Source organism: Salarias fasciatus, chromosome 9, assembly GCF_902148845.1.
Source record: "Salarias fasciatus chromosome 9, fSalaFa1.1, whole genome shotgun sequence".
Classification (NCBI taxonomy): Eukaryota; Metazoa; Chordata; class Actinopteri; order Blenniiformes; family Blenniidae; genus Salarias; species Salarias fasciatus.
In genome coordinates, this window is record NC_043753.1 from 9629371 (window position 1) to 9773549 (window position 144179).

At 43.6% G+C, this 144179-nt stretch overlaps 1 protein-coding gene across 1 annotated transcript; it reads right to left on the minus strand.

Annotated features, from left to right (window-relative positions):
- Positions 1-1422: 1422 nt before the first annotated feature.
- On the minus strand, positions 1423-107801 carry drosha (drosha ribonuclease III). The gene is made up of 32 exons (XM_030099589.1): positions 107657-107801; positions 105767-106613; positions 105625-105693; positions 103733-104000; positions 101765-101906; positions 99246-99406; positions 96925-97005; positions 95712-95798; positions 95541-95627; positions 93647-93718; positions 93284-93365; positions 92622-92696; positions 90739-90908; positions 88524-88648; positions 83918-84017; positions 80071-80178; positions 75614-75721; positions 66352-66490; positions 65955-66015; positions 65581-65640; positions 60731-60830; positions 57354-57456; positions 47859-47929; positions 37804-37848; positions 33241-33398; positions 25277-25382; positions 23676-23817; positions 18698-18780; positions 16972-17075; positions 13145-13237; positions 10892-10938; positions 1423-2512 (listed from the first exon to the last, which is right to left on the minus strand). The coding sequence occupies exons 2-32, from the start codon at positions 106609-106611 to the stop codon at positions 2382-2384; spliced, it is 4023 nt and encodes a 1340-aa protein (XP_029955449.1). The 5' UTR covers positions 106612-106613; positions 107657-107801; the 3' UTR covers positions 1423-2381.
- Between the last annotated feature and the right edge of the window lie 36378 nt (positions 107802-144179).

Genomic DNA, 144179 nt, shown 5'->3' on the forward strand with positions numbered 1-144179 from the left:
TTTCACTTTATTCATGAGATAAGGCTATAGTAAGACCATCGGCGGATCAAAAATGAAAAAAAAATTTCAGAATTTTCACTTTGTTAAAGAGGTAAGACTATAGTCAGACCATCAGTGGATAAAAAATGAAAAAAAATTTTTTTTTCTTTCATAATTCTCACTTCATTAAGGAGGTAATGCTATAGTAAGACCATCGGTGGATAAAAAATGAAAAAAAAAATGTAAAAAAAAATTTTCTCATAATTTTCACTGTATTAAGGAGGTAAGACCATTGGAGAGTGAAAAATTAAAAAAAAAAAAAAATATCTATATCTATATATATATATATATATATATATATATATATATATATATATATATATATATATATATTAATAATTTTCACTTTATTGAGGAGGTAAGGCTATAGTAAGACCATCAGTGAGTGAAAAATGAAAAAAAAAAATTTTTTCATAATTTTCAATTTATTGAGGATTTAAGCCTACAGTGAGACCACCGATGAGTGAAAAATGAAAAAAAAAAAATGTTTTTGATAATTTTCACTTTATTCAGTAAGACCATCGGTGAGTAAAAAACGAAAACTTTTTTTGATAATTTTGAAAAATGAAAAAAAAAAAAGAGATAATTTTCACTTTATTTGGGATCTAATATTATATTAAGACCATCGGTGAGTTAAAAATGAAATTTTTTTTTGGGATAATTTTCACTTTATTCAGGAGGTAAGGCTATAGTAACAGCATCGGTGGATGAAAAATGAAAAAAAAAATTTTTTTCATAGTTTTGACTTTATTCATGAGATAAGGCTATAGTAACACCATCGGTGGATCAAAAATGAAAAAAAAATTCAGAATTTTCACTTTGCTAAAGAGGTAAGGCTATAGTAAGACCATCGGTGGATAAAAAATGAAAAAAATATTTCTTTTTTTCATAATTTTCACTTCATTGAGGAGGTAATGCTATAGTAAGATCATTGGGTGGTAAAAATGAAAAAAAAAATTTTTTTTTCATAATTTTCAATTTATTGAGGATTTAAGCCTACAGTGAGACCACCGATGAGTGAAAAATGAAAAAAAAAATGTTTTTGATAATTTTCACTTTATTCAGTTAGACCATCGGTGAGTGAAAAATGAAAACTTGATAATTTTGAAAAATGAAAAAGAAAAGAGATAATTTTCACTTTATTTGGGATCTAAGATTATATTAAGACCATCGGTGAGTTAAAAATGAAAAACATTTTTTTTTTGATCATTTTCACTTTATTCAGGTGGTAAGACCATCGGTGGATGAAAAACGAAAAAAATATATTTTTCATAGTTTCGACTTTATTCATGAGATAAGGCTATTGTAAGACCACCAGTGAGTGAAAAATGAAATTTTTTTTTTTGGATAATTTTCACCTTATTCAGGATGTAACAACATAGTAAGACCATCGGTTGGGAAAAATGAAAAAAAAAATTCAGAATTTTTGATAATACCACTTTATTAAGAAGGTAAGACAATAGTAAAACCATCGGTGAGGAAAAATGAAAAAACTTTTTTTGATGATTTTCACTTTATTCAGGAGGCAAGACCATCTGTGTGTTAAAAATGAAAAAAAAATTCAATTAATGTTCACTGTATTAATGAGGTAAGGCTATGGTAAGGCCATCGTTGAGTGGAAAAAAAAAGGTGGACAACTCATGGACAAGTTGCACACAAAAAATGAAACATGAATTTTTCTGCTTTATTTTGGGTGTGTTGGTGATGCTTTCAGGTCATGCTGTGGTTCTATACATAAAAGTGAGTGAACAAATTATTTTCATTTTTTTATTCGTCAACAAACGCATATCTGACAGCATGGATCCGGCTGTGATGGATCGTGACTGAATTGGGATCTGTTGGCGATAAGTTCCATTTTCACTAAAAAACATCATTTTAAAAAGATAGTTATAGTGAAACGTTTGAGTTAACAGTCAGATCTGCCTTCTAATCTCCTGAAAAGTTCATGCTGGCTCCTCAGTGATCACTTCCTGTAGCTGTGTGAAAACAAACTAATGGAAACAGTTTGGTTTGCTTGTTGTCGGTTACTTTACATGAATCCAAACTGTAACCTTGGACAGATGTAACTGGAATTGGTTAATGACATGTAAAATTTTCACCTTCTTCAGAAATCTTGTGAGAAAGGCTAATTCCACCCTCAAATGAGGGGAGTTCAGGAATCAAATCTACCTTCCAATCTCCTGAAAAAGTTCACTGATCACTTCCTGTCTGGACAGCTGCCATCATCTGCAGACGAGGCTCCTTGAACGAGGACCCCTCGGCCCTGATTGAGCCCCCCTGCCGTCCAACAACGAGGGGGGGGGAAAGAAAAAAAAAAAAAAAGAAGAGAAGGGAGGGCGCTGTCACTTCCTGCAGTCGTCCGACTCGTCGGTCTCCTTCTCCTGCCGCTCCCGCTCTCGTCTCATCTCCTTCAGCTCCTGCCTGTATTTCCGCTCGATGAAGCGCTTCTGATGAGCCATCTGTGGGAAGTTATCTGGTAAAGGGGGGGGGGGGGGGGGGGGGGGGGGGGGGGGGGGGGGGGGGGTAGAGCAGGAGAGGCAGAGCAGAAGGGGGGGGTGGGGGACGACGACAGGGGAGTCGACCAAGGAGAACAGATAAAGAGAGAGACACAGAGTCAGGGGTGTGAAGAGACAAGGTCAGTTTCCAACCGGGCGAGGACGGACGGCAATTTAGGGCTCCGATTGCAGCGACTGGAGCAAAATGTCATGCTGTCACTTTGGCGAAATGAGCGAAAAAAAAAAAAAAATGTTGCAGGCGGCGGCGCCGGCACTGCGATTAAATTGCCCCGGTGTTGTTATTTCATTAATAATGATGAAGTAACAAGAAATTAGACAGGCCTTGTTTGGTTTCAGCACAATGGCGATGAGATCTGATAACATAATTACAAGTGAACATTTCTAAATGAGATCTGCAATAAGATGGCGGAGTGTGACGGCGGGGAGGAAAACAAGCTTGTGGGATTTTCATGCAAAAAAAAAAAAAAAAATTAAGGTTTTTCTGTAGATTTTAAAAACCCTCTCAGATAAAACTGCTCATTTCCCGACTGCTGCTACCTGGCACCCGATCAGCAAAATTGCAGAAGAAAAAAAAAAAAAAAAACCCAAAACAGAAACTTGAATGCAGCTTTGGCTCCGGCAGCCATTAGTTTCTAAAGAGAAGTTCTGAAGCAGCCTCCATTCGAGTTTTGCTGCTCGCTGCCAACTTGGCTGCGGCCACTTCCAAATCTGATGTCGGAAAACTGGTGGGGAGTCTGGGTAGAGAGCGCTGCGAGGCCTGAGAGGAGTGGGAGAGAACCTGCTAGGGCTCGCGTCCATCGGGGGGGAAAAAGAAAACTCTAGAAAGTCTCCAACATCATGCCGATCCAGCCTTTTTCATACATGCCTTGGCCCAGAGACACGTGGACAGAGGGAAAAGGGGATCGAACCGGCCATGACGGACCGAGCTCCATCATAACCGGATGTTGGCGGTTAAATCGGACCTGATCCACAAACTTCATTTAAATTGGGTATTCCTAAACGGGAATATTTATCCAACAACTCAATGAAGAGACAGAAAAATCACATTTGGACAACTGGAAAAAAGCTTCTTCTTAAAGAAAATGACAAATGAGAAAGAAAGAAAAAAAAAAAACTTCATTAATCCAAATTGCTGCTGATTAAATGGTGTTAATCAGTTGATTAAATTACAACGTAGGCTGCTCGCAACAATTACTTTCAATTTCAAGATGTTTTTTCCTTTTTTAATTCCGTCTTATATGTTAATCATTTATTCCGTGTGGAATCAAAACAGCAGCGTGGAAAAATGCCAAACGCAATCAAGTCCAAGGACACATCAGCGTCCTCTCATTAAACTTATGAGGCCAAATCTTTTTTATCTATTAATTCCCTAAAACGTGGCTCCGAATTTAATCCAGTTGTAGAAATCATCCAATGTTGGTGTTTTTTTTTTTTTGTTTTTTTTTTTTTTAACTGTATTTTTGGCAGCCAGAGGCTCCGCTGGTGATCCTGATATTTATAAGCTCAGGTAATTTTCCATTAAGTGTTTACATGGCTGTGTCTGCCCGGAGCGCTCTTCAATTTAAAGCGGCACGCATGGCGGCTGCCCAGTGGCTTGTGTCTCCTCGCTGAGACGCACATTTGACTGTGCAGTTTTTCCACTCGCTGACCGTGACCATGCAAACTCAGACAAATTAGACTTTCGATACCTTTTTTTCTCCCCCCTCCTCCTCCTTCCTACACACACGGCTGTTAAAGGCACAGTGAAGAGAGAACCGACATGAACCGATAAACAGGGATGGTTTTCTGTAAATAATTCAGAAATATGCACATTGGGCCAAAAATATGCTCAAGTTTTGTGATTTAGATAAAAAAAAAACAAAAAAACATTTTTTTTGAGATTTAAAGAAATAATTTGAACAAATAAGAGCCATTTTCAAGATTTTCTAATAAAAACAGCTACATTAGCATCGTCCATGAGCTGTCCCTCTCGTTCTTCTTCATTCATGTCAACACTTTGTTCCTGAGCCATAAACTGTTTGTCCAGAATGAAAGCAAACATTCTGAAACAACAGCAAAGCTCCGCCGCCCCTTTCCGCGCCTCACACCGCGGTTTTCACTCCGTGGCCAAAACAACAGAAAAACGTGACACAGTCTAAATACTGGATCACCGGCAGATAACGGACCTTATCCTCCGATAAGCGGGGAAATTTAATTAGAACTATTGTCCGGGCCGTGCGGACTCCCGGCTGATAAGGAGGCACCTCGGGGTTCGAGCCGGCTCTGTGGATGCCGTGTCCGCCGTGTCCGTGGTTAGAAATGCACGCCGCGGGAGCGGAGGCAGGAAAACACGCTTCTCACATGTTGGAGCGACACACTATCTGCATGGATTGGGTTCCACCTCCTCTGGGCCGCTGGTGAGAAGTTATTTAGCAAATCACTTAGAAGCACATCAGTGGAGATGTTGGTTTTAGAGAAAGTTTCAGGACAAAAATCTGATCAGAGATATTTTCAGGTTTCCTGCTGGGAGGACATGGATATTCATATAAAGCAGTTGGATTGCTCTCGACTCGGGAGAACATGGACTGGGAGCCGCAGCGTTTTCACCATCGACATGGAGATGGAGCCCGAGCATTTCCAAAAAGTTGTCTGGTCCCAGTGTGAGTTTAGAGCTAAAACCAAACTAACCACTGGCTCCAGACTCGCAAAGGATGATTAGAAGGTGCCAGATTGGAACCAACTAAACAGCACCGTGTTCTTCCTGGTAGAAAAAGACACACGAAACTTGAAGAAGCAGTGTAAACTCGGCCTTTGAGTTTGACGATTTAAGACAGGAAGACGTCGGCCACGTAGGGACTTTGGCCTGAGACTTCAGATGGTTCCATATTCTGAGTCCTTTGTTAGGTTTTAGATCAATGCCATACTTAGAAACAAATGAACTTGATTGAAGTTTCTAAAATCTAATTCCCAAAAGAATCAAAAACAAAGATCAAACTCAATGTGTCTGGATAAAGCTTTTTGTTTTTATACTGTTTATGAAGCCTGGTTTGAAGATCAACCTATTTCTCTTTCTGATTGTCAAGAAAATAGGCCATGAGAGGCTAAAGGGCCACGTAGCGCTTCAGTTCTTGTAATCAAAATTCAAGGAGCTCCTATGTTAAATGAAACGCTGCTAAAAAAAAAAAAAAAAAAAAAAACCCTGGAATTTACATGTGGTGTGTGTGAGACTGGTGAATGGAGAAAGGATAATGTATTCTTCCTCTCGCAACTCTCTAATTTGTCATTATGGCAACAGAGAGGGAAAGTGCACGATAACGGCAATATCCCATTAAAAAAGGAGAAGGATCAAATGAGCGAGAAAAAAAAAATAAAAAAGGAAACACACACACACACACACACACACACACGGACACACACGGAACACACACAGTGTGTTTCAATATGCTTTCGGTGAGTAAGCAACACTTGGAGGGCCTCGGAGAGAAAACTACATATTGCAGTTAAAATATGGAAATCACCGGCATTTTCCCCTCCGAGATGACTTGAGAATAACCCACTTGAGAGGAGGGAGGGAGGCAGAAGAGAAAAGAAGGGAAAAAAAAATAAAAAAATAAAGCATCGGCCATTTACATTGTTTAACATGCAGCACAAGAGCAATCGAGGAAGAATGGGGCTGCTGGAGAACACACGGGGCTTTTCATTTTCGGTTCCTGTTGTCGGGCATCACAAAGGTGTTTTGAGAATCCTCGGCCGTTAGGCGTTCGGCTGAAAAGCACCTCTGAGAGGCGGCGCCCTTTCGCATTCTGATTAGCTTTGGTGGAGGTGTTAACTGAACCGAGATCGGCAGGGTTTCGACTGTTTATCCACAACGCCGCAACTCCGCTCAAGGACAATGCTGGAGGTCCTGATGCTGCGCAGGTTAGTGAAGGTAAACCGGTTAGTGGGAGGAAGATGCTCTACAATCTGGATTTTAGCAGTTACATCAACGAGTTTCAGGAAAATCACAACTTTACTTGCTAACTTGTTATTGGAAACCCTGTCTTTTCGCCCAGGAAACCGAGCTGTGAGACGACTTCAGAGCGGGCGGCGGCGGCCGAGTCCATCGGCTGTAGCTCTGGAACGCCGCATCAGTCAACAGGCCTGTACAGCGGTACTGATGTGGGGATTTCCTCGCCGTGCCAAAGGGCAAACAAAAGACTCCAGCCAGTGAATAAAGATCCTGCATACTGTACTCTGCTTTGCCTCCATCCATCCAATGCTTTTATCCAGAGATTACGGGGGGTTTAGGGAGAGCGGAGGAAAAAAAAAATGTAGTTTCCTTCCAGCGACGAGCCAGATCCCTCCCTCTTTCAACAGATATTGCATTGTTTGAGGAACGCCGCTGTGAGGAGGCTGGAAATGTTGAAGGAAGAGAGAGAAGGGGGGAGTCTTAGAGAGATTGGAGACTTTAAACAGACGGCGCCATATCTGTGAGGATGAATGATAAATGCTTAAGCCGTTTCCATGTATATTTGATGTCGCCTTGGAGTGCACGGCGCCCCCGGGGCCGGCGAAAGCGCACGCTCCTGCTCCCGCCGTCGACTCCTTCCAGGTCGGCCTACCTGGCTGCTCTCAGCTCGATTTGTTTGCGCTCGTGTTTCTGCCGGCCGGGGCCTTGTTTAACATTTAATCTTGCCTTGACAGACACAGGCAGGAGACTGTCAGAGCGCCGGCCATCAAATAATGAAATGTGAATCAGCCGAGCCACCAGCGGATCGGCTTCAGACACGCACGCCAAATACTGGGAGGGTGTTGGTTGTGCCGGTGCCGGTGGAGGAGGGGGGGGGGGGCACCCGGTCGCTTTAATGAGCTCTGAGCTGTCTGACTGAACACGGCCGTGTCTCTCACCTCTCCGACTCTGTCAGCCAGGAAAAGCTCTGCCGCAGAAACAAAAAGTTCAATCCGGCTCAAAGTGCTGCTGATACTGGAGGAGGCTTTAAATAAAACATGGAAATGAATCCCGGCACGTTGCGCCGAGATGTTTTCGATCCGCCGGCAAAACAAGGCAGGGCTGTTGTACAAGTGGAGGGACGGTGTAAAGCTGGAGCCGCACCGAGGGCCAATAAGACAATCAATGATGAATTACATGACACCGGGGCTAATGTCCTTGATTAGTCTTGCTATGCGAACAAATGAAGCGAGGCCCTTGACAATCACACGCCAGACATTGTGGCTCCGGCAGGAGTTGATGCGTCAGCCGCTCCTGCAAGTCTCATTATATGAAGCTCATGGTCAGGAGGAGCGCGCCTTCATCAAAGGCGTGTTCCAACCCCGCTGACTGACCTTGCATATTTATCTCCGCGAGAGGAGGCTTCCACCACCAAAGAGAACGCAAACTTTAGTTGGGTTCCCCCCCCCCCCCCCCCCCCCCCCCCCCCCCCTTTACCACAAAGCATTACGTTTAAGCTCCAAACGGTGAATTATGAATAATAAAAAAAGATCAGCCGACGGTGTTTCATTAAAAGTGTGACCTCTAAATAATGAGCCCCATCTGTAAAAGCCGGGACGGGGTCGGGTCAGCCCGCAAAGTGCCGGTGGAGGTTGTTCAGACATGTGCAGCCACATTAGGGATGCAAATAAAGAGGGATTTTCATTATTCATTAGTCTTTTTGATCAAATTATTAAAGGCTTGGTTGTGATTATGGAACATAAAAGTACTGATTCAATAAGGGCTTTGTGGTTTTTTTTTTTCTTCGTTAACATTAGCAGCGGTTCTTTTTCACTTCTGCAGACAGTCTGACTTCTTCAAGCAGATTTATTTAGAGATCACTCGAAACAGACACACGTGTCTGCACCATAGTTTGGAATGATTTTTGCACTTCATATTCAGTTCTCTTCATCATTTTACATTTATTTTGATTTAAATTTGGACCCTACAATTAAACTGTGGCGGTACTAAATTAGAGCTACAGTACAGTATTTGGCATGTCTATGGTAAAAAGCTGGAACATTCCCGCTTCCAAGTTACTCGTCAAAGCACCACAAAGCATTGACCATAATACTAGCATGTTTACGGAGCTGGGAAAAAATCAGCCACCAGTTGGAAAAGAGCTCAGTCTCTTTCTTGGAAACGTTTCCTTTCATGTTGACAAGTCTCGCAGATAAATAACAAGCATTGTGGTCAACACTGTTGACTGACGATGCATTAAAGTTTTCTAAAGCTTCGCTCTTTCGTTGCGCTCGTCTCAGCAACACGTACTTCACACATAGAGAAGATGGAACATTCCCACTTCTCATTATTCCCAGATGCACCATTAAGCTCCACGTGTGTAACAGTACTGCTGCATGTCGATGCTCCAGACTGCACGGGTTTTATTACAGACATGTAACAGTAGAGAAGATGAACAGATGGAGAGAAAAAAACTGAATAAATTGTTAAAATCCTGTATTTAACCTTACTGCAGCAAGGAAACAGTCCTAACTTCAACAATAATTCAGTCATTCCAAAATTAGTGCATTGTGAAGATGGAAACACCAAATATACAAGTTGGGAAAATTTAATTTCCCCGTTGAAAGCGTCTGATTTCCCAATGAGCTTGAATTAAAAAAAATAAATAAATAAAAAAATCCTTTCTATACACGTTGCTTCCACGCATATGGAAATATGACTATTTTTAGTAACCAGCAAGCCGTGCTGTGCTGAAGGAGTCATTTAGCTGTGATGAGGCTCATTAAGAAACACTATTTCACATGTTTGTGCTCAGAGGTCTTTGAGTGACGCTACATTAGTTTCTTGAAGTCACTTGAAATTTTCCACATCGCCACCTGGGAATTCCCACTTTGACAGCCACGAGATGTATTTTTCTCCATTTCCAACTTCCCGCAATAAAGTCTTGTTAAACTCCTGAGTGATTATCAACCTTAAGGTTTTTCTGTTTCCCAATCACAAGTCGTCTCGTTGCGCTTCCCCCCCTTTTCCACGAGGAAGTTCCCGCTCCAACGGCGTTCAGACGTACATTCCTGCACTTTGAAGTTTTTCCCCCCACACAGAAGTCGCCCCTGAACGCACCGTCTGAACTCTCCATGCACCCTCACTTGTGTTAATCCAGGCTTTAAACTGCGGCTTGTATCCATCAGATAAACAGGCCTTTTCTTTGCAGCCCGGTCGGCTCCTCGCGGCGGAACCGCTGCTCGGGAGCGTCGGGTGAGACTAAAGAGTACATCAAGCTGACGGGCGACTTGTAAATTGGCGGGCTTAAATGAAGTGACAACACAAAGTCAAACAAAGCCCTCGAACTGGAAGCGTTTCGCTCCGGAGGACGGCAGACTTGAAGGGACGGTTTTAAATTAACTGACCTTTTTAAAAGGCATTGCTAATCTAGTCACATGAAACAGCAATTTATGAGGGGGGAAATGTTCATTTACCAGCAATGAGCATCTATCAATCATGGTGACAGAGGTGTACACTGGGGAGAGGAAATGGGAGGAATTAAGGGAGGGAGGAAGACACGGGAGAGAGAGTGTGTGCACTGAACTACGCCCTCGATAAGAGGAGGAGGAGGAAGGAAGGGACGGGAGTGAAGAGCGGCTTTGAATAATGGCACCCCGACACTGATGTTTCCCAAAAAAAAAAAAAAAAAAAAAAAAAAAGCAGAAAGTGGCTGAGTGCACAAACAGTATCAATCACAAGTGGCTGGAGGACTCATTTACGAGATGAAATGAAATCAAAGTTCAACCTTCCTGCCCTCCGCGAGTCCTACAGTCCTCGTCCGGCAAAAAGCCGTCTGCGTTCACCTCCGGCTAATTACTTGAGTAAAGAAGAAATTGTACATTTGATTAATGTGTCAGGCGAACGGATAGCACGAGAATCCGGGAAAAAAAACTCCTTCACACTCTTGGTGTAATGGTTGGTTATTATGCAGCCACATACATATGCATGGAGCGTGAGGCGACCGGGAGATGATGGAAATGGCTGGTGGACGCCTTTCTGAGAGCCCTGTAATTGTATTTTTACTTGGCGGGGTATTAGACACCGTAAATGGCGGAAAAACAAAAAAAAAAACAAACAAAAAACAAAAAGGACTACCGCCATTTATTTTCCTTAAGTGGCGGTTGATGAACAGAGAGTGACAAGATGGAAAAACAGCTGAGGAGCGAGTCGGGGACGAGTCGTGCGACGCTCCCTCTCCGGATGTGAAGAGGGAGACGGAGCGAGCGAGAACTTCCCGGTGCTCGGCTCGTTCTTCCCGACCCTTCGCCTCCACCGTGGTCGCAGTTCCCCGCCACACTGTACGGCCGGAGCCAACGTTCAGCACTGAGGCGAGGAGCTGAAACGTGGGGAGGATTAATACATTAATAATAATAAAAAAAAAACTCACATTTTTCCAATGCATCCATCGCAGCTCCCATTTCCGCCTGCTGGATGCTAGATTAGAGAGACAGAGAAAGAGAGAGAAAAGGTCTTTAGCATATTCAAAATGTCGCTTTTTGAGATTCTGTCAAAAAAAAAAGAAGCAGCGAACACGGAGAGGATTATGAAAAGTGCTTTATATTTGTTTTGAAAGAGGCTCTCTTTCTCAGAACAATCGCAGGTGACGCAGTGCATTTCCAAAAGGTAAGCCTATTGACGGCTGGGCGCTGGGCAATGTTTACGACTGTGATTCGTGTGTGTGTGTCTGTGTGTGTGTGTGTGTGTGTGTGTGGAGGTGGCTGAAAGCTTAAGTCATGTAAATACAAAAAACAGTAAGCTGTCAAAGATCTCATGGAGGGACAAACTTATCGCCAGCTTAGAGCATGAGAAGCGCTTTCAAGAGTGTGTGTGTGTGTGTGTGTGTGTGTGTGTGTGTGTGTGTGTGTGTGTGTGTGTGTGTAGGGGGGGGGGGTTCTACATGTGAGGACGGGGTTGGGGGGGGGGTGTAGATGGCGGGAGATGTTTGATGGATTTAGGTTTCATTTCTGGCGGGCTCAGCTGCGGCTTTATCGACAACCGCTCCGACCCTGGATACAGGATCTCTATTTTAACTTGCACGTCCACGGACACACACACACACACGCACGCGCTTACGTATCACGTGACCGTGAACAAGTTTCATAAAAAATTCCTGAATTTATGGATTTTAGTTTTGTGCATTTGTCTGCTAACAATTACACCCTACCACTTCTTTTTCTTTTTTCATATACAGTGACAGGAAATTTATTTTTATATTGCGGAATATTATATTTGGTATTTTGCTTAATTTGAGCCCATAAACCTGAAGAGTAGTGGTTTTCATTCCTCATTTTCTTCTAATCTCATTGAGTTCATCAGTCAGATTTAGTTCAGACTGCTTTATAAAGTTTTATAAAGCTCTTAAAAGAGCAAAAGCCACCAGGAGTGTTTCCAACACACATCTAATAATGCACTTACCTGATTTATACAAATATTCCGTCTTTTTATGACTGTCTCGTCCAGATTCACAAAGTTCTCATTAAGAGAAGATTTCTCAAGGTTTTTCGAATGTCTTGCTGAAAAACATCATCAAGATTGTCTTTTTCTCCCTTTTATCAGAGAAGATAATGGCTGCACTAAAAGAGGACATGGAGATCTGGTGAGACGGAGGCAGATGATCTGATGGGAGCAGCCATAAGGCGAAGACATTAAGTTTTAGCGCGAATTGGGCTTAAATGCATTGTGCTAAATAGTAAACGTTCACACCAGGTTTCCTGTGGAGCTTCCAGTTAAGCACAATCAATAGGATTGGTTTCTTCTTCTTTTGTTTTTTTTTTTAAATTTAGTTCTCTTCCTATTCATGCTAATAAACATTTGTGATATGTTGCTTTCAATGACTACCGTATTTTCCAGACTAAAAAAAAAAAAAAAAAAAGAATTATGATGAAAATGAATAATGCCAGCTAGCTGACCAGCTACTGGTCTATTTATTAAGCAGGACAGATCGACATCAGCAGACTAACAGCTTATTATAAATGACAGCAGTGTTGTAAATGCTACTGCTGTCAGAGAAGACGGCGGTCGTCATCAAAACTTTGCTAAGCTTTGTCTGAAATGAAAAAGCTAAAAATGTATTTTCAGTCAAAGGTGAATGTGTAAACAGGGTCTTGAAAGATGATTATTCTTTTTAAATTTCCATTTTTGTACTTTTGGACTCCAGCTGTTCATTTAGTTTCATCACACAACTCTTGAGAAACAATCATGATTCGGCAATCATGTTATTTTGAATTTTTCGTACACGGAAACATTCAAAACAGTTCAGTCAATCCCCATCTTTAATAAAAACCCCCTGCTTCTAAACGTCACGGCTCGCCGTGGAGGTGAGGAATGAATCATGCCCATTCGGCGCTGACTGTCGGGTTCCAACACAGCCGGTCACAGATGCTGCGTCGCCTCGTCGCTCGCTCTTCTTCAACACACTGTGATATTTCCATAACGCAATTTACGTCAAATCAATAATGAATCGATTCATTTTCATTCTGCATAATGTCTCTCCCGATAGAATAGGCCAACAAGAGCTTAATTGCTATAATAAACACCATCAATAAAGCGCAGCCATTATTCTCGAGCCCATTAGCGGTGCACTGAGAAGGAGAGCGCCTTGTCTTGTTGTGTCTTGTTATATTGCGCTTGTCTTACTCACCTTGGGCCTTTGCCACAGCCGATTCGCTCCCCTTTGAAATACACGGCCACGGTGTAGGTGCGGGCGTGCGAGGGCCCGACTGTCTGCAGGGTCCTGCGAATTCAAGAGGAGGAGAGTTGAGGAATAATCGCAACGCCCGAGAGAAAAGCAGCAAGGACGCCGAGGGACGTTGTCCTTCAGAGAAATGAACAAAAAAAAAAAAAAAAGGAGGTAAAGAAACAAGCTTTCAACTGGGGGTAAAAAAAAAAAAAAAACATAATTCATCTTGAGAGAAGGGGTTGAGAAGGGGAAGAACGGGGCTTTGATTCACTGGCGGCGCTTTGAGAGTGTTGCAGAAGCTATCTGAGGGACTTATAAACAACTTTTAAAGCCTCCCCAAAACTCCCCACGCTCATCTTCACACACCCAGATCTGTGCCTGCTGAAATAAATAAAAAAAAGAAACCTCATCCAAAAAGACTGACAATAGTCTTTGAGCTCGTCCCCTTTTTTGTGCTGAGGCGGGTAAACAGTGAGAAAGCTAAAGAGGGAACAAGAAGTCTGACAAGAGAGTATCACTCAACTCATTTACAGATGTTCCTCATTTATAAGGAGGAGAAAGACAAACGCACGTTCACACACAAGCTGTCAACTTTGTTATATTTCTGCAGGGACACATGTACAAGACAGTTGTTTGAAATGTTAACATTAGCATAAACATCCCCAACCCAAGCTGTGAGTCACCTAAATTATTCACGCACAATTTACTTATTTCAGGAGAGCCGATCCATTTTTAATGCAATGTGGTCACTTATGACACTTTATCAATAATTCAGCCCCTCCTCCCTCCTGCACCCCTGGTTTTTTTTTTTTTTTCCTCACTTACAAACGAGGCAAGCGTGAGCAAACAAGACTTGTCGCGCCACGTTGTTTTTTTTAGCCAAATCTCCACAGGAAGGAAAAGAGCCGTGTCACTCGGAATTACGGCGGCGCTAAAATAACACGGTGAGCGAAAAATGGAGGAGCAAGGAACGCTGGGAAGTCGTCTGCTTCCGGGGTTTTGCCACTGGAGGAAGAATGTAAACGCACCGCAGGGCAGTGGTTTCTAAGTATATATGACAATGGCATTGAGATTCACCAAAAATGGCATTTTTGGGAAAAAGGTTTCCAGAGAGAAAAGTTTTCTAAATGTACTTAACTTTTCCCAAAACGTTATTTTTTTCTAGAAAATCGTCAATAACGATAAAGGTCCAAACTGTTTGTACTGTTTTATCTTTTGGGTTGAACTGTGCATCTTCAACAAAGAAATGAAATATTTACTACACCATCATCTGCGTAAGTGGAGACTCAAATCAGTCTAAAATTAGAGCAGCATAACCAAGAAACTGGTCAGAAGTGACCTAAATTATACACTTTTCAAATAATAAGACTCGATGTTTGATCGTTGCTGTGTTCCAGTCTCTTTATAGCTTTAGAGCTGCATAAACTGCATCTGAATGGAACTGCAGCTGAAAGATTCAGACCTTTACAGATACAGGTCACTCGAGTGTCTTTCTAGGTAAGGCTGCTGCTGCCGCTGCTGCTGCTTCAAATGGACAAAAACTGCAAAACTGAAACTATGTGCTGGTTCCACAAGAGAGGAGTCCGATAGCTGAGAGCTCTACTGTTGGAAACTCAACCAAGTAAAGCAAAAAGCAGTGATTAATAGTGACTAATTGTGGTTTCACAGGTTTTTGTGACTACTTTGCTGTTAAAATCTGTTGGACTCCTGTATTAATTGGCAAATAGACCCTAAAATGCTGGATTCTGTTGAAGCTCCAGCCTCGCCTGATCCTAAAAGCTGCTATGAATGGTGCCTAATTCTGACCTGACTGTTGACGCACTCGGAAAGTACTGGAGTTGAGCTGATATTGGTACAGACTGTAAAACGCAGAATTTTATTCCGCTGTTGGAGCTCTGGGTAAGAGGAAGGTTGCGTACTCGCTCCGTCTCATGCTAAAAGCAGCTACTTACTGACTCCGGGTCGGTCTCGGCACATCGTGAGAGCGTGTCTGCTCCCCGGTGTGCGCTGTTCAGACCAGATGTACAGTAAAGTGATGGTGCCGGGGCTGCGGTGTGGATCTATCATCAGCCAGACGTATTCACCAGGGAAGCTTTAGCAAAGAGGAGGAGGAGAGGAGGAGAAGGGGGCGCTCGGTACATTAACTCCTTTTCCTTGGCCTGGTTTTTGTGTCCTCTCGCACTCTCCTCTCACCCTGCCCTCCACACTTGTAAACAAATTCGGAGAGGGGCCCCCAAAGACAAGCCGGGCACATTTACCGCCGACGGGAACGCAATGAAACTTGCATGATTCTGGCTTATCGACCGACAGCGAGGTCAGGTCATCACTTGAGGAGGTTAAAGAAGTGCCCGAACTCGCCGGCCGCTGCCGTCGATGTATCGAACAGGAGCACGAAATCAAATATAGGCAGACGGGGATTACACCGCAGGGCGTGGCGGAGACCGCCGGGATCCGAGCCTGTTGGAATTCAGCTCGTCTGGGACCTCCATTTGGTTTCTCCTTCACGTCCAGATCTGTGTTGATATTGCGGCTTCAGAGCCGAGCTCTTTCAAAAAAAACAAAAAAACAAAAAAAACCGCATCCTTGGGGAGACGGAGTAACAAACAGACGGGAGCCGCGAGGACATTCAAATAAACACTAGTGAGGAAAGAAAAGGGGGACGAGGGAGCCGATTAAATGCTTGACCTGCGGAGTTCATCGAGCACAGCTTGGACCCTGAGTTGACCCCACGCGCTTGTTTTTCCTTTTTCCTGAGAGAAAACACTATTTGTCAGTTTCCTGTGCGACTAACAAGCGGCTCATGAGAGGGTCCCATCAAATGACAGTTGCTCCTTCACTTTTTTCCTCAGAGCCCTCAGCGGGCATGTTTATCGATCAGCACAAAAAGAGGCCTTAACACAATCACTCCCAACGTTCACGTTGGCCTTGGTGGTGAAATGAGCAGCTTTTCCTTCAATGCTGTTTGTGTCATTTTTTTCCTTTTTTTTTTTTTTTTTTAATTTTTCAATCTTGAATGAAAACTGGGGACAAACAAATGACAGTTTGCAGAGGATATTCACACATTTCTTTAGCAGAATCAGGTGGGATGGTGGTGAAGTGGTGAGCGCCATCTTCAAGTCCTGGTTTGAATTAGGATTTTCTCTCCGATGTAACTTTCTTCCACAATCTGGTGACGTTTCTGTTTGGTTATTTAGGACCTTGAATAGAGGAATATGTAATGTTTTTACTCTGGCAATATTGTGCAGGGCACAATACTTACTGTGGCACCATTGTGCAGGGCATAGAGGAGAGGCGGTCCCAGTCTTTATGTATGTGTTCATATTTTGCTTTTATAGTCGTAGCCATGCCAGAACCATGAGTGGTTCGTACTGTTGTTCCCAGCTCAACTTCCGGATTTTAATCCACAAAATCTATCTCTCTTTCACAACTGGAGCCTCTAAACTGGCTGTAAGTGTATTAGAAGATGACTTCAAATGTCGGCCATGTTAGTCTCCAATCCAAGATGTTTCCAGTCTCTAATTCAACTCAGATTATAGCATTAAAATACATACAAGGCTAAAAAATAGAAATATTTGGTCGTGTGCGTTAGTTTATCACTTCTGGCAGTCGCACAAGTATAAAAGTCCTTTTGCGTAAGAGTGGATGTTAGCTTGTGGAGCCATTCATCATTTACTTTCGTCATACTTCATCCAGTAAAACATTTAGTCAGCGAGACCTGAGTGAGAAAAGTGACTTTTCAGCAGTCGAAGTGATTTTACTTGCGATGGCCGTGTTCTTTGGGGTCTTACTTGTACAGCGGGATGTCGGGCTCCTTGCCCTCTGTCCTCAGGGTCAAACAGCACTGCTGCAGCTGAGACTTGGGGTCGTTCCAGTCCTGGTTCAGAATGAACTCCTACAACACACACAAGAATAAAAACCCAACAGTGGGCGCGTGCAATCAAAATCCTTCCAACTTCTTTCAAAGAGTCAGGAAGAGGAAATAAAATAAAGGAGGAAGGGGGGAAAAAAAGAGAGAGCGCGAGCGAGCGAGCGAGCCGCAGTTTCAGCCTCTCTTCTATGGTCGCTCATGCTTTTATTTCATTCCTGCCATCTCCAATGCTTTTTACCTCTCGCTTTTGGACTCACTTATTTGCTGCCGCTCTCTGACTGGTTCTCCATCTGTGTCTTCGCGGTGAGTACAAATCACAGGCTACTTAAGACAAAAGCCAATCCCCGGCCAGAAATAAAGAGCGCCTGGGAGTCTCCCAGGTGTGCAGCCCTGATACATTTCTCTTATCCATGGGGGACTTCTAAAAGCCCTTCCATTAACAGGGAAGCAGCCTTGTCATAAAAAGGCAGACTTTGAATCCAGAACTGTCTGCTCCTATTAATTTTCTACAAAGAGTGCTTCTGCCTGTGTTGCTGGCGCTACCCTCGCTCCATCTCGTTCCACTCGCCATCTCTCCACTGTTCCCGCTTCCGAGCTTCACTTCCTCTTTTCCCACTTTTCCCCCGTCTCTGGGGGGGGGGAGGCGTTGCATGCGCGCATTCTTTAGGCGACAGAAATTTGGCTGTTTTTGAAAAAGAGCGCAGCATATAGCCCACCTGTAGTTGGAGCCAGGCAAAAACCTGTATCTGAATCATCTCACGGTGGAGTGAGGTGGGGCTGGGGGTGGAGGAGGGGGAGAAACGAAGGCGCCGACATAAGGGAAGAAGCGTTTACGTCCCTGGCTTTTCGCTTCTCTATTTCCATCCAAATTGGATGAAGCGGCGCAGTGTGCGACGCCGTGGTTCCTCCAGAAGGCTATGCAAGGAGACGTGCTGGCTGTTTCACAACTTTTTCTCTTGGAAGTGGAAATGAGGTGCTCTCTCTTGCAGCGACCATGACGCAAAGCCCGGCTCCGGAGGAGCCGGGGATTTTCCCTGGAGAGGCGCACCAAGACAGCAATTAGCATGGCATATCAGACCACTGCAGCAGCTTCACAAGGAGAGGTCCGCGCTGCGCTGCGCTGCTACACCGGCCCGTGGATGTGTGTGCACTGGTAGGAATGAGAGTGCATTTGATTTTTTTTTTTTTTTTTTCAACTACAGAAGCTGTATTAATGGGAAAATAGCAGCCTTGGGGCTCTCCTGTCTAAATTTGGGCTGTGTTACTTGAGGCTTAAACATCCTCTCCGGCTCGCACGTGTCCGGCGGAGTTCTGAGTGAGGCCCACTCGACCCGCCCGCTCCAGAAGTGGATGCCATCAACAGTCCAAGCACTTCTGCGATCGATTGGAAAGCACTGACGACTAACATTAACAACCCGATACGCGCGATTCCCATTAAAGACGACTAAAATAGCAGCCCGAGCCGCCATTGTGAGAGGCATTCAAGAGCGAAGTACCACTTCACGCCTTGCATCGATGCCGGCGCCATTAGGGCCCCGGCTATTAGCTCCCCCTCCCCGGCTCTGTTCCCGCTCTCTTTTAGGTCCCCGACTCGGCAGCCCATTGATCAGGTGCGAGCCGGTGAATGGCTATCAATATGGGCTCACCTTCAGCCGAGGGAAGAAGCACACGTTCATGAAGGTGTGCACGTACTCCAGGTCTTTATCAATGTAGAGAGCGGCGATGAAGGCTGCAAAAAGACAGAGAAAAGAAGCACTTGAGCGAGAAGTAAAGAGGCGGCTGGTTTACGGTGCGGCGGTAGAGGAGGGGGACGGCTTCGGATCATGATCCGCTCTCAGCTCGACTCACAGCTGTTCTTACTACGCACCACGGACGTCCTGGGAAAGACTCGGTCGGCTTCAGGGAGGAAAAACTCATTTGGAAGGAAGAGTATATTTTCGTAGTTAAAACTTTTTTTGTGTCTCTGGAGCAAGTACATTTTTCAATTAAAGTTTTAAAGGCAAAGTTTTGTACGTAGTTTTTAAAATGATCCTGACAACACTTATCACTGATTTACTGAACATGCGATTCAAGAGCAGACACATGTAACTCATGTGTATCTTATTTTGAAGGCATGTGCTTCAAAAAAAAGTGAGAGAAAATGACAGAATTGTCCCAACTGCTCCGATTCTCCTCGGTGCCTCACATATGAAAGACGAACAGGAGTCCGGGGGGGATGATGGAGCTCAGCTGCGGGGGCCCCGATGTTAATGTAAACAATTGGAAAAAGATGGTCGCGTGGTCGCCTGCCTTCCTCCATCACACAGGAAATTGGTGTACAGAGGGCCAGGCAGAGTTCACACAAACATCTATGTCATATATAAGATAAAAGTGGATGTCAAGCTGAACTGACGGTAGAACTGAACCGAGAACGAAAACGTGAGTGTCATCTCCATCTTTGTTTTTTTTTTCTCTCTCCCCGTTTTCCATTAGCCGCCGCCACATTCGCTCATCTGTGTGACTAAGACAGAGGGACACGGGGAGGAAATAATAGGTAATATTTCAGCGGGGCCAGCGGGGGCCCCGCTGTAGCTGCGGGGCACGACCGCTCATATACAGAAGCGCTGCACTCATTTCCAGCGTCCTTTTCCTGTGTCATCAACTCTGCTCCGGCCTAAACTTTGAGTCGTCATTTGAAAGGCAAATGATATGAAGCTCTGCTGCTTTGTGATTCACGCATTAAGACCCATCTCTGAATGCTGACCTCAAAAACATTAGTGCGCTTTTTTTTTTTTTGCTCAGGATTATTTCTTTGTTTTTTTTCCCCCCACTTATGCTACAAATGTTTCTGGGGTTTCTTCCTGCAGCGAGCCTCCTCTAAAGCACACGAGCTCCGATGCAATAACACTCATTAGCTGCACTTCGCCTTTTAATATTACAGGCACACGCCGTAACCTCTCTGATATTGACTTTAAAGTGTGGTTGTAAAATTAGAGCAGTGACATTTTGAATAAAGGAACCTGTGTCACCTTGAGCCTGGCAGGTACAGTATATATTTAATTTGTGTGAGTTTCATACAGTTTTAGTTCAGTTTTAGTTTAAAATGAAGGAAAAAAACTTGAAAAATTGAAAAATTTAGTGTTAATTGTCTTCAACCATCATTTCAAAGTATTTTGTTGACAACACGAAAACGAAAACTATATTTGAGGGAGCCGTGTGAGAGTTATCAAGTATTACAACTTTTGTAGGTGGCAGTAGTGAGTTCCTCAACGTTTCAGTGTTTTGTTGCTTCATCTCTGAATTTGTCTTTTCGACCAAAATCTGTTGCTTCTTCTGCTTGGTACAAAGATTAACAAAGCGTCCCACAGGTGGCACCACAAGGTATTACAAGACTGTCCAGGCCGGCAAGGCGCTAACTTTATATCATTCTGATAGGTTGATTTCACAGAAATATTTTTTTTTTCTTTAAAATTTAATTCCATTTTGACTGTAAAAATGCAATACTGCTGCATAAATTCTCACTTTGTATTTTTGTTTTAAGCTTTCTAAACATAATTTCAAAACTTTTTGATGTATTACGCCTCAATTTTGACCTTTTAGATTATGTTAAATATGACAAATTTTGACTAATTTCAAGGCAAAAAGTAATAGAAATAACTAAAAAGATGTCAGAAAGTTTGACACCTTTAGAATTTGCGACTTTTAGGATTAATGGCGTAAAATATCTGACAGTTTCAGGATTTTTCCATTGGGTTGGCAAGATATTGACATTTTCCTAAAACTGTATGTTGAAAAATAAATATAGTTTACATATATATAGCTTTTCATGTTAAAATACTAGTTTTAAGAATTGCTGTGTTTCCCCATTTCTTGTTGGTTTCAAAAAGTAATATTTTCATTGACTCTGAACACCCATAATGCAATTTTGTTCCTCTTCCATTTCACTTCACAACGCTCTCGAATGAACAGGCTTCGAGGAATACTGAATTCTGACTCTAAAACTGAGCTCTCCTAATATTAACTCAGCCATGTGGTATACAGCTCGGGTGGATAAAGTTTACAAGCTGATGGCTTTATAACATGAAAAAACCCAGTCTGAATTTAAAGAAGCTGCAGCTCGGTCTTGCAAGTTTTGAAGGAATAAGTTTTGTACATGAGAAAAGAAAAAAACTAATTGGTTTAAACGACTAATATGTCTGGAGCCGACTAGCCAGCAGGCACAAGTTTAATCATTTAATCGACTCATTACAGAACGTTTCTGTCTTTGTGCGTTTCCCATTAAATACTACAGGTTAGCGAACTGAGTTTGTTACATTTGAGAGTCTGAGCTTCCGCTTTGGGTTTAAGTGTTTGTGGCAGACAGACCGCCACCGTCTTAAAGTCAGACAGGAACGCTGAATTATTCACGACATTGAGAGCTAATTTCTTTTTATACTTGCGGATTTATTTAATCATTCAAATTTAAGTGCTAAGAGTCTAATGACCAAATTTTCTGTAATTTAATTAATGCGGAACGCAGATTTATTAGAGCTTTATTGCGGCTTAAATGCTACGCGACTCTAAAAATACATGAAATAAATGAGTACTTCTTTTTTGTACCTTGAGGATAGCGATGGTGGGATCGGGGCTGTTACGGCGGCGTGCGCCGAGATTGACATTTTACAGCTGAAATATAAATCTGTCAGTGTTGAGAAATACTGCACACAATGCAGACACAATTTATGAATGGACCTGAATGTACTACAACTATTTTCTGCTGTAATTACTCGCTCCGTGGCGGCGTGTTTTTTGCACCGAGCGAACGCTCTCTCGTATTTTTAGCGGCGCTGACCGGCTGTCAAAGAAGAGAAAAAAACCCTTTTCGAATCGATTCCAAGTCATGTTACGTGTGGTTTCTGACAGGAATGAAGTCGGTAGAAATCAGTCTGCTGGATTTTCGCTTTTTTTTTTTTTTTTTTCTCCCCCCCCACATGTCAGGAGGAGCGGGCCCGACAGGACCCACCGGCAAAGAGGTAAGTACCACGAGATGATCCCTGACAGGCGTCTCACCCACGGGTGCTGCCGAGGGTATCTGACAGAGCGCGGAGAGAAGCCGAGGCACTAAAACCTGCCTCGGTGTGATGATAGCGCAGATGTTTACACCTCAAATCGCTGGTAAAACTTCGGTCCTCGGCGCCGCCGCCGCCGCCGCAGCCCCCACACGGTTCACAGTTTGAAGTCAAATGTGACTAAATTACCGGGAACAGGTGGTCCGACGCTATTCCTGATTTTATTGTTTCGAGCGAGCTAATCATCATGAGCAAACAAAGCGCTCAGGGTGTAAACAGAGGTGAGATCGGTGCTAATCTACCGGGGAGTCGGCTATATATAAAGACGGATGACGAGTGGGGGCGGGCGGGTGGTCCCGCACCGCATTACCCTGCCATTGTAATCAACACGGACGCACAGCCAGAACATTATGACCGCCCGCAGAGCGTCGAGTAGATTCTGGTTTTGCTGCAAAAACAAGAGGTGACTCCGGGCCCGGAGCTTTCTGTGAGGGGTTTGCATGTTCTCCCTGAGCCTGTGTGCTTTGAAATAATAATAATAATAATACTCTGGCTTTGCAGGAAGAAAAAGCTGCTCTGATTCCAGTGTCAGGCCTTCCTGTAGGAGACCTGTATGTTTGAGTACTTCAGCTTCTTCCAACGTTGCAAAGATATGTGCTGAATCAATCCAGCCTCTCTACTCAGTATATAGATAGACTCAAGACCACATTTTCAAGGTTTTGGTCTTGAGTTAGGTGGCTTGACACCACTATACAGTAGATATAGAAGAAGGACAGATGAACTAACGTCCATCTTGATGATTCTTTTGGGAGAAACTGTGAAAAAAGGTTAAATGTCAAATTTTTGAATGACCCTAACTGTTTATTATCGTTTTGTTTTGGGGGAAAAAAAAGCATTAAAAAATTCTCAAATCTGAGCACAACTCTTCAAAGCAGACTCAGAGTTTAAACCTGACCAGGACTCTTTAAAACTTCACAAAGATCAAAGATCTTTCAGAGAAACTTTGCTTCAATTCAAGTCTTATTTAGACTTTAAGATAGGATAAAGACGCTTTGCTGGTTTGAAATCATGTTCAGAATTGAAGTTAATCCAATTTGTTTGATGTTAGAAATAATTCCCTTTTCAAATGACTCACAACCCTCATGAAAAAAAACTTTAAACTTCAAGGAGACGACCAGCGATGGACAGAACTTCAAGCTGGGGATACTGATGCTTTCATTCATTTGTTTGATTTGTACTTGTTGGAAGACAATAAAACAAGTCTTCATTGTGGTGAAGAGAGTGAAAACTTGCCTTTTGTTAAAGTCTAAACTGAAGAACTGGGTGATATAAACGACACTCAAACTTTCTCTACTTGACTGTAACTCCTTGAAATACCCTTGGAATTTTACAGGGCATTTTAAAACAGAACTGGGTTCTTTATAAAAGAAGACAAATGATTTTACACGAGAAGCAGCCTCTTCGGCAAGACTGAACTCAACAAATCAACTTTCTTTGCGCCACCTGACCTCTTTAGAACAACCTCCGACTCTTCAGAGTCCAGAAATCTTCTGAAACGGCCGTACAAAGACGTAAGGATAGAAAGGTGTGACCGTACACTCCAGCAGGTCGGCCAGAGTCTTGGTCCTCAGCGCGACCGGCCGCTTGGTCTTGTCGTTGGTGATGGCGAAGTCCTGCATGCCCAGCTCCTCCGCCACCTTGGCCTGCGTGCGGTTGTTCACCAGCGAACTGCGCAGAAGCTGTGAACGGAGAGAGACGGAGCAAGGTCTGAGTGTTTCCAGCGGTTTGGTTAGTAAAAGCTGGTAACCTGCTCAACCGACCAACTAAATCAGACTCAAGGTGCGAATAAGCCATCGCATAAACCCTCGACAAGGACGCAGAGTTACACGGGAGTTGGGGGGGGGGGGGGGGGGGGGGGGGGGGGGGGGGGGGGGGGGGGGGGTGACGGGACGGCTGTTGGAATAATTCATCAAGGACAGAAATGTTTCAGGGAGATTGCGCGTTGCGTCTGTTAAATATTACATTGTGAATTGGAGCCGAGCGGATGACAACATGTTAGACCGGTTTGAAGTACATTTAAGTCTCTAAAAGGAAAAACACAAACACGTTAAATTTAGCTACGAGAGAGAGAGGGGAGGGAAAGGAAAAAAAAGAGAGCAAATGGAATGAAAAATGACGGTGTGGATGTGTCTTGCTGTGATATGCCCTCCTTTAACAGTCGTACTACACATGCAATCACAATTGGAGCTGCACAAACGCACACACTAGTTGAATAGGCACTTTTTTCTGTTTTTTCCTCATATGGCTACCAACCCCTCCCCACCGTAGATTTGAAATCCATTTCAGATGTGCCCCCATCTCGACTCCTGGGCATTGCTGGGAGCTTTCACAGTCTCCCATCGAAAAAAGAAAATTAAATAAATAAAAGTTGACTGGAAGCTTTTAAACAACTGACGTCACGGCTCGGCATCTCACTCCAAATATCCATAAATAAATGTCTAACTGCAGAGGTTCTTATTCAGCTTCAGACCGGTTCAATCCCTCCAGCCTGGAGCAGTCAAGTCTTCTGAGGAGAAGTGCTGACGCCCGGGATGAAAAGAGCCGAGTCGTAATGCCGTTTGACGCTGTCAGAAAATGGACTTTCAAAGTGCGATCATTTGCTTTGTACCTGCGTTACAAGCCATGCAAGTTCTCTCTCTCACACACACACACACACACACACACACGCACGCACACACACTTCATTTTCTAGACACCTGACAGCTTGTGCTGCTGCAGAAAAAAAAAAAAAAGAAGAAGACGAAGAAGAAGAAAAAGCGCAGACAAGGATGTGTTATTGAAAACCACTGAACAATTTTGTCTCATGACAATACTCATCAGGAGGAGTACAGTAAACATACAGACGGCGGGCGAGGCGAGGCGAGGTGAGGGGAGGGAGAGGTGAAAACCTGGCTGGCTCTGCCAGATTCACACACTGATGCGAAAGAAAAAAGAAAAAGATAAACAAAACAAACAAACAAAAAAAAAACCCTCACCCTGACACAGCTGTAAGTTCTCTTCAGGTGAAGAAAAGAACGAAGGCGGACGGTGGAGCGGAAATCGCAGGCGCGGCCTCGGCGCAGGTGCCAGAACGAGACGCCCGTGGGTGGAAAACAAGCTCGCCGGCGATGCCGTGTGATTGGCGTCGGTTGCTCTTACCGTGAGGTGTCCTTCGTGGTGGTCAGGGAAGTGGATGAAGAGATACTCGGTGGCTACGAGCTGCATGATGGAGTCTCCCAGGAACTCCATTCTCTGGTTGTGGCCTCTGGATAAGGAGCGGAGAGAGAGGGAAACACACAAGGTTACAAAAGGACGTAAAACTGAACGATGGATAGCTGTCGGCCAATTCTGCAGCGCAAGAAATGCTAGAAATGAGAAACTAAATGGAAAAAGAAAAAAAAAAAATAGGGGCCGGGTGCACAAGATTGTTCTTTATGTTTTTCTTTCAGTAGTTTCAGACCGGAGGAGAAGCTGTGGTGGTAGAGTGGTCCTCTCGAAGGTTGCAGGTTCAAATCCGCCTCCTTTGCTGTGTGAGTGTGTGTGTGTGTGTGTGTGTGTGTGTGTGTGTGTGTGTGTGTGTGTGTGTGTGTGTGTGTGAATTTGAGCAATGTAACGCACTGCTTAAGTAGTAGAAAAGCAGGAAGTAAAAATCCATTTACTGGTTTCATGCCTGAATTTGCCGTTATTTTTAAGCTGGATTGAAACATTAGAAACAAAATCTCAGAATTAATCATTGTTTTGTTGGACAAATGCTGATGCATCGTTCACTCATTTTGAATTGAAATGTCAGATAATATGATGTGATTAATGAACGAAATAATACTATTGCCTACAGCAGTTCTTCATCAGGGTCGTTTTGTCTACATTGGCTCTTGAGATTTGAGGTTTGTTTTTTTTTAAAGGTTTCAAAACTGCTTTTGGACCGATTCAGGATGGTTCTCGGCTTTTCATTTCGGTTTTAGATTTTTAACTTCAAGCTCATCAACTGAATTCCTCACCTCTTCCAGTTTATTCCATAAAAGGGCATCGCCAATCCCTGAATATCAATTCTACATTAAAGATGTCTTAGCACTTTTTAGAAAGTGCAGAATCCCTGGAAGGCCCAACGGTGGGGGGGGCGTGAAATAACCAGATAATGAGTCAGCTCCTCATTTTTAGACCTCCGGGTCTTAAAATGAAGGATCTGCAGGGATCTTGAAGGATACGGGGGAAAGGAAATGGAGGAGTAACGCGACATAGAAGAGCAGGGAGAAATGGGATGATGAAGAAGAAGAAGAAGAAAAAAAAAACTTGGAATAGAGGAGGTTTCAAGCGAGGTCACTCGTGTTACACATCAGAGAGAGCATGAAAAGCATCATGCTCTCTCCGCTAATCTGCCAAGCTTTTAGTCTCCTCCGACAGGAACGGCGGAGTCGGCTGATGTACATTTCTCACGTGGCCTCTGGGAGCAGCTGCGCTGACAGGCTGTGTGACAACCCGCAGGCTGCCTGGAGTAGCAGTCCTTAGGAAGGAAACGCTGGGCTTTGATTGCTATTCAAATGTTAAAATAGAAAGAAAACATGCTTAAAAAAGGCTTGAGCACACCTCGAGGAGAAGCTGTCAAAATCTGTGCACACAAGTTTATCTTTTGACTCTCTAACAATTCCTGGAAAAAAAAAAAAAAAAGAAAAGAAAAGAAAAAGAGAAGGTAATGACAGCATTGTGGCACTGTAAATCAGCTTCCTGCTGCCTTTCTCCCCATCAGAGGCAGCGAGCATAATGTAACTCCCACTCAGCGCGAGACGGGGCTGAAGCAGGAGGAAGAGGAGGAGGGGGGGGTAACGCAACGGCTGCCGCTGCTGTAATGGTCATTAATTAAACAGAATTATAGATTAGGATTGCAGATGTGGGCTGGTGCTGTGCCAGGCGGGGGGGGGGGGGGGGGGGGGGGGGGGGGGGGGGGGGGGGGGGAGGGGGACGAACGTGGAGGCAGGGGGAGTCGACGAACGCCAGCGTCATGAAAGCGGAGCTGTACGCCGAGCCCGCATCCATCCATCCAGATAGCTACGAGCTCCTGGCAGGAGGGGAAGGCTGAAGATGAGAGGCACGCAGAGGTGGGAGACGAGGAGGAGGCGGACATCAAAGCCAGAGAAAGGTCAAAGTTTATTGTCCGATTTTTTTTGGGTGGGGGGGGGAACGCTCTGCCTTTCATGAGCGGCGGTGCATCCATGAGCCAAGCAGCAGTTGGAGCGCGCTCAACCCACAATTATTCACATTGTTGACTCATCTCTTAATTATTACATCTTCTTTTTTTTTTTTTTCTCCTGCATAATTGTTTAGGATGTAAAATATTTAAAAGAATCCAGCAGAATTATCAGTTGGTTTGTCCTCCTGTCCAAAATACCCCAAATATTCATTATTAATCAGGACGTAAAAGCAAGAAAATCAGCAGATTCTCACATCTGAAAGGACCATTTGCCACGAATAAGGTTTTGATTTAACAAAAACTCCCAGACTCAACTGATTATCCCTTTTGATAGCACTTAGTTTGGTATTTCAACACTAATTTAACTCCACTTGCTTTCCTCCCTAATCACTTCTTTCAGCCGTGTTGCTGCCGACTAACATCACCACTTCAACGAGCGCCGCTGCACCGACCAGCGAGACGAACTCCACTTCAGCGCATGTCCACGTCCAGGAAATGTGGAGCCTGGACTGAGCTGCGCGACTTCAGGTAAACATGACATGAGATAATGTTGCTGAGTAATACAACTGGGATATGGGAATTGGAAAATAGAAGTTTGGTGAACGGTTACTGTAAGCTACTGGTACATTTATCTTTTCATTTCCAGATGTAACTGCACCGTGAGAAATCATCGTCCAGCTGCTGCTGTTCCAGAACCGTCTGTGAATTTATTTCTCAGAGAAATGTTTCTGTTGTGTAATAAATATATTATGATTTGAACTTTAAATTCTTCCATATTCCAGTAGCAATGGAGGTTTCTTTTTGGCACTTTAGCTGAATTCTGTATGGTGTGAAATGATCCTAGATACATAGAGTACATTTCTCTCAAAGCTAATTTACACCATGTACGACTGTGTGGTGTTTTCTGAGTGTGTGTGTGTGTGTGTGTGTGTGTGTTGTGAGCATCCGTAGTTCTCACCGCTCATTCTTTTAATCACCGTCCTCTCCAATTCAAATGCATTGTTAGAAACGTGAAATGCGAGAGTTTCGAGCAGGATAAACAGGATTAAGCGCTCAACAGTCATTAATTACAAAAAAACTTAACATTTTTAAGCAAAACTAGACACATGTAAGTGAATTGTTTTCAGATTATGCATTAATGCTGTGATACACTGGTAGATATAGATAAATGAACAGAAAAAAACATTCAGAAAGGGGAAAAAGACTTTAAATGACGTACGTTAATTCAGAAGAAGAGTCTGGAGAGTAAGAAGTTGGAAAAGCTATTTGTTTGATTGTGCAGAGTCTGAAGAGAACTGAAGGGACACTTCATCCGATGCACTTTATTATGAAAAATAATCAGAGTGTTTTAATGAAAAGCTTCTGGCACAGCCTATAAGAGCCAAAGGAGCCAAAGGATGGCGACAGAGGAGGTGTTCGGAGGCTTGACGAGAACCGTCTTCAAAGCCGCCGTCACGTTTGCGAGCTCATTTCCAACAGGAAGGACAAAGGGAACGGCGCTGGGACGCGGCGATCAGACGAAAATAGAGGAAAAGATGCAAGGAAGGAGGAGATAGAGCGGGCCAAAGAGGAATATGTTGCTGTGTGAAGCGACACAAAGAGCCATCCCTGATTCACTTCAACAGCGGAATCACAATGCTCCGCTAAGGCGGGGGGAAATTGAAGCAAAGTGTGGAGCCAAGGTCTTTATTCGCCTTTGACTTTGATCGAAAACACCTTTAACAGCCCCTATGAAGAGGTGGTCCGCTGCAAAACAGGAAGGGGAAGGCTCAGGTCTTGATTTTTTTTTTTTTTTTTTTTTTCCGTTTTCTTGGATCTAAGGAAAATAATGTCCTTGTTTCATATGTGCAAACCCGTGTCGTCTCGCTTCGGCCCACAACATGCAGCCACGGTGTAATTTCAGGTAAACGTGTAAAACAAGAAATCACACGAACATAATGAAATCTCGGTGGCTCTTCAAGAGAAACGGCCCTGAGCAGGAAATGAATGGTGTTTTCAGAATTACTGCTTTCACGTTCCAGTGTGAATGATATAAAAATCCATGCAGATAAGCTACTTAATGAATTACGTAATGGTCGAGGTTGTATATTTTCTACAAAAAGGGAACTGTGGAGAAATATTTCCAAGACTATAAAAGAGGAGAGTGAACATTATGACCATTCATTCTATGGCTGTTAAGCCCACAATGATCTGTATATCCCAGCCGATTATACATGTATTGATCCTTGTACCTCTCTGTCAGGCATTCAGTTGCTGAATTAACTACATTTCTTGATATATATTACTGCCATTCAGAGATATTTCACACGCTAATTTACTGTCAGTTTCAATAAGGCTTTATACCAGCAAGAGTAAGTAGTTAGAAAAATGAACCATACTATGAATATAAATAAGATTTAACCAAGCTTATATTTACCAAAGGGAGAAAAGCAACAGGGCTCTTAATTGGAGAAAATTGCTTTTAATTAAAAACGGCAGCAGCTTTACTGATGTTGTAGCTTCCCGTGTCTTGTTCCATCTCACTTTCACTCAAATATGATGACAATTATTGAGTCTGAAGCTCGCAGGTGTAAAGTTTAACGCAGTACGAGAAACTGATGTGAAAAACAAGTGTTTGTCAAGGTGTGGCGCAGGAGTCGCGACACTCTGGAGGCCGCCGTTGTTGTTCTTGTCTGTCTACTTACAGATGCAGGACTATTCACCAGCGCAGGACCATCGTTTCAGAAAAGTTTGTTTTTGTTTTTTCTTCGGAGAAAGAGTTCATGACAATTTTGAAAAGTTACAATTTCACAGGCTCTAAAGCACAATGGTTGCTGGGAAACAATCATTAAAACTTATTATCATTAAATCAATTAAAAAAAAACCAAATGTACATACATATTGACTAAATCCCAAAAGCAGCAGAAGTTCAGCACCATGAAAACACACTTACTGGTCAAAAAATTTTTCACTCAGTTTGAGAATGAGGCTTAAAAGCATCATGTCTGAACCCAAACAACACCGCTTTGCTAGTTTTACTTCAACTTGAACCTAAGTGCGATCTGGATCTATTTGATAGAACACTAAAGTGTGAATAAATGTTTCAGATAACCTCCTTTTGGAGCCACAGAGTCGGATGTACTTTCACTGAACAAACGGGAACGAGCGTGAAGGGAGACTCGTCCATTTTTCACAAACAGTGAAATTCTTGCAACACCCGGCTCTTCCGCTGAAACAGGAGATGGGAAGCCCGGAGCCTCGGGGAGGCGGCGGGGGGGGCACAGCTCTCCATTCTCGCCTTCTGACGGAACCCTGCGGTCTCATCCCTCCCTCGCCTCGCCGTCCTGCGCTCGTCTCCTCCGAGGTCAGTCTGTCCTCTGCTTCTGAATGAAGTGACGGGCCGGAGGCCGGCCGGGGTCGCGTCTCCTCATCTGTGGTCTACCTTATTGTTTGACCTTCCTTTTCGCCGCCTGACCCCGTTCTTCTCTCCACCGTGACAGCGCGACCTACTTCGGTTTGACCCCTGGTCCTCGTGGGCGGCCATTGCTCGGCTCTGGCTTTCAAGTCAGGCGACTCTATTTGGGTCAGCGTGCCTTTGGCTACTAATGAGCTAATGAACATAAATTATCGCTGAAAAATATATGAACTCCTGCAGGAAAAAAAAAAAAAAAAGTAACAATGAAAGTCGCCGTATTAAAAAATGCATGGGCTGACACGCCCCGCCTCACATGCGGCGAGTTATACAACCGAACGTGACGACGCCCGGGTGGAACGCAGCGCCGAAGTCAACCTTGAGTTGGAAAGTCCTCAAAGTAAAGACAAATCTGTGGACCTCTAATCAACTCCCGCAGCCCTGAGTGAGGTGAGATCTGACAGTTCAGGTGATGGATTGGGACGTACACAACAGTGTACTGTACGTGTGAACGTGCACATGCAACACACACACACAGACAGCAGTGTCCTTGTCGCAAACCTAAGCAAGCAATTACCCAGTGCAGCCTGCCAATAAGATATCAAAGGTGTGCTGCCAAGGCTAATTTGCTTTAGCTGTCAAACTCACTATTGTGTTGAGTTGTAAAGCTCAGACGTGAGTTAAGCTTCAATTGCGAAATAACTCTCTGAAAGTCGGAATCAGAAACACCTCAAATTGGAGCCAGCAGCCTCATTAGCAGATATGAAAATGGCTGCTTTTCCTCAACCTTCAGTAAACGAGCGCGGTAACGGCTCCCGCACGAAAAAAAAAAAAAAAAAAAACGCCCGGCGCTTTTACCTCCGATCAATTTTGAGTCATTCCCTGGAAAGTTTGTAACTGCATGGACTATCGAGCAAATGTCATAACAGAGGCTGGAAGGGGGAGCGAAGTCAACACGGCGCTGCTGCGGAACGCTGCAATTAAAGGAGGAGAGCCGGGAAGTGGTGAAGGTGCGGCGCTTCTAACAACATCTCACTGTTTGGACCACTTTCATGGATCATCAAGGGGAAAATAAATAAATAAAAAACAAAAACCTGGATGCCCTTTCAGGTAAACACTTTAAATTTTTCTTTAATATGTTTGAAGATACAATTCAGGAGAATATGTCAAAATAATTGGGAGAATTACTTAATGAGCAATGACTTGTTTAATGTCTCACTTGTGTCTTCTAATATTTTCATTGTTTATTATTAATTATGCTGGTGGGGAGGTTTGCGTACTGCTGAAATAAAGAAACTTCCTATAAAGGATCAATAAAAAGCTATTCTAATTCATATCTAGAACTAATATAAAGTACTATTTCAAATTGTCATTGTGACAATTAGGGTCCTCTCTAAGGTCATTTACACTTCTAATAATGAAACAAAAAAACGGGGGCACAATATTATAATTAAATAATTAAAGAAATAAATCATGATATGTTTGACCCGGTATTTTTTGTAAATGACTCACAAGCCTACAAAAGTGTACAAAAAAAGAAACAAACTAAAATATGTCACATTGTTGAGATTTTCGGTGTAATTTATTTATTCAATATTTAGTGCATATTTACTGCAGCAGCAACACCAATATTGAAATATGAGGTGTGCTGCACAACGATGCCCCCTCAGGTCACCAGCAGTAGTACGAGCAAACTACACACAAACGATAAAGCCTGGAATCGTAACGTGGCATTCCCGCTGTCAGGCCACAGGATGAAGTACTATTTCACCGCGCCTCCATGATTACATCAGTAATGTGTGGTGATTGTCATTCTGATTGAAAAATAATGATCGTTTCATTAAGAAGCTATAAATCAGACTCAAGCATGACGAGAAAAAGGGGGAAATTCTGCAGCATAAAAAGCGATGGCAGCACTGAATTAAAAAAAAAAAAAAAGATTTGAAACCTCCTGCCCTGGACAGCCTGGCGAATTAAAACCCTATTTCCCACTGGACAGCGGGGTTATGGCCTTACAGGTGCAGGCAGACTACAGATATGGGGACTTTTGGAGTCCCTTGGGCTTTTCTCTCTTTCTCATGGCCTTGAAACCCCGGGATTAGGCATTGGGCCAAAGGAGCGGGGAAAGGGGCTATCTTTCACTATAAGGTGCTTTGAACATGACATTCAAGGCATCATTTGTTATCCAAGTCAGCCTCGGTGTCTGCAACAACATGAAGAGCTGCAGGGGGTACACATAATGATGATGTGGGAGGAGGGGGAGATGGGAGGGGTGGGGTGCTGCTGCCACATTTACAATAAAAACGATTTAAAATGCTCCACATACAAAACTCCCGGCGTCTCCGATCATATTATACATTATAATGCATCATGCCTCATCAACTCTGAAGGGAACAACAGATAAAAGTCGAGGCTACTTCTATAAACGGCATCCTTGCAAATTGCATCTGGTCAGCCAGCGTCTCGCTTTGCATCTTAATTGGCGCAAAGTTGATTATAAATAATAATGGGGGGGAGAAAAAAAAAAAGCAACACGCCAGCACTTACAGCGTGAGGTGGTTGAAGCCGACGGTTCTCAAGGTGAACGCTCTGGCCAGCAGACGCACGTGCGTGAACAAAACGCCGATGGAGTCCTCGAAGGTGGTGAGCTTCTGGAGGACGGGGGACGTCTCGATCAGCTGCCGGTCCGTCTGAGGCTCCTGGACCTGCGCAGAACAGTGGATTAAAAAAAAAAAAAAAAAAAGGTTCAGGTTTTCATTTTTTCCAAAGGAAAACAGAAAACAATGCTGCTTAGAGGCATGAAAACCACAGCTTTTCAAAAATTCTGAGTACGTTATGCTACATATTATTAGTTATTGCAGCTTTAAAATGTTTCTGTGGAAACATTGTGACGTAACTAAAAAGGTTAAAAAAAACATGCATTTCCACTTGAAATGTTGTGAAAACGGCTTTTGTGATAACAAAACGCTCTGAAAGTGAGTCATACAGCTTGATGGTTTCCAACATGTCGTTCTGAGATCAGAGGAAGCACTGAGGCAGAACACCGCAGAAGACTTGCTGGACTCGAGACGAGACCTTGCAAACTGCCCACTGCCTTCACTTCGAAGGCCTCTGCTTTTCTATGGTGTTGAGAGAGTGTGTGGGAGTGCTTTGTGCTTAAGCTGCAATCCAGAACAAACTGTATTTCTTCCCCTGCTGGGTGCGGAAGAAGCTGACTGGCCTGCGCGGAGCCGTGACCTCGACCCCTTTTCCCAGCACCTCTGGAACGGAGCGGAACTCTGACTGCGAGTGTTTGTGGCCCGCATGACGGCGCCGGGCCTCGCTAATGCTCTTACGGGGCGCCGCCAGCGCAAATCCCTGCAGCTGAGTTTCACAAAAATCTGGTGGACAGCTTGAAGCCGGAGGAGAGGGGAGTTGTTGCGGCAGCAGAAATGTTCATGCATCATCATGTATGGGAGTCATGATGAGCGGTTTTTCTGTGAAAATCAGTATATTCACACCATAATAACATTTGATTGTCTTCATAACACTTACTATCAATAAAACCGTTATTTCTGAACAGATTACCCATAAACGACATAAAAGCCTTTAGCTGTTGCTTGTAAGTAGTTGACATCAATGTGCTTTTGGTGTAATTTCCTCTTGAACCATCTTTCGCCACACAATTTTTGTTTTTGTTATTTTCTACTAATCAGTCTTTTCTTTCATATTTAAACCTCCGTTGTTTTGGGTTTGTGAAGCATGACTGCACAATGCATTGAAACGGCATACTTCACTCAGTCTTTTGCATTATATATACATTGTGCATGCCGATATCTCATAAAGACAACCAGTGGTTGACAGTTATCCTCCCCTCTCGGTGAATGTCATGACCTGAGCTTGTTCAATCATTTGTATCTGGTTGTACAGCAGTTTTCACTGAGTATTACTGCCATTGCTAAGCTAAACCAAGCTCACTCGATTATTTGTTGTCAAAGTAGCGTCGTGGAAATCATGGCAACTTGCATGAATTAGTTACATTACCAAGTTTGCACGTTTGAGAAAATGTGTATTTAATGTATTTGCAGTAGGAATTTTCGCTACCAGAGAAAGTGGCCTTGCTGCAGAAGCAGCCTTTAAAAAAAATAATTATATTTTCCCTCACTTGCACAGAGATGGAGTTTGAGTAGTTTCAAAAAAAGTTGTGTTTTCAGTGGCTTTGAGAACACGGTCATGTAAACTGATCCCAAACTGACAAATTATTTTCTTTTTTTGACTGAAAACCATCACACAAACGCACTGTGAGTTGGATAAAGTGGTTTATATTACAGACGGGTGGACAGATGAAGGACAAAGCGTCCTGTACCAACCACAGTGATCATGTTTCCTTGAATCTACTTCCAAACACGACTCCGAATGAAGCGACTGCATTTGAGTCAGATAGATTCCTCAACAGGAGCGAACCTCTGCAGTGGGAGCCGCTTCAGGGCCTGTTTAGCTGCTGTGTGTTTTTCACTCCGCCTCAAAACAAACTCGGATGATCTGCAGCAGATGGAACCTCTTAGTCATTAAGTTTTAAGTCAAACAGCTCCCTGCGAGGTTTTGTTTTTTTTTTTTTTTTTCCTCCTTCGATTTGCTCGAAATCTGGTGATTCTTACGGTCAATTAATATCTCGGGTGACTCAGTCTTACTGTAAGTTCTTGCTTCGGAGCCGGCTGTGTCATCACACACTCATAACCTTGATGAATCTTCTTCTGTTGGTGGCTGTGAAAATTGCTTGCTAATTATGCTTTGTGCCATCAGCGTCGGGGTGGACTCAAAAGGTAGACGAGTTCGGCGGATCTTTAACTGGAGCATTTGCTCGCGACTGTGCTCATTAGAAAAAAAAAAAAAAACAGAAAGCGATACGCAGGTGAAAATATGTGAATGCATGTTTGTGGAGTCGAGAGATTCATCCGTTAACGGGGGCATTAATTAGGCTGCTGGATTCGTCTAATTGGCCTCTGCGTGGTGCAACGGTTTGTGTGACGAAGACTTCTTTCTTTTTTCTTTTTTTTTTTTTCCGCCCAAACCAGAGAGAACACCAAATGGAATTTCATGTGGACATTTCAAAAGCAACCAAAGCACACTCAATTGACCTTGTTGGCCCGTATGAAGGACCCTGTAAACAGGATTAAAGGTTCTGTGTGGGGAAGGATGGCCTCTTTCTTCATCTTGCTTCCGAGAGTTTTTCGCTTTGTCTGTTTTCGCGACACAGTGACAAGTAAACAGCTCTCTCAAGTCTCCCATGTCAACCCGGTGCATAGAGCAGAGATGTATTTTTAAAACTGGGTATTTTAATTGGAGCGCTGCCGGTAATGTCACGATTCCATCTTCCAATATGTCCAAAGAAAACACTTCATTCCCGCCTCTTCTTTCCCCCCCTCCGTCTGTTAATTAAGGAAAGGCGTTTAAATGTCATGCATCACAACTAACGACGTCTGACGAGTTCGGCGTTCACTGGAGCCAGCGATCCTTTGGCGGGGGGGGGGGGGGTGGCCGGCAGGAAGGCTTCAAACGAATTGAAAAGGAGGATGAAAAATGAAAATGAATTAAATAATAAGATTTTAAAAAAACACGGCTTCAAAGCTCCACTTTCAGCCGAGTCCAGGCGGAAAGGAGAATCAGAGGCGAGGTCTGCCGAGGCCCGACGCTCGTGTATCTCCCTGATAAACTAAAGGAGGAATTTAGCAATTTGGCCTCGACGTAAGTGACACTCTGGCAAATTATCCTGGAGGGCTGAGGGTGCGAATCAAGTGAAAGACGCGGCGGCGCTCGGTTAATGTATGCACGCACGCCAAAAGATTTGCGTACGCGTAATTACACACGCCGTGGCGGGCTGCCACCGCCATCCCCACTCCGAGCTCATTAAGCTAGCTCGTCTTTCACCTCTGGTTTGTCGGGTTCGTTTCGGCGGGCAGATTACTCCGACGCCGGGCGAGTCAGACCCTCCGAAAAGCCCTCATCAATTATAGAATAAATAATCGAGTGAATAAATGATGAAGAGAAAGCTGTTGTGCGAGCCGTCTTCAGATCGTGTCATCTCCAGCCAATAGGTCAGGAACCTAGCAAGAGGTTGGCACGATTTAACAGGCGTTGCCCCGCTGGCAGGGGGGACCACCCGGAGGAACCCTCGGCGAGGCGCGCTGTGTGGTAATGAGGCCGCGGCTCAGAGGCGGTTTAATGACTACTCATGCGGCACGCGGGGAAAGTTTCCCCTCCATCGCTGGCTGGGATGACCTCCGGGGCTCCACCCTGACCGGGGCGCCCGCCGCTGGGGCCGCCCCCACCCCCCCACCCCCCCACCACCTCCCCGCACCAGGAAAAACAAACTGCATGTGGGCATATTCCGACGAGCTCCACGGAAAACATCCTCGGTATTTGGTGAAGGGAAGGGCGAAGAAGCGGCGGCGCGCAGGGGGGAAAAAACAGAAACAAATATATACACGCGCATAAGCCTCATGCCTATGCAGCGAGTTGGAGAGAATAAAGCACTTAAAGACGAGCCTCGGCATACACACAAAGAAACACTTTCTCCTCGCAGAACACATCAGAGGGAAGAAGGATGCCTGGCGGTCCCTGGAGGCCCCATGTGATTCGGGACTGTAATCCTGTTATGGCATCTTTGATCTCTTCTTCCAAATCCTAATTTCAAACAAACACTGTTGACATGTTCAATGTTTCTGGGCAGATCATGCAGAGCTGGGAGAGAGAGAGGGGCGAGTGACTGAGTGATTGAAAGAGGAGCGGGGGAAAAGGAGCGACGGCGAGGAGGACGGCGCGAATGAAAAGGCGGATTAGGGTCTTGACCGAAATGGACAGCGGCGGCACGAGAGCAGAACAAAAGGGGACGACTGGAAGGCGACTGGGGGGCCAAGTGTGACAGCGATAAAGGAATCAGTCAGCCTCGGGCTAAATAACTAACAGCTTACCCACCTGTGTTACAGACACACACACACACACACACATTTGGGCTGCCCAACTTCAAAGATGGCAGGCTGCTTTTGTGTCTTTTGGGGCTGAGGTGATGCTTTAATGAGAGGCAACCGCACAGAATAAACATCAATAATGCGAAAACGTGGCTGGACCAACCTGCAGGGGGTGCGGTGGGTAGTTGAGCCAGACCTCCCGCAGGTCCTGTGAAGACAGAAACAGAGGGAGAGCAGAGATGAAGAGTCGGAGGGAGGGAAGCGCGGCGTTTCCCCCTCGGCGCCGAGGTCACACGAGTTAATGAATACAGCTCAGACGACACAAACAGACAGCAAAGCGCATGAATAAACCACTACATTTAAACATTGCATGAAAAATACCATTTCCTTAATAAGAAGCCATCTTCACATTTGACAGAGTTTGACTGTGAAACGTTAAATTAAGGACCTGCTGCTAATTTAACCCGATGAGCTAAATGCTCCTCTTGTCGTTTCACAATTATGCCAATTACTTTAACACTCTATTACTTTTGCCTCAACTTTTGAGATTTTTTTTTTTTTTTTACTACCATTGAATTCAAAATGACCCAATATATCCCATAAAATGTAAAAATATTTACGTTTCAATGCACTTCTGAGCACCACTGTTGTGTAAATGGCAGCTCAAAAAGTTTTCTTGTTTTCAGCTGAAAACTTTGTCATGTAAAAGACGCCTAAGAGTCCTTCGCTTTTTGGTCTTGGATTGATGAATAAAAGCATTGAAGGAACAATGAATTCCAAATGTTTGAGTCCAGTTTCACATTAGACTTTTAAAAGTGATGCTCGACACTCGATATCTGAACAAAATCGAATGTGGGACGTCTTTCGCTATTCTTAAAAACTACACACTTTTCCATGACCTAAGGTGTTGAGGCAATGAGGACGGGCTTAAATTAAAACACAGGGCACTGACCTGTAAACTCTACGCCTAAGTCACAACAGAACAGACATTTGATTTAACATATTTCTTTCATTTGCTTTGAAGAACATATATTTTAAGTCTGTGCCATATTTCGGAAATTTTTAATTGCTCTTTTTTATTTAGGTGTGCACCTAAAACACCTGCAAATTGGTTGAGAAATGCTCATATAGCTGTTCTTTACTAATATAATTTACTTTTCCAGATTGCGTAAAAGTAACACCATAAATGCGACCACAGAAGTTAAAGCAGTTAAAAATCCAATAACATAATCTAAACCCAACCTAAGATGTTGTATAAACAGTAAAATTACAAATGTAGCTTCATGAGCTGTGTTAATCATGCTTTGCGGCATGAAATTGATTAACATAAAGGTTGCAGACCCTTGCTTTAGTTTGTAAGTCAAAGTGTCCATAGGGCAAGACACATAATCCCAAGTTGCTACAGAAATAATGACAGTAGTTTTCTGTATGTGGAGTTATATACGCACCAGAAGTTGGCTTCAGTCACCCAAAAAAAAAGGTCAAAGGACTTTTTTTTTCTTTTTTTTTCCTAATGATAAAAACGGCTGTGTGTTAATATGAAGTAATGATGCCAGAAAACAAAGTTAGAGTGAAATAACTCAAAGTGAAGTGAAGCTCATTTCCAAAGCCAAAAGTCTGCATATCGACCACCCACAGAGGAGTTCGGTAGCAGCTGCACGGGGAAGGCTGTGATGTGGATTTGAGCGGAAAACGAGGGCTGTTGCGGTCAGAGGGGTTGGTGGGATTTAGCTCGGAGAGGTGTGTTGTCTCGGGAGACAACGTGCATTGACAGTGCTGGACTTCTGCCCGCCCCGTCTGCGCCGAGAAATATGTGCAAGATCAACAAGCTTACTCGGCCCTGCTCTGAGGTAACCACACAAGATCGAATGGTCGAGAGACCCAGGCTGAAAAATATACATCAGAGAGAGAGAGGGGGGGAAGGCGTTAAAGCTGTGGCTCTCAAGTCGTTGCCAAGGACAACGCCAGCCAGAGGCAGTTCTGGGCCTGGGGTCTAATGTTAGGTGAGTCATGGTGGTGATAGAGATGTGGAGGGGGGCCTCTAAAGCACAATATCACTCAGGTGTTTAAAAGGTTCACGGAGATAAACCTTTAAAATGCAGCGTTAGCCCACAGGGACGAGCGGGGGTGGGGGGGGGCTGGGGTTGTGTGTGGTCAGCGGCATCGGATGGGCGCCTCATCTTCTTAACCCACCCAGCTGGCAACCCATCGCCTTGAGCAGGCCATGAAAAATTCATGAAAGTGGTCAATACGTTTGAGTAAACGCTTCCTTTTGGTTGCTTGTCTCCGAAAAAAAAAAAAAAAAAAAAAGTGGCGAGCGCATAGCAGCAGGTACTGAGCTCACACTGTTAGCTGGCATGGCTAAAACAAAACAATCAAGAGGAGCGGCTAATGTATCACTTGTGTTTCGCTGTGATTTTTGCAAGCGGGCAATTTGCAGTAAAATACTCCTCGAAACGATGCGCCTGAATGTGGGTTTGCAGAGAAATGAGAGGGAGCGGATGGAGGAGCAAGCACGAGGGAGAAGTGAAGTGCATACAAGTTGCTTCGGCTTGTGATCAAGGCTTGTGATTAAAATCCAACCACAGGGCGCATGCGATCCGCCCACATGCTGTATATAGACCCCAACAGCTAATGTTTCAATTACAGCCATTGCAAAGACAAGGCAGACAATGATTAAGCCAGCATCGAGTGGGGATTTAAGAATAACAACAGGTTTTTTTTTCTTGTTATTTTCTCTCTCTCTCTCTTTTCGAGCACAAGGAAGGTATAATTACTGGGGGCACAAATCATCATGTGCAGCAGCTGAATCACAGCCATTTGGAGGGTATAACTCCAGTGCAGCAAACAGGGGGGGTGGGGGGAGAAAACCTATAGCAAACATGTTTATTCGGATGCCAACAGCATCATGATAATGACACTTGAAATTAAAGGCAAAATGAAAAGGCAGCTTGCAGAAATCGCCTGTGATCTGTGCTCTCAGGTGGGTTTCCATCAGCTCCGCTCCAACCCACTGGGGGGATCGGAGGCACGGGTTCGCTCCTGCACACACTCGGAGGGCCTCGCAAGCCATCCGTGAATAGTCAACACCGCCATACCCCCTCTACCCACACACATGCACACGCTCTTCCCCCACCACCCCTGGGATTGCTGGCCAGCCATGATTGGGACATAATGGTGCTCCTCTCCGACAAGCTCCAGTGCGCCCTGACAAATTGGTCTCTAGCTAGGGCCTGCCAATCAATCCATCAAACGTAGTAGTGGTAGCGGAGGGATCGATAGGAGAAAGCGTGGCTGATCAATACCAACATAAAAGCAGCCTCTGAGTCCAAAACGGTGACTTCTATCGGCGAACGGTCAAGGTGATCTTCCAAATATGCGGGGAAGCCAATGCCGGCGCTTCGGAGGAGTGTAGCGCACGATTTATGGCCGAGGTGAAGAGCGCAGCTTTTACAGTTCCCCGTGAGTGTGGGCAGAGCGGCGTGCGTGAATGGAGAATGGCCTCTGAATGGGCGAAAGCGTGCAGGCTATTAGCAAACCAAGGACACGCGGTGGAGAAGGCATGCACACGCTCACGCTCACACTCACACACTGGAAATAGCAGCCAGAGCTGTTACAGGACAAAAGCCCACAAATTGTGCAGAGAATGGAAGCGGGTCGTGGAGGCGGCCGAGGTGGAGAGGGTTACAGAGCGGCCGAGTGAAAAGACCGATGAACTGTTTGTTTGGACCGTGCAATGTTTACATTTGTTCTTTTTCAAGGCGCAAAAACAAATCATGTGTTTGAGTGTGGAAAGAAGTAAGCCTGATGGAGGAGCTTTGACTGCTGCGAGCCACTGCAGTGCCGTGAAAATGAAAGGAGTCATGTAAGATTAGCACGCTCGACTGGTTTAACAAGGCCCAAAAAACTACATCAGTACATATTTCCAATACCCTGATCAATCTGTTGTCTCTGGAACGGGCTCAGACATTTTAGTAATAAAATTTCTACTATTTGCTTGGCGGTTTAGTGAACTGGCCACCCCCTTTGACATCTCCTGAGTTATATTTTATACTAACCTGGTTTGCTTCACGCTTACAGCGGCATTTTTGAAATAGGATGGTAAGATGTAAACAAAAGGGATTGTCCTCAGACAGCTGTTGTGATGGATATTATACACTAGAACTTTTCTACCTTCCACTGCAATAATGTTTGCTGGGCTAAGTGCACTCGTGGGATAATTATGTTGTTATTTCGAGCCAAGTGAGAAGTCACTAAGAGCTCATAAAAATGTATAGAGGAGTCAGACCTGCTATAGGAAATTATTTTGTTGCAAACAACAATACCAAAGTACTGTGACCAGACAGCAATTCAGACGGTTATAATTTCCTGTATTTGATCCATTAAGATGTCCTTGACTCACGTTGCATTTAAAGTCCCATTAGAGTTCTGCTGATCCACTTTTCAAATGGTCTCAATCCAACGTCTGGTGTGAGACGGGGGTTTGAGGGTAACTTTAAACCTCAAAAATGAGTTGCAACATACATCTATCCATCTTTTATAGCCATGTCACTCTATGTAGGATCAAATCTCAATCGGTTACCAGTCCATCACAAAGCTAAGACGGAGAGACATGTTTTTATCCCCATATCTTCTGGTAAACCACCTGCCTGAGTCAAAAGTTCCAAACAATGTGGAAACAGACTTTACTCATTTAGCTCAATTCAGTGCTTGAGCATTTTCACATTCCCTCATTCATATACACATGATCACACGCCAATGGAAATCGCTGCCATGCTCACACACCACTGGGAGTACTTTGAGATTCAGTGTCTTGTCCAAGGACACTTTGACGCATGAAAAGGGTAAGATCGATCCACCAACCCTGGGATTGGTGGCCTAGCCCTGCAACCAACTGAGCCAACATTTGATGTATAATCCCTCCACTTAAGACTGCTGCCCAGAGATCTCTGTTCTCACTGTTTTAGTGTGTTCGAGGTGTCAGAAAGATCTTCCATATTATGTTGAAGAAAGTAGTCTTATTTTTAAAATGTCTTGACTATACTGATCCCCAGCTTCATTTAGTAAACCAACGTTTATATCAACATGAGCTATAATCTCCTGCTCGGCTTTGAAGGTCATGCGGTTAATTTCTTGCTCTTAATGCCAAGCATCTTCAGGGTGGAAGAGGAAGAAGGGTCGAACTGTGCATGCTGAGATTTTGGCTTGCGAGCCAGTTGGGTTGATGATCAACGCGCCGCAATCAGGACACTGTCCTTCTTTATGTACTTGTGAGGCTTAACAGCTGCTAATCAGCAGCAGCTAATCTCTTGACCAGGTCTTCAAAGAAGCCCTCCTCATCTCTTCTCTCACCAACAAGTTCACAGTATTCACTCTTCCAGCACTGCCTGGATTAAAGCTACGTAGCTTTTTCCGAGTTTGCTTTCAACGAATCGAACCTGACAAGTGTGAACACAGTCTAGAAATTTGGATAAAGGGGCTGAAAGATTTAAACTGTTTGGCGTCGCTGCTCAAGTCGGCGGCTCTAAAACCCTTTTTGGCTCGGCACCCAGAAGCCAGAGAGGCAAGACAAATTGCCAGAAGTTATTATCTCGGCGCCATGGAGGCCATCTTTGTTGTCACAGCAACCTTTGTCGAGTTTTCTTGTTTGAGTATGTGCGCGCTAGTGTGGCACTGTTAATAAAAATCCAACAGATTAGCCCATGGGCCACCGGTGAGATCATTATGGTGATTGCTCCTCAAAAAGAGACACTTCCCACAGGACGGCACGGTGGCGTCAACATCTTTACCCGGCGATATTGCACTGCTGTTGAGTCCAGGTTGGGAGCAATCGAGCAGCTCCCCCTGAAGAAGACGCTTCCTGCCTCTCTGCTGATGCTTTAATAACCTCCACAGTAATGTCATTAGCAAATTAGCATCTATTGTTTCCTCCAGGCTTCTGTGTGCAATGAAGCTAGATTCCATCCTCGGTGAGCGCCCGGTTGTTTGGGAACCGGTGCCAGCAAAGGTGATGTGTTGAGAGAAAAACAAGGGGACGGAAATAACTGTTGTGCTCCAGCCATGAATGCCATACCAATTAGGGAATAACAGAGAGATGGAGAAGAGGGGGGGTGAACGGGGACACTGTTCGTCTGACGGGGTCTTGAGGTGGAAATTACATGCGTGCTTTGTTTTATGTAGTGAGTTTCAAGTTTTACCTCCGCAGTTGCGGGGCTTTTGTTTTGACTTTGTCATAAGAGGACTGCAGTGAAACATCTGTGGGGGTAATGACATCCCGGAGAGAGGGAGAGAGGAGAGAATAGAAAGGAAAAGACATTGAAAAACAAGGAGGGGAGCGAGGAGAAAGTCACCAGACTGCATCCTTTTTTGTTACCGAGGGAGGGAGGATATGGGACTGATCAGTCATGTGTGAATGGAGCATCGTCCCTACAAATAGGAGTGGCGGAATCCTCCGGTGTGTGATGGAGAAAAATGTGGAGTCCTTCAGTTTCACACAGCATCTCATTAGCTCAGTAATGTCCTGTGTGATGACCACCCACTTTTTTTTTCTTCTTTGTCTTTGTCAGTTTTTATGATCATATTTTAACAGCAAATAAAATAACAGAAACTCGACATCAGCTCGAGAAGGGATTTTTTTAAAAGATCAAATACAGTGAAAACATTTAGAAAACAAATAATTAAGAATAATAAAAACAAATCTACTTAAAAAAATACAATAATATAACATTGAAAAAATTAAAGTATGAATGATGACGTAAAAATCATGTTCACAAATTACATTAACGAAGAGATCACTTTGAGTTAAAATTAAGAGCAAAAGATAAAAATAAAAATAATTTGAAATATAACTTTAATGTAGTAAGAGTGATGTAGATAAAATATATCATATATAATAATAAAAATTATTAAAAATAAGAGATATAATCACTAATGATTGATTTGGCATATGTCTGTATTCTTATTCCAGCTTCAACATATATTAGCAGTTTACCTTTTTATTATTATGTAGATGATTGATGATTTAATTTATGATAAACGGAAAGATAATGAACAGAAAATTAATAAAAAAAAAATTATATCACATGAAAAACAATATAATAAAAATCACTCTGTGAAGAAAGTATGATCTAAATAAATTTTGGTGAAGCAAAACCATTGTGTTTTCAACATGAAAGTTTTCCTTGCTTTGTTGCTGGTATTTATTGAATCATTAATTTTTGAAAAGTTTCCTCATGTCGCACTAAAGACCTCTTTTGACCCGTGTTGTGGAAATACGAGAGAAGCCGAGCGGTTTCCTCAGATCACAGAGTTTCTCCTCGTTCTGTTTCTGTCCGTGTCTCTGGCCTGATCTGGTCTGCCCCACGACTCACCACCCCCACAGCCACTGTACCACCCGGCCGGTGTTTGGCTTTCTGGTCCGCGTCCATCTGTCTCCTCTCAGCTCTGTATGACAGAGCAGCCATCAGGAGGATTCAGCAGGGGGGGGAGGTTGGGAGGGGAGTGACAAGCCATACTATTTCCATCCTCAGTCTGCACGTCTGAGAAACTTTCAAACTGAAGTTGGAACAAAGGCTCGACTTCTCTTGGAGATTTCAGTCCTCCCTCGGTGCTCAACCACTTAAGGACACATGAAACTTTGGTTTCACCTTGCAGCAGAAAATGAACTTACTGGCTCCGTTTAATGGCTGTGATTCCATTATTGACTAGAATTAACTCCGAAGGGTTCTCATGTGGAACTTTCTCTGTGTTCGTTTAGAGCTGGACAGAATGATTTTATGAAGGATGAGAAAACAGGTGTACAATCCATGGAGAGGGAAGGTCCTGATACAGACAAAGCCTTCTGTGCTCACTGAGTGCACAACTTGGTCCATTTCCCGTGAGCTTGTGGATGCGTGGCAAATGGAGTCATACCCGACCTGTGGGGGCAGCGTTGTGCTGTGCAGGTCATGTGCGAAGAGCGAAATGAGCAAAGAAGACAACATTACGAGGAAGACAGCGATGGCAATCTCTCCAGGGAAATGCTGTGTGAATGAGTGCAAGGAGGAAAAACACATCAACAACATTTCCTCGGCTCGGCACCGAGACAAAAAGGCTTCAGGTGACTTATGTGAACGGTTTATAAACATCTTCACTGGAAGACAACGGATTATCCCACCACACAACAACTACTACTAGCAACACAAAAGCTTAGTTCAGCAGTTTTTAACCTGTCTCATTGATATTTAAATAAGAAATATCCAAAATGAAACAGTGTGCTCTGTACTATAAAGGATGTGTTGATGAACAACAGCACTGGCATTGACTGCACTGATATTTCAGTAAAAGCCACGTGGGTTAGTCCAGAAAAAATCCATAATGCAACAGCTACAGGACACATTTCGGGGATATGTCCCTGCATTTTTTGCCAGAAGGAATCATTACAATTGGTTTCATGTTGCGATTCCATCATTTTCTTGGTTTTCAGAAAAAAAAAAAAAAAAAAAATAGACATTTTCTTCAGATATGCTCTGCGCCACATCAAGGAAATACTTTACAATACCACGGTTATACCAGTCGAGCCCACTCAAGATGAGATTGGGCTGGATGTGGCTCCTGAAGTGTTCAACACTCCTGTGTTAACACTGCCATTTCTGGTGTTCCTCAGGGTTCTGTTCAGGACCCTTTAATTTTGGTGTAAAAACTCTTGTTCTAATGTTATGAAGATGATAAACTAAACCGCAAACAATTTCAGTGTGAGTAACTACTGAAGTCCTCTCAGAAAAACCTGGTTACAACTTAATTATTTTGAAAACTCTATTGGGGAAAAGCACAGACTTTGATTTGAATTAAACTTTGAAAGTCTCACTCAATGGGTCATTATGTTAGTTTTTTTTTTTTTTTAATTTAAAAAGTGAATGAAAGTTCATCTGTGTTGTATCGACCATTTTAATTTCTTGCTTTCTTGAATAAGCTGCAAAGCTCACAAACACTCGTCTGCAGCCGAATCAAAAGTGTCCAAAGAGACGCTTAAGAAGAACAAAGATTATGGATCATGCTCCCATTTGGCCATCATTACAGGGTCGGAATTGATTTTCCTTTAAGATCTTGCTGATTATGGGACCGTTGAATGGTTTAGCCCCTGTTCACTTCTTGTCTTGTCATCACCTCTCATCATACGAGAAAAAACAACAACAACAAAAAAAAAAGACCTCCGCTTCACGACAGCTCAATAGCTCGACAACTCCTGTCGACTTTCATGGCCAGAGGACGGCAATAAAACAGAACCAAGGACGTCGGAGGCTCCCGCACAGAAACAAATACTCTTGGCTTTACACTTCAGCACAATGGCTGACCTCACAGTACTTATATTAGATTCGGCGGAGAATGAAAACAAATCAAGGTTCTGTCAAACGTGCAAAAACACGATGAAATGTGAAGCACAGAATCCGATTATTTCCCTAAGCAGATGAATAAAAGTTCCAGTGCAACAGAGCTACGATTTAAATGTGTATTTTATGTGTGAGGCTTTGAAAGATTCAGTTTGAAAGCTGCGGATCTGCTTCCTCAAAGACGTGTGATTGCGATCAAACATGTTTGATAGATTTGTGTGTGTCTTGTAGTGTGTGGGAGTCGCCAACTGAATCTCAGGCAAACAACCTCGATGGCCAATTAGAGCCGGGCCTGCTGCTAACATACTACACAAGCTGCAAGTCACTTAATTGATTCACAACGTTTCTCGCCAAGATGAATGCAAATACTGATGCAGTCATCAATTATTCATGCCTCTCATCTCTCACACATGCTTCGCAAACAATAGCAGGTGTCCTGCTGGAGACGGGCAAACCACGGCGCCCCGCACCTCCGGTTCATTTTTCAGTACAGGGAGAAAAAAAAAAAAAAAAAAAATGCCATGCTGCGTTTTGCCTTTATCAAGATCTTCTTTTTCTTTTTTTTTGTTCCTCCACAGTCTTATTGTTTCTGTTCTTGGACAGATTGGCTTACGAGCAATAAGCAGCTAGTCAAAGTACAGCTGAAAAAAAAAAAGGACGACTGGGATAGATCTCAGGTTCTTGGAGCCGGCGAAGCCTCAAGAAGGCGAAAAATAAACAGGTCAAGTTTTCTACACGGCTGATTGGGTACGACTCAACATGTCAGTACAACATAAAGACACAAACATACGTACTTTACAGGTGACTAAAGAGCGGTTTGAGGTCAGAAACCGAATGAATTTGTAGTTACCTCACTGTTGAACAGCAGTCTACCAAACAGCTGGCGGGCCTCGTCCAAGCCTCCTTCCAAATACACAGCGCCTGCATCAGGAGAGAGAGGAGGAAATGAACCGATATCAACTGTGGTAATCCTGCAAGCACAAGAAGTAGCAGGAGCTGTAGCTGTAGTAGTAGAAGCAGCAGTAGTAAAAGTAGTACCAATAGTAATAGCAGCATAAAAGCAACACCAGTGGTGAAAAGTGTAGGCTTGAGGTGTGTGGACAGGGTACCCGAGCTGGTAAACATGTAACTAGTTCTGCCTGAAGACAAAATCAACAGCATTCCGCCCATTTCCAAGAGTCTCTGTTCAAACACAGACACATTCCTCAGACTGAGGGTTACTGTGAAAAAAAAAGCATGACGTTCCACCAGCGCATAACTGGTGTAAAAATAAATTTCTACCAATTCCGAGGCAATTTCAGACTTCTCTCCTAATGGAAAACTTAAAATTAATTGAACTCTGCAATGAGTGATAATTGCTTTATTAAAAGTAGGAGTGCATTTTTATTGCTTTTTGACGGAGAAATGACCTCGGGCTTCCTGTGCAGACCCCCCTCCCTCTTGCAGGAGAGCAGGAAGAGAGGACTGCACTGGCACACAGAGACGGAAGAGGCGAAGGTCACGTAAACTACAGACCTGAACTGCGAGTCCGTGCCACACGCTCAGCTGTGAATAAGCCTGACGGGCGCATGTGAGCCCACTCGTACCGAGTTATGCGCTTCACGGTCAAACCCATTCGGCGATGTAATGGACAAACGTGTAATGTCTTCTCTGTCCGTGGCCTACACAGCACAAGACTTGACTTTTCTGCACAGATGTCCGTTCAATCCGACGGGAGGAAAGCACACGTGTGTGTGTGTGTGTGTGTGTGTGTGTGTGCACCAATATGCGCGTACAAAAGACACAGGACAAAGGAGAACATTTGAAACAAGATTGGTCCCAAAATGAAACGAGCTGCCATCACAACAAGATGAGGACAAGACAAGTTTCTTTTTGGATCCTAGAGCCAGCTCCTTTCACAAGTCCCCTTTTTTGCTTTTGTTGTTTTGCTCCTCCACTGTTTCTGCTAGAATCAGTGGAACTATCACGGTGCCTTTAAGCTGCATACAACTTCCAACCATCACACTTAGGGTGGCTCATTCAATTTAGAAAGCAATAACCACCTGGCAAATTGGGTATACAATCGTGCAGCGGTTTTTATTATGTGCATAAATGAGCCGGTGGAAATGGGGCGCGGTGCGGTCGCCGGTCTAAACGCGCAAACTGCTTTTCATGGGCGACATGGAAAACATATGAGGGATTCATCACCTGGGGAGGGGAAACTGCTTTCAGATGGCTAACAGGCCATTTGCACACGCGCGTGTGCGGACGGCCAAGATGCGGCCGCACATAACCGAGACCATAAAGAAACACAAACAAAGGGTCCTCGTACAGAGGCGAACACAAACACTCGATCTGCCTTTCATAGCCTTCACTCCTAAGCAGAACGGGGAAAATTACTCCCAGGCATTGCTCAAATGTTCGTAAAATTTGATTAAGCTTGACAACTGTCTCACACAGCAGCCACTTGGGCGAGGAACAGGCTCTCTTTCATTTAGAGGCCCTTTAATAATCTCAAAGTCAGAATGTGTGGTGGAATAACACGTAGTTTGTGAGTTTATGAACAGCTTTAACCCTTTTTCAAACATGTGACTGTGCTTGTGAGCTTCCGCTGTTCTTCCTTCTGGGTAACTTTTACAAAGAAAAGCTGCAGACTTAACCGCTTCACCGTGAGAGGCCATTCTTCCAGTTTCTTTAGGTGCTCTATCCATCCTACCCTTGCTGAATCTTGGCTGAAAAGCACGACAGACTATGGATAAGTTGCAAGTCCATTAAGAAAGTTGTTACTACATGTTTCCCTTTTCAGACTTTACAGTTTCCCTCTGTTAAAGACTACAGACTCCCTCTCCAATCTCTGATTTACAAATATACGACAGTGAAGTCAAACGCAAGCATCAGTTTTCTGCCCTACATACTAGAAACGGACTTAATCTAGTTTGCTCTGACGTGTGCAAATCTATTTTTGAAAAATCTCATCGCAGGCAAAGCTTAAGGCCCCCCATGATCCTTGGCAACCCCTCATGAGGGGGTTCCAGATCCCAGGAAACCACTGGAGGATTGGAAGAGACAACAGGATTGTATAAGCAAATAAACAGGAAAGTGGTGGGCCATTCACTGAATTTAGAGATAATTTAGAGGTTGAAATAATGAGGCATGAAAGATTTTGGCCAATTTTACCACTTTCCTATAAATACATCCTCTATAAGTCTATGACGTATCGAGAGAATGTATAAACTTGACTCAAAGAGATTAAAGAGAACATGGGATGTGACAATAACAGTAAGAGTGCTACCCACTGCATTACCACATAACACATTGTTCCATTGTACATCTTGAAAAAAACCTACAGCAATACATAAGGATTAAAAACATAATGTAGTTTTAGAATCCCTTAAAGTCTTAAAATTGGATGCTAGGTTATGTCTGACTGATTTGTCTACACATGACAAAACCTGCTGTCACGCTGTGATTAGGCACCACCATCTCGCACAAATCAGTGTGCCACCTCAGTCCAAAAAAATCTAAACGTTAACTTGAGAAGTTTTCGGCACACGTCTATCGACTGCAGATTTCAGACTGAGTCTGAACAGAACAGATAGTGAAAATGGATGAAATCTGCTACCAACGTGACTGAAGACAGCTAGCCAGATAATTAAAATGGGGTTAGTGTTGCTCAGTTTGAAAAGTAGGCTCCTTCCAGTTCCAACGTTGGCAGTTCGATGCCCCAACAATCTGCTCATGAGTCAAAGTGTCCTTGGGCAAAACACTGAAAAGTTGCTCCCAATGGTGTATGAGCAGTTTGCATGACAGCCTTCACTATTTCAGTGTAAAAGATTGTGAGTGCATACTGATGGATGCTGGTGAGTATGCGAGTTGCACTGAAATTTCTGAAGTAGAAGAGCTGCAGTATAAAAAAAGTTTATTTTTGCTGATGCTATACTGGCCCTGAAATTCTCTGCTGCCCCCTAGGGGATGCACACCCCAATCTCTGATCAGAAGACCCTTTTATGACATGAAAATCCAGCTGTGTGGTAAAATAATAGAAGCAGTTTGTATATTTTGGGAGCCAGCAGCCACCTGCAGAGCTTATGACCATTTCAACTCTAACGGTTTTCAGTTATGACCCCTTAAATCAAGAGCCTTCGTCGAGTCTCCAAACACAGCAAGCCACTAAAGCCCTTGCAGATGTGCGTCAGTATAAAAGCTCTCTGTAATCTTGGTGTGACGGGGCGAGCTCCTCGTTGAGGCTGACCACACCGGGCTCGAGGGGGGGACGGGAGCAGCTCCTCGCAGGATGTTTTCCACTAAGCATCAGCACAGATCTGTGGTTGTATAATGGAGACCCTCACTTCTTCAGCGTTGCTACACAGCAGATGTTCCCCCTGGAGACCAGCTGTGGGAGGGTAAGAACTCCCTCTATAGACCCCAAGTTTTGAATGTCTTTCAACTATTGCTCATAACACATTCATGTGTGTGAGCGGTGAGCGGTGAGGCTGAGGGGGGGGGGGGGGGGGGGGGGGGGGTGGGTGGGTGGGGGCCGCGAGGCAGTTTTCTTCATGTTCTGATGACACAGCAAGATCTGCAAAGTCCCACTAAACGGAGGCTTTCAAAGTGCGTGAAATTCAAAGTTTGCGCTTCGAAAACTTCCACCAAGAGTGTGGCGGTAAGCAGGGGGAAACCAGGGAAGCCACAAGGGCTTTAAAAAGGTATTAAAAATCTCAAAGCAACACCTTTTGGTGTCAATCAAAGAGCCCGTGGATGAAGAAACCAAGATATGCAGTTAAATCTGGAGAGAACGCTCTTCACAAGCAGGCTGCCCATGCAGAAAGCGTGCCCCAAAGCAATCCAATCAAATGCACAACTCGCCGCGATCATTAAACGGAGATCTGTGCTTCGCGGTTCGGCCCATCAGCCTGCAAAGTTGCAGCTGACGCCCTGAATATACACGCCCAGCCGCAGCCAACTCAACTGGCAATTACATGCTAGCATCTCTCTGCAGCTCATCTTGCAGTAACATCATGCCCGAGCCAAATCACTCTGCGGTCTCGGAGCTCCGGCACATTCAACCCACTGAGCTGTCGACCCTGCCAAGGAAGCAGAATGCAGGAGGCCGACAACCGAGATAAACCTGCTGAGAATACATGTGGGAAATTACACAAAGGACACAGCGATGCACGGGCGCCGCTGAAACCTCAAAACAGCAGAGTAATTCTGACCCTCAACATTTTATTGAATTTTAGTTTTAATGAATACCTGATCAAATGTACTGGGTTGAAGAGGTGACACTCAATTCTAACTAGCATTTAAAATTTCATAATGTGGTGCAATGGGGCTATTTTAGAATTCAGTATACAGAACCAGCAGTTCACAAAGAAAGAAAATGAAGCAGCTGGGTGGGCAGGTAGGTAGGAACTATTGGTGGAATGATACTCATGGTAACTATCTGGTACTGGAGGTTCTCTGTGGGAAGTTACTGTAAGGAATTAATTTGATATGTGGGATGGTAGGTACAGCAGGTTGATAGGTACCGTAGGTAGAAAGACATATTTAGAAATATAAATTAGTCTTTTTGAGTTGTGACAAATAAAAGTTGATTCAGGTTGAAAACTGGTGCACCAGAGCCATAAACCCAGTCTATTAGATAAATAACACCAAATTCATGCTGCGGTGGTGACCTGATGAAAAAACATGAAGTTGATAATATTTATATTAAATGTTAAGGTAATGTAGTATCATTGCCTGTGTTTAGGTGAACTGGGGCTGGATGTTGACCCGAAACAAAGATAAGTTGGATACAGCTGCTCTGGAGGCCTTTCTGGTTAAATGAGCTCATGTATAACATGATTTATTGTTCTTCTCTTCCTCGTTGGTTAAACAATCTAGCTTTATTAAATTATTTTGTTTTCTTCTAATACATCCTATTAGATTTGTCTTTCCTTCCTTCTGCCTGACCGGCTGGGTTGTATCATCAATAAAACACAAGTTACAAATAACAAGTCTGATAACATCTGATAATGTCATCTTTTAGTCGGGGCTAAAGGTCCTGCAAATGAGTTTTTGGACTGTATTTGCCATTTTGATGAATGATTACCCCAAATGTTTTATTCATTGCACCTTGAAATCTTTGCCTTGAGGATTTGTTCCAGCAGCTAAATGAAGCTGGGGCAGTTTTTCGAACTTTGCAATGAACCCAGAAGCAGGAACTCTCCGAGCGCCAACCCCGACCTGACGAATTAGACAATTCACCATGGAAATTTGATGCAGGTCAAACAGAACGCGGCGTACCGACTCCGAGCCCACTTCCTCCCCGACTACTGTGCGGGCAGAGTATCAGTCATGGCCAGAGAGGGCCGGCCGGCCCCCTAATGAATCTCCACATCTGTCACAGGTTTAATTCAGACAGCCATGCCGAATGTACAGTGTTATGTTTGGGAATAGAATTCCAATGTCTGTGAGCTTTCAGTGGCCAATAAAAAGCCAGAGTCAGGGGCATATGAAACACCAGCGGCTGACAGTCACATTAATAACCTGGAATGAATTATTCAAAAACGCTCAGGCTCTAATCCATCAAATAATATATTAAGCCGCTCCCTCTCCACTCAATGGGGACTGAGGCGGGAGACGGACACAGAAAAGCAACGCGAGAAAATAATCAAATAAAACAAAACAAAAACATGAAAATAGAATTTCTGCGGCGACGGAAAGCTCGAGTAAAACATCTTAATTTTTTCAGAAAATGAGCGAGAGAAGAAGAAAAAACACACACACACACACACACACACACACAAGAGAAAAGAAAAAAGTAGAAGAAGGGAGGGAGGGTAGGTGGTGTGAGAGACCAACTCCACTCCTGCTACCATTCGCAGCAGTTAACAAAGGCAGCGGTACTCACTGATGAATACACCGTGCGCATTGTGTATGAATCTGATATTCAGCAAGTGAGAGATAATCCTTTCTCTCCGTTCTTTTAATAGGAAGAGCTTAGAGAGGGAGGCCTCACAAAGGTTCACCATCTGTATCCCCCATGGCTGCTGGCAGCGTATAATCCACAGATCAACTGTACAAGGAAATTAGGGCCATAAAAACAGAGTGGAGGCCTCTTTTCTTCTCCTCTCCATTCTTTTCAAACGGTTCGGTAGGAAGGAAGCGACGTGGCTTATCGGTGGAGAGGACCTGAGAGGGAAACGGGAGGGCAACAGGCGGCTGCCGAGTTTTTCTATGAATAAGCGGAGGGAGAAATGTGGTTTTCTAAAGACAGGCGGGAAGAGGGGAAAAAAGTGGGCGAGGAGGGGGCGAGAGAGGAAGGAGGACGTGGCGGAGAATAGGAGGTGCGCAGGCCAAAAGAGCCCAAATGAGAATGGCCCACTCCGGCAGAAGTTAATGACAGGGGATCAGAAAAGCAAGATTTCCATTCAACACTTTGAATTATTCAAGGTTGCGGGGCACCCATTTGCATTGCAGATGCCTTCGCTTTCCCTCTCCCTCTCTCTCTCTCCCTCCATCCTCCCTCTCTTTCTGGAGCGGGAGAGAATGGCCCTGCCTCGGGGTTAGGAGATAGACACATTCTCCAGCTCGGCGCAGGGAAAAGCTCTCGCCCATGCAAAGCAGGAGATTATCTGCCATTTTCAACACAGAGCAGGTTCAACGGTCAGTGTGGCAGAGAAACAAATAAAACAAAGGTCAGAAAACATGCACGGTGAGCCGGGAGAAGCTATCTGCCAGGGCCTTGGAAATATTACAAGGATGTCATATTCCATCATAGCCGCTCAAAAAGAGAAAGAGTGGGGGGTGGGGGGGGGTGGGTGGGTGGGTGGAAGAGGGTCCATTTGAATTCGATGCATGTTGCGCGCTGGAGGCAGGAGAAGTGGAGAGAACGATGGCGACTTCAGACAACACGTCCGTTGTTGCCTGATGCTTTTGGGAAACGGTTCTGGCATCTTTTTCCACACAAAAGCGGCGTGCGCGGAGGATTAAGTGACAGCACGTGCCAGCGAGAGAGAGTCGGAGGGCTGGAGGGTGAAGATGAGGAGGAGGAGGAGGAGGAGGAGGAGGAAGATGACAGTGACAGCGTGACTCATCATCTGCATGGCACATCTTTCACCTAATAGCACCCAAACTCGAGATCACACAGAGGGGGGAGACGGAGGAGCGAGAGGAGGAGACAGATAGACTGCTCCACAACAAGGTCTTAAAGGAGGCGTTTGAGCTAAAAAAGAAGGAGAAGAATAAAAAAAAACACACACACACCCTGAAATGAAGATGACAAAAGACTGGGTGAAAGAAGAGAGGGAAACATCAGACGGCGTTCTACCACACCAGTGACTCTGTGTGTCTCAGATCGGTGTGTATGTGCACGTATATGTATTAATTCCTGTGTGTGTGTGTGTGTGTACTACATATATTCACGTGCATGTGTGTGTGTGTGTGTGTGTATGAGGAAAAAATGTTTTTTTTTTGAGAGTTAGTGATCTGAACCCCATCACGATGGCGTGCTCTTTGACAGCAAGTTTCCTCACAGGTTCCTCTGTTTATCCATCACTTTTATTAAGTCGAATTTTCACACAGGATAAAAGCGAGTGAGTGTGTGTGTGTGTGTGTGTGTGTGTGTGTGTGTGTGTGTGTGTGTGTGTGTGTGTGTGTGTGTGTGTGTTCCAGGGTCGTGGCCCCGGATGTGCGCGGCAATGAGGCGGCGACAGCCACGGGACAGAATAGATTACGACTTTGTCTCTGCCGATAATGAACCCGCTACAAGTATGAGGGGCCCCGGAGCCAACGAGGTGGGGGGTGGTGGTGGTGGTGGTGGTGGGGGGCGGAGGGAAGTTGCCAGTCAGCACTTTCGTGCTTCTTCTTTGGCTGCGTTATTTTTCTAGATTGGGGGGGGGGTTTAAAGCCACCCACTTTCTGTATCTATCATCAGAGGAGTGTGGAGATGGGCCCAACTGGTTCAATCAAGATGGCGATAAGATGAAGAAAGCTGCCGACTCGGCAGCTCTCCGGGAGCAAGGCTCGGCTTAGCGCTGCCTGCAGGGCCGGATGACGAGGGGGAGGGGGGAGGGGGGGAGGGGGTGGGCCCCCGGCAGACGCTCCTGTGCGCGGGGACCTCGCCACCGCACAGAGTCTATCAGGAGGCTGAGTGGGAAGGGAAAAAAGCAGGTGTCCAGCCAAGAGGTCAAATCACATCTCTGGGGATCAATAAAGCTGCGTAATGTTTCCAGGACTTAACGGAGAAGACTTATACACACACACACACACACACACACACACACACAGACACACACAGACACACACAGACACACACAGACACACACAGACACACACACACACACACACACACACACACACACACACACACTGCATCACAGCAGGAACACACTCGAAGCATGTGAAGGACTTTACACATAAAAGTACCTTCTCTTCACGAACATTCAACTCTTTCAAACCGGTCGAAAATAAAGAAAGATTTATCACATTGTAAATAAAACCATTTATCTTATTTGAACAGGCATAAAAACTTGGCGAGTAACGTTAAGGTTGAAGTCATGACGTGTTGCAAACAGCTGAAAGTGACAAAACTAACATTTCAGCTAAAAATGCTGAAAAGATTGCTGTTTTTTTTAGATTCTTCAGTGTTGAAACGCTTTCCTTAGTGCCTGTTTCAACGTGAAAATAAATATGGGTGTATGTATACATGTTTTAATATGGATTTGAGATTATAGGTGAGTGTGTGTGCACATATTTGTGTCACACACACACAGATACATAAGCATGCATTCATAGGTGAATTAGAAAATATTTGTGGATGTCTGAGTGTGAGTCCTTTTACATGCATGAATATATTTGTGTGTATCACCATGTCTGCATACTATATATCTATTTTTACTCTATTTCCTCGTGTACATTTAGTTTTTTGGTCCCTTCACTCACATCATTGCGTCTAATCAATGTGTCTTCTCGTCGGTCATCTTGCTACTTGTTTTGATCTCTACGGTGTTCGTGCTATCCGCCCCCCCCCTTCCTCCGTCTTGTGACAGTGAACCACGAAACCTTGAGCAATTTCTTTTGTTTGGATGTGCAAAACTAATAAATAAATTAAAATAAATAAATCCGTGAGCTGATACAAAGTCCAGCAAAGCAGTCAAAATACATTATTAAACCCCCTATTAATTTTTGTGTTCTGTTTTTCCAAGAGCGGAGAGAGAGAGGGAGAAAGAGAGATGGTATTTGTTTTCAGAATATGTAAATCCCCCTTTTTTAGAGAATAGATTTACATATTTAGTTCAATCCAAATGTATTCCCCCCTTTTTCTTTCCTGCTCTCCTGCATAACCATCATCTCCGCCTCCATCTCGGTCCCCGGGGAGCCTCACCGATAAGAGCCTCAAAGCAGTTGGCCATGGCGTGTCGCAAGTCCGACTCCCGGCACAGATCGGGCCCGTGAGCGTAGAGCATGAAGCGATCCAGCTCCAGCTTCTGTTAAGAGAAACAAAAAAGACAAACACATTCATATCAGCACACGGCCGCTGACACCTCAGTAATAGCCACTTGAAAAAGTAATAGGATTTTTTTCTTCTTCTTCTCTTTTTTGGGAGGGTATTACACTTTTTTTTTTATCCTCTCTGTGGAAAAAACTGAATTAACCCTTCATGGAGCACTCGCTGGATTATGTGTAAATCTGAAATTTAACCTAGTTGAAGACTGTGCTGACTTCAAAACTGAATCAGAAGCAAAGGCAAACACTGTGACGTCTGCTATTAAGACAAATCACACAGTTCCCTTTCCTTTCTTGTGCCAGTGTCATTTCAGAAGAGCCAAATATGATCATTTGAATGATAAAAGCGTGAAAAGAAAGATAAAAGGAGCCCAAAAAAACCAAGTCAGAGGGAGATGAAAAGGACTGCATGTCCTTGCTGGAAAAGGTTTCCCATCATGGCATCGACAGATGTGCTCATGTGTCGTCCAGCTGTGGCATGGTGCACTACGCCAGAACAGGAAGGGGCTGTACACACACACACACACACACGAACACACACACACCAGATAATCCAAAGATAAAATATGGGATCGCAGTGTTGTGACCTTCATTCTCTCTGAAAAGTGGCTTTTACAATCGCGTACGTCAAAGCCGCAAACGAGTGGCGTCGCATCATCTGCTAATATTTTCGCTTCAGAGTGAAACCGAGCTGAGAAAAGCGACTCGCTGGGCCTCATAAAGCCACAGTCCTCCCCCGATCTACGGGCCAGCGGGCTGAATGTGGTGATTTTCTTGTCATCCGTGTGGGAGACGCCCCTGAAACGCGCCGCAGGTGCAGGTGTGGTGTCGTCTGGCTCACACACACACACACACACACACACATACACATACACACACACACACCTGAGCAGGAGGCGGAAACGGGACTCTAAAAAAAGCTCCAAAGAAGAGAGAGAGAGAGAGAGAGAGAGAGAGAGACAAACCAGCAAAGCTGCAGCCAAAAAAGCACCAGCTTCAGAAGAACGACTTTCATCTTTTGTAGATTTTATGAAACAAGTTTATTATTTGTGTCTCTGCATTTGAAGACGCTTTGAGAAAAGAACAAGACGGGGAAACAAAGAATAGGAGGAAGACGAAATCCAAGAGGAGGCAGAAAAAAGGGATGAAGACGTAGAAAATGGTGATAAGGAGGCAAGAAAAAGGAGGAATATATAAGATATAAGAAGGGAAGAAATCACAGGAGGGAGAGGATGAGGAGGTAGAAAAAGAAGAAAGGATGAAGAGGAAAAAACGGAAGGAACAAGATGAAGATGAAAAACAGAAAACAAAAAGACGACAAAGAAGAAGAAGAAAAATGAGAAGAAAGACGAGGTTAAAGCTTTTTTTTTTTCTTTTAATTTTTGGGTCCCTCCTGAGTATTAATACGTGTAAAATATTTTTTTTTTTTCAAAAGTGTCACTCTCTCAATTGTTTGAGTTCCTCCACAGTGTGACCCATGAGGTTCGAGCCATGTTGTTCTCTTGGTTTCAGTTTCATCTATAAAAGTCTCTTTTATTCATATGTTCTCTCTCTTTTTTTTTTTTTTACTTTGTGATTTTTCTTTTTTTAATTGAATCCCTCCTCAATCACCCTTACGTCATCGTGTGACTTATGTAACTTGGCCATTGTCGCGGCGTAATTACCCGCTGGGATTCTTTAAGTGCTCCATTCGCCCATCTTTTGGCCGTTTTTCTTTCAGATGCCGAGCTTCCTGTGTGTTTTTATGTGCTTTTAACTGCGCAAATGTTTGAACTCGGGTTAAATCTTTGAACTGTGGGTGAGCGTGGAACAATGGCTGATGAGGGCCCGTGGAACCGCCCGGTGCGGGCTTGTAAAGATTTTTGAATAAACTTGGAAGATGAAGGGAATAGATGAAAACACATGCGCTTTGAAATGAGACAGTGGAGCTGGAAAAGCTAACTACCTTTCAACAATCCGGTTATCTTCGATATACATTTTCTCCAGCTTAAGGTTGCAGGGAGCTTGAAAAGATGCCAATTTAAAGGCTAGCTAGTGAATAGCGATCGTGTCGGGGGGGGGGGACGTACTTTTCAAAACGTTGCCCTGTAAATGGAGAAAGTGTTGCTGGAGAATTCCATCCATGAACAAATGCCATGATATGGAGGGTGGTATTGACGCTCATAATGCTATGGCTAATTGGTGTGTAAGAACAACAGGAGCGAGAGAGAGGAGATTAAAAAAAAATTTAAAAAAAAGACTGACAATCTGCATGGATTGCATTTAATGTAAATAAGTTGTTGTGATGCACGCTTCACTCAAACTTTCTGCAACTATTTCTCAGAGCCGAGCCAAAAGTAGCTGGAGTTGACTTCACTGGCGGCGCACTACAGACGAATACCCCACGAATAACAGTGAGGGTGCTATTTAATTATGGCTGATAACTGTTGGTGGTATCCCTCCCTCCGTGATTGCACACACAAATTAAATCACAATTCATAAATACTCCAAACTCAGAGGGAACCCGTTCTGACTTTTAAGCCTCGCGAGTGAAGTGGCGGATTGTGCCGTCGCTCGCTGAAGATATTTTTTGAAAGATAATTGCGAGTGTTCTTGAGCAGACGGCTTTAGAGGAGCCTGGTAAACAACTTGGCAAACGTGGAACGCTGTATCACACTCACTTTACCGCGAGCGGCAAATTGAAACAAGCCAAACTGCCACACAGCACTAATGCAGATTCGGGCGGCTGCATCTTTGTATTCAGCGGGGAGCAACATGAAAGATTGAAGTTTTTAATTGCTTTCTCCACATCACGGGACGATTATTGTTGTGTTCTTTACAATCGTGCCAATGAGTGTGGCTCGGCTCTCCAACGCTGCCAGCCGGAGAGGGGGGAGAGGGAGGCGAGAGAGAGGGGGGAGGTGGGGGGGGGGGGGGGCAGGCCCTGCGATAACAGGAACTGGAGAGTGTTTGAGGAAGACCTCTGGGGGGCCCCACTGGGACCCCAGCCCCACTTGTGTACTCCTCCAAAACAACAACCTTTTAACTCCAATTACAAACCTGAGGGGGCAAAGGAAAGGGTACGGATGGCAGCGAGACAGAATTACTCTGCTCCCCGGTGCCTGCTTACAAAGCAGCACAGTCATACCGGCAAGACAGGAAACAATGAGAGCCTCTCCAACACGTCTGCCCGCCACTTCGCAGACCCAACACCACCTTCACCTGAGCAGGAAAGGCTCGCTAATGAGCCGGAGGGTTGGGAGGGGGGGGGGTTACCTTGGCCAGCATGGCGAGGTGCTGGTTCTGCACGATGGCGGTCCTGTAGGTGGCCAGGCCGCCCTCCTCCAGACTGGGGAACAGGTAGTACAGGTGGACGCTGTGGACGGACAGAAAGAGGAAGGAATAGAAGACAAGTTACAGGATAGTTTATTAAACTTCCCTTGGAGTTCAACTAAAAAAGGTTTAAAAAGGGGAGGATCAAAAATTAAAACACTATATTGAGAAAAAGCAATCGGATTAATCGTTGATCTGATCAAATTTGGGCTGTGGGAGAACTTTCTTTGAGATCAAACCAATCGGAGCGGAGGAGGAGGGGTAGCCCTGTTTATGATCAGATTTTGAGGAGATGGTAAACTGGGTTGCTTCCATATGCTGGAGCTCTGTGCTAATGTCTGCTACGCCATGTCGCCACGTGATATTTCAAGCAAGAATGCTTTTTCTCAAAAGTTGACAATGACAAAACATGACATCTATTTGGCCAAAAGTGAAGTATTCTCATAAACCAACAAAACAAACAACGTACAGTATGTGTCAGAAAAATGGAAGTAGATCCACTGAAATGTCAAAATACATGCTTTACAAACAGCCTCGTTTTGACTCTTTTCGTCCAGCTAATTAATTTTTCAGGGAGTTCCAGTCCTTCCAGATCCACTCTGGAACCGCTGAGATGACCGCGGACGCTTCAGTGGTTCCACAGCTGGGTTCCAGTGGAGCGGGTTCCATTTTCATTACGGTCCGTCGCCGGCCAAACCGCGGCGTGTCATTTGATTTCATTTGGGTTAAAACAGGCCATTTAATTCAGTCGTTTCTAATCAATGCAAAAGAGAGGAAAGCAGGTGGCGTTCTGTTTTCCAAAATTCACCAGAGGGTCCGTTTGTCAGGCCATTGTGATCTTAGTGTGGAAACAAAACACTTGGAATTAATAAAAAACCACTTAGTGTAATGGAAAATAATTAGACTGCTGACACTCGGGTTAGCTAGCAGAACTGTCAGTCACACGCAAACTGCCTGACGGGGCTGTGAGGCATTTTCAATGCGCAGAGAACAAAGTGTGAATCGGATCAGCTGGCGAACATGCGTTTTTATACTGCAGCTCAGCGCGCGATGCATCAAAAGGTCATTAAGGAGCCATAAAAACTGCAACTGCGGCGCTCAAGATCCGACCTCTCTGTGTCTTTAAACGCACCTCCATCCTCCAGTACTGCTTCAGCCTCCTCTGCCATTCATCTTTCATAATTATTACTAATTTAAAGACTTACCTGAGCTCGAATAACCCTGATGAAATATTTACTTTTTGCAGGAGGAGGATCACAACTCTTGCACATGCTCTAAGTTTTTTACATCATCTGCTGACCCTTGTGAAAGAGAAGAAGAAGAAGAAAAAAAAAAAAACTGTTCAACACTAATACACCCCCCTCCCCGTTCCCGTGTTTCAGGGTTATTCAAATGTGCAAAATATTCCGTTGGCTGGACAGGAGAGGCGCCGATCGCCTCGGAAGGGCAGCGCGGCGCTGGAGGTGCACGAGGCAACTTGGCCGGATCTGCTGTAGCCATTTAACTGGACAAGAGGCTGATAAATAATTCAGAGGGCCAGAGAGCGCAGGCCAAGCATGTCTCATCAGACACTAACAATCAAAGCAGGAAGAGAGGGAGGAAAAGAGGGGAAAGTGGCAAAAACATGCCCAGAGATGTCGGGAGAAACGGAGGCTAACCGCCGTCCGCTGCGCCGCTGCTCTTTGCTGCATTAAGGAGCCGAAGCGGTGTCCTGTGTATCCCGGCGTCGGCTCCTATTAAGCTTTAATCCCCTTTCCTGAGCGTCCGCTGCGGTGGAAGTGCTAGCATCGAAGGGGACAAATTAAATTTCGTCGGCAGAAGTTGTGTCGCGGTACGAATAGAAGTCAGATGGAAATCTACTCCTTCGCTTTCCTGCATGTAAAGTCAAGTGTAAAGGTAAGTACATCTCGGGGATAAAGTGCCGGTTGTGTCCCATTTTCTGGGCCACTGAACATGAAACTAACCCTGTTAGCAGGGTTGACATTTTCCAACCAAAACTCCTTTCTGGGGCTGGGCCGTTGACGTGTTTGTTCAAATTAATCAATTACAGGAAGTGAACCTCAAATAACTGCTTTTAAGGTCTTGTTTACACGACAATCTTCCCAGCATCGTCCTCCTCCTAACTCACTCAACTAACCCTGACTCTAGCTATAACTAACCAAAACTCTTGCTATATGAATGCTATATATTTTCTTTTTAATATAGATACATAACTCTATATTAACTATAATTATGTTCAGGCTCAACAGATTTCCTTAGATTTTTTGACCTAGATATGTCAAAAATTGGGGCAGAGGTAGTCACTGGTCTAGTTTTAGGACAGGGAGCTGAGCTCAGTTGGTAAAGCGGGTCTATTCATGATGCCAAGGTTGGTGATTTGATCCCTCATCTTCCCTGTCCACGTGTTGAAGTGTCCTCAGGAAATACACAGAACCAAACATGACGAGCCCGTTGCCATCAGTGTGTGGGTGAAGTAACAACGTAAAGAGCTTTGGGGGCTGCTGAAGTAATGAAAATGCATTCTATAAGTGAAGTACATTTACCAATTACCATTAATTTCCAATCTCTCCACTGGCAAATGATGCTGGTGGGGAAAGTCGAAGCCATCATTTGTCCTCACAATAACAACCACCGCTGTGGATCCTTGACCGAGTCCCGCTAATCCACCGGATGCTCCCCGGGGGTCGCACAGCGGCTACCCGCGGCCCAATCAGCACGGGTAAAAAGCAGGGGACAAATCCTACTGCGGTACATGTGACAGATCAGAGAATTCCTCCTAAAAGAAAAGGTACAATGTGAGAAAGTGTTTCTGCCTCATCTCCGCGACTACTTGAACTTTCAATACCTGGCAGATAGTCAATAACGCCGTTCCCCCTGGTGGCACATTGGATTAACTCATGACCTTGAATGTGGGGGAACTGGGTTGAATCCCGGACGCATCCGGTGTAAAAATCAGAAAAGACTACAGTTAAAATTGTCATGACTCGCTGTGATAGAGAGCAACCAAGTAAACAATCTGTTTCTGATGGCAGGGACAGTAACTCGAGCCCATTTTCTCTTTTCTTTTCCCTCATTTCTGGCAGCTTCTTCGTTTTCTCGCTGAATGATCAAGGAGTTAAGGCTAAAATCTAAAGAGACAGAATTAGAATGTAGGTATGAAGAAACAACAACAGGTGCATGGGAAAAAGTAAAGGTCTGTCACACCTCAACAGAGGTGAAAATGAGGTGAGAATAATTTGCAGCGGCACAGGGAGCGACAGGTGGAACTCTTATTTAAACCTTTGGCATTTAGGCTCTGCTGTTCTCATCGCAACCCGAGTGTGTGTTGCCATCACGCCGAGATCTAAAGAGCTCTCTGAGGCATTCACAAGAAAGGTTGCAGGTGCCTTTGAGCCTGGCGAGGAATTTAAGGAGATCCCCGAGTGATTTGACATGAATTATTCCACTGTGAGGGAAATTATCTGAAAACGGCGGCGGTTTCGAGCAGCCGCTGATTTGCTCGGGAGTGAAAGTCTCTGCACATTCGGCTCGGATCAGGATTCACGGGAGGACCGCAGCCCATTCCTACTGACGCCGGGAGGAAATCTATCGCAACCTGGACACGTCAGTCGACGGCACGTCTTTGGACTGACGAAAGAAGCCAGAGTAAAACCTGTACATCCACGGGACGAGGGTGCAAATTCCACACAGGGAGGACGTGTTGACGAGCAAGAACGTGAAACACCCCTACTACGAGTCCAGTCTACGAGTCTACTAATGAGTCCAGAAAAAAACAATATAAAGGAGGACAACAAAAAAACACGAGGAAGAGGCGAGTGAAGCAGGAGATGGAGATGAATGAATCACAAGAAGAAACCAGAGATGAAGGACAAATGAGGAAGAGTATAAAGAAGAAGACAAAGATGATGGAGATAATAGAGGGCAAAAAGATATGGCAGACCAAGAAGAAGATGGTAAAGAAGTAAGGAAAGCCAGGGCACACCAAGAAAATAATGAAAAAGACGATGAAGAGGAAAATGATAAAAAAAAGATGAAGAAGTAGACAAAGAAGAACATTACAAAGAAAGACACGAAGACGATGATGAGGAACATTGAGAAGGAAAAGGAGAAAATGAAGATAACAGATTAGATTAAAAAGAATGAACTTCATCTTGAAACAAAGAGCATCGCATTAAAACAAAAACTAAAAAATCTTTGATGGCAGTAAAATCAGAACGCAGCTCCAACTGTCATTTTTCTCCTCCACATATTTTTGCCGTATCAATTTACACCGAGAAAGAGGAAGCGGCGTCTCAGCGAGCAGGTAGGTGGGCAGCCACCTTGCTCGAGTGTGTGTGCGAGTGAGGGAGAGGGTAATAATAGCTCCGTATAATTAGCGCTGTGCTTAGGTAAGTGCTGGGCAGCGGCGTCCGCACTCACCTGGGAGTCAATAACACAGTCAGCATTCCAGACGGCGATTCCAGACAGCTAATTGCAAGTTGTCATGGAGAATTTCAGGCTGTTAAAATATGGCGGCGGTGGGGTTTTTTTGGGCGGTGGGGTCGAGAGCAAGAGAGGGAGGAGGGAACGGGAGGTCCCATCTCCTAGTTTCAATTACCAGGAAATCACCGTCTTGAACGAAGGGGAGAGTATGCAGAGGAGAGAGTGGTCGTGACAGACGGGGAGAGACAATGAGAGGAGAGAGGGGAGAGGTGGAGGAGGGAGACGGGAGGAGAAAGAGGCCGACGGTGTTGTAGTCGGCTTCAATTAGCGCTCGCGTCTATCAAGAGGGGCGCGCGGCGCTTGGTTCTCACCTGGTGAGGAACTCGACGACGGCATCGCCCAGGAACTCCAGTCTCTCGTTGTGATTGATCCTGCGGGTGGAGGAGGAGGAGGAGGGAGGAGGGAGGAGGGCGAGATAAGCACACTGTGTATAAGCCACGCGTGTATATTTGCACCAAGTTGCTCACCTGAGAGCAACCGGCATTCAATAAAAGGCAGTCGGTCTTCAAAAAAAAAAAATCAGCTCATTCCTTTTTCCCCCCTGAGATATCACTTCTTCTCTCACAGTTAAAGTTAATTTTCTTGTCAGCAGGCCTGCTGGGTGTATTAATCACGGGAATCGGCCCTTTGATTGCCCCTGTGGTCAGTGATAGCAGGGGCAGATATGCGGCCGCGGGCTGCCTACCTGGAGGGGGACGGGTCGTCTTGGCCCAGGCGAGACATGATGTTAATCAATGTGTTGATTCCTGGAAGAGAAATGAAAAGATCCCCAGAGCGGGCAGGTTAGGAGGCTCGGTCCAGGAACACGGCTCCACAAAGGTGACGAGCTTCCTTTGAATAGGGCTCAAAAATTGAGAATTTTCCTTCTGACAAGAAGATCAGTGAAAAAAAGTGAAAACCAAATTTACCCAAATATATCCATTTTACAAGCCAATACATTAAATCTTTACGAACAGGTTAAACATGTAAGAAAATACAAGAATTTTAATGAAAAAGAGCGATCTCAACAACTTCTCAAGTGACTTTGAGGAGATGTAACGAAGGATATTGAAGCCCATGAGTTAAAAACAAAAGCGACCGACCTTTCTTCCTCATGTACATGTGGTGGACCTTCCTGTCTCCGTACTTGGGCTGGCGGATGCCACAGTTGGACAGCGAGTTCCGTGCGTGATCGGGATTCATACCGAAGTTGAGGTGATGGCTGGGGTGGGTCATGGCCAGCTGGAAACCGGGGAATAAACACAGTAAAAACTCTGCAAAAAGCGGCAAGTTTGGACTTTTAAAGCTTTCTCTCTTTTTTTTTTTTTATTGTCTCGAGAAACCCAGGTGTCTCTGCAGAGTTAGGAGGAAAGTCAGTTGACGGACGTGAAGGAACCAGAGTGTAAATTCACTCCTGTCCCTGGTGCGGCGTTCTCTGCCCCCCTGGGGGGGATGATTTCTGAAAGTACCTGGCAGAGTTTGCAGCAGCGACTCAAAGACAAGTTCTGCTGCTCCTACAAATGTTGTACAACAATCCCTCACAACACTTCCAAAAACTATATTAAAGAAAAAACAGGCTAGTTTTAAAGGTCAATGTCTTATTTAAAAAAAAAAAACAAAAACACACACACACACATTTTCAAGACAAATTTGCCTTGAACCACTACTCTGATGCACTTCTACTGATCCACAGGCAGAAAAATGGACCAAGCCAGCCATCCATCATCTATACCGCTTTATCCAGTCCAGGGTCGCGGGGCGCTGGAGTCAATGCCGGCTCACTATGTCCAAGGACCCGATTCATTGTGATGCATTGTGATGTGCCGCAAAGCATTGATTTCCACCTATGACTCCTGCAGAGTACATTAAGCTTCAAGCAAACTTGTGCAAAAAAAGAAGTGGGAGTTTTTGCCTCTGCTTCACAGACGGCAACGCAGGAGCCACAGTTGAGGCTGTTTATCAGTTCTGTAAACAGCAAACGTGGTATTAGCATTTCTAAGAAAGCAGGAATCGAGCTCACCTTTCAGTTAATGAATGAATTAGAAAGATTAGGATGGAGTAATTTGAGCAAATTACATGTTACTCCCTCCCCATTTATGCAAACTTGTTTATTTATACACGTAAAAAAAGAAAAATGCCATCACAACATCGAGGCGTCTTGTGTTCGTGACATTTTTTTTTTCCTTCCACCTCTTGACATCTGCTTTGCGACATCCATTCAAACGCTGAAATAAAAGCCACTAAATTCCACCGGGGGTCTGAACAAACAAAATCTCACAGCTCTCAAGATTTAGTCAAAAAGAAAAGTAACAAAGATGCTTTTAGCTGCTCGTGAAAATCGACTAGCCATAACATTAGAACTACTGCTGGATAAAGTAAACATCAGTTCTCTCTCTCTCTAAGATGACACACCTGTTAGCGGCCCGGATACGAGGCAGCGAGTGAACGGTTTTGTTGTCAAAGTCGATGCGGAGAAATGGATAAAGTGGGAGAACCAGAGGGGGTTTGACAACAAGTGGGTCAGGGCATGTCAAAATGCACACATTTCACAGGGCGTTCCCGGACGGCGGTGGTCAGTATCGATCAAAAGTGAAGCCAAATAAAATTGAGGCCCCTTAAAAAAAAAAAACCAAAAAAAAGGGAGTACCACTCAGGTTTGAGCAATACAAAAAGTTGTTGTTCCCTTAAACTTTCAAACCTGAGAGAAAAACTAGAAAAATTGGAGAAGAAAAAAAAAAAAAAATCAGCCCTAAAGGAAACGCATTAGTCGACACTCAGCTCTGTTTGAAAAAGAGGACAAAAACTGCTGTGCCTAGAAAGACTGTCGCGGCAGAACATCTCCAGCTCGCTGAGGGAGGAAAAAGGGAAAAGATAGGGCTCAGTAGGATATGTCAAGCCTTTATCAATCTTACATTAGGAGAATGTTAATCTCAGCTCAAAAAAAAAAAAAAAAAAAAAAAAAAAAAAAATAGAAAGAAATACTCCAACTACTCTCCCCCCAGGGCTTGCTTTTCAAAATGCTTGTCTCCTTTCCGCCAACTTCAAATCAATTTCAGGCTCCAATGAGATATATATGTAAAACGTTAACAGAGAGGTTTCAATATTTATAGTTGCTCAAGAGGCCGTCAGCTTTGTAGCCTTGAACACAGAAGTGACAAATTCAACACCGATCGTGTCTTTTTTTTTCCCCTTTTTTTCGTCTCCCTGTGGTTAAGAGTAACAGCGATTTGAGCGGCGGAAAAAGAAAAAACGAGAGTTATTTGACGTGACACAAGCAGAAATCTTGCGATTCTCAGCGCCGCGCTGACAGTTTGATAAAAAAATATAAATAAAAACAACGACGGCAAACAAGCGCGCCTCGGTGCAGTCTCCACCCTCCCCCATCGCGAGGTGTCAGATACAAGTCGGCGGCTGCCGACTGCGCGGCCCAAAACTGCGGAGTTGGGAACGCCGAAGGAAGTGTATCACGCCAAAACACATCGGCTCCACTGTAAACACCGCGGGTCTCTCGCAGCTAACGTCCTGCAGCGGTATCGGCTTTCCGCAGCCGAATCTGTGGAGAGGATTGACATCTGCAACTGTTCCTGTCAACATAATGGCTGCGTAACATATCGGAGTGATTTGGATTTAGTGATCACTGCCTCGGCTGCCGCTCCACCGCCTTTGGCGAAATAAAAATAAACATCATCGTTCAGCGGAGAGCGGCAGACCTGACTGGAATCGGGCTGCTTTTTTGCTCACGCAACCACATGCAGGGAGACTGATGGGCCAACTATCTGCTCGGCTAACAGACCTCAACAATGTAGTTTTGCATTATTTATTACAGTGCAAAGGTAAACCAGCGGCGGTAGATAAGAAAAACAAACTCGGGCTGTCTTCATCTGGACAATATCAAAACAGCTTTCAACAAGCTATAACATTATGACAACTGGCTTAAATTGAATAGCTTTCCATTACTTATCCAATGAGATAGAGACTCCACGAGACCTCTGAAGGGAAGCGTGCTGTTGAATATAGAGTGTTTGTCAGGTAAGTGACACACACACACACACACGCCCAGTGATCCACATGACGTAAAACAAAACCTCTTCCGTCAGATCAAACCAGTTTCTTACGACGATCAATGCTCCACTTTGGGTGTATGCTTCACTGATGCCACTTTGGGGAGTAGAAAAGTGTCGGGATGGGTGTCCTGAACACTCCGCGGCTTCATGCATAACAAACGTACATCCACGTCCGAGCTACAGAAGCTCGTCTGCGGGACTGGACCAAATGGTGCCCATTATCCAGCTACCTGCCTCTCCTGCTCACTTTTGATCTGAACAGGCTGGAAACACCCCACAAGGGCTGCAGTTTGGACCCATTTGAAGATGTTCTGGTTTCTACCTCACTCAATGTTCACACTCGGTCATTTTCTTGCTTTCTAACATGTCAACATTGAGAAAAAAGAAAAGAACAAAAGAAAAATCCACTCAAGCTTAATATCGCCCACCCACTAAACACACACACACACACAGTTTGGAAAATATACACCTGCAGAAATTTGATTTCTTGCACAGATTTCATACAAAAACGTAGAATTGTTGTTGTGGACTGTGAGGAAGAGCAACACCATTATCCATCTCCGGACACAGTCAACAAACTCAGGAAGTGTGACAGTACGACATGTTTTGGTTCGATGCATCTGATTGGAAATAACGGAGAGATTTTCTGAGGCTGCACTCTGAGAAAGCTTCAACAACATTTACTTTGACACTTTTTGCAATATGTAACATTAAAATATATATTTTTGAACATTAAATAAAGAAATGAGAAAAACAAACAGGCAGGCAGCATTCAGGACGGCCCTCGAACACGTGGGTGGGCTGCCTCTGCCCTGAACAGGAAAACAATCAAATTACACTACTTCAGGGAGGCACAGCCGCATTCATGCGGGCGCACAAACAAAAGCGTGCGATATCAGAGCCGAGGACTTGTACCGCTAAATTATTGAGATCCTCTGTGATGCCTCTCATTCTGTCAGCATGGGTCAAAAGTGAGGAATCAGGATGCAGCAACAGGGGGGTGGATGATGGGTGGGGTGGGGTGAGGGAGTGTGCTGAGCGAGGGAGAGCGCGCAGCGACCGTGAACACATGTCTCTGTAACAGCCCCCGCCCCGCCTAACTTTTAAATGTTAAATGTTTAACAGGGAGACTCTCAGAAGAGGAGCTTCAAAGGGCTGTAGCCGGGCGGGGGAAGGGGGGGGGGGGGGGGGGGGGGGAGGTGCTGACGCAGAGTGCAGAGGGGCTCTCAGGCTGGGTTGTTGTCAGTTGCCTCATGCCAGGATCACATTGTCATTCCCTACAGCAGCAGCAGCAGCAGCGGCGGCGGCGGCGGGCACACTGCGCCCTCCATAGCGTGCAGCAGAAGCGCGGTGATTACACATTTACAACATACGGTATGTTCTCCCCGATGTTCTCACCCTTTTCATTAAACATTACAGAGAATGAGCTGGAAACAAGCATCGATTCTTGCGCAGACCCGCTCCAAGCCCGCGGTTCCCCAGATGATCAGCTGTTTCTTCTCGCAAGAAAAAAAAAAAAGGAGGGGGGGGATAAATTCTCATTACTTTAATGGGTCGGACGCCTCATTACCCTGCGCAGCCACAACTATCAGCTGTCTCTGAGCCACCATGGCCTACAAAGTCCGGCCCCTCTCGGCAGAAACACTCACCCGAGACTTTACCAGGACAGCGTGACGTTAGCACTGAAGGTACTAGAAGGAGAATTTATGTAAAGCCACGAGCGTTTCGACTGTTTACTGTTGGCTGTGAAGAACTGGAGTCATCATTTCAATGCCAAACATCATTATTGAAGAAGAAAAAAAAAAAAGTCAGCTTTACGTGTTTATGCAGTTGTTCTTTGATGAAAGAACAAAGGTAAGACAGCTTGACTAAGGCCCCATTAACACCAAAAATGGTTTTTAAGTGTGTGTTGTGTCTGTTTACATGACAACGATGTTCGGAGATCCCGAAAATGGGTAAAACACAACGCTGCTAATGCGCATCCAACAGTGCCAGCTTGTGGCCCGGCATGAGCACTACATCATTTTCAACACATGGCCATGGAAATGCTAAAATTTTGTGAAATCAACGCACAAAAATGATGTGTTCTCACTTGAAACATGCTCATCCAAACTCACTGCCTCATCAGGAGGTAAAATAATAATGCGAGGCGAGTTGGCCTCAAACTACTTAGATTGCAAACTTTATTAGATCATGCAAAATCAAGAAATATCTGATGTAGTTTTTTTCCTTACACCTTGGTATTATATTTGTGTTATGAATAAACAAAAAACGACCTAACAATCTTGTCATATTTAATAAAATGTACTTTTCTAACTATAATCTCTAAATGGACAACCTGCCTTATTATCTGTTTAGCTGCTACTATGAAAGCTTAAATCGAATCAACTTTTTAATATGTTTTTTTCAAGTCCACCTCGGCGTACTGTATATTTTATAACACGTCAAACTGACTTTTTTTTTTAAAAAAAGCACTCAGGTTTAGATTGGGATTTTAACTGTCACATGGAATAAATATTTATGATGATATTCAGGAATTTCTGCTGCGCAGAGAGTTTCGCCATGCCGCTGCCTGTCGGGTCGCTATCGCTCCACTTTCAGGATAAACTCCGGAGCCGTGAAAAGTGGTAAAGTATGTAACTTGCCACTTTACAAAAGACAGCGACTCGAACTCACGAGAGTTACATCGGGATGTCATGCTGTAGCAATAAAAACAAAAAAAACAGAACAACACAAAAATCATATTAAAAAAAACAAAACAAACAAACTCACAAACAACCCTAAAGCAAAACACTCTTTGCGTTTCTCCAGCTAAGCATTCTGCTTTTGTGCCATGCTATCACTGTCTCCCACCCCAGCTAGGAACTGCTAACAGAAGCACCCTATTTAGTGATTTATTGGCAATAGAAGCACCTTTCCAGCCTCGGGCATCTGATATACACACTCCAAAGACAGATTTTAAGTGGAGCATTCCCCTCGAAGAACCTCAATCTGTTGTCTGAAAAAGTTTGTTCACCCCTACATCACACGCAACTAAGGGCGAATTAATTCGGCGCACACAAAGCGCCTATCAAAGTGCAGCTCATCTGTAATGCTATCAAAGAGTTTTTAGCAGATTTTCGCTCATGTTAAATGAGTCGACTGTCACAGGAAAACATTTATCTCATTAAATGTGATCATCCTAACGGATAGGAGGCAAATGAGAAGTGATGGCGGATCAGAGATTCAGACTGACTGGGAGCACGGCTGTTTGAGGAGGCACCGGCGCACTCCTCGCTGTCTGAACCTATCTGTGTGTGTGTGTGTGTGTGTGTGTGTGTGTGTGTGTGTGTGTGTGTGCAATAGATGAGGAAGGTGTTCCAAGTCCAACAATGATGGCTTCCTACTTGGGTCATTTCAGCTGTAGTTGTAGTGACAACCTGTCTGTGACACACACACACAGACACACACACACACACACAGACACACGCGCTACATCGACTTGCTCTACACTGCCAAAATTCCTATTTGTCTCACCTCGATACTAAAGCATGTTTAAATACCAAACTTTAATGACAATTAAATGAATTTGTCCAAAAAAAACACGCAACATACACACAAAAAAACACATTCTGTAATTCACTTGTGACTTTACATTTAAATTGTGATAGCTCAGGTGGCAGGTGGTGTTTTTATTTGTAACGTAGTGTCAAAGAAACATGTGCTCATCAAAAAAGCTTCATGTCCTCATAGTGACGGTTAGTTAATACATGTATGTCCTCACAATGTACATAAAACGTCTAACGGGGGTGTTTGAAGTTAAAGATTATAGCATAATGATTTTAACCAAAATTCAGCTCAATTCAATAAAAATTAAACATAAAGATTGAGAAATTACTTCCATCAAAAGGTCCTCAGAGGGTGAAACTGGCCCCACAACGTAGGTTAAACATGAACGTATAAACACACGCAGGTTAAAAAAAACAAAAGAGACAATGTCATGGTATTAAGATGTCACTGAATAGGATTGCGATGCAGCTACGATCCAGATGCGCGACCACCCACACGTGCACACACGCACGCGGCGTGTGCGCGAGCTGTTATGACAAAATGATTGTTTTTCTTTTGTCCGTTTGTCTCTGCAAGACGAAGGAATTGAATGAGAGCGGCTGAGGGACAGATCCATTAACTTCTCCCCGAGAGGCCGAGACTCTGAGCTTGGATGGGCGGACTGTGCCATGAAAAGTGGGGTGAGTGTGTGTGTGTGTGTGTGTGTGTGTGTGTGTGTGTGTGTGTGTGTGTGTGTGTGGGGGGTTTAGGGGGCACGGCTTGTCAGCGCCGCCGGTCGGCCTCGCAGCCAGTGAGTGTTTCCCTTTTAGTGCCCCGTAATGACAGGATGTCAGTATGCAAACGACAGAAAAGCCCGATCGCCGATCGATACACGTAAACACGCTCGCAGCGCGGCACGGCCACCGACCAACACACACGCACGCACGCACGCACTTTCAAGCCTTGAGCGAATCTTAATGCATCCTTCCCTCTTTTTAACTATGTATAGGCTGCAACGCATTGATTTCTAATGTATCAGGTTATGACAGCTCTTCAATACTGCTGGAGGCGGCCGCGGGGCTCGCTGGGAGAGCACACACAGCTCCGGGCTGCGGACCTGACGGGCAGCGCTGGCATCGCTGTGGAGGAGGCTGCTGTTGTCCTGACTACTGTCACTGCGGCTCACAGCAGAGCCGGGCGGCTCGCTGCAGAGATATGACTCAGGCCACTGTGTGCATTACCTTAACTGACTCTTCAGCCCTCCTTCTTCCCCCCCCCCACCCCGCCGGAGTTTCCACCTGAACTATCCCTGCAGAGGTGCATCGGGCACGGTAATGAGGGAATCTCTGCCTCCCTGGATCTCAGCGAATAATAGGCTCCTGCGCTGGATGTTTACTTTTTGTTTTTTTTTCCCTCCCCTCATCGAGCCATCTAAAACCTGCCGACGACAAACCGCCGAAAAGAACTGCGAGGATTTACCCAGTGTTATCAGTCTTGTTAGTTATCTACCATGCCGCCTATAGGCGCCAAGTCTAATGGGAGTAAGGGGGAGGTCATGCGGTTTTATGTAGCTCCCAAGTTGGAGTTGAGGTGCAAAAACCTCCCAGTAATGAAACACCTGAAAACAATACAACAAAGCCTTTTTCCAGAGACAATTAGTCCGTTACCCCATTTCAACACCACAGACATAAGATAGGAAGGTCTAGGTAGGTAAAATATTAGATCAAATAAGTGAACGAAGCAGGTCCCATTAACAAATAAGTCAGTAAATGGGTAGCATTAGTTTAATGTAGCCATACACAGCATGCTAGCATTAATATAAGCAAGTTCACTGGGTGGAATCAGCTCCGTTTTAACATATACATTATACTGATGGAAAAAAAAACTTAATGAGGTAAGTAGTGTGAACATTAAACACACATCAAGAACGCTATTAATAATTAAATGAGCAAAACAGGGTGTATTAGCACAGTATAGCCGGACACAGCATGCTGCCAGTAATATAAGTGAGTAAAATAGGTCGTATTAGCATAGTTTCATCAAATACCAGCAACTGGAAGTAATTAAGCTATTGAGATAGGTAGAATAAGGATAATGATTGAGTGAAACTGATGGCACTGGGATAATTCGGCCGAAAACAGCATGATACAAGTAATTGAGTAATTTACACTTGTCGCAATCGCATAATCTAACAAGAAACACCCAGGTAGCATTAGACAGACATGTAAACAATATTCAGAGGAGATCAAAGGTAATGTTAGCACAGGTGAGCTAATGATTTTCATGACTAAACCGGGCAGCATTAGCGCAACAGTCATCTTCAGCATGTCACCGGTGACTACATTAATTTCACAGCAGCATCAGTGAGGTAGACTTAGCATTGTTTAGCCAGACAAGCAAACAGCATTAAACAGGTAGCATTAGCGGAATTCAGTCAAACACCTTTATTCACCTTGGGCCTATTGATTTATTTTAATTTTAGGGAGGCTACACTTGAGAAATATTCCAAAAATGTACATGAACACCAAGAACGGCCTTCCTAAGGTGTCTTACCTCGCTGGACGGATTCAGGAACAGCTTCTCGACCTTTGAAATTCTAGTTAACCTTCATACGCTGTCTGCAACTACTCCAGCATTACACTTGTGATTTTGCACTTAAGTGTGTTTGTAATTTTATGATTTATTCATAAAATTCAAAACGCACATGGAAGCATATATGCTGGGGAAAAACTGACTTCCCGTTTCAACGCCGGCTGCTATGGCGGTGGCTCACCTGCAGGAGGCAGCGCTCCTTGAAGACGTAGCCGATGAGCTTGTCCAGGTGCATGAGACACTGGTGGTACCGGATGTGATGGGTGAGAACAGGCAGCATCATGGCGTGCTGTATAGGGAGGACAGCGAGAAATGAAAGAAAAATGAGACGGAAAATGGGGATCATGCCTCGCATCAGAGAGAAGCGTGTTTTGGAGAGAACTCGTGATGAAGAGATTGTGGAGGGAGAATGAAAGAGGGAGAAATCAATCAGCCCGTCATTATTTATTAAGTGGAGCTCGGCAACAGAGAGATGAAATAATCAAAAATTCGATGTCTGCAGCACGAGGGGCGGGCGACTGAGGGGGGGTTAGCGCGTTGGACGGGCCGGACGGATCGAAGATCATTCTGACATGTTGACACTGTCACATCAGAGCACACGGACGCACATTAAAGACGGGGAAAAGTTGGATGAGAACGAGGTGAAGGAGCAGAGAAGGGAGCAGCCGTCCTCAGCCCGTGGTGCTGGAACCCTTGAAGGGATATAACAGATCAGAGTGGAGGCCCCGCGACTTCAAGGATCACCAGACAGAGGATCCATTTACACAATGAGTCAAGGCAGAAAGCAACGTTTTTATACTTTCATTTTAGAAAAATGCGAAAAATAATGTTTCTTTTTGCACCTGCCTCTTTCTTCAACATAAACACACAGATGGTCTGTCAGCCAATTAAAATATATGTAATAAATCCACACACGCATTCAGAGAACTATACTGGGAGCAATGCCACACTGGCGGCCGCCATTCTTGTCTTTGTCCAAGTGCAGGACTACGAGGCTCTGGTGTGCATGTGCAGTGTCTATACTTCAGAAAGGTTCTGCTTTTCCCTGGTTACATGGAGAAGAAGTTGGAATGTCTTCAAAAAGTTGCATTACCACAGAGTGTTTCAGTAGCGTTCCACCTGGGTGCTGTTTTTCAAAAAGTGGCTCCGAGCGCAACGGTCATGTGAACGGACACCAAAAACACAAAGAAAATCTTCCTTCTTCTCTTGAAAACGTTGTGTAGACCAGGTCTTCAACACCTCAATGGAATCTAGAGCATTTAATTGGAAGGTTTGTGATTTTGGATGTTTGTCCTGGTGGATGTTAGGGGTCACTGAAAATGTCCATTCTTGTGCGGCGGTTTTAGTGCAAATCCTGCAGGATGCAGAAATCACGGGATGTTACTGTTTATTCCTCCAAGTAAATTCTCAACCACAAACTTTTGGAAAACGTCCCTATCAAATGTATTGAGAACACCAGAAGCACCAAATGCCTGTGATTTTTCACGTGTCATTTCCCGTTCACTTCCTGTTATGACTTTGAGCTGGAGCTTTTTGCACGAGATTAACGCTTATGGACGATCCACATAAGTTCATTATTTCACACTTTTTAGGACGTCATTGCGCTTCCAGGTCTTGTAACATCACTTTCATGACAGTAGAGAGTCATTTCGATTTTTGATTTAGCTGTTTCAATGAGTGCCAACACTTTCCTGTTCGTTCTAATGGCACTGGCAGAACGATACAGCAACTCGCCGCACCACCAAGTGGAGCAACATGGTTTAACAAGACAAATCAACTGGTCAACTTTTCTCCAACAATCTCTACTGATCGTTTCACAGGCTCTAACATTAAGAGGTAGAAAGTTTGAGGACAACAAAGTCAGAGAATATTGAGGGAGGGTGGCGGCGGCAGCACTGCTGCAGGCGGCGAGGATTTGACACCAACAGAGAGACGAAAACAGTCAGCGGTCAGCAAATGAGTCTGACAGCCTGTGCAGCCAATCTCAAGAATCATTAGCGGAGGCCTATCAGGCCGACCCCGTTCGGAGTGGCTGAGAAAGTGTAGCGGAGGCTGGTGTACAGACATTAACCCCGTGCCACCACACCAGAGAGGAGGGAGCCGTGCATGTTTTAATTAGTGCTGCCGGGGAGGGTGAGCCCCGAGGCCCGGCGGCTACAAGCGGCGCTGCCACGTAGCCCCGGGGCCATCACGGGGCCCGTGGTGACACTGTCCCCAGGCCTTGTTAAGCAGCCAATTAAACAAAGCCGGGCCCCCCCACCCTCGGCCCGTGTCTGCAGCTCCTGACCTGTTCTGATGGCTGCAGGGAGGCGGGGGTTCCAGCCACTCCGACTTGATACTCGAGTAATTAAAAGGTGGGAACTTTCTGATTTACTGTCACAGACGACGGCGTTCCGTCCGTTTTGGACACGGGCCAACCGAGAAAAGTCGGCCCGAGTGTTCGTCCCCCGCGGCAGAAACGTTCCTGGCGTTAATTTTAAACTGCTCTTTAATGGCCTGTATTGGCGGTTTATTAGCTAAAATGTGATATCAGAGAAACACACACCTGTTGTTCAGGTTTAATCCCATCGAAGCGTTTCTCCGAGAGGAGGCTGTATCGTCATTTTTTAGTGTTTCAATCATCTATTGGCGGTTTATGCTGCCCTTCAGTTCACCAGCTGTCTGAAATGAGCTGTTTAAGCCAGATATTGCCTCTTTTTAGTAGAATAGGCCAGGATTTCATGTAAAATTTTCCCATTTAAAAAAAAAAAAAGATGAGCATTTGGCACCTATTAAGACATAAAATAAAAAATAGTGCACACACAAAAAGCTATAGTATGTTTATTTTTCATTTGTTAAAGCAGCTACTGACAGTTAAAATAACATAATATCAGCATAAAACATAATACACTACACCACCATGTGGTCAAAATGGGTATTACAGGAGAAGATTAGCCTTTAAACTTTAGCTCAAAAGCACTGCAAGAGAGACATATATATTAATGAGAATATGATACGGAATTGCGCATCTCTAAAGACATTTTTCATGGAAACACTAGAACCTAAATAAAATCCATATAATTACACTGTATATTAAATAGAATCCTAAAAAAGCTATTTTTCTGCCTGCAAATCCAGAGAGACCTCTTTTTACTATTTATCAGGCATTGAAAATTAAATTGTTGTAATACAATTTATTTATTATTTTACTAGCTGAAAGTTCTTTATTCAAGTGTCAGCATTTATTTCATGTAATAACTAAGCTGTCCTTCCAGAATAGTTTGTGTATGCTATTTTTTCTCCCCCTTTTTAACGTAGTCAAATGTTTTCCCCACTGTGGCTCCGATTACACCTTCTAAATCTTCTTTGTTTTCTCACCATCACCTTGTTAATAATCTGCAGCACCACAAATAAAGTTGGCGTTTAGGTGATTACTGGGCCGAGCTGCTCTCGCTGAAGAACTCCATTCTGCACTGCTGTGTTTTATTTGTGGCAGAAAAGCGGCGGAGCAGCTTAATAAGTCCCCTCTGAAGAATAAACTGACCGCCCTCATTTATCCCGACGCGTCTTGTGCCACGGAGAAGCCGTCGTGGCGCTCCAGGCTTTACGGCTCTTCACTTTTAAATTGCTTTCTCCGCAAGACGACGTACTTCCTGCGACGTTGAGTGTTGAAGCAATTTAGCATCTGCGCTCGTTCCTTCTCTCACCTACCCGCCACCAAAGAGCCGAAACCCTCCGTGTTGCCACACGGCTATGTGACGAGCACTAAGCGATAATCAGTAAATAAATGCAGCGAATAGAAGAAACGCAATTTTTTTTTTTTTTTTTAAATCTGTTGGTGGAGAAAAACAAGCCGGTCGGGCTTTGAAAACTTTGTGCCTGCCGGATGGGCCCAGAAGTGGTGTGAATCCTGCAGGACGTCTGCAAAATGAATGAACGAGCTTGATTTCTGCGTGTAATATGCAGCGTGACACAACATCAGATTTCTACTTTTCAAAAAAAAATTAAAAAATGGAGACACAGTCTTTCCTCTCTGAAATTATTCATGAAGCAATTAGTCGCAGCCGTACAGCTCCAAGCAAATATAATTGGACGGCAATTATGGATGGGATCTTTCTCCGCAGTGCGAGGGGGGTCTGGCTCACCGGGATCCAACTCACCCGTCATTGTTTTTCCGAAACTTGCGAAGGGGCCGCCCGGGGGCCGAGCACCACGCCGCTGCCAATTACCCTCCGAGCAAGGGGCGGAAAACACCCGAATAGAAAATGAGGTTGTCTCCATCAGACTTAATGGGAAAGTGTTTTGGGTCCGCGTGATTCAGAACCTCACGGTTCTTTGACGGGCTTCAGGGCCGGGACATGTTTCTGGGATGCGTCGAGTGAAAATGCAATTTCTGTTTAAAATAAGTTACTTCTTGATCATGAAACCTACTTGAACAGATCTTTTTTTTTTTTTTTTTTTTTTTTTAAATATAATGGAATTTTGTCTAAATTAATCTTCTAATTAGAAAGTTTATTTTCAAGTAATATTTTTCTACTCTTAGAAGTTCCAAGGTTTCCGTACATCTTGTACATCTTTTGAAGACTCTGTACTGGATGTCTCACTGCTGTGTGTGTGTGTGTGCGCGTCTGTTCATGCAGGGGATCCACGTTGTGCTACCTGACAGACGTCGGAGCGGATGCCGGTCTTCCAGAAGCCCTGGCTGCTGAGCTCCACCGTCACCTCACGGCGCATCGTGTTCTTCTGACGGATCTTCTGAAGAGCTTCCTGCCAAAACAAGCAGCCCGTCAATTATTGATCGGCTGGAGCGGAGCCTGCGGGGACGGCTCCCATCTTCCCCATCCCCCCCCCCTTCCCTCCGCAGAGGAGCTGGCACACGCAGTAAACTGCGCGGCGGACGGCCGGGGAAGCGACAGCCCGGCTGGTTCTGGCTAATTGAGGCGCTACGTCGGGTCAGCAGAGAGGCTGAGGACTCACACACCTGTCTCCCCATTAGGACCACCACACCAGATCCCCGCCAGGAGCCCCCTCCCAGCAGATATACCATTGCAAATACACACAAACAACAACACAAAAGTCCTTCCTACAATGAGTGACAGCGGTGGAAAAGGATTTTTGGTGGACCAGGTCATTTAGGAAGCTTTTACATGACCTTTCAAGTAAAAATGCATAATTTCTTTAAGAAAAGAAATTCATAGAAACTGCATTTTCAAAAAGTTAAACCTTAGGAGTCATTTTCAAAAAGTTGCATTTCCAGTCAACTTGAGACTTCAGAGTCGTGGGACCCGGACGATTTGATGATTTCTCGTGGTTCTTGATATTGGAGAAACGGGGGAAGGATTTGGGAGTTCCGTCGGACGTGGGGGGGCCTGCAGATCGAGGAGGCATCGACGGAGCAACTCCCGTCTGACTTCTCCGTGATCCGCCTAAAATGGAACGCCGGGAATTTTTTTTTTTCGACTCGCGGAGGAAATAAGAACAACAAAGGCATGAATAAATAATGCCGTCCCACTTTGAACTGCGCATCAAAGTGAACACGCTCACCCACACACACACACACACACACACACACACAAGAAATCCTTCAGTCACTGTATGAGCGAGTAATCACAGGGAAGTGAGAATGATATGTAAATACTTTATTATGCAGCGCGTTCTACAGGGTCAGGCGATGGACGGGAGCACAGAAAGTCAATAACTGAGCTGCGAGCGGGGGACGCGGTGAGAGCAACTTTCAGCCAGGCGGGGCATATTTGGACTTTTATGGCGGGGATCGCATTCAGCTGAGAGGAGCGTTTGTGTTTCGGATCAGGCCGAGGTCAAACTCCAAAGACGCCATCTGAAACTCAATCGCTGCGGGAGGCAAGTGCACATCTGTGGCGAGCGTGTGCCGGTGCATTTGCAGGTTCATCCAGGGGCAAGTTCCTTACTTATGGCCGCGCTCGGTCATCCGGCGGAGGATTTCTCACAACAGATGGGCACATTTAGAGAAAAGCTGCAGGAGATATTCATGATTCAAGAGGAAAAACTCGAAAACTCGAGATTCAGTCTGCAGTGAAGGACAGGAGGAAATTTCTCAGTCCGGTCATTTGAAGAAGAGACGAGCTTTCAAAGAGGGTGGTGGTCTGGAAGAGGCACAAGTTGGAAGAATTTGCTGATAGTGGCCAAAAAGGAATAATTTCCATTTGAGGCTGATGTCAAATTACAAATTTAGCGCGGTATATTGTCAGAACTACAGTGCTGTTATGTCCATTTCCTGGAATATTGCTATAAGGACAGAGTGGCCATTTTGGAAGGCTGGTTGTAGCAGGAGCTATGAGAGGGCGGTGTTTGTGACTGACAACAAATTTGCATATGAGGTGGTTTCAAATTACAAGCTCAAAGATGCATGGTGGCATTTTCTGCACTGCTAATAAATAGGCACCATTTATGTATGCTAATATGCACAAAGTTGAAGTTCACTAGACTGTTGAAGCTAAAAATGGTTATCAGTGGTCTGAATATGGAAAACATGCATTTGAAGCTGGCATCAAATTACAAATTAGCTTGCGCATGTTGACACGATCAAAGAATTCTTTTCCTGATTAGCAGGTGAAATTGGACTGAAGAGCAACAGGACTGAACTGAAGAAGATCGTCACTCTCTATAAAGCTGAGGTGTGAGAGCGCCCTACAGTAAATAAAGTCATACTAAAAGCTTTTGTTTTTGCGGTTTCTGAGGATATACACAGGTGCTCTTCAAAACTTACAGACCAAAACATGAAAAGTTCTTCTGCAAAGGCATGCTTCACTCCCCCAAATCTGGAGATTGCATGGCCGCTGATCCTTATGCACACTCATCTCTGGAAAATACTACGAAAATAAGTGTGTGAGGGAAGTTGTGCGGCCCAGATGAAGCCGCGGACTTGCAACCGAAGGAGGGAAGAGGGGGGAAAAAAAAAAAAAAAAAAAATCTGCGGAGCAAGTTGGAGATAGCTTTTCAAAGATGCTCCTCATACGGCTCGACTGAGCTTGGCCAAATCTGCTGCGAAGAATCAGAGCAAATCCCCAAATCCACATATGCTGAGCTGATAGAGAGGACTCCGGGCTGAATTCACCGCGCAAATACTGACTCAGGGCTCAATACTTATTCAAATTACAGATACCAGATAATAAAGCAACACGCTCCCGCGCTCCGTTCTGAACATGGAGGAAAGTGCCGGCACCTTGCCGCCGGAGGGTCACGTTGTACAAGAGGGGGTTTCTTCTTTTTTCCACCTTCATCAGGGAAACATAACGAAATTCATGGATGTTCCGGCGTCTCCACCCACCCGCACACACACACTCGTGCACCTCCTCTGTACTCTTGCAACAGTGCCCACCTCCGGTCTCGGTGGGTTTCAGAGCGAGAGCAGGAGGGGGGATCAAAGAGGAAGAGGAAGACGCTGCACACACCTCAGACAAGGTGGAAGAAAATTTAAAAAAGCATCCAGAGTCCTCTGAAACACAAGCCGGGGGCGTTCGGTGAGCAGCGATGCCTCCTGGTGGAGCCGGGCGCGAGCGTGCACGTGTTTGGGGCCAATAATTGCTCCGGTGCAGGCTGACAGCAGGACTGTCAGGCTCTGTTAGTCGGAGAGCTTCGTTCAGCTACCTGGGAAACAAGCTAATTGAGCTCCGAGTTCTGGCTCATTATTGGTTCGGAGTGTATCAAAGAGTCTGAGCGAACAGATTAGATCTGCTCACACACTTCCAAAAAGGAAAAGCCCCACTTGCTTAAGAAAAGTCGAAGCTCTTACCGCAGGAAGACGAGCCACGACACTGGGCAGTAGGAATCTCGATGAAGACGTTGGAATGATGGAATCCTTGTAATTCTTTTTCCCAGTACATTCAGAACTTCCTTAAGACAACGCCTCGTGGCTGAGATCCACTACACTTTTACTTGCTCAACAGAAAGTTAAAGCGAGCAGCAGAGGTCTCAGCTCCTCGGCCACACGCCGCACCGCTAACCCCGTGATTCCCCGTGGCGACGCGGCCATTATTCCACCAAATCCAAACCTTTCGCTTCCTCGCTCCCCGTTGGTGGCTTGACCTTCACACTCAGCTCGGGAGAGCACTTACTGCCATTTTAACCGCGAGCTGTGAATTCATTCCAATCATGCATTAAAGGCGAGCTTCGCGGTTTTTTCCAGGGTGTCGTCAAAACAGCAGAATATACTTCCTATCACCTGCACGACACTGTGAAACTGGTCAGTGCAGAACTAAGCCATGAGGCTGGGATTCAGCGGTGACTGGTGAAAAGGTCACAGTTCCAGTAGCAAAAACAACAATCTAGATACCTGAAAGCTCGCAAAGCAGCATTATCATCAGGGTCAGTGTGTGAAAAGATATAAAGGAGGAAAACTTTAATGTGAAGAGAAACACTGGGAAGATTTTGATTTGTTTCCAGTAGCCTAGTTGTTTCTGTCGGGTGACTTCCAGCTTGTGAAAGCAGGAACATCAGCTGCTGCTGCACAGCAGTTTGAACCCACCTCTCTCTGTGTCAGCTTCTGTTTGTCCAGCTGCTTGACCTTGGGGCTGTTGGCCAGCAGGTGGCGTAGTTTCACATAGCTCTTCCACAGTTTCTGGTACCTGCAAGGCAGTAAATAAGACATCTTTTACTCTTTGCTCACTTTTCCCAACAATCGTTTGCCGTTTCATGGTCTGTCATCCAGCATGCACGGAGTCCTGAAGCGGCTCAGAATCTGCACTTCGCCTTATTTTGCACAAAATCTGAAAGTGGTGAAACATGAGCAGCCCTGACACATGACTCCGGAGCGATCACACAAACCGCTCCGTTCTCATTTTCTGTGGGAAAAAAAAAAAAAACCTTTGTCTTTGCTCTCATTTGCATCTGAAAAGAGCCACCGAGTTATCGGCAAGGTGACATGTAGCCACCATATGAGCCGCCTCCCCCCTTTTCACCCGTTCCCTCTCTCTCTCTTTTCAATCAGACCTCCTGATTGATGCACTGAAGGCCGAGTGTGACCGTTCTGCTCCCATTCAGGAGACTTTCTCCTCATTTACCCAGAGTTATTCAATTATGATTGGTGGGATGGAGTAGCGGGGGTGTGCAGAGGGGGTAAGGTGGCGGCGCTCGGAGGATACGATGGTGCACTGACGGAGAGAGAGAGAGGACAGAAGGAGGGGAGGAAGAGGAGGAGGAGGAGAAGGGGGAGGAGGGATGTGCTGAGGAATAGAAGAATTATAGAGCTTTAATAGCGGGGACTTCATTAGAGACTGAGACGGGGGAATGAGACGGCTTTACCGCCCCGATTATCAGCCTGCCGCCACCTCCGCACTGAAGCAGCCCGGGTGGACGAGAGACGGAGAGACAGACAGAGAGGGAGAGGGAGAGAGAGAGAGTAGCCAGCCTGGGAGGCCCCCTCGTCCCCAATCCGCTCCAATGACCTTTCCACAGATCCGCTGTGTGCTCTGAGGGTAGCGTCGCCGCCGCCGCCGCGCCGCAGCTCTCGCCCATCTCCGCTCAGGCTTTCATTAACATATGCTGCCTGCTCTTCCTCCACTGTTTACCATCTCCGGCCCCGTTTCAGAACAATGCTGGCTTCACTGGATCTCTTAAACCTGATTTGAACTTCTTCTTCTTTTTTATTTTTTTTTTTTTTGGCTTCCGAACACGAGTGTCCATTAGTTTAAAGTGATGAGACCATTAAAGGGAGATGGGGTCAATGCCAGGCGAAATGTAGCGCCGAAGAGCCACGATGAGAGGGGGGGAAATGTCTCGGAACCAAGGGTGGGTTTCTGGACATTCCGTAAGAGCGAGCCATCAGCGTTTTTCAGTTCTGCTCGATATGAAAGTCACGTGGTTTTGATGAGCTGCGACTCTCCGCCTGATAATGAGCAGTGAAGATGGGTAAAAGTAACCTCCCAACAAGCTGACGAGGAATTTATTAGGAATGAAGTGAGAGGATGTTGGAATTTCCCCTGTAATTTGACACCAACCTCACTCGTTTGATCAGTTATATAAGGAAATCTGCTCGGAGCAAATGTAATTTTAGTCACAGTTTTTTCCAATTAAATGAACCAACTGAACGATTCCATCCTCTCTTTGGTTGTAATAACTGTGAAATAAAGTCTTATTTGCGTTGGATCTGCCATTATTTGGTGTTGCGACCGTTTGTGTGAATTCTAATCCCGGACATGTTGTAAAGCGATTCTCACTGGTGAATGGAAACTCATTTTAATGAGCTAGTTTGGGTTTGAATTACAACTTCATTAAAGATTATCATAAAAATGACATATCTACTGCATAAGATATGTAGTTAATATCTTCCGCTGGCTCTTAATCTCTGTCTTGCCTTAACCTTTACATCGTGCCTTTTCAATTATAGAGGAGGGAGCAGTAAAGATGTGACAGGAGGGCAGACAGAATTTAACCTTAAAGATACAGAGCATGTTCCGATAGCGGCCATTCAGTTTATTTTCTCATCAAATATAAGTATTGTATTGATCAAAATGTTCACGTTTCAGTTTAATTCTTTATCTTTTGGAGAAATATTTGCTATCTTCCTTCTGTAATGGACACATTTTATTACTGCCACTGCTCCCGTCTCTGACTCTATTTCACCGAGTCGCATGGAAGTCAGCCTGAACCCAGACTTCTTGAAGATTTGTTCTTTTACTTGGAGTTTTGTCTGAGGTCTTCAAGTGGCGGCAGAGTGCTCATTGAACCTGGGTTCAGTTTGTACCTCTCCGAGACGCAGCCGCACGCTTTTAATTCCACACAGCGCTTCAGAGTCTGAAGTATATCCAAGCACGACTGGTGGCGGAGCCGCTGTTTACATGACGGATGTCAGGACGCCGCATTGTTTTTGTGTCCGGAGCAGTTTCTCCTTCAGCGGATTCAGAGAAGTTGCATGTTTCTTGACTCCCGATGCTTAATAAACTGTTTCCATCTTTCTCTCTCACACGCACATTCCTTCATCCTCCAATATGAACGGATCACCAGCAAACTTCCGAACTTCCCCTCTGGAGTCCACTTCTCGAGGGTCGCTGCCCAACAATCGTGTCACATTTCATCCGATTTTTACGTCACCGAAGTCAAAAAGGCGTCATGATTCTGTGCCGGAGGCCAAGGACAAAGATGAGAAGACGCCTCATTGACTGCCGCCGCCTATTAGAGCTAAAGTATTTTTGGATACGTCTTCTCCACTGTGTTATTTTTCTATTGAGAAAGGGAATGAAGCAAAGCACTGCAGCAGCACTGAGGGTTCTCCTTATACAGGATATAATTCTATGGCTGGGGGAGGCGAGGCACAGCAGGACTATATTTAATAAGTAAAAGAACCTCTTCAGGTGCTCCTTCTCAACTTTTCCTCTGCTTCTTTTTTCCTTTAAAAGACCCATATTATGCAAAACTCACTTTAAAATGGTTTTCTAACAGTAATGTGGCCTCGTACCCTGAGAATGAGGCCACAGAAAGAACAATGAAACAGTTACATTTGTTTTGGTTTTTTTCCCCAGACAAAATCTTTTTTTTTTTTTTTTGTTTTATAAAGACATGAATTTAATTGTCTTTTCATTTTACTCTTGGATCTGTTTACATGACGCTTTCAAGCAAAAAAGCAAAGCTTTTCTTGCATTTTGGGTGTTTGTTTCCACCAAAGAAAGACTTTAAAGTTGAAGTTTTAAGGTGATTTTGGCAGTATTTCACCAGTCCAGCCCACTCGAGATGAAACTGGGCCGTATGGTCTCAGACGTGTTTGACTCCCCTGCTGTATGCCGTCTGTCTTTACCACTGCTTTCAAGAGTGCATTGAAAAAAAAAAAAACAACCTCCAGTGTGAGCGCGATGAGCGACCAGGGTTGGTGTAAGAGAGCGATGCACTGGAGCAGTGTGAGGGTACAGCGACAGAGCCGGGAAAGGGAAAAGAGAATCGGCCAATCAGAGCGCAGTATGTAAATGATGCGCTAAGCTTCAAGCTCGTGAGTGACAAGAGACTTTGCCACTGCGAATCCACATGTCGTCAGTGAGGCATGAATGCGACAGCATTGAGAGCGAGATGCAAAAGTGCGGCCACTTTAAAAAAAGCACATCTAAAAAAAAAAAAAAAAAAAAAAAGGGAGACGTTTCTTCTGCATTTGCACTTTTTTGCATACCTTCTCCTCCTCTCATTTCTCATTCCTTCATGTGTTTCCTGAGCTGGTCCGTCCCGCCCAGTCCCCCCCGCTGCCTCTTCTTTACATTCCCTGACCTCTGACATGTCATCATTCTTGCCTCAGTGGTTGTGATGGAGCCGCAGGAGCTCGAGTGGCGGCCCTGAACGCGAGCGTGTCCGGTGGGCAGTGTGACGGGAGGAAGACAACACAGCTTCTTCAGTCTTCCTGGGCTAATATATGCTGCTGCTGCTGCCGCTGCGTTCGAGGCTCCCTCTCTGTGGCATTGCTGCCGCCGCAATCAACACCGACTCCTGCCCTCGCTACACGCATCATTAGCGGTGGTAGGAAATCCTTTCCGCCGGTCTCTTACTCCTCGTTTCTGCATCGGCTAATGATGTCCCAGTCCATCCATAAATTTGTCGTTGTCTGCTGCTTTGAGAAGTTTGACATGGCAGCAGGGTGCAGCGGGGATGAAAGAGCTCGGTGGACAGACGGCTAAAACGTAGCGCCGGGGGAGAGGAGGCATTAGGCGGAAGGGAGGGAGCGAACTAGTTCTGCCTAAAAGGATTTCCTAATGATCGTTCTCTTGTTTGCGTCTTCATCGCTTCCCTTTTTTTTCCTCCTGACAGTTGTGATTTCGACCGAGTGGCGCCCACAGGTTCCAATTCAGAGCCTCGAAACCAAGTCGGCGTCAGATTGGTGCTCGTCGCTGCGACTCTTTGATCGTCGGGGGAAAAAAAAAAAGGCCGCGGCTCTCGTGATCCGGTGCGCCGCCGCGGTCAATTATGCGGCGGCACAGTACAGTATTCCCCCGCGGCGCGTGCACGAGACGGCGGGAACCTGGGACCCGTGACGACGCATGAGAAAATGTCACGCCACTCCCGATCTCCCATCATCCTACTCATCTTCACCTCTTTTTTTCCCTCTTTTACCTTCAATAAGCGGTTTGTTCGATCGGCGTGTCTGCGTGAAGTCTTACTGCGGGTCGCCGGCGTAGCTGAGCTGGGCCGGCCGAATCCCGAAGTGGACGATGATGGGGAAGGTGATGACCTCCGGGTTGAACTGCTCCCTGTCCAGCTGGTCGATTCGCACCGAGCTCGGTTTCTGTCGGGGGTCACAGAGACGAAGAAGAAAAGAAATCGGGTTACAGTGTAGACATCGCTACGAGGCAGCCATCGCTCAATCAGCTGCTGTCGCTGTGCGAGATAAAAAAAATAATAATCCACGCCACGAGGGTCGCCTGTCACAGGGCGTAATAAGGTGAGGCCTCTGGGTGTTTTTTTGGATTTTTTTTGTGACTTGTAGGACGAGCACAACAATGGCGAAGTGATGTCGGACGGGTAGCGAGCGAACTTCTGACGCTCTTATCGGGGAGGAGATTGACAAGCAACACGTCCTCGGCTGCCTCCCAAACCGCAGCTAGCCTGTCAGGCGTTTTGCGAGATCAGAGGACGGGGGCTGCGACATAAGGCGCGCTGATCTGCGCGGCAGATGGCCCGAGGCTCGGGCTCACCTTGACATTAGCCACGCACGCCTGCATACAAACTCCGATTTGGGAGCCAGGGGTCGACCTCCCCGCTCCACTTTGATTCTGCCTCTTTGGAGGAACATGATTGGCTTGGTGGTCGCCCTGTTTACAGTCCCGACAGGTCCGGCGCTGAATAATGCTAATTCGGGCTGTTTAGCCTCCGCTGCTGATGTATCTGTGCCACGACAGATTGGAGGTCGGTGACACCGGCGGCCGCAGTGAGGAATAACGGCGGAGCGTGCTGGGTCTTGATCGGACCGTTCGGTGTGAAGTTGCAGGCGACCTTGGCACAACACGAAGGGTGGGACTCCCACAGAATGAGGGCATGTACAGATTAAGGTGCCCACCGGCCTCGAAAAGCACATTTTATTGATCCGTGAGCAACAGCAGTATGACACCCCGCATCACAACAAACCCAAACTGTAAAGTTTACATTTAAATGTTATCATGGCACTATTTTACCAGCCAGTTTAGCTCACTCAAGATCAAGCTGGGCTGCATGTCGCCCCTCAACTAAAACCTGCTTTACTCCCCGGATTTAAAGCACCTTTGTATTTAAACTCGTTGGGATGAAAATCAGCAAATGTGTCCAGAAATCGTGATGTGATCATCACCTCCTGATGCAGCGAATGATAATCCTGGTGTGTAATTACACGCTTTGGGATGCTGCATCAGGGGTTTTGCTGGAAGTGTGTTTTTCAGGAGAGCAGGAATTAAAGAACTGATCAGCTGCAGTGACTCAACGATATATTGATTAAAGGACTTATTGCTTCAGTGTACAGTGTAGTACCAGACACAGAGGCTCCTATGAAGCCACATACAGTTCATATTAACCATTTTATCCTGCCTTAAGTGATATTCTGCTCTGTTTATTGTGTGTTATGAAAAACGCAGGTCCGTAAGAGGGAGGTAAATATCTGAAAACATCCGTCATCAATATAGAATCAAAATATAATGTGACGGGCATCTATATAAATATATGAGGCAAAAGAAAAGCTACAAAATCGGGCTTAAAGTGTTTTGAATACATTCCACTTTTTCCATACTGAATGAAAAGTGAAACTCCATAGAATGAAAGAAACATTCAGTGGAAACTGCTGGGATTTCTTTTTTGACACCCAAAAAAAACAAAAAAAAAAAACATATAAATATATAAAACAAGGTAAAGCTCAATATATGACCTTTTTTAATGGACTTTGTCTGACTGGCAGTGTAATCTTTAACTGGAGTCGAGGGATGGGAGACTATTATACACCCACTCTGCAAACCCTGACAGCAACAATTCAGCGCTGCCAGGAGCAGCAGTTGACTCAATAACTCACCCACACCAAAGGTTACGCAAGCATATTCACCGTTCATATGCAACCTTTTAGCTGGCGATGACATCTTCACCTTTAGCGAGACACAATTACCGCACATCCTTTAAAAAAAAAAAAAAAAAAAAATGGAGGGCCAGACGGGAAGGTTAACCAACTTCATCGAGACGTAAATACAGAGGCTTCTGGGAGGGCAGACGGCCTCCGGGGGGAGGATAGGTGAGGATGCTGAAGTCACATGTTAAATGGGAGCGGGTGGAGGTGAAGGGCTCCCGGGGGCGGACGGGACGCCCTTGAACAGCGGAGGCGGGGGTGGAGGCAGGGGTTGGGGGGCTGAGAGGAGGCCTCACCATGCCCGGGTTGGTGACGATCATGCCCTTGCACTCCTCGGCGTACTTCTGCCACTCCAGCTCCTCCCACTGCAGCATGTCTGCGATCTCCTCCTCGGGGACCAGCGGCTTGCTGCTGCGGAGCAGGTAGAGCAGCACCTGGTGCATGGACAGCACCTCCTTCCCTCCGTCTGAACACACACACACACACACACAAACACACACACATAAAACACGCCGCTCAAACATCCTTGATCTTCCAGGAGAAAATTGTTTGTTCCTTTACAACATTGAACCCGCCTTCACCTCTGTCGACTCGCGGTTTTCCGTTTCAATTTTTTTTTTTTTTTTCTAATACATAGTGTGGAAAACGTCTCCGTGCATCGCGATCGCATTGTCGAGGAGACGCACAGGTGAGCGCGGGCATTGCTGCGAGGTTCAGATGCCACAGCGATACGTGAAGGCACATAATGACACGCCTGTAATAGCATTTCAATCTGTGTTGCAGAATCGCAAACACACACACACACACACACACATATACACATATATACACAGAAATACACAAAGTAACACAATCAGTCAGGTCAAACCGAGTCAGTTTAATACACACTCATGCAAAATTGATTGACCTCCATTTACGAGTGCTCGGCTGTACACACACACACACACACACGAATCCACTGGCCTCTCAGTGCTGCACGCATTTAGAAAAACACACACACACACACACACACACACACACACACACACACACACACTGTAACTTTCAAGCAGTCATCATCATCACGCCCACCCCCTCCCCTTCCATGTAACTCGCTCCTGCCCTTCGCAGATCGCGCCACAAAGCGCGGCTTCTTTTGCAAAAAGAGGCGTTTAGGCGCCGGCGGCCGCCTAAATTGGGAGAGCTGGGAGAGAAATTGTTTTCTGATGGAACGGAGGTAGGTGGCAGGGCTGCCATGACTGAATAAATAAATAAATAAGGGGATAAGATCTGCCACGGCGAGACGATGGTGCACCAGCGCCATCATGTGCGGCAAAGAGGAACAACATGAGAAACGTCCCACAATGCAACAGTTTGCAGGAAATGAGGCTCCTTTACACTGAGAACGACACACACGAGCAGTGACGATTGCAGAAATTCACATGAGCCACGTTTTAATCACTTTTCTACTGGATTACTCCTTAAATATTGAGAAACTACATTAAAAAAAACTCATGTGTTTTAGTTCAATATGCTTCATTTAAGGCCATTCTTTTAGCCCTCTGGATTCAATGAGTTCTTCTAAATTGTGAGAACTTTGGAAAATTTGAGAAAAAAACTTAAAGAAAGAGGACAAATACAGAGTTAAAAGTAATGTTTGGAAACAGTCTATCGCCCAATGTTTTCATGTGGAAAGTAGAAAACCTTTGATGTGTTTTTGGGTGTCTGTTACCTCGACAACGGTGCTCGGAGCCACTGAAAATGCAACTGTGCACATAGTGTGTTGTTCAACAGCACCCACTGGTGGCACGACATGAAAACGCATGGAACTGGACAGTGTGCAAAACGTGGACGTGTAAATGCGAAACTTTTCTGAAACGTAAACATAAAAACTGTGATTTTTCGTTTCAAACAATGCGTGAACAGGACCTCAGAGGCTTTACTCCATACTATAAGCCCAGATTTTGTCATTACAATCTTCAATCATAGTCAGCAGATTAGATACGAACATCATGCTGCATTCATAATAAATAAGCAGCATGAAAATGAAACCTACAAATGTTGATGTGTATACAGATATCAGGAATCCAAGCAGAATCGCATTACGCATGTAAAAACTGACGGATTCATGAGTTACTGCGCTGCAGCGCGGCCCCTCAGTGGAGCGCCACAGGGGCGCGAGGGGCGTGTGGAGTCTCACCAGGTAAGAAGCGAACAAAGCGGGGCATGAAGTGAAAGCGCTGGCATCCAGAGGACTCGTCATCGGGATCAGGACCTGCAACACACAACACATCACAGGTTTTCATTTTTTAAACCTTAACTGTAAGTGTACGGTTGGAATAATAAGCGCAAATTGCTGGACTGCAGTGATTAATTAAAATTCAATCCTTCAATTATTGAGAGCTGAGGAGAGGAGGGAAGAAAAATGAATACACATTTTTTAATGAAATTAGATGTTTAATATTTAAAATATTCTATATATGTGATGACTGTGGGGCTGCATTCACATTAATATGATATTGGGGCAGGCCTGCTTCTGTGCTCATTATTAGTCCAACAGATGTCCTGTACACTGGATTCTGACCTTGTGCTTTTACACTGCTTATTAAAAATGCAACAACGTTCTGTGATAAAAATGAAAATGACAAGATGTCTTAATAAATTTACACGAGAAAAGGAAAACTTATGGGCAGTAAACTTTCCACAGACGTGAAAGGTATTGGGAAAACGGATCATTATCAATCGGAGCAGTAATGTGAGGTTCTAGGACATCCTTTTCAAAATGTCGCCATGTAAACGTGAAACTTTTCCAAAACACTGAACCGTATCAAGGTAAAGCTCTCAAAAAAGCTAAAAATCTACCTGTCAGGTTCCAGTCGTACAGCTCCAGAATGTCCTGGAACAGATAGGAGCCGAAGAGCTCCAGGCCCTGGACGCAGTAGTTCTGGAGAGAGAAACAACCGCTCAAAAATTTACAGTAGGAGGCGTTCTGGACAGTAACTCTCCCAGAGAGCGCCTTAATGTACTGTAGATGCGACGGATAAGTAAATCCAGCTCTGTAACTGTATCACCTAAGCCTCCGTATTGATACGATCGACTCCAGCAGGTCAAAAGGAACGGCTTCTCCCTCTTCTGAAAGGATTAACGGAGGTGCGCTCCGGCGTCGGGAGATAAAAACAAAACGAGGTGAGAGGGAGCTGCCGGATAAAGCCGGCTTTCACTGACCTCCGGTGTCATCTCCTCTATGAAGTGAATGGTGTAATCTATGTTGAAGCGGATCACACGGCACAATGGGATCTGTGATGAGGAGAGGACGGGGAGAAGAAAGGACAGGGCCCACTCATTAGGCAGAGGTTACAGCTTTTCAAGGAAAACTCTGTAAAAGCGCTGAAAATCCTCCTAAAATATCCCCTTCTGTGCTGCGGACGAGGCACAAAAACACTTTTCATGCAGGTTAGAACAAGTTGAAATGCCGTAGAGAGGCCATCCTGACATGAAAATGCCAAAAAACCTGTAAATGAAAGAGAAAAAGGATTACAAAAAACATTAAAAAGTGTTTTAAAGGCAATATATTGCAATTTTGCGATTCACAAAAATTTAACTTTAAATATGAAATATAAAGATAAAATTTAACCAAAAACACAAATCAAAAAATTCACAAAATGACAAACATTTATCAAACAAATGAATTGCAAAATTTAATAAGTTACGTATGATCAATAAAATAGTAAATGAAAAAAATGTTTAAAAATAAAGATGCACCTAAAAAATAAAATAAACATGAGATACCGTTTTTCCTCAAAATACCTCAAATATCTCAAAATACTAGAAAACTTATAATCTTCTTATTTTCATAACAACTGCAAATATCCAAATCCAAATTGAGAATTGTGTATTTTAAAAGTGCAGAAGGAACATTTTTCTTCTTTCAGGTGGACCTGCAGGAGCAGAACTATATTTCAGGTTTCCGTGTCTCAAACATTCTTTGGAACATTCCATCGATCCATCTTCCCTCCGTTTTCATCCAACTCCAGCTGGAGTTTAAGGAGAGCGCGAACCGCTGCACTGTTCTGCAGCGTGCTTTAAAAACCAAAGAAACGATCTGACATGATGTCTTGAAACACACACACACACCTAACACTTGAAAATGAATCTGGTGAAATCTTTGTAAACAGATAAGCCGGCTCCTCTGTGTTTAATCTGCCAGTTACACGCTCTTTGTTGAGGGAGCGCGGGGGTCCGTTTTCGGAGATTAACCTGGGAGCCTCGCTCATTCCTGCCCATCTCAGCGGCTAACTAGCGGGGGGCTAATGTGAGCGCGCTCCCAGCTTCCTAATCCCCCTTCCGCGTGCCGCCACCGAGCGTTTACCCCCGGCTTTTAACAAGGCCCGCTGAAATTATCCAGTTCAAATCGTGGCTAATCCTCGGGGCTCTTTTCAAGCTCGACGGATATTGACCGAGTGCTCTATTATTCAAACATGTGGGTGGGGAAATACGCACGCACCCGCGTACAAGGACTGAGAAATAATCACACTTTGAAGAGATTTTTCTAGAAACGGGGTTCGGCGATCCCCCGTCGAGTCCTTGCTCTCTTTAAACTTGCTCCTCGGTTGCGGTTCAAACAGCTGCAGAGAATGAGGGGCCGTTCTTTCTTTCTGTCTTTTTGTTTTCAAACTGGAATTCAAAATTGAAGCGAGGAGAAGTCTGGGACAAGGTCGAAAGATGGTGGTTGAATGATGGGTAAGCGGGTTGGCGTGCAGGACAATAGAAAGTTGGATGAATTTACAGTGAGGTTGATTAAATTCGCACAACCCCACTTTCTGTTCTGGGGTTCATTGAAGACTCGTACAGTACGAAACCCACTTTGCGTCTAAAGACACGTGCAGTCAAGCACGGAAACAGCTACTTGGAGATTAAAATGTTGGCGGAAAACATCAAAGATCCTCCTGTTTGACCTCCGCGAGGATCAACGCGACAGCAGATGAAGCAGCTCAACGTGACGCGGCGCCGGAGACACTACAAGCGCAGAGCGAGTAAACAGACAACTGGAGCAGCAGTGAGGGAAAGGAGGCGGCGGCGACACGGTGATCCGCGACTGACGGGACGAGACGAGGCTTACGTTAGTGAGCGGCGTGTGGGAGAAGAGGGAGAAGCCTTCAAACAGGTATTCATGATCGTCGTACTCGATCACCGTCGGTCTGTCGGTCTGGAACAGAAACAAAGGACCGTCAAACAGATCGGTTTGGGTTAAATTCTTCTGCTCACAGTTTGATGACTCACGGATTCCTACCAGGAAGTTTGTCGGCGGCGAGACAGTGATCCTGTAGTGGAAGAGCTTCCCTGCGTTGTTGTTCATGGGACGGCACTGTTTCACCGGCTGGAAAACAGGCGCAAACTCAGCAGGAGACGCACAAAACACACAAAGAAATCTGATAGTGTATCAGAGCAAACTGCTAAGTTTCAGTCGTAGTTATAACTTCAGGATTAGGCTGGTTGTGATGTCGAGATAATGGGCGACAAGTTTTAATACATTCTGTTTCATATGGAAACTTAAGATTCACTAAAAGAAGTTTTCGTTTAGTTTATTGAGTCACCGCTAATCCCATTGCTAGCCACTGAACAATTACTGCTTGTATGAATAAGTGACTAAAAATACTCAGTTCAAAATGGTGTAAAAAGCAGGCATCTCTCCCTTTTGTGACTGGAGTGTTAAAAACCATCTAAACTGTGAGCTTTTCCCTCACTGTATCCGTACAGGATTGTTACCAATCACTAGTTGTTGGCTTTAATTGGAAATCACTTTGTTTCCGCTCTACAGATTCCCTACGGACTTTTCTTTAAGTACAGCGGCTATTGAACTCCCGCCACGGCTGATTAGCAAAAACTGAACCGACGGTCTTTAATGACTGCGACGTTCGCTCGCAAACATACAATGCAAACTTATGAAAACAGATTCCAGGTCAGCGGAGGAGAAACGGGCAATTAGCGGACTAATGGACGGGCGAGGGGCGCGAGGCGCATTTGTTGTTCCTCGGCGGGGCGAACGGACCTCAGACGAACAGTCGGGGTGAAGGAAGGCGCGAGAAACGTCCCGACGATTATGTGCAATTACGAAGCGATCCCCGGCTCCCATTGATCCTCATTCAAAGTAACGCGCTTGATGAAACCAGGTGGGAGTTATTGCTCCATAACAGAGAAAGTGAGTCATAAAAAAAAAAAAAAAAAAAGAGGTGAGATGTGGGAGAGTAATCGATGAGTCACAGGGAGACATGGAGCTCTGTGTCACATCCCTACAGGTGTAATGTCATCAATCGCTTCTTTAAGTTGATACAATCCGACTTGTTGTGCCTTTAAATGTAATAAAAAAAAAACAGGTTCCTGTGTGGAGAATGCATTCCCGCTGGCCGGGACGACGCCCTCCCCCTCCCTCCCCCCATCCTCCGCTGTGGAGTGGCACAGCGTCAAGGTTATGAAAAGGGTGATTTATTCACGGCGTGTCGTACCTCCTCCCCTGGGTAGATGCTGTGGCGGATCCCTGTACGTCTGGCCTTGGCACTGCACTTACACAGGGGACCATCATTCATCTGGACAGAGAGAAAATGCGGGAATCAAGACGGGAGCGGCGTCCACGCACAGACGCCGCTCCCGCGTCACATATCTCCAAACTGACCTTTCTTTCTGCAAGTTTCCAGCTGTAACGCGTCCTTTGTGCTACAGTCTGGCCGGTATGTATTTATTATCGCCCCTGCGAAAGATCTGTCCTCTGATTTCACAGTCAAGGTGCTTTTCCTGAACTCTACTGATGAAATGCTTTTGAAGGCATAAATAGGAAGATTTAAGTAAAATAAGACTTCCGATAATCAGTAACTTTATGCTTAGAAGAGCTAAAATGACATAAAATACTGAGATTAACTAAACTGAGATCAGCTAAACTAGGATCACACACAGAGAACAACATAGTATAAGCAGTGGCGAGTGCACAGACATTCGTATGGACAGACAATGAAGTTTGATTGCTGTATTAAAAAAAAAAAAACCACCAACTCCCAGGAGAACACGGGCCGGGCCGGGAGCCACGCCGCTCTGGAGGCTGTTACCGTGTGATCGGGCCGGGAGAATTCATTGCTATCTCACACCGGGGTAAATCACAGCTGCTTTAATTAACGTGACAGATTATTACCACTGCGGACACTATTCTATATTAAGTCATGCTTAAATTGTTATTAGCGGTGTGACAGCTGATGGGACGCAGGGCCTTGCCGCTGAACAATCGGCTCGGCCGGCCTCGTAAATGTTTGCACTAAAATTGTCATAAATTGCCGGGATAAGCCCAGAGCTCGTCTTTATGTCAGTTGTGGATGCTATCTGTTCTTTGGCTCCTGCTGACCGTGTTGGGAGATTCTCCCAGGGTGGGATTCTGCTCCTGAACACACACACACAAACACACTAACACATTCTCTGAAGTCTACATCTGCAGCCAGCCCGCCGTCGGGCTAATTAAAGGAGCTATTAGCCGAACGGGCTGCTGAACTCCATCTGATCTGATGAGTCCTGCTCCGTCACTTTAAAAAAGAGAAGACGGCGGACTCAGCACTTCTCGGCAGCTCCTTTTTCTCTCCGTGGAACCAGAGGAAGCTTTGCGATACCTCTGTGCAACATTCATCTTCATCTGTGTAGGTTTTGAGCTAAAATTCAGCCTCGTGGTTCCTTATCTACCTCTCAGAGGTAGGACTGCAGGAGAACAATTGTTTCCCTCTTTAATCACAAACACAAAATGTTTCAATCCCACTATTGATTTAAATTTGCTCTGTTGCACAAAGTAACTTAATTTCCCACCATAAGTGCATTTTTGTCATTAATCAAAACAAATGAATAAAATGCCACAATTTAAAAATGCTAATTACACACTCAATGGGGGGAGAAAAAAAAAAAAAAGGTTTGAATGTGGGAGTGTGCCGAGTAAATCAAGGTACTATTATTACATGAGATTATAGACGGTCTTAAAGAGGTGCCAATTTCTTTTAATTGAAGTACGGCGTTTATTTGGGTTATCAGGTAAATGTGCTAGACTTAATTGTAGCACTGTTTTAAGTAGGCTGGCACAGACAGAAGTGGTCTGTCTGGTTTCCTTTCACATGTAGGGCATTTTCCTGTTTCTATATGATTCATTTCTGAGACTGTTGGATCGTCCACAAGCGGCCGTCTCTGGAATTATTTCACTCAGGTCACATGGAAGAAAAATCTGAACCAGTTCTCCAGGGTTTGTTTCTTCACACGCAGAGAAAAATGTTCTATCAACATTAACAACACTGTCGGGGGGGGGGGGGGCAGTTTTATATTGGATGAGAAATTATTTCAGCAACAGACAACAGTTTGTGAAAATGGAAGATTCTCGGTGTTCATGCTTGGAGAATGTTTGTGGTGTCCCCCAGGGGACAGTACTGGGACCACGACTCTTTATTCTATAGACTGAGATATGTAAAATCTCAAAAATATTTTCTGTACAGGGGAGAACATTGAACATTGAACAGTTCACAGACGAACTGGCCTCAGAATTGAACACATTTAAAATGTTTCGTAATGGTAAGGCGATGTAGAAAAGTTAAAGAAATTGAGTATCTAAGTGTGACTGTGAAGTGACCGTCACATCTACTGGAAACCTCACTTTAAATGCATTCAAATCAAAATATCCAGAAGAATTTCAGTCGAGGGTTTTCACTCAAAACTGTTGCTAACTAAACTGGCGCTTAGCAAGAGAACTACATCACTGGATGACGATCCCAGGAGAGACGCCATTAGACCAACGGGCCCGAAGGTCACCAACCTGCCCGGGGTCGTTGTACCACAGCTCCTCGTGCAGCCGGTCGGGGTGAGCCTTCTTCCTCTTGATCTCGGCGATGACGTCGAAAACCTCGGAGTCGGAGCTGCTGGAGCAGGTGCTCCCCTCTCCCTCCGACTCGCACTCTGAGTCACTGCTGCTGTCGCCTGAAACCAGAGGGGCAAGCGGGGCCTTTAATCACGGACCTTACGATGGAGCTGACGACTGAGGGAAAAATAAATAAATAAAACCCTCAGTCGGAGAGCTGGTCGAGCATTTCAGCCCCCCCCAACCCCTCGATCTCTGCTCAGCTGAGCCCTCGCAAAGTAATACCCAACACAAAGTCTCGCTAAGGCGGTCTGTCAAGACGCTTTCAGACCGTGCGCTCGGGCTGCGCCAGAGGAATAATCGCCCGGCTGTGCTGATGATGCAGCAAACTTTCAGATCCGTTACATAATTTGCATTTACTTAAATGTTTCTTGAGGCAAACAAACAGTTTAGTCTGACGTACCGCTGCTGAAATTCATTGTTTAAACATCCGCCTTTTCATTGGGATTCCTCCGTTTCATGCCAAGCTCAGCTTTAAAGAGATTATAAGAGCCAATGTTGACATCTGGCACTCGTATTTTCTTTCACTCTCACTTTTTTTTTTTTTTTCCCCTCACCGAGAAGTAACCTCACACCAAACTGGAGATGATAATTACCAACTCAGCTGAACGGTTTGTGGCTCTTGGCTAAGGAAAGCCTTCAGTTCTTATCAGCACTTTTCTTTAACTGGAGTACTGGATTGTGAGTTCAGTGCCCAGAGTCCCATATTTAGCAAATTAGATCTCCCTGAGTGAGATTTATATTATTGCAGCGCGGAAACACGCGATCCAGCAGACAGGCCCGCAGATAAGATCGTAAGCATTTTACTTAATCTCTTCCTCGCTCCGCTGCACCGCTGAGAAGACACCGAGTTTTCATGCATGTCAATAACAGAGGCTTATCAACAGATGAATGCGCTGTTGATTGCTTTGTGCTGTTTGCGTTTGTCCGGAATGAGCGACGTGCTCGAAACGGCGACGGCTTCTGACCTGGAAAGACTCGCGTTTCAATCAAGGATTCAAGTGATTGATTTAAATATCCCCTTCACTGGTTCATAAAGCTTTGAACTGGCTCAGTGTTGGTTCTTTATCTGATTGGCTCTCCTCCTCCTGGTCCTGATGGGTAAATTGTTGTGGCCTTTTAATTAGTCGGAGCTCTTCATCACCACAGTTACATGTGTCAGAGTAAAGGGACGTACTGAGTATTGACCGTTTTTCAAAGCAAACTCAGGATATACTTTTTAATACCTTGTGCTTTATCTTCCCATCAGTGTAAATATTGCAGTTTGTTGCTTCATCGTATCGATCATTTTCTACTTTTTCTTCACCATCGTTGACTTTGTCTTCTTGAGGCCCAAACATATTTAACGGGACTTTCCTTCCGTCATGTGTGTTTATTACTTTCCTAATTTGGCACGTTTTCGGGCAGCTCAGCCACACTCAGTGAGAAGTAATACCACTGGTGGCCTGAGGGGGGCGGTGTTGTGTAGCATAGCTCATGTACGACCGGCTAAAGGAACAAAGAAGATAACGTCAACGAAGGGAGACTGTGTTAATGGAATGGTTGCGATAGAAATAACTCCTGGACGTTACCTCGTCTGGGCGAAGAGCATCGGTCATTCCATGCTTCTTAATTCTTCTTCATCAACTTATTCTTTTCTCCATTATTTTTTTGAAAGTTTGACTTGTCTTCATTTTTTGGCTTTTACCGTCTTCCTCTTTACCTTCATCATGTTTGTGTTCGTCTTAATCTTCTCATTATGTTTTCTTTTTGTACTCAGCCATCTGTTCTCTTCTTCATCTTCTTGTCATGTTCTTTTTTTCCTCATCTGTCTTGATCTTTCTGTTTATCGTCGTCTCCACCTTCTATTTGGAGCCATTTTCATCATGGTTCTTGTCACTCCTCTTCTTTGTCAGAATCCTTTTCTTTGTTTATGAAACCATCTTCTTGTCATCGTCTTCATTTCTTTTCCTTCTTCCTCTCCATGAAGGACATCACAGTCGTCATCTCTGTCAGAGCTCCTTCCTTCTCCGTCTTCATCTGCTTCTTATTCACCGCTGTTCAGTCTTCATTATTGCTTTTGCCTTATTGTTAGTCGTCATATTCTTGTTTTTCTTTGTCATCATGCTCCTCTTTATTGCTTCCATCACAGGCTTTTTTACTTCTTTGTTCTCAATATATTCTCTTCTCATCTTTTGTTTTTTGTCACTTGCAAACGTATCACTCTTCTACATAATATCTTCAAGATGAACTTTCTCCGACCTTTGGTGTTGGATCCAGTTCTTTACTACTTCCTCTTTTTATTATTGCAGAAATATTCAACAACGTGTGATAAATGATAAAATACAAAATCAAGCTCATGCTCTCCAATATGAAAACACTGTGTGTTCACGTTTAACCTATCGAAAGGTTTCCGACTCGTTGCACGGTTTAATCACCTGGATCCTCGTCCAGTTTGGTCTTGGGGGGTTCCCATTTGGGCCGGGCCTCCTTGGCTCGCTCCTGCCGTTTCCCCAGCTCTTCTTCGAAGCGCTCGTACAGGTCTCTCAGTTTACTGGTCCCCACGACTGTGGAGTCCCCCTGAAACACACAGCGGTGGAGAACAGCGTGAACGTGGAGTAGAAATTCAAACGTTCTGAAAATGATGCGGTTCGCACGACAGGCCACTAGTGGGTGCTGTTTGCTTTTTGAACCTAGCGACACACACGTGCATCTTACGGACAAATGACCAGTGGCTCAGGGTACTGTCATGCAAAAGCGCTTCCAAAACACAACAGAAGTTTTCCATTTTCACTTGAGAACCTCACTGATGAGACACCCGGTGGAAACCTTTCCAAATCCCCGCCGAGCCCCCTTCACGCGCCGATCCGGACGTCTTTGGATCTCCCCGACAGCACCGTCCCGACCTTTCCCCATCGTCTTTCTTCCTGCACCCTCTGCCAGACGGCTGACCCGTCCCTCAGTAAAACTGAAGCGATTGTAAAGGTTGAGACGGGGCCGATTTAGCTCCTCCGAGTCTTTTCACAGCGGTGACAGGCAGGGTGTTAGCGTCAGCCGCTCAGAGACAGAGGGGGGGGGAGGTCCCAGAATTGCATTTGCACTCGGATCGCTGCAATTTCTGTGAGGGCTGATAGCCTAATAATAAATAATTGTCTCTTTTAATGACCTAATTCTGCCTTCATATCTCTTCAGTCGATTTGTGACTTTGTTACGACGCCCGTGGTCTCGCTCCGACATTAAGAGCCCCGCTAATAGACTGGCTGCTGTGAGCTGAATAAAAGAAGCTCCACTACTTTTTGTGCTTCACTCTGTGGAAAAGTCACGTGGCGTTCAGCTCGGAGACGCCGAGCGTGTAATCCCACAGTCCCTCCGCTCAGCACGGGTCCAACACCAGGTCCGTGTTGCATATCATCCTCAATGTCTCGACAAACATTCACAGGAGTCCATTTAAATGGAGGCATATTGTAGGATGCACGTTTCCTGTTTTGGATTGTAAAGATGGGTTTTTTTTTTGGTAAATCTCTGGAGAAATACTCCCACACCAGCTCATACTGAGTAACAGAACCCTTACAGGTGCAGAGTGTCCGATTTATGTAACGCCTCTGTCGTCCATCAGGTGGCAAAAGCGAGTAGCAAGCTTGTCCAGGCTGTCTGACTTGTGTTTCTCTGTTTGCACTGAGGACAGACTGGATCACTGGATCACAATGAACCATTTTCCAGGAATACTAAATGATTCGTTTCACAAGTAAATGAAGAATAATGCTCATTCCAAGCACAACTGAACAAGAAAGTATTTTAAACTATGTCCAAATCAGTGTGTTTGCTTGGAACTGGAAGTGGTTTCTGCTTTCTGCTTCACGCTTTATCACTTTCTCTTTAAATTCTGGTACAATAGTAACGTTCTGTTGACACACAGTGACATCTAGTGGTCCAACATGGTATGTGGGGTTTTTTCCTCTCTATTTTTTTGGGCTCAGAAACTAATCCACACATTTTTACAATTGATTTGTGTCTGTTGAGGACATTTTAACAGCCATAATGGACTATTTTTGCTTTTTCTTTCTTTCTTTTTTTTTTTTTTTTTTTTAAGATAGTACATGAATAAAAAACAAAAGCCAAACAGGAATTAACTAAAACTAAGAAGAAGCGAAAGTTAGTCAACATTTCCCAACATTTTGTTCAAGTTTAAAGGTTAAAATCTGAAATATTTCACTGTTTTAGCTGATCTGGTTCTTTTCAATTTGAAAAGTTCTTTCCTAAGATTATTGATTTTAAGATGAGATAATTCTGTATTTGTCCCACAACGGGGAAATTGGCATTGTTTCAACGGCAAGTGGACAGTTATTAGAGTACCAAAATGTGTGTGCGTGCGTGTGTGTGCATAAAGCACGGAGGAGGAGCGTTACCACTTGGTCCATGGGGTCGTTGGAGTAGAAGTTCTCGGCGTGCGTGCAGCGGATCCAGGCGGGCTTCAGCAGCTCCTCCTCCTCCTTGTCCTCCTCCCCTCGCTCCTTCTCTCGCTCCTTCTCCCGCTCGTCGGCGGCCTCGTCGGGCTCCCGGCTCCGGGCCGACGACGAGTAGCTGCGCTCGCGGCTCGGCCCCGACGAGCTCTCGGACCGCCGGTCCTTCTCGTCCTCCCAGCGGCTGCGTTTCCGCTCCCTGCTGGAGGATCGGCTGCCGCACAAAGTCGAAGAGCGAATCTCAGACAGTCGTTCAATTCTCTTCTTTTTTCTGCACAAAAAGCACTTTTTCCCCTCATTTCTTTTCAATCCCATTAACTTGCTCTTTGTGACTGACGTTCCACCTTTTAACTTCTTATTCTCTTTCATTTCATTGTCCCTCGCAATCGTGTCGAGTTTTTCGGATGTTTTCAGCACATTTTCAGTTTCCAATAAAGATTCTAACTTTTTCAATTGAATAATCGTCCAAATGATGAATGCCAATGGGAGGCTGTTCTTTTTTTTGCTGACCGAGTCTGATCAGAGATGGGAAACCTGCGGCCCGTGGACCACATGTGGCATTTATCTCCGTACTCTGCGGCCTTTAAGTCAATTTCCACAAATGAATAAACTGCTACCAATCAGAATTCCCCCAAAATGCTGCATTAATGAGGTTATTTCAAGATAAAAAAAGATCAAATACTTGATATTGTTTAAAATCAGAGATAGACAATAACTCCTTTTCATTAAATTATTAAATTACCCCTCCCCAGTACTGAAAATGACATTATTGCCCACTGCTGGACGAGATGTAGCTCAACAATGCCCTCTGCTGGACGAATGGAAAAAAAAATAAGTACACTGAATCTTCAAACGAGGGCAGTTATCTCAGTTTTAGAGGTAAAGCAGATGAGTGACAGTTAGTTTTAGAATCATTATTTGTGAAAATCAAAACCTTGGCTGCGGTTAAAAAGAACGTGTGCATAAATAACACAGGTCATTTAAAAACAAAAAGTATTCAGAATCATGAGCATAGAAGGATTCTTCACATGTTGGTATGTATTATAATGATAACATGCACTGTGCACGTATAAATAAACATCCAGTAAATGAAGAAAGCCAGATTTAAGCTCTTTTCCTTGCATTAAACACATTATATTATAACGTAGGATAAGAGTGGCGTGAACAATACGAATAAAAACAAATTCATTTACTTAAACAATTTTTCACCAACTAGGCTTTTTAATATGAACTATGTGACATTTTCTCGTCTTTTTAATACAATACAGTGGGAGTTACATTTTTAAGACTTTGAAGAGCCAGAAAACCTTGAAAAAACTGTTCAAAATATAAATCTTAAGATTAAAAACAAAATATGATTAACAACAACCATAAATATATTATAGTCTGTTATTAACAACTAAATATAACTCTGTTTCATTATTCATATATTTAGGAAATTTAAAATAAAATAACTATGATTTATTCATTAATTTCATAATTACAAATTAACATAAAATAATCTTTTTTTCTATAATCTGTTATTAATAACAGCTATTTGAATAATAAAGAAACTTTGGCTCAACGTTGCACCAACTGGAAAGAGTCTACATCTCTCTTTAAACTACTTAAATTATAAATTGTTGTGGCTGCTGGGGTGTAGTGGTTTACACTCTTGTTTCACAGTGAGAAATCCTAATGTTCGAATCTGGACCTTTCTGTGTGGAGAGGAGGTGATGATGACCCCGGACGAATGTGACCTGTTTCTGTCTCTCTGTGTTTGATCGCGGCTGCTTTTTCCCTCAATCAGCTGAGATCTCATAGAGTGAGATAGATGGATGGATGGACTCTTCACGTACCTTCGAGGTCTCTTTCTGTGCTTGTCAGGTGTCGGGGACCTCCGAGTGTCTCTGTGTCGATGTCTCTCTCTGTGGACAAACACAAAAGTGTCAGAAGAAGAAGCCTCCCGGTTCTGCTTCATCCTGAGGGAGCGGGACGTACCTGCTTCGGTCTCTGCTCCGGTGTCTGGGGGGGCTCCTCCCTCGGTCGTACTCGGACCGGTAGCGCCCCCCCTCCGGCCGACCCCGCCTGTCCACGCTCCGCCCTCGGTCCTTCCTCTCTCCTGGAAACTCCATCTTGTGCCGGTCGCCGTGGGAACCGTAGCCGTAGCACTTCTGCCTGTGGTCGTCGTGGCGATAGCCTCTCTCCGGAGACCTCCTGCTGTCCGGGGGCTTCTCATACTTGTACTGCCCTCCGTGGCGGACGCCGTGGTCCGGAGGGAAGGGGCCGGGGCTCTGGGTATAGCCGGGGTTGAAGGGGGGAGGGGGGAAGGGCGGGTGTGGGGGGTAATTCATGGAGTACGCAGGATGGTAGCTCATGGACTGGGAGGACATGGGGGGAGGGATGGGCGGGTGGGGGATCGGAGGCGGGGGCACAGGAGGCATCATGTAGGGATTGTAAGCGTTCTGAGCAGGCATTTGCGCCCCTGGGGCGGGGCCACCTGTGGGGCTGGGCAGAGGCGGGGGCGGGAAGTTGGGAGGGGGCTCAGGGAAGCCTTGGCGGGCGGGGGGCTTGAGGAAAGGAGGGCGCAGCGGGCACTGGGTCAGGGAGCCGGGCGTCTGCGAGGGGGCTGGAGGGGGGTACTGCATGAAGTCGCAGTGTGGGGGCAGGTAGCCGCCGTGCCCGTGGTACCCTGAGCCGCTGGGGGGGGCCTGTGGGTCGTAGTGGTACGGGGGCATGGGGGGCTGAGGAGGGGGCGGCTTCTGGCTGCTGCTGCGGTAGTTCTGAGGGGGATTGTGCTGGCCCGGAGGCAGACCCCCCCTCACACGATCCTGATGGAAAGACATGGCTGCAGACAGAAAAGTGAAACAAAGTCACAAAGATAAGTTTTTCCTTTTGGGGGGTGGGGGATACTAAAGACTGGGAGTCCTTTTGCTCTGGAGGAAAGCCAATTTTGTTATTGTCCATTAATGACACTTGCAGATGTATTTATTACAGCCATGGTGATCATGTGTCGTACCAACGTCTCAGAAAAGTTGCATTTTTACCCATTTCCACCAAATGAATTGCACCAAAAACCCAAAATGCTTCAAGTTTTGCGTTTTCACATAACAATGACGCCAAAACTGCATGAAGAGTGAACGACGACTAAAAAAGCACAACAGAAGATACGATAACTGTCTGCAATGATGATCAAATGAAAAAATCTGAACAGATTGAAAGGATTCTGTGTACAGACATGCTTCCTCCTACACTAGATATTAACTGAATTACGCATGATTATGACTGGAACATACTTCCCAACCCTGCTTACAACCTAATACGTTTATTTCAGACTAGTATGGAGCATTAATTCATTAATTCATTCATTTAGCGATTCATCATTTAATTGACCCGTCAAGAGGGATACAATTCTTACAGACGTCCCACTTTATAGTGTATTTAGTGTGTGTGTGTATTCATATATATATATATATATATGTGACCGAATAGATCATTTCTTCCTCAAATTAAACTTGTATTCAAGACAAACATTAAAAGACAGATTAAATAACAAAAGCAGTGACACTTTGGCCGCATGCATAAACAAACACGGGCTGGCGATAACAACGATGACGATGAAAACAAGCAGATAAACACTGTAACGTCAATTCATTTCATTCGTGGCTTAAAAGCAGCTTTATCCACGAACTCCATCAATGTGCACTTTCTCAGGAACTACAGCGGACATAGTTTATAGAGATAGTAAACAACTACTGTGTATAAGATGCTCTGATGGGAGAAAAGAGAGCGTTTGTGTGGCGAAGATCTACAGCTAACAGCTAGCTCCACCAGCTAGCATGTCAGCCGCATCAAACAAGGATGGGGATGAAAACAAATCCTTAACTGTACCTTTAGGAACTAGTAGAGCTTCTAACTGCAGCGTTTCAGTCCGTCATCATCCTTCGAGTCAAACTTCTGCCGGAAAAACAGCCTGAACTGGAATAAAAATCCAAAAGCGCCCGGCGCGACAAGCGTGAAGCGGCAGCTTGTTTGTTTCTGGTCGGAAGGGTTTAGGAGAGGGACACGGATGGACCAATCGGAACTCGCAGATACTATCAGGCTGACCAATCACAGCACGCAGAGAGCCGAAAAATTGACCAATCAGAGAGCAGTGCGAGGCTGAAGCGTTTTCGTCTGTAGCAATGCTGGAGTAGCGTTACCGTAACATTATCACAGCAGTAAGAAAAATACAAAAGAAACAAAATTTTAACAATATTGCTGAAGAAAAATAACATTTTAAATAAAATATACAAATAAAAATAAATGTATTGATAAAAATAAAAGCTAAATTAAATAAAAAATGAAGAAATTACAAAAAAGAAACATTAAAAGAAATAAAAAAAAATTGAAATGTAAACATCAAGCAAAATAAAAATGGAAAAAAATTATACAAATAAAAAATAAATTGAAATAGGTACAAAAATAAAAAAATTTAATAAAATAAAATCATTGAAACAAAAATACTACATGTCACACATTTAAAAATAAGAACATAACACATAATAATAAGTACAGCATTTAATAATAAAAAAAACACAGGATATATTTCAATATTGAAAAAACAAGTTATAACCTTTTGTGATTAAAAAAAAACCTTTCAAAGGACTGTTCAAATAAAACAAATAACACATTTATCAAACCCTGAACTGAATCTGTGAAGAGGGAATTAAATTGGCAGGGATCAAAACCCATTACCCTGCTTTCCTCCTCTTCAACTTCAATTTTACCATAATAATTTCCATGTGTATATGTTGCATGAATTTCAAAGGAAACGAAACAAAACAAAAAAATATCATAGAAATATGTTTTTTATCCTCTGTTAAAGGTTGCCATGATGATCTTCCTCAAAATTTGCAATATTATTACTGTTCACCAACATAATAAATATTAAATGAACAAACATTAATATGTGGCCTATGTAACTCTCAAAAACAACAAAATATCATCAAGAGTGCATGAACAGTGAATAACGTTTGTTCGTATTGCTTTCAGACATTAAAATTGCTATGAATATCCAATCTAAATATTCTGTATTATGTGAATGAACTCCTCCCTGTACTTGCACTATAGCACCCCTAGAGGACAGCAGATAGTTGTTTTTTTTGTAATATTATGAATGCAGAGAAGCTGGTTATCATCACTATGGAAACACAAACACATGAATGAAAAGCCACAGGTGTTGCATGGTACCTTCACTTCTTCAGGCTGCAAGTGTTTTTATTTTTCATGAACAGGAGGAACGTGTTGAATTTCTCTGAGGGAAAACTCCTCAGCATCCACTCGTGTTGGCCTGTAGATTCTGGATTGTGTATCTCGGTGTGTGTGTGTGTGTGTGTGTGTGTGTGTGTGTGTGTGTGTGTGTGTGTGTGTGTGTGTGTTCACAGGAACAGGCTACACTGATGAGATGTTACATGCTGCCAAGTCTCCTAGGATGAAGAGAAGTGTCAAAGGTCAACATCCTACACAGTCAGCTTGAAGCCATCACCCACACTCTCTTCCTTCTTTTTTTTTTTTTCTGGTCTTTTCATATGGAGATGCATGTTGAACCTGCAGGATATCATGAATGAACTTCCATGGATCTGTTGTTGATGCTTTTATGAGAAGTTAGTAGCAGCAATAAGGAACAGCAGATATTTCATTGGTGTTCTTAACTTCAGCTCTTCCGTTTTAACCAGTATGTCTTGGTGAATGGATAATTTGATTGTTTGTTTTTAACAAACAATCCGGCCCCGGATAAGCGGCTGAAGATGGATGGTTTTTAATTAACATTCAAGGAAAAATAAATTATGCTAATTTAAAAAGGGTCAAAGGTCAATGCTTATTATGCTTGCCCCTCTGACAGAAAAGCACAAAGAAATAAAAAGCAAACAACCCAAGCGACCTCAGCAAGGCAACTCATTGATTTAGAAGCCTGAATTTTTCACAGTTCAAAACCTCATTTAAATCGAACACAAATTGAAAATACGCAAGTTCCATCAAAGGTCAGTGCAATCAAACGTTGCAGTATTTGAAATGCTCATCCTTTGTCTGGATTTTCATATTTTGTTACTGCTATTGTTGTAAACATTTCTGTAAACGTGAAAAGTGAACAACACGTTTTTAATGGTTCTTCACGGCTGATCTACAGGTTGACACCTCTGACAGTTACAGTTGTTCTCACCTTGGCTTGTTTAAACATTCCGGTTTCCCTCAGATTATCACAACTCACAAAATAAATTATTTTGGATCTTTTATGTCATTTGTGCTATTTTGAATTCAACTAAAATCATAAAATTTAAAAGGTTTTTAATTCAATAAACAATTTGTTTGTTGGTTCAAAGTTGTCAGATCAGGCTATTTTTCTTATAGGTGAGTGTTTGTTTTGTCAGCGTTTCTCCAGATCTCCACACAATAAATCATGATTGGAAGAAACAAGGAACTGTGAAGTGTGTATTAAGATACTTTGTTTAGGTGTTTTGGCTTTCTTGTTTCACTTTACCCATTTTTGCATTTTCTTCTCTTTCTTTTTCTTTCTTTTCAGTTTTTTTCTGTACCCCATTTTCCTACTTTAGCCTATTCTTATGGTTTTCTTTTTTAAGTTTTGCCACATTAGCTACTACTTGACATTTAAACGTTTCATATGGTTAACCTGCTGAAGCCATTCTAGTTTTTTTAAGCCTTTCAGCAACTTCAAATCAGCTCATATAGCTACTTTTTTTTCTTATTTATTTTTTTCTAGTTTGTCCTCTTTTTCTACTTTTTCGATGCGTTTCTTTTTTTTCTGGCTTTATCTTTTTTTTCTTCAGTCCATTTTGATACTTTTTTTGTTTACCTTCTCCAAAAAACAAAGAAATTATTTCTGTTTTCATTCACTTTTTAATTTTATCTTTATTATTTTGTTTCTTTTCGTTCCTTTTCAAATATTTCCACAACGATCTGAGTGCATATTTTCATCTCCCAAGGCAAGACGACCAGTTTTTCACAGTCTGGTGTAGCTAATTCCACAAATACAGTGGGATTGTTCCTTTCTTAAAAATCATAATAAAAGCTGAACGCCCTTCTAATCCCTTGTTGGAGGTCTGTTTGAAATGAGAATTGCACGTCATTGGTCTGTTTTCCACCAGTTCACTTCAGTGAACAGAAAACACAGTGAAGCGGCAACAGATAGAAAAAGTAATGCTTGTAATTTGAGACAGCTCACGAAGCTCCCTGGTGTTTTATTTTGAAATGCGTGTGATGGCAGGCACAGCTGATTCAGGTCAGGCTGAGAAGCATTAACATCCCCAGACAAAAGATGTCTTTGATCGCAGGTTGGTCATACAGTGTGAGGGATTCGAGGATTTTCATGTATAGAACTGTACGACTGACGGCAAACGCCCCCTTTTGATGCAACAGTTCCATAGTCTGTTCGTTTCGGAGTTCACGCTTTATTGATCATTAAATAATAAATCCTGGAGTGGGTGTCAGTTGGAGGAAATAAAGCTGAGACATTCACACAAACATTAATTAAATTTCTCTTCGCAAGCTTAATTACCATCAGATCACGGTGTAATGATGACGACACGTAATCATGCTAATTTACAGTCACACAGTTGCTGTTTCTGCCATCTGTCCTCTCTGTTTGGCAGCTGTGCTCATAAATCTGTGTTTGACTTGTTATTTCTTAAAGACTGCTCTAATAAATCACTGTTTTCTGGAGATTTGACATATTCATGACTGGTCAGATTTGCCAAGCTAAAGGAGAGTTTATCAAGCCGAGCAAGGTTGGACAAGAAAAACAATTTTTCTTTCATTTATTCAAAGAAATCGTGATTTTTTTATTTATTTTTTTGCTCGGTAAAAACACTGAAATACTTCACATTTCATTCAAGGACATGTCAGTTAACTACCTGCTGATAATGGGAGACGGTCTTTGGAATGCTGTGAATGAAGTGCACAGTCATCAACCGGCGTTCGTCCTCGAAGCTGAAGTGTTCAGAAGCAGAAACATGAAAAGAAGTGAGCGTCGAGCCGGTTTGGGGGCTCATGGACGGTGGGGAGTGATAGTGCTTCAGAAGTCCACCTGGTCCTGACAGAACGCTGCAAGAATACTCAGCGTAGGTCCATAGGTAGTGAGTGAGTTTGTGTTTTGACAGTTTCTGTTCAGAATTGAACACTGGTGGTCGATCAACACTCAAAATGTCCCAAGTTTGTTTAATTTCCACTTCATTGAACTGTTGTTTCCCTCCATCATTGACTCTGTCAGTTGTCATGGAAACGTGCAGGCTCATGATTGGTTTTTTTGTTTTTTTTTTAAAGATATTTTCCTGAAATTTGTCTCCAGTCCAAATGAAGTCAGTTGTTCCCAAGCTGGAGGTTCAAGAGCAGAAGCCAAACTCATGACTATGCAGCAGACTAACAGTCCTCAAAGAGATTTTAATCTGCAAGCATGTGGTGGAGCAGCGGATGCCAAAGGCTGCATGAAAACATTAGCAAAAGGGAAAGACTGAGGTGAGGTGTGACATATTAAACAGGATCAAAATGTTAAAGAAGAATTGGTCGACTGCTGGAACACACAGGAAAACACTGATTGTGTCAATCAAATGACGTATTAAACACTTATGTAACTTGACTATTAGTTTGGTGCTCTGAGCCAGCAAAAGTAGAGAAAGACTCTTTCTATCCATAATTACGTATTTTCTTGTATGTTTTTAGGTTTCAGGCACAACGCAGTTCACTTTGGAGGGACACAAGTGTGTTTTGGAATTCTTTTGTGATACTTCTTATCTCTTTTCACTGGGTATTTCTAAGAATACCGTGACATACGACACTATGAAAGCTTCATTTTTAGTGCTTTTGTGTTGTGAATTCAAAATACTATATATGAAATTAACTGCTGCTGATTTCCAACAGGCTCGCTGTGATATATAACAATATGAACACACACACTTTGTCAATACACTATGGTACAACCAAATGCTAAAGGTCAAGTCCATCGTTCCCATGTTTTTCCTTCCCTCAGGTTGCAAATCCTGCTGTCATCTTAACACAAACTTGCACCACACAGAGTTTGAATGCAGACCTTGAGAAAAAACTGTTTAATAAGAAGTCCATTCATGTCAGGCCCGACAAGAACATTCTGAGTGAGGGAAAATAATCAGTCAGTAATACTGGAGATTTCCAAACTTGTTTATAACAGAGTGGCAGAAACAGTCAATACTGTATTCTACACTTGATTTAAACTCTTAATGAAAGCAGGCTCTGAAATAAGCCACCAGTCTGTTCCAGTGGCTTGTGGTTAGTGTCTATTGGATCAATAGAAGTTGTTGTATTGATCATTTTACTCTGACAGTCGTTTTTTGATGCAGAAAGCAGATAATCTTGGTTTGACAATAAAATCTGACACTGATGAATGTGGTAAATTTTACATTATATCACATGTTAAGCCTTGTTCTAAGAACAATTTGTGCAGAAAAAACATGACGTAGATGACTTCCCACCTTCGTCTAGTCTGTCACCTCTCTGGGGACATGGAGGATTCAAACAATGGTCACAAAAAGGGATTAAAAGAATTAAAGAACTTTACAGTGGTGATACACTGATGTCCTTCAATGGAATCAAAGATGAAGAGAGAAAACTACATCCTGACTCACATATCCATTCAAGTGGAGTTCAGCATACTGCTAAAGCTGTGATAAACACACACAAGTGTAGGATACTGATATTAGGTAATTGCAATACTTGTATGCATAATGTCATACTTGTATGCCATGCTCTACATCAGCTTCACATTCCTTTAAGCAGTGTCTCTAATCTGCCTATACACATCTATATGCATTTAATTCTAGAATCTTGTGTATCTTTACATCTTCTTTATTAACATTTATTTAGGCATTTACTTTTTCCTCATTGTAATCCTTGATTGGTGAGAAACTGGGTTGGTGTGTTAGAACTGGGGTCACGATACTTAATATTTCATGTCTATGCTCACTTTGTATATTTGTACTCCGATGCAAAAATTTCCATAAATATCTGATTGTGCTGCCATATATGCCGGTGGAGACCTCTTTAACCCTGGAGAATACACAGGGTCAAATTTGGCCTCTGTTAATTACTACCCAAAATGAGCAAACTTTTTTTTTTGTTAATCTGCTTAGTATTAGCTTGTAGAATAAACTAACAAACGTATACACATTTATACGTGCATTTATTAACGTTCATGCCTGGCGTCCACATTCAGATCCAGTCACCACTCAATCATGGGCCTTTTCATTGACAAACATCTCCTGAAGCTGAAGGGGGTTATAAGGTTTTTGTCTTTTGACGTGTTTCCATAGACTGAGTCTTGCTCGTGCTTTTTTTGAGGTGAAGTGATACCAGATTGCAATCTAAGGTGTGATGTCGGCTGGTGTGTGAAATGTACTGGTCTCAGTGTTTTTCTAATGGTCTTAGCATTTCATGTGCAACATATCAGTAGGTTAAGTACTTCTGGAAAAGCAAGAAAAAAGTAAAACTCATTCCCTTATCCATTCACCTCATTTTTGGAAAATAGATTCTTATCAATATTAATAATGTCTGGATGTTGGATTATTGGATTCTGGAATAGTATGTGATCTATTGCCATTATCTAACAAGGACTTTGTTTTATTGTTTATTATTGTTCCAGTGATTTAAATGTCTTTAGAGAAAATAATGGAAGACACTTCATCCATTATTATTATGCTTCATCCCACACACTTTAATATCTTAAGAAGTGTGTGATACGAAGCATCCTGATCCAAGTTTTCACCTGAGAAGAAGGTAGAAGAAGGTAGATTTGAAGTTTAAGAATCTTCGTTCTGAATAGAAGTCAGTAAATATTTACTGTCTGATATATATATATTTTTTTTAATATTGCAGCAGCGGCATGAGCTGAGTCTGTGAAGGGCATTATGGGACATTGCTCGGTTCTGGGTTTTGGCGTGATTGTGTTACTGTTCTGCAGCTGTGATTGTTCTGTCATTATCAGTTTCTGTTAAGTGGTGGACCGGGTTTTGTGGATTATGTGAGAGGGGAGCTGCTGCTCACGGAGCCGCTGTGTTCAAAAATGAATTAGGGTTCCTAATCAAAGTCACGTTTTGGCTGAACTCTGTATCCATCATTCAGGTCTGCGCAGTCAGCACTACAATATTTACAAGCTGAATCAAAACTGCAAGATGCAGTTGCACAAAGAGTCAGCTTGATCCGTCTTGCAGATCACAACATTCACATAAAACTGCAGAACAAACAAGACACTGCTTCGCTCACTCTCTGGCGGTTCCTCCAGTGGAGCCCTGCACCTTTTAAAAAAGTTTATTTATAGGTGTTACTTAAGCAGAGGGTTTTTGAATCTGCTTTTCTTTAATCAGGGTGTCCTGAAGCCACATGAGGACTTCAGGTGCTTTATAGAGTTTATAGTTTTACACAACACTAAAATACAGTTTTAGGAACTATCCCTTCAAATCACTACTGTTTCAAAATAAGAAACCAATGCGAGTTCAGAGGTTCGCCTTTTTTGTTTACTGTTTGATTGCTGCTGTTTGAGTGTTTTTCCTGGAGACATATATGTATGGCACAACAATGGTGTAATAACTGGATCACTCAAGCTTGTAGACTCTTTCTCAAGCAGGTCACAAACTCAATTCCATGATTTCCATCATCAGCGGAGGAGTTTGCACTGCTGACACATGATAAAGCGGCCTCTGATGCTGAGGAAGCTGGAACACATTGTCCACAGTTGCAGAGGAGACTGATCTGTTCCACTGGTTCTCAAACTCTTCCTGGTTATTGATAAACATGGTGAAGGTGGTCAGATGGCTGAAAGTACAGAAATGTCCATAAAGAGAAAAATGTCTTTAAAGTATCCTGATGTAACCAGGTTTACTTCTGGGTTATATTTCCAAGTAACAACTTGCTTCTTTTGTTAGAATTATAAAGAATAACCAAAAAAAGATTGATTTCCTTTCATAGTTTATAAAACAGTCATTTCTATGTGATGTACAACACTGTTTCGATGAACTTTCAAGCCTTATTTCAATTTACAGGCTAAATTTACTTCATTTGCTGCAAAGGTCTGTTTGCTCCGTCTTTCCAGCGAAGCTTAACATTGAGATTTATGAGTCGTTAGGATCCCACCAGATTTCACTAAGTACCAGCGTCACAGAGGATCCATGCAATTAAACAGAGACTGCTGACCTTGCCTCAGAATCCGGCATTGAAGCGACGACGACTCTGCAGTGTGAGGTAACCCGCGAGCGCTCGGGGCGAACACGCCGCGTACATCAGGCGTGGAAATACACTTGACTTACGTCTAATAATGATTCATATTAGCTTGCAGAGGCCAAGGAGGAAGTTGTTCCGTTCGGAGGGTAATGTCGCTGCTCGTAGGAGGGCTGAGCCAGAGATGTTTAAAGAGGGTTTAAATGTCAAGAGCTTCACTGATTAATTCAAGTCACCTCCAGTGTACAGAGACAGTAACAAGATAAATTAGACAATAATAAGACACAAGGCTCCGTGTTAATTCGAGCGGTGTCTGAAAACCGAATTTAAAGCTTGTATTTTCATGCAGATGGCTGTATTTGCAGTAACTGAGGAAAGTACACGTTCACAGAGAATCTCTGAGAAGTAAAATGTCATATCGGTGTATCTACAGCTCAGCGTGGTGACGGTGAAGTGATAGAAGTATCACTCCTGTCTCGGAAATGAAAACCTCACAAAGGTCAGCGTGAGAGCTGAACAAAGGACATTTTGAAGAACTTCAAGAGCTGCAGCACGGATTCTACACACACTAACGTCCTCCAGTGAGAGAACATTTGAAAGCATTACCTCGGTTGACACAAACTGTCAAAGGATCATTCCCAGCCCTTTATTTCGAAACGATCCCTGTCAGAATAATGTTGCTGAACGATTATTGTGATTGGTGCTGCTGTTTGATTTTCTAAAGTGACCACACACACGTGTACAAAGAACAATACATGAATACTCAGAAAAGTTGTTTTCAACCGTTTGACATCGAGATGAAGAGCCAAAATGTTTCGTTGGCAAAAGAAGCGACTTAACCAGTGAGCTCGATTACTCATAATTCCCATTCATCTTCTGTCTTTTCAACTCATGATGCATGAGTCAACACAACCTCATTTAGTTCTTTTTCTTTATTGATTCAAATTGTTCCTTCCATTCATTTTACTCAATACAAAGGTTCTGCATATAAAATAGAAACTATAAATTATAAAAAGAAAATCAACCAGAACCAGCTGCCCTGATTAAATAGTTCATTTCAACATTGTGAAATGAAAGGAAAGGCAAGTCTATTTGTTAAGCGCCATTCGTGCACAAGGGAACCAAATCATACAGGAGAAAACTAAATGCATTTAAAGCAGGAGAATAACTAGTAAAGTATGGAGCGTTTCTGTGATGTTTTAAGAGCATATAGTCATTTTGAAATGAGCGGAGTGAATGAAGAGCCGAGGTTGTGCCAAAACAAACGAAGGCATCTCTCCTCTCCTCTCCTCTCCGTTCAGCCATCCTGCATGCTGCCATGCTTTCAACCTGACGGTCACAGTAATCAGTATCCTCGTTGGCTTGCTGCTAATGTACTCACAGCAGCATTATTCCCAGCGCTATATTTCTACCGTAACAAATGCATGTTGGAAAATAAAATGCTTAATGTGTTTTCCAGTCCTTCATATGGAGGCTTTCTACACAATTATGCAAATAACTTATTTATTATGTAAGAATACATAACACTGAGCATGTGTTCAGAGTTAAAGAAGCTTTTTTTTCTTTGTCCTTTTTTTTTTTTCTGTCTGCCAAGAGTCATATGAGGAACGTTGTTGAGACTTTTACTTTTAGAGAATTTTACAGCTTGGGCCGTCTGAGATCTGAGTCCAGATCACATCAACATGCTTCTTTTTCAACAAACTCATACATAGTGTTGCAGCGTCGTATTTGATTTTTTCTCCAGCATCTTTTCACATGACTGCATCTCGCGGAGAGAACGTCTCGCATAATTCCTCATCTGAGTTTCATATTTACACGTCTACTTTGTTTATATATCCTTCATAGAAAACGCTGCTGCGAGCTCCCGTGGTGAATGAACCCTAACTGAATACAAATTGATATTGTTGAGGCAGATAGCTGTAGACTGAGTTAGGTGCAGTTATATCTCCGTTTAACTGTTTATCTTCATGATGCACTTAATGATGAATTTTTCCTATGTATGTATTACAGTATTTGCATCTATTGCAAGCTACAAATGAAGAATTTCCTTTGGAAAGGGAAATATATTACAGTCTGCGTCCAGAGTAATGACTTCCAGTCCATATTCTCCTGGGTAGTTTCAGAATTTAGAGTTGCCCGTTTCAGCAATCCAGCATCGCCTGTCCACACGAATGTCTGTATACTCGCCATTGTTCATGTTAATAGCGTATCAGTCTCCATAAGTTTTACCCTGCAGTTATTTCGCAATATTATGGCTTCTTCTTTAAAAAACTTCAAGGGAATATCTTAAATAAATGCATCACCCAGACCCTTGGACTTCTGACTATTGAATAACATCACTCCATTACAAGTCTTTCACAGCTTGACTGTATAGAAGTATAGTTTGATAAAACACAGTAAAAGCAACAAGGCCAGGCGACACAATGACGCACTTATATTTGGACCTGAGCTGTCTGTGTCTGTGATGCTTTGTATCGCTCTGCAGCCTGCAGGCTCACGACAACAAAACAAAACAAAACAAAACGGAAAAAAAAAAGAAAAAAAGGTGAATGTGGTGTGGAAAAGCACTGAATGATATGGTCTCTGAATGCGGAGCAGGAGCTCCTCACAATGACTGCTGCTCTGCTAAGAGGCAGGTAAAGTGTTTTCCTGTCACAAAACAGCAAAACAAGACCCAGGCACAGAAAAATAAAGTAACATTCTGCTCATCTCATCGTGTCGGTTTGCTGCATTTGATGTTTTCTTTTCTCTGGGACATGGTGTAATTTCAGTTACAAAATAAGGATGATTCTTTTGCTCCTTTAGTTCCATTTGCAACAGTTTGCCCTTTTCTGACCACTGTAGCCAAACGCTGTTGAGTGACCACAGTTTTTTACACCGATGCTGCAACATGCCCATAGTAATAATGGGTGGAGGTGAGGGAAAATGACAAACTGGAAACTGTCAAAAAATATTTTACAATGCAGGATTGAGGGACTAATGTTGATGACGAAGTTAAAGGGATACTTCAACATTTTGGCAAATTGGCCCATTTAGCGCAATTCCTTAGTCATTTCGAACAGGATACTTACTTTTTTTGTGAGGGCGAGCTGTTGTTTATACAGAGGCGAGTCAGGGAAGGTTTTCGGGATGGACACAATGGAAGTGAATGGTATTTTTGTTCCCCCTCGTCAAACTCATCAAATACACAATCCAACAACCCCAAAACACTTTGGTGGACACGTTATAATCCGCACATTCACTACGCTGTGAAATATTAATGCAAAATTACGAGATTGAGTTGTTTATGTGAAGATTGCTAAGACGGAACTACTTACTAAACATGGCATCTGGGTGTAGTGATTTCAAAAGAAAAAGTAGTTCCCAGTATTTGCTTCAGTGTCGTAACGCTACAATATTTTTTGTTGGTGTTCCACAGCGTAGTGAATGTGCGGATTATAACGTGTCCACCAAAGTGTTTTGGGGTTGTTGGATTGTGTATTTGATGAGTTTGAAGAGGTCGAACAAAAATACCATCCACTTCCATTGTGTTCGTCCCGGAAACCTTCCTCGACTCGCCTCTGAATAAACAACAGCTCGCCCCCACAAAAAAAGTAAGTATGCTGTTCGAAATGACTAAAGAATTGCGCTAAATAGGCCAGTTTGCCAAAATGTTGAAGTATCCCTTTAAACACTGGGATTTCAGCTCAGAAAATTTTCACATTTACTCTGCAAAGTTTTGGAAACTGTGTCATTTTACACAGAGAAGACAGAAATGAGCTTTACTGATGTTGATGCTCATCAGCACTGAAGTTGAAGGTAAATTTAACCTTCTATGATATTTCCAATTATTATTATTATTCTACTATTTTGTTGAACATAAAATACAATTAGAATTCAGCTCCTCTTGAAACTGAAAAATAAAGATGCTGTTTCTTCGTTATGGACGACGGTGTCCATCTTTTCATGAAGCATGACCCACATAAGTCCACATCCATCGTCTCGCTGGCGGTACAGCACAGTGGCGGAGCAAAAAGGGGGATGTATTCACTAAAGGTAACATACAGCGATCGCAGCACATTTCACATTTGGATGGAGGCTGATGCCTCTCGCCGGAGTGCTGGGAAGAGCAAACACATTTCACAGAAAACGAAGGGTAGGGGGTATTTTCATGTACTGGGCTTAAGTACTGAAGCGTCTCTTGTGATTATGTGTGATTATATAAAGCATGCAGATAAATACAGCCGGCGCTGAGTGAAGACTGAGACCACCGGGTTTGATTTGCACCTGATGATCTTCTCCATGAAAGTCAAAGTTTCATACTGTTCTCTACGTTTTTAACACAAATAAGTACATTTAAAAAAAAAAAAGACAAAAGCACAAGTTTTACAGCAAAAAAAAAAATAGAACTGCAATTTCAAGTGGTCACCATACCTGTATTTAAAAACTGGTATGTTAGCGAAAGTTAACAGTGTTATTTAATCAATATCTTGCTTGTATTTTTTTTTTCACTTTTGTCATATAACTTTTCTTTCTATGTGAATTGCCCTTCCAGTCTGACCTACTTTCATTGTGCTGTTGGCTGCATCCGACAGTGTTGAATAATTGACAGTTATGTAAAAATGAATCCCAGCGAGAATATAATCGACTCACGTCGGGCAATGAATGAAAAAATCAGATGGAAAAGGGTGGCCGAGCAAGGCAATGCATAAATGTTTTTATGTGAACAAGTTCATGATAATTAGATCAAAAGAAGTCCTAGTTATGTATAAAAAGAGGCGGTAAGTACCCCCAAAAAAAAAAAAAAAGAAAAAAAAAAAAACACAAATAGTGACTCATGTGACAAACTTTAGATGTTTGCTTTTGGGTCATTCTGGGATGCCTTTTTGTATTTTTAATCCAATGCTATCATACACAAATCATCATCTGAAGCAATGTTTCTATACCAGTAGCATGCCTCTTCAGTCAACAGTCTGTCAAATTTGAGTAGTTCAAGCCAATCGTCTGCTTAGTTTAGTTGTGTTGTACCACAGGGTTCACCCCTTGGACCCTTTAGTTTTATCTTTTGCTGAAATACTACAGGTAAAAAAAAATCTTTATATACTTTTCTTTAATCAAACAATAAGAAACCAAATATTCAAGTTGCTTGGAATGCAGGTTTTTCTACAAATGAAGCTGTAATACAAAAAAGTCCAAGCCTTGAGTGCACTGAAGCTGTGACCGGAGATGATACGTTTCCAAACAAAAAGCCTTTTTTCTGACTGAACTGACGGTCCTTTAATGGGTTCCATCGAGCACCCGATGGCTGAAATGCTGCACTGTCATTGCAGGCGGCCACAGACTGATCAACCCAACCGCCACAGAGTGTGGGCAACGACAGCAGATCAGTCATTAGCGTTTTGTCTTTGAATTTTGCAACACGGCCTGGTCGCAGCTCTCTGAACGATGAGTCAGGAGGGTGACGCCTCCTCCAGCTGACAGATTGATGGACACATGGCGGACATGTTCTGCTTCGATCTGAGCACTCGGAGTGGACATACAGTATTCTCTCACGTTTCAAGTGCATTACTGAGTCACGAGGAGTAATGATACATATGACTGCTGCTGTTGCACCAGTCATGCAACAACGAGGTGTGAAGTCAAAGTATTTGTTCATCGTCCTTGAGTCATTTTTTTCATGTGTCGGTTTACTTTGCAATTGTAATCCGATTGATCATCCTTTCCTCCTTCATATTGGCTCCTTCCTTATTCTAAATTCTATGACGATCAGCAGTGACAGAATCAAAGCAGATGATGGAAGCATTTCTAATAGGTAAAGGTCTTCTGGCTGTTTCTATTTTACTTTTACCAGTAATCATAAACTGGAATAACTATCCTTTTATTCATGTATTCTTTTTTTTAAAGTACTCTCCCCACTAGTGCTGGTAAAACAATTCAAATCACTGAAATAAGAAACAGAATCTCAGGAAACACTCTATTGCTGTTAAAACCTGAGATTCTCAACCTGTTTGGATAAAAACATGCAAGTAAACTTTCATGCATTGGTATATTTTGAAGAAATGTTGCTACTAGCTGCTAATTTGTATAAGACCAGATCGCTTCCTTTCAGTTATGTTTGTCCCTTTAGGGTTCACTTTTAGCCATCTGGCATTATAACACTTGCGGGAACATATCCGACACATTAATTTGCGCAATAGGGGAGTCCAGCTTGTATCTGATTCCTAATTACTCCTGAAAATAGCAGAGAACACTCAACCTTTAACCTTAACACGCTGACGATGCCAAGTTACATTTTTAGCTCTCCTCAGTTTGTCAAGTTTCATCGTTTGAGTGGGATTTAAATTAGTGTTAGACGGAGTTTTATGACAAGTTTACTGCATATAAGGGTCAAAGTTAATGATAATGGTAACAGATGGACATTCTGAATTAGCGTCGCAGCTACTGTGTGAATATGCTAATGCTATAATGAGGCGCTCTTCCTCCAGTAAACTGGAGTTTAGTGATATCGTAACAGACAACCTCGTGAGATCCTAATGCTACAGTGAGTAACCGGCCTCGTAAGACTTGAGCTCTGCGGCTTTGTTTTCATCCGCGAACGTGATGAGTCAAGTGAAACAAACACTTCTGCTAATTACTCTCTGCTTACGGTTGTTTACTGGAATGAGGAAAATTGCCTGTCATAATTGTGGAATTGCTCGTACGATACAAACACTGTTCTTAAAGAAAGCAGCGCCGTCGTCGGCTGAGTAGGCGGTTAATAAAGGGGAGAAAGGAACGGGTCGCTGGGTGGCCTTGTGATTTCATTGTGAGTCTGACAATGTGCCAGAGAGGAAATGACGGGTCACTGGAGTTGGCCTTGATTTGATAACCTGTGTTGTTTTTTACTCGGCTATTTGTTTGTTCACCCAAAAGACCGAACACACTACATGTTCCTGATGGGTGCTGAAGTGCTTCCATTGCACCATTTAGCCCATTTGTGGCTCATTCATCATCAAACACAGAGATTCGAACTCTTCCGCTGAGGTCCTCTGCTGTTTTTCACATGATCCAAGTGGAAAGAGGATGAGTTTGTTTCAGGTTACTTTCTTTCCCTCCACCCTTTTTGTTGATGCTATGGGAAGAAACAAAGGTAGAGGGGAAATGAACTAAATCTTCAGATTCTGAACTCTATTCTTAAGCAGAGTCAGTCATCAAAATTCCACAGAAGATGAAAATGAATGTATCATAGACCTATTTTTATTAAATGATGAACACATATTCATATGTCTCCCAGAAAAGTATTATTGGTTTGATAAAAGCAACCGAAAAACTCAAAGGTTACTTTATTTCTTGAAAAAAATAAAAGAATAAAATCCAACTGTGTGTGTAATGGAAATTTGGAGGGAATGCTGAAGTTATCTTGTTATGAAGTGGAGTTGCTGCAATACCTCCATTTAAAGAATAGAATCGCAAAGAAATACTTTATAACTCCCGGGGGGGATTGTTAGCAGCAATGCTCCACACGCTAATAAACTATTATAGAAGCAAACAACTGATGGAGACGTGTGGAGTTCAAGTACATAAAGTTAACAAACCCGTGCTGATAGGAAGGCCTCACCAGCAACATTTATTATCAATGGAAATGTATTTTCACTCAAATATAGAAGCATAAATGAACCGTTAAAAAAATCCCAAACAAGAGAAACACACCTGTAAACTCTCAAAACACATAAGAACACACATGAATGTAAACTTGATAAACAAATATTTAAACAATATGAATAAATAAATGTGTAAACACATATAAACTGTAAACATATCTTTATAAAATATATGATCACACATAAATACATTATGTAAACACATGTATTAACCACATAAACATATTTATAAACCATATTAAAACATGTATAAACTTTACAAACAAACATGAAAAAATATCTGAACATGAACTCCACAAGCATAAACTTTCTTTTCACTGTCTAGTTAAAAACCTACATATATGAGGGGAATATACAAATTCAGAAAGGGCAGTGAGACCTCTTCACTAATCAAAACTAAACTGATTTGTTGAATTGAACATGCAGATATATGAGTAGATACAACAAAACAAACACTTTCCAGGACTGAAAACAGAGCATAACGAAGGAAAATACTAAACAAAACAACGCCTCACTGAACTCAGGTCTTTGGATCACACAATTTCACCTGTCAGTTAATGAGGCTTCATTTTCTTCCAATCAAACATGAGGCAACAAGTATGTAAAAGAACATTAAACATTTTACATAATAGGCTTGTATAGACAGAGTCCACAGTTCTGTAGGTTAACAAAGACGAGTGCGTCTTTAGTGGAGAGAACAGCAGTGTGGGAGTGAGCGTTAAACCTAAACAGATCAATTTCAGGCGGAATAGAAGACTACTGTCATCTTTCAGAAGTCTGTTACATAATGTCTATTTAAAGCCCGTTTTCAATTAGCCAAGATGAGATTCGGATCGTAGATGAGAGAGGTCGTGCCTGCTGCACATGTTCTCTCAAATTAATGTCTGGATCGCACGCTAATTGAAGCGTGTGTGGATTTTGTAAGCGGCAATTTAGAGAGGGCTGAACCGCGAGGTTATGGGGGGGGGGGGGGTGGAAGGGATGTTTGGTTTAAGCTGCAACAAACCAATTGAAATCAACTTCCAGCATGCGGACAGATTCTCAGAAACAACAGCGAACCCTTACCTATGACATCTAATGCGTCACAAACTCTGGAGATACAAGCCGACGGTAATGGTTCATGAAAACTCATGTTGCTGTGCAGCGTTAAATCTGAAATAACGAGGAACTGACTCTAAAGGAAACAGGAGGTGAGTGAAACAGTAACCTTGGAGGGCTTCAGAAAGCTAATGCGAAAATTAACTGATAGGATAGCTACAGCTCTCACGCACAAAGTAGAAAAAGTTATGTTCTTTCTTTGTGAGTATTTTGTTAATGTCTGGCAGAGAGACAGGAAACAGTTATACAACTGTTTTTATGTTCAGTATGACAACAGTTATGGAGTCAGTTACGAGTTTGTTATAAAAATAGCAGAGTGTGCTACTCCCAACGCTGGCTATACAGCAGGAGATTATTCTTGTTCTCGCCTTTCTGCAGACCCCCGTCGTTTATACCTCACAGGGTTCACACTCCCACAGCTCGGACTCACGCCCTACTCCTCATGACTGACTCACACAACGGTTGATACACACAGAAATGTCTCTCCTGCTTCTCAGCAGATCGATGCGATCAAGTACGTTCAGTTGTGTGGAAAGCCTGAGGTGCTGCGTGCTGGGACCAGCGCTTTCACTCTGTGGCCGTGAGGAGAGAAAAAAAACGGCAGGGTGGTAACAGCCTTCAGAGAGAATCAGTAGAGCAGTAAAAAAAAAAAAAAAAAAATTAACAAGGGATGAACTTACGAAGGACAACAAATATTTAAATGGATGACTGAATCATAGCAGGGCAGCACCTCCTCCACCCAGAGTGAATGACACATCAGATTGCCTCCTACTGTTGGACCTCGAACAGGTCTGTTAAGTCTGCTCGCACCGCATGACACTGCACACAGGCTGCTTGGAGAAAATGTGGCAGCACACAATTTGGTGATGCACTGGACATCAACAGATGAAACAGCTTCAAGTGTTTACTGGCCGAGCGGCCATCTAGTAACGCGCAACATTTCTAAAGGGGACGGGTTAAACGTTGAGATGGGAACATCGGGAATTTGACCACTTGAAAATGTCAGAGAGGATTCTGGAGTGTGTGAAAAATGCTCAAACCTGACATGCCTAGGATGGATGAAAAATTCTCAAACATGCTTACATTGGCTGGAAAATTCTAGAATGTGTGAGATTTCTGAAATGACTGCAAATTTATATGAACATGTCTGAAACTTTAAAAATGTGTCTGAGCATGGAAAAAAAGTGTAAAAATCCCCAACAAAATCTTATGAAGGGAATGTAATTCATTTCAAAGTACGCAAATTATGCAAATGATGTAAACATGAACCGTGACCATATTGAATGAAGATAATTTGAATCAAACAGTGTGGCACCAAAACATTCAGCCACAACACTGGTATGGCGCCGCATAACTTTATGTCACAACCAACTAAGAATGGGATGGTTTTCTAATGATAATCTTAGTGTATATAAATCTGCACATCGGTGTGATCAAACGGACACACGCACATCTGTGCACGCACACAAAGGGGTAACCATGTAAACACGGCTCATGACGTTCATCATGAAAACCAAATTTCAGATGACAAAAGAGAACACGGAGCTGGAAGAGACTCTCATCCAGATAGAAAATGTTTCTCTGAGATCAAACTAAATTGTCTGGATAATAAGTAACATCCACTCCAATGGAAAATCCTAATGATGGATGGGTAAAGAATTAGAGTCTAACATGCCACGCGGCTAAAAGGGAAGATAACAATCTAGGCTCAAAGTGCAAATTCATTCTGAATGGATGGCATAAACAAATTAAACCAATTTAAAATCACTTTGAGTAAATACAGAAATGAAATGAGGGCAAGTCTGAGCATTTGTTTTTCATTTTCCACAAACCATGAAGTCTAAATGCTCTTCTGTGTCACATTTACCCTTAAATACAATCAAGCAAATGCAAACAGCATAGAGGAGATTTTGAAGTATTGTAAAAAAAAAAAAAAAAAAATCCTCTGCTTGTTTGTGCAAAGTTTAATACCAAGCACACTGCAGGAGGTACAGAGGGGATGATATATGATTCTCGTGTTATCGGTACTGAAATTAAAGCACTTATAACTGTGTGGAGAAATAACCCACGGTGAAAAGCAATGGTCCTGCTTTGCATTGCCTCCCAGTTCCACCCACACTGGAGTTGTTTTAATGAGACAACTCAGCTAATTCAGTTTTTTAGTCTTTTTTGTTTTTTGCCAGAGGGTTTTTTTTTTTTTTATCAACAATTCTCAAAACTTTTAGTAGATATATGAAACACATATCACAATGAATTTATCCGAATTCATACTTCATAGATTTAACCCCCTCCCTGGTGACTGAGCTCCTCACCCTATCTCTAAGGGAGCGCCCAGCCACCCTACGGAGGAAGCTCATTTCGGCCGCTTGTATCCAGGATCTTGTCCTTTCGGTCATGACCCAAAGTTCATGACCATAGTCATACCATAATTTACTCTTGGTGTTCAAACAGTATGTGAAGGCTGTGTAGTGCTGCTATTTGCAGCACAGAATGCAGAGGGAAGAACGCAGGGCTGTGATTGGTCCACTCTACATGTCATGTGACAGGTTAAACTCCACATGTGATCCAGAAGATGGTGTAGTAAACATACCGTAAGCAGTGCACGCCGCCCGAAGGCAAGGGAAGAAATTCTGCTTCGCACGTCTCTAATAACATGGATGAAACTGTGTAGAAAGCATTTAGCTCGCTGCTACAGCCTCCTGGCTAAACACCATCCAGCCTGTGGCTCTTTTTAAGTGAAAATCGAACTCTCAGTTCATGTTTTAACCACGAATCTCTGAAAATGTTGCTTTTTGAAGAAGGCTTCTAGACAGGAACTTTCCCAGACACCCCAGTCACTGTCTCTGTCTGAACAGGAAAACCATGATACGCACAAGCACATATGCTGCTCACCCTCTGAATTTACCTGCAACAAGTTGTACGCTTACTACACCATCATCTACATAAGTGCAGACACTTTTCTTGCATTAGATACTGAGTGGGTCTATATAAGCAATACTTTTCACATTCCCGTCGGTTCAGCGGTGTTCATCCAGATGTTGCTGTCTGCACATGTAATTTTTCTGGTAGATTGTTCTCATGTAGACAGAAACTGAGGTGACCTGGTGACCTGGTGAATGGGTCTGATTGGCTTTCTGTTTGTCCTCTGATGGATTGGTGGCTTGTTCATCTGAATGTAAACAGCTGGGACCAACGGCAGTAGTCCGAGGACTTAACGTGGATGAAGCAGTGTATGCACTGAAAAAAAAAAGTCTGGGAGAGATAGTAACTGATTAAGTGCAAATGATCATGACAAGATGGAAAGAAAACTCAGATTGAAATATGTGACTGTGAGCTGCCAGACTGCTGATTGTTCACAGGAGACTCGCAGCTGAGAGGCTGCAGTCGAGGCTGACTGAACCGAACAGAACAAGTCGATCATTGGTAAACCGAAAGAGGAACATTAATGGAGGACAAGAATAAAGGAGATGTTGGAGAAACAGCCTTGATCCACAAGGACATAATTCAAGCTGTGCATTTAGGACTCAGGAAGATCATGTATTAAGGTTAAATTAGTTCCCCATTAGACTGTTTTACTGTGGCTGCTCTTCCTGGAGTCTTTGCTTTTAAGTTTGACTAAAATTGGAGGACAATGATGGAACAGTTGTGGCACCTCTTGATTTTAATTTCACACAATTATTTTTGGTTTTCTAACCTCAGGACAACACAAGTGTGATTTCAACATGAAATGTGTCATCCTGTATTTAGCTTCATAGTCATGAATTTGCTCCATGATGCTTCTAGAACATTATGAGAGGTGTGTGAGTCAAACATGCTCACTTCACTTCGTCTACACACCGTGCACAAATGAACACTGCTGCAAAACCTCCTCACTGGACCATCAGGTGTTAAAGTCAGTCCTCCCTCAGGTCCTCAGTTTGTAGACTATCTGTGTTAACGCTGAAACACAGGATGGTCTGGACCTCAAAGCAGTGAATGAGGAACGCTACATGATCATGTGACCGACTGAAGGAAATCTGAATAATTATTTTTGTTTCATTAATCATTTTGGAGCAAACAGACTCTTTCACACATCTGAAAATTAAAATAAAAAAACCCCCAAAAAAACAGACGAAAGGGCACTTTGGTCATCAATAGTAGGTGGTGCTCCAGCACACACACAGACACAGACACACAGACACACAGACACACAGACACACACACACACACACACACACACAGACACACACACACACACACACACACACACACACACACACACACACACACACACACACACACACACGTGAATGCCTACAATCCATTCAGTGGGCTTCAGTACTGTCAGATCTAAACTGAAAAATGCTTGAAATACTGAAGCTCATGAGCAACAAATGGAAAATATATTAGACTTTCACAAATCGAAATGAAATATGTCAAAAATGAACTTTTTTTTAATTACATTTCAATTTTTGACCAGCACATGGGTCCAGCTGTAACCAATCTTTGCCAAAACACAAGCAATTTACTTCGAATCAGTGAGGAATAACATTGTCTGTGTTTGGAATAGGCGAAGAATTGTTACATCAGAGATTTCAGCTCTCAACTTTAATTTATTCAGGAACTGAGTGAAATTATCAGCCAAGGTCATCAAGATGATTCAGGATGTTAAGCTTCATCTGGGAATGAATTCATGACAAAAATATTAAAATATACAAGAAAAAGCCAACGAGGGTTTCTGCAACCCAACAAATGTCTCTGAGCGTCCTTGACTGAGAGACCTTGATAAAAGTGCTGCAACACAAAGGCCAGTGGAGTTCAACAAGTTAGCAGCCGTACTGCCTTTGATTTATTTTTTCCATTAAGACCTTGACTCGATGTTTTATTGAACAAGTCACATGGCAATTCCCACATGTCCTCTTGCCTTTCTAAACTCACATTTTTGAGTTAATAACAGCGTCAGAATACAGAAAGTCCATGGTTTGGAATGAGAACAAGAGGGGTTTTTTTTACACTTTTAGAATGTCTGAGACTTCTCGAATGAGTAGAGAAAGTGCAATAATGCAGTAGAGCTTAATAATGCGTCATGGTTCTGGAACATGTGAGCATGCATGGAGTGAAACTTATGTGAAGAACACCCACGATGGGAATGTAATAAATTTCCAACAATTTAAATGAGTCCTCCATGAAGGATCCAGCTTGTTCTCCCTCAGCAGTTGTCCCTGAGAGACCTGGCAGTTCAAAGCGATGAGCATGTAGTCGATTTCAATCTCATTTATCCAGCAGCTGCCTTTCATCTCGTGTTATTTACCCCATTTACCTTGATTCTTTCACCAACTCCTCAATCAATCACCTGAAGCAGGTCAGAAAAGTTAATGCTGGGAGTGTAAACAAACCCACAGCGGAGGCAAAGCTGGGGAGAAACCTTCAGAGACAAACGGAGCTCTGAGCAACGGTCCACGCACCTGACAGATTATGCAGAACCTCTTCAGAAAACACCGATAGTGCTGTTTGAATCTGAATCTCTGCCAGCTGTGTCATTAGCGAGTAAACGCCGAGCAGGCTGAAATTTGAAATTCAGCCCACATTCCCATTTGAAAAGATCCAGCGCGGTGCTTTCATGCTGCGGATGTGCGGCAGCGGCGACTACAATTGGAACTGATCAACGGGTGTCTATTATCGTGTTTCTGTGGAAACACGTCTCGTATTTTATGCAATGTCGGAAAATACAAGATAGCGTGTTGTTAGGAGAGGAGAAGAAATCCCGACAGCAACTTTATAATTAACTATTTTAACACTATTTCTTTAGTTTTTATTAAACTAAAGAAAAGTCTTTTTAAACTACTCAAACATTCCCATTTTTCATTTTGTGAAACGTTGTTCAGACTCAACCCTTCTTTCAATTACATGGAAACAGACCTCTCAGAGCCCATTTAAATCGGCATACACTAAACTCAGCGTTGTGACCAGACTGCGACCTTTTTAGCAAACATATACACAAGTGTTGCTACTCCAATGCAGCAGGGCCACAGGGACAAGTAGCGCCTATTAGGTATGAACGCCCTGACCCTCACTAATGGAAAACACAAAGCATTAAATACAGCAGATTTGAGCCCTTTTTTTTTTTTTTTTTTTAAATTGTTCAGACAACATTAAAACAGGAAATGTGTGACCTGCCGTCGTTTCCCAGGTCCTCAATTTTCCACTCAGACAAACACTTTATGAAATTAGTGTAATGAGCAGCGGGTGCAGATAATGGATCAGAAGGAGGAGAGGAAGGTGGAGAAAGACCAGCTGGCAATTACCTTTTTTTCAAAATGGAGAGTAAACAGCACAGTTTTACAAACACAAGTGGAGCAGCTTGACAAAAAGGGGGAGATTTTTTTAATCCGTGGGCCCATTAGACCTCCTAAAAAGCTTCTTTAACTTTCCAATTATGCAGGTGGTTCATCCTATGAGGCACAGACAGGTTTTCACTGACATTTTCAACTTTACTTAACAGTTGACTTTTCCAGTGTGCACGAAGTTACATGACTGGCGAACTCAAACAGTTCACATGAAGGAAGTGAGGAAGATTCTCTAAAGTATAGCATTGTTGAAATACAATCATGAACTTATGAAATTGAAAATGAAAAGAAGCAGCACCTCCTGAGGCGCCTGACAGTTTGCCAGAATTTCTTTGAGCTGCTGACCTCAACTGGGGATATTATTGGATGGTGGAAGGAATACTTCGAGGACCTCTTCAACCCCGTCGCCACGTCTTCCGTGGAGGAAGCAGAGGCTGAGGCCTCAGAGGTGGACTCGTCCATCACCCAAGCTGAAGTTACCGAGGTGGTTGGTATGCTCCTCGGTGGCAAGGCGAGATTCGCCCTGAGTATCTTAAGTCTCTGCATGTGCAGGGACTGTCTTGGTTGACACGTCTCTGCAACATCGCATGGCGGTCGGGGACAGTGCCCCTGGATAAAGCTGAATTGAATTGAATTGGCAGACCGGGGTGGTGGTCCCCCTGTTTAAAAAGGGGGACCGGAGGGTGTGCTCCAACTATAAGGGGATCACACTCCTCAGCCTCCCCGGGAAAGTCTATACCAGGGTACTGGAGAGGAGGATTCGACCGATAGCTGAACCTCGGATTCAGGAGGAGCAATGCAGTTTTCGTCCTGGTTGTGGAACACTGGACCAGCTCTATACCCTCCGTAGGGTGCTCGAGGGTTCGTGGGAGTTTGCCCAACCAGTCAACGTGTGTTTTGTGGATTTGGAGAAGGCGTTCGACGGCATCCCTCGTGGTGTCTTATGGGGGGTGCTCCAGGAATACGGAGTCCGGGGCCCCTTGTTAAGGGCCGTCCGGTCTCTGTATGACCGGAGTAAGAGTCTGGTCCGCATTGCCGGCAGTAAGTCGGACCTGTTCCCGTTGCATGTTGGACGCCGGCAGGGCTGCCCTTTGTCACCGGTTCTGTTCATAATCTTCATGGACAGCATATCTAGGTGCAGCCAGGGGCCGGAGGAGGTTCGGTTCGGGAACCACAGGATTTCATCTCTGCTTTTTGCAGATGATGTTGTCCTGTTGGCTTCATCGAACGCAGACCTACAGCATGCACAATCGTATCAGACATTTGAGTTGATGAGCTGTAGGAATCCTGCTACACTGCTGAGATATTTCCTCTTCTACCATCATGCTTGTAATCAGACCGAAGGAAAATCGTTGAAATCAAAGCAAACACCAAACAGAGACGGATCGAACCTTTTCTCCTGGCTGTCACGATACTGTGCCACCCGCAACAGCGAGATAACAAGCATGTCTGACTTTGCTTTGTTCACTTGCTTCAAAGACAAAGTAGTTTTTTTTGGTGGTGAAGCTTAGTCAAACAACCACTGAGTGCTTAAACAAAGTGCTCAGCTTGTTTGGAAAGAACTGCTCATTGTGATGGTGTATCAGGGCCACATGAAGGGAGACAAATGGGAGAAAAAAAAAATCATGCGAATTTTGAGAAAACATATCAGTAAAGAACAGAGAATGCAATTGGAATCTTAAAAATAACTCCACTGTTCACAATAAATCCTCCTCTTTACCTCCGTGTAGCTGTAAGACACTACTGTACCCAAGAATCATTGAAGTCTCAGTGTTTTCTCACTGAGCAGCTCTGCGTGACTCAGACACTATAACCTTCACTTCTGCAGGCAGGTTAATGAAACCAGTGTGGACACATGACGGAACACGACAGGTTGAAGCCTCCGAGGACGAGTCGTCTGTCACTTCTGAGCTCAGACACAGACCTAAGTAAAGCAAAGAAGTCATGGCAACGTCCATACGTGGCCTTGTACAACTTGTTTATTTCTCGAAGAAACACAGCATGGATTAAGTTTATCTTCAAGGCATTAGTACAAACTCCTCAGTTCATTTGGGAACACATGTGAGATCAAACTTTCAAGCTGGAATCAAGAAGGCTGTGCACCTTTCTTCTCTGATCCATCAATCTTTCTGATCAGAGATCTGAGGATTGGTTCTGTCAGAGGTGTAAAACAACACAAACTATCTGTTCAGTGCATTTGTTTTCATGAATTTGGAATATCAGACACGTCTTGCACATCTATCGATTCAATATTGGGTCATAAATATTTTGCATCTGCAAATGATTGTTTGCACATAAAAATGAATGTTTGCATAGTATCAGAGTTTGCATTTGTAGATCAAAGTTTTGCCATCCTTTAAAAAAAAAAAAAAAAAAAAAAAAAAAAAAAAAAAACACCCTGTTTAGAGTTGTGAAGCATAAAATCTGGTTGGTTGCTGAAGCTGGTTGCGAATTTTTGCACTATCCTGACAGCTCGATCTGATTGGATAGTGGCAAATGTGACTTTCTAGCTTCCTGCCCCACTGCAGACTCTTAAGGTGGAGTAGAGTTTCAACATGGATGGAGACAGGAGTTTGTCTGCAACTCGGGCAGATTATAATTTATGATATCGTGGGAATTAAAGTTCACATTTAATATCACGAGTTTATTGAATGGCGAAGCTGTCTTACTGTCCAACTGCTTTGGTCCAAGTTGAAACTGTACTCCGCCTTCAAAGTCTGCAGCGGGGTAGGAGGGCAGGAAGCCATCTGATTATGTCCAAATACTGTATTTGTAAAACATTTATGATCCCATACTGAACCCATACAGACCTTGTTACGTCCACAGCTCTTAAAGGAGGAAAAGGAGGCAAAATGAAACCCAGATGGCAAAGGTAAGAGAGGTGTTGAATGAATGAAAAGGGTTACAGAAACTAAGGGACACCGTCAGTCAAAAACAACACAAAATGAAGAAAAGACTATTCCGAAGGTGATCCCTAACTAATAATCAAACAACACAAAACAAAAGAACACAAAGCTATTCTCGAGGCGATCTCCAACTAGCAACCAAAACAGCACGGAGCCAACGGCGGCTTTTACACCAATCAATCAAGTTCAAGCACGCAGGTCAAATGACCGCAAGAACTGAGCCAGACGAGTGAGGAGCGACAGGCCACCACACAGACGCAGCCGCTCAAGAGTGATCCTCCCGCCTGGCTTTTGAAGAGGAGGCTCCTCCCATGGCCACCCGTGATTGGAGGGTGGCATGCTCTCCCAGATGGTCTGGTGCCCCAGTCAATAATTCAATTATCACCTCCATTGACGTCCTGAAGGAGAAGCAGCGGGAGAAACCATCCCACACATGCACGCGCTCACACACGCATGCACACTCAACACACACACACACACACACACACTACAAATAAGGCAGCAGCCATAACAACCTCACACACAAACTTATTAATGCACAATGTAATTTTAATTTGTCTGAATTTATTTGTGTTGTTTTTGCCTGCATTTGTTTTTAAAAGGGATGTGTAAGTTAGCTCAGCCGTTTGCAGAGATGTTGTTATCACTGAAGTGGCTTCAACTGGCCTCCCATGACTTTTGTTTGCACACTTTAAATTTCTGTGATGTACCTCAAATTTTGAATTCTAGCCAAACTTCTTCATCATCATTTTATTTATTTTTTTTAATGGCAGTCAATCAAGATTCATTGGCTTCTTCCTAATCGTTGAAATTTCTTGTGTCCCACTGCGTCTTGTTCTTCACTGTGAAATTCAGTGGCGAGCCAAGTTGAGGTGGCGTGTCAGTCACGCCCCATAACCCTTGTTCTTCACTGTTAATACAGCCACCCGCTGCGGGTAAAGTCAGGCAGGTCCTGTGGTGTCTGAATTTTGTGGGGAAAGTACCTCCACCAAGGAAAGCAGGGCGTCAAAGTCAATTTATTGTCAATGGAGTCTGGGATGTCCTCAAATTGTTGGAGGGATGCAAACCAGTAGGCTTCTCCTGGAGGGGAATCAAGCATGCTTCAATATCTCTGATTAAACTGTGTTCTACTGGTAAGTCAGCTGAGATAAATTTGCTTTTTTGAAGGCAACCTGTTCAAGAGGCGCACCAGCAAAAACATGAAAATTGAAGACAAAGCTGAAATACAATTGAAACAACAAGAAAAAAATATCCAGGTCCAGTTTTAGCAGTTACACTTTTCTCCTGTTAAATAAAATAATGCTGAAATTGCACTGAATTTTGATTGTTCCAGAACAACAAAGAAAAAGCACATTTGAGGGATTCTGAGGAGGATTAGATATGATGAGTAGTATTGCACCAGCTCCAGGCTGCAGACCTGAAGCAGCACAGATAAGGGAGGAATTTAACCAACCCTGTCAATGAATGCAGGCCGGTGCTGCTGTCTCATTACCCTGAGTGAAGGCTTTGAGTGTGGAGCATGAAGTTCACAGGGGTTGGTCCTGATCAGTGTGATCCTGCAGGTCCTGGAGTGTGTCCTCACCAAGGGTTTGTGGGAATATCTTGCCTTTGTACAAACAAAGAAAGTTTTTTTTCTCAATCATATAGCTCCTCAGAGAAGCATAAGGAATGCAGAAAAATACACTTCACCATGCCTAAATCATCATTTAGTATAATCTAAAGTAGTCTTTATGTATTTCAATGTTCATTTGTTCACTGAGGAGCCAGAAAGGCGGCAAACAGGAGCACAGTGAGGCAGCACCACGGCGCTTACACTACCAACAGATCTTCCAGTAATATCGCCCAGCAGGTTTGTGTGATGATTTAATAGAGTGTGATAAGCAGTGGCCCCCCTGCTCCACATTTTATAGTTTACGGGTCAGTGGAGGTTAAACTCAACGGTTGCACCCTGCAGGGAAAAGGTCTCCGCAAATGTATTAGAGGAGATTCTCTCTGCAGAAAGACACTCTCGTCCTCAACACGCTGCTTTAAACAGCTGAAAGGTTAAAGCCGTGCTGCTGGCAGTGGCAGTAATGCGTTTCTCGTTGGAGAGTATATGCACAAAGCTTTTTTCCTAAAAGGATGTAACGGTGTGTATAAAGCAGGATGCAATGACTTTACAATCCCACGAGAGAATGCTTTCAGAGGAGTGAAACATTAGATGAAAAAAAAAAATTGAACATTATTTTTAATGTGATGTTAGTGACAAATTCGCAAAAAGTTAGGCTGGGGCCTTGTGTACCGTTGAGAAACAGACTAATCTTGCCTCATTCATTTCGGATGCAGAGTTCAAGCCGCTTCTGGGTCTTTTCCTTCACGATGCACCACATGTTTTGCTGCTGTTTTGATAGATACAGTCCTTGTTTTACCATTAACCCTGAAAGAGACAATGTCTCCTTCAGGGCAGGAGATGTTGATGGAATACAACAAAACAGCATGAACAGCAACAAACTCAACACAAATTTGTGAAACAAATTTCAGCATTGATAGAGCATTTCCAGATGTGGAAGCTTCCCATGCCATGGGCACTGATGCATCCTCGTACCATTCGAGATTCAGACTTTTGGACCGTCTTCAGATAAGAAGTTGGACGATCTGTTTCTCGTTTAGTCTGCAGGATTTAAATGAAATCATTCATCTGACCATAGAACAGTTTTATGTTTAGCCTCAGTTCCTTCTTTTCAATAAAGTCTGGTGCGGAGAAAGCGTCCGGTGTGGATTCTTCTAAGCATGAAACAGCTTTCACATGAAAGTGCATGAGCCATATTCACACAGTGAATTCTGAAAGCTTTTCTGAGTGACAACCGGTACAGAAACATGTTGATTTTCTCCAGCCTTTTTAATATGTCTTGCGCCATCAAATTTAAACTACTTGCACGAAAGTTTTTAATGTAGCATTCATGGTGATTGCAGTAGAAAATGTGTACACACGTATAACATTATCATTTATATCCTGAGCAATACATTACTGTTCAGGAATGAAAGTGTGTGTGAGAACCTCTGCAGTATCTGCACGTGACTGACTGGACACACGTTATACACGTGCTCATTGTCGCATTTTGTCTGACGGCTCACGGTGTTAACCGTCTGCATTAGAGAGGCAGGCAGTGTTCCTGAATGAAGTCGTCTGTTGATTAATGGACAATGACTCAGTTCACAAGAAACCTTTTCTCAAATCAGATCCGTGTTCATTATCCTTCAGTGAATATGAGCAAAAAATCTGAAAAAAAAAAAAAAATCTTACTCTTACCACTATATATTTGGTTTGAAAATTGCCTCCTTCTTAGAGTTTAATTTGCAGAGCTTTTGTCGATCTGTGCAGGTGTCAGCCTGCATTCATCGTCACGCCAGTCAGAGAAACCATCCTGATGTGATTCATTTTCTTTCTTGTGTAGACTTCTTTCAACTTTGAGCTGATATTAAAGATTTAGCGTGAAAGCTCTGAAGCTCCGAATCATCTGTGATTGACAAATCACTGCTCCAGGTGTTACTGGGAGATTTAGATGTTTGCTGAAAGTGGTGAGGCAGAGGATTTGAAAGGATCAATACAAGACTTTATAAAGTGCTACTTAATATACTGGTACTTGAAAATGTCTTTCTTTGGGCTACTGCAAGTCTAAGATAGGATAATATTAACAATTATCAAGTCTTGATTTTTAAAGCATCTTTATACACAGAATTCCAAAAGTGCTTAAATCAGGAGTGTTAAACACATTTTAGTTTGACAAAATTACTACAATTTCAACATGAGGCTTTTTTAATGATACATATGAAATCTCCCAAAACTTCCCCTTTAACAGTTGTATTTTGAAAAACGATAAGATTTTCCTTGTGAATGTTTACCATTTGCTCGGTAGCTTGGCCAGTTTAAAACCTATCACTGGCGAACACTTATAAAACGATAAAACCAAGTTGCCTGTAAGTTTAGCCCAAGAAGTAACAAATAAATTGTGCATGGGAGCAGATGGGATTCTTCTTTGCGATATTACAAAATCACGTTATGCAAGTCAAATAAGACTGCGCTGTGAGAAAACACAGCACCTGGAGAAAAGCCCCTGATGCTCTGATAAAACAAGCACAGAGAAGAATTTTCTCACTAACACAGTGCTCACCACGACTGCATCATGCCTCTAAACTTTATTTCTATATTCTTCATAGTGTTTTGCGGGTGGAAGCGAAGGCTGTTTGGTCATCAGCAGATGACAACTTATTCCTATTTGCAAGGCAGAGGCACCAAAGCCACTTCTAAATACAGGATAAGTTTGTAGTTTGGGGGGTTGAAATAAGAGTTTTCAAGCAGATAAATGTTCTTCCGAAGTTTCCAGAGGTAACAAGGCCAAGGAACTTATCTGATTGCCAGAAAAGATTTAGCTGAACTCCAAACTAAACTTTATTTAGTCTATTGCCTGTAAACTCACAAAACTTTAAATTGAATGTGTTTTGTCTCTTGAAATTCCCCCAAAAGTGCATAATACTGTGATTTTATTGCATTTTGTTCCAAAATTTACAGGATCTGTTCATGTGACGTTCACTTCTGCTATATCATCAGGAGGGACTCCACTTTCTACACATTGTGAGAGTATCTGACTCCTTCAGGTAAAATAGCAGACTTTAGAATTATCTGAAACATTTCTGAAACTGCAAAAAGAAAGCATTTTTGCTTGAGACATCATGCAGATTGGGCCTTAGTCTTCATTTCACCAAGTTCTCTTGACATTTAAAGGCATGTCATAAGTAGAGAAGAACAGAAATAACAAGCAATGAGAAGCCAAAGCTGCTCTCGCTTTATTTTAATTTTAAAAAATAGACCTGCGTCATTGGAGCAGTAATAAGCCTCTGCTTATACTAATTTCTGAATTCCTGCCTCAGTGGAAATTGAGTTGGCGATGGTTAGATGTTGGAGCGGCTAGACGGGATTATTTTTCCATCCCTTCAAACACATCAAAAAAAAAAAAAAATTAAATCAGATGTAATCATCAAATGCTTTTTCAGGACACACTTGCATTACAAATGTGCAATTTCTTACATAACCGGAAACGTCTGAAGTGTATATTATTACCATAATTGCATTTGAAGGACAGTGAGAACAGGGGATTGGATTTTGTGCATGATTTGTCATTTTATCAAACAGAATTATAAAGGACACATATTAGTCCCCTGGAAATGTACCCATGTTGCCCATGATTCCTAATTAATTGTGTCTCAATCATTTTGAGAACCCGAGAAAAGAAGTGACAGAAAGCAGACGAAACATCCTTCCAAATGAGGGTTTCGCTGAGGCAAATCCAGAAGATATTTTATTGTGATTTTCATATAATATTAACTATGAAGACCAACATTATGAATACATGTTTGAAAACGTGGTACGCCAGAATGTGTACAGTACCACAAAACACCATCCACAAGAACACATCACCGGGCTTCACTCACACCACTAAGCATATGCGATACCAGCTAGAAGAATGAAACAGCAGGAGCTTCCCAGCAAGCCGGTACGGTGAGAGCCAGCGTGTGGTCACGGTTCCCGAAAGCCTCCTACAGCAGTATATGTCGAGGAAAGCCGGGGCTCTGGAAACCACTTCCACGCAAGGTACAAGGACAAAGGGTTTCGCTGGCTTGCTGCGACACATTCATATCCCAGGCTTTAATTACCCTTCGGTGTAGCCGAACAGGCTTCCTCTTGTTAGGCTGTGCGCCTTTCTCTCTGATGTACGGCTTGTTAATGTGAGATCAACCGAAGCCTTTAAGTTTCCCGTGGGTGTGAATGCGATTGACTTTCCACTACCTCTGGATATCCTGTGAGTAACGACCTGCCAGTGTTGTACAATGTCTGTTACACACAGTTCCAGCCCCCCGTGACCCTCATTACTTCAGAGCCAGATGGACACATGAGGGCTACATGTGCGATATTCGCCATTAAATTTTACAATGATGCAATTGCTCCCACCCGATGGGTCACAGGATCAATCTGAGGGGACAATACATAATTAACTTCAGATCAACCAAGAAACGCTGTATCATTCATTATTCCTATTTTGACATTTTTGACCCACAATTAGTTATTTCAGTTTATTCAAATTAATCCATTTGAGATGTTTGGAGAGCCATTGTCTCTTTAATGACCCTGCCAACAATTTAAAAACGTTAGCGATGTGGCACGAAACCCAAGTGGAGCCTGTTATTCAGTGGAGTTTATGGACTGGAAATATTGAATATCAACATCTAAGCCACCTAAAGACAGTGTATTGCTGTGTAGTGATGAGCATAGCTTCACATCTGCTAATTATACTCACCACCTGCCTCATTTAGAGAAAAAAAGAGCTCCAATTTTCCCAAATAGAGGTGTTCAAATGCAAAAGGGACCTGTGGAAATTATTCCTGCCATTTTACTGCTGTCAGATCCCGAGACTTCATTATGCCTAAGTTTCCTACCAGTGTAGTAAGATATTATCTGTAAGCTCAGACTCAGGCACTGAGTGTACTCCACCTCTACAGGAGTGCTGGAATATTAGATAAATTGCTCAACCATGTAATGAGAGTAGAAAAGATGTCTTCACTGTTCCTATATGATACTTTGTGGAGACTCTTTCCTCTGTAAAAATGTTTCCGAATGAAGATTCAATCGTGTATTTGAAGTTGCTCTCAATAATCACATTTTCAGAACATGTAGTGAACAGAAACTGCTGAAAATTATACCCTAAATTATGACCTTTTCCCACAAACTTTTGACAGATGTGTGGAACTGCTGCATTTGAGGCCTTTCCCAAGCCTCCCTGCTCTCACACTCCAACGTCTAATAAATGAGCCATCATCAGGCTCTGCTGGCAGCCTGATAATGACCGTCTGATTACAATCAGTGGAAGACTCTGACTCTCCAGGACCAGGATTCCACACCCCTGCCTGAGGACACAAGTATTGGATGTTAATGTTGTGCATCGTGATAGTTTTTCTTGCTTGAAAGAAACACTGTTCAGCCCCCGTTTTAGAGTCATAACGTAGCAGCTGTGGATAGACGTGGCAGTGAAAGTACTAACTTTAAATTGAAGCCAATCAGGCCTCCATTGCCCCGACCGCCTCCCCATTTGCCCTTCCTCCAGAGCACATTAACATGCACAGATCCATTCATTGTGTAATTTCTGGCATTATCACAGAGTCCTCAAGTTATCATGTCATCAGCATATTGTGATATGCTTCATCAGTCTAATCAGTATACTGCCAGTGAAGTAATTCTAAGAAACCTGATTAATGCACAAAGATTTCTTCCAAATACTCTGACATGTTCCCACATGTGTAATTATTCAGATTTATCTGTTGTTCTTTCCACAGCTGCTTAAAGAAAAAATATAGAAAAATACTGACAGAGTGACCAGACAACAGAACAATGGAAAATGAATGACAAGATAACTTTCAACATAACTAATTTTAACTCCATCAGCATTTATACAAAACAAGACAAGTTTTGGAGATAGGAAAACAGGAAGTTTTACAAAACTCAAGCCATATAAGTACTCCAAAAAACAAATTCACTGACAACCCTGGTCACTGTCAACCCTGGTTTTCCATAATAGCTAAAAGAATATTGAAGTACAATTGAAAACTATGAAATAATAATAATAATAAAAAAAAAACCTTAAATATAGTTGAGCAACTATCTCTGTTGAAATAAAGAATTTTATTTTGAATTTAGAAAATGTGATTTGTAGTTTTTGCATGTTACTTTGAACTTATTGGGACAAAAAGTTCTTAATTTAAAGTGCGTCAGACTTTTTCATCAACTTTGAATATGAATCCATTTATTTCCCATCATTCTTGCCACTGATTCACAATCTAAGTGCAGCATTTGAAAGTTACAAGACACAGACAGCTTCTTTATTGAAAAAAAATAAAAGTGGTCTGGGTTGACAAATTCACTGGATGAATCCTTTGTACTCACATTGTCCTGAATATTTGGATTTCTACCTCGCTGAACTGAAGTTTTCCTCTTTTTCTGATTGTGTGAGTTGTCATGGAAACCTGCGGACTCATGGTTGGGGTCTCAAACTCCAGGCTAGAGAGCCAAAGGTTGATGTGGACGTGCCCAAGCAGGAGGTCGGACGAACGAAGCCAAACTCACGACGATGCAGCAGAGAGAACAGTTATCGAACACAGCTCAGAAAATTCTGTATAACTTTTTTTATACATAAGGAAAAAAAAATGAAATTGTGAGAAAAGCCTAAATAAATCCAATGGTTTTAATCTCTTTCAAAGTTATAATTGCCTTGGTAAGAATTCTTTTCCCACTGAGTTTGGCTCTTCTGCTGTCCTGTGGTTGAAGTATCGCACTCGAATCTTCTTTACACAACAGTGTTTCAAGTGAAAATAAAAAAATTCGCTGTGCTTTGGGGGTCTGTTTTCACAACAACTCCACAGCACCCACTACTCACCATACATGAAATGTATAGGTCACTTTCTGTGTTTCTGCAATCTCCATGGAAATCGACACCGTTTTCAAAATGTTGTCGTGTAAATGCCTAAACATTTCTGAAACAAAGACATAAAAATGATGTGTTTTGTCTTGTGGGGCTTCATTCAGAAATCTGTGAGTCAGTTCTCTTTTTAGTGCAGTCCATCGATCTGGTAGAAGACTTAAAGACTCAAACAATGAACATTTAAAAAAGCTTTATGTGGCAGAATGAATGGGGGGGGATAACCAAAACTCAACCAAATCAAAGACAACGCCACCTGGGGGCTTGCACCCCAGGATCTCAAATGCTAAACCAAATCAAACCAAAAAAAACAAGGGCCCGCAGGTTCAAAGGATTCACTGGGACGGGAGACGTGAGTTCAAATTAAAACAAACTTTATTAAATTCCTAATGTTAAAATCAACAGACTAACTCAAAATAAATGGGGTTTGAGGCCTGCCAAACAAAACCAAACTGGACAGGGCTGGGGCTTACCACGACAGCGGTAACAGAAAGGGGGGAGGATCCAAAAACACACAGCACCCGTGACACAGCAAACCAAAAAGTGAAAACGGAACCACCACCAGGGAACCGCTGCCGCTCTGGGGCCCCCAGCACCTGTCAAAAGAAAAGAAAATCACAATTAAACTCACAAAATGATGGCAGCCCTCATACCCTGAAAACAAAAACCCAATACCTAAATATTCAAACGAAAAGAGGAACAAAGTAATTTATACGAAATGAAAAAAACAAATCATTACAAAATAACAAGAACCAAAGGGATAGAACAGAAAACAATAAAGCAACATAATCACTATTAAACGCAATCGAACAGAAGAAGGAAAAAAAGAAGAAAATCAGAAGGAAAAGTGTGTCTGCATTTCTAAAAATGCCCGAGCACGGCGCATGCCCAAGCTCCTAGGCTCGATGCAGGAGAGCCACACTTCTCAAGGAGCCTGGGTGGTCCATCAGGCCCTAGGGCAGCAGGGTGTACTGAGGAGGCCGTGGTGCGACGAGCAGGTGTCAAGCACATCCAAAGAAGGAGAGCCAAAACAGCAGTAAAGCCCGGGGTCAACTGCAGCTGATGACTGCACCACTGGCAGCATGAAGGAGAGCATACACAGCCCGATACAGCAGCGGCGGCGGCTGCAGGAAACACCCTGCTCCCACACAGACTCCAGGGCAGTCCAGCTCCCAGTCAATTCACAGCTTTGGGGGAGGCCAAACACTATCCTGCACAGACACGCTGTCAGGACAGCAGCCACATGTCTGTCAGTCCCATGAAGGAGGAAGAGGAAGAGGAAGAGGAAGGGCGGAGCAGGGATATTTATAGACGCCCAGTAATTAGAAGCCACATTGCCTCAAGTGGAGGGGAGTGCAACTCCCCACCATGCCACATCTACCCCCGGAGTTTGTGTCGTCGTCCCGACGACTGACCAAGGGAAAGGGGCTAACAGCAGGGTCTGAACACAGCTGTCTGTGCGTTGGACGCAGATGGCTGAGGGCCATCTGGTACACGATCTGCCTGCCCTACAGACCGGGAAAGATGGTGCACATTGGGATGTCGACCAGCAGTAGAGCGACCAGTCCGGCGCAAGGTCTGCCGACTGGGCCCAGGTTGAGCATCCAGCAGAGGAGGCTGAGCCCACTGGGCTGTGTCTGCCTGTGCGCCAGATGCACAGTCCACAGCCTGAGGCTCCAAGGCGACAACAGGTGACGTGGCAGAAGCGGGCGCAACACTAGGAG

What these genes read in the sequence shown, in the direction of transcription:
- drosha (XM_030099589.1), bottom strand. Translation starts at nt 106,611, where the DNA reads ATGTCTTTCCATCAGGATCGTGTGAGGGGGGGTCTGCCTCCGGGCCAG. An exon ending in CACAGAAAGAGACCTCGAAG is followed by an intron (nt 104,001 to 105,624) that starts GTACGTGAAGAG and finishes TTTGTGCGGCAG; the next exon opens with CCGATCCTCCAGCAGGGAGC. An exon ending in GTCGTCGAGTTCCTCACCAG is followed by an intron (nt 60,831 to 65,580) that starts GTGAGAACCAAG and finishes GTCCGTCCACAG; the next exon opens with CGTCCACCTGTACTACCTGT.